Here is a 144,179-nt window from a genome sequence, read left to right as displayed (position 1 = left end):
TTTGTTAATCTGAGAAAAAAAACCCCGCTGGATTTAATCCAAATAGTTATGTAAAGATAGAAATTAATGCTGTGTAGTTTTTGCCAGACTTATTTTTGCTCTGATTTTAAAATTGTATGTATTTGTTTCCAAGTATAATTTTTTTCTTTGCTTTGCATTTGTAATTTAATTTAACTTGTCTGTCTTTGGGATAGGACTGAGAAATTGTGTCTGTGGGTGTACATGTAAGAAACACTTATTTTTCAGAATGTAAAAATTAATATTTAGCACTAGGACATACTTTGGTAGATTAGAATTTTTTAAGCATCTAGTGTAACCCCCTGTGCAATCCAGGGCAAACTTTAAACTACAAGGAAAGTGCCCAGAGCTTTGTCTGGTTGAGTGTTGAATGCTGTTTCTCTGGGCTCTAATCCAGAGTCTGACCATTATAAAAATGAATTCTGTTTTTCTATTTATGCAGGCAGAATTTCCCTTGCTTAAACTTTTGAATATTTTTTCCTTGTCCCTTTCTTGTGAAGATACATTATGTGCCAATCTTATCTATAATCAATAATGTAGTCTCAGAATATAAATATAGTTGTCAAATCCTGCTTCATTCCTCACCACATGTGGTAAAACAGCTTTGAGAAATACTGCTTACAAAACAGTGGATGAGATAATACTAATGACTCCAGTATTTTTTATCTATATGTGGAGTGCTATATTTTCAATTCTTATTTAATTGAAATTTGGTCAGCATTACCAGTCAACTTTTTCAATCAATACATTCCCCACTATATTTTCTTCTCTAATCTCTAAGGTAAATGTCCTTTTAAAATATGTACTCTATTAGATTTCTGATATATAATGATTAAGGTGTTGTAAGTTAGTTTTTCCCATTTTTATTTAGGGGTTGTATTAAAATGTCTATTGCAAACACAAGAGGAGGGCAAACAGAAATTCTTGTGTGGTTTTTTTGTGTGTGTGTGAAAGCAGACCCCAACTACACAACTGTTTGAACTGTTCTGAAAAGAAGTAAGGTTACCTTCAGCTCAGGCTTTTCCTGTTTATTTTTTGGTACAAATACTCTGGGGTCCAATCCTGCCCTGCATTTTTTTCTAGAGAAGTTTAATTTGCAAGCAGCAAGAGATGAGGTTCCTCTATGGCTTTTCTCTGCACTACCCCCCATTCAATTAAAAAAATTCCAAATATATCCTAAATGTCTCAGACAGACAAGTCCAAACTGATATCCAGGTCTCCTAACTAGTCAGAAACAGCTGTAATCTGTTCAGTCCTTGTTACAGTCTAGCCACATGAGTGTATTTTACCATAGTGTGGGTGCCTGAGTTTAAATTGCTTTCACTTGTTCTCCTTGAGCTGAAAATTACTTATTCAACAAGTATGTTTGTGAGAGCAAGATATACCATTCCTAAAGAAAAAAAGACTTTTACCATACTTGCAAGGTGTAGAAGTAGCTTTACAGCTCCTCCTTGAGAGGCAACTTGGTTTTTTGCATAAAGTAAAATTGCATAAGGATAAAAACATAGAAATGTCAAAATAGAATGTTGTTTAACATCTTCGACCTCAGAAATACTGACAACACCAAGTGAAACCTATAGCAATTGCTCCCCCAAATACAAGAATGAGAGCTTAAATTACTGGAGAATGTTAGTGTTTTTCAATAAAGTTACCAAATATAAATGGAAATATAGTGGTGATAAAACAGCTTTCTATCTCAAATATTGCCAATTAGTAATAATAGCCATCGTCATATTTTGATGGCGAAAAAATAAGTTTGTGTACTTTTTAGTTGCTCTTTGACATCCACCAAAACAGCTTAATTTTAACCTCTTCCATATTGAGAAAAATTAAAATATAAAAAGATTTTTACTTGATTGCATAGGATTAAATCACTATGGTTTATATAACTATGAAGGAAAATAGACCACTGACTCGCAGGAGTTTTGAAAAGCTGTCCTTGTTGCTGATTGGTGTTCCAATTAAAGATGTATTGTCTTCCTTGGTAGCTGCTTAAATTTCTTTTATGTCTTGGCCTCCCATTATGGATAACAATATATTCACCCATTTTTTTCAGTGTCTCTTCTAATAGTACCTGCAGGTCCCAAGCACAGGACACTGTAAAAAGGGCCACCTGTTCAGCGAAGCTGAAATTAGATTCTACTCCCACTAAACTTGGTGAATATTTGTGTCCAACTTAAAACAGAGAGCTTGAGTGAGAATTTACCAGTCTAAAAAAAGAGCGCAAGAGGCGAAGGAGCTTATCTCAAGGGTCTGGAGTTTTTTCCTTGTTTTGCTGTAACCTGTAGTGGAACACTTCTGTTTCTTGCTTCATTTTCAATCACCTGGAGCTTTTACTTCAAAAAGAAGCTAAACCACATGCTTGATTTTATTATTTCAGTTCATATATTTTATCAAATAATTACAATAATCACCATTGATAAAACCTATAGAATTTGTAACATTGTTAGGATTATTACAATATTAATAGAAAAGCTCTCAAAACAAACTCTTGGAATCTCTCAATTGCTGAATTCCTAATTCTAGTAAAATTCTACTATTTTTTCATTAAGAAGATATCAGTAATAGTAGTATAATAGTAATAAAGTCAGTGTATATGCAGATAAATGAAGTACTTATCAGCTAGGCAAGGCCTGTCACCTGAATGGTCTCCTCCGCCATCCCTTCTATTTGCAATTCCATTGATTAATTAGTGTGTTGCACCTTGTTATTTCCCGGAGACAACCTCTGCCTGTCTTTCTCAGGAAAAGCTTCTCTCTCCTGTTCAATGAGAATTACAAGGTGCTCCCCAGCTTCTGGGCAGGGGAAGGAGGAGAGGGGCCAGGGTGAGAAGGCATTGCTTGGTGCAGGGTGCGTGGTTCAAGTAACCTGCCTTGGGGTGCCAGCAGAGTGGTAAATCAGTAATAAAAAGCTTGAAGAAGTAGGAATACTGTGCCAAGGAAATGCTTTAAATGCTTTCTATGCAAGAAGCATATGAGAAAAGAGTCATGTTCCTATCTGGCATTAAAGGTTCTGAGTCAATAACAACCTTCTTATTTTCATGATTTCTTCTGACCATTGTGAAGGACCACAGCAGCTCTGAACAGTTTTCTTCCTGTCAGTGGTAAGTGTGGCCTTTGAAGGAGAATAAAGCATTTAGAGGGTACAAATAAAAGTTGGGGTAGCCTGCTCTTGTTAATATTCTGGCTGACAAGAGCTTTTAAAGTAGTTTTGAAAAAAATAGAGTTCTTAAAGCATGATACTCAGTAGTGAAAGCATAGCTTCAGAATGGAGAGATCAGAAATACATTCTTTGAAGTTAACACTCTTCTGACATTTAGAGCAGACTCACTGCGCATCCAATGTGATTCATATCTGTTTGAGTTGTCCTACGTACATTGCTGGAAAATACTGGTTATGTTTTACATGTACAAGTAAAATTAACTTTACCCTCTGCATAACTGCATTTAAAATACTCTTATCAATTAGGAAACAAGCTTTTTAAAAACAATGAGAACTTGTGGTAAACTTTGTCCTAGACTTTTGTATTTACATTACAAATAAATGCAATGCAATGAGAAAACAAAATGGGGAAAAAACTACAGGAAACTTAACTGTTCCAGTATTATGCTCTACTAAAGCAGTTTTTGTTTTTTTTTTTTTTAAAGCTTCCTTTTTCTGGCTGAACCAGTTTGGTTTTATACTAATCAACTATTGGTGGTAATTAGAGAGTTAAGGAAGTTCTTTGCTGAAAGGTCTTTGTAGCTCAGAATGTGGTTGCGGTCAGGTCTAGAAATGCACAAGTTAAACTACCTGCAGCTGAATTCTGCTGCTCCCTTGAATAATGCCAGTGCTGCAGTGGTGTCCCAGTGGACTGATGACTCACAAATTATGCTGTAGAATCTTGATTGCAGAGGTTTGGTGCCCAGCTATTCTGTCTTCTACATGTAAAAACTTTTAAGTTTTCCAACTGTTGCTATGGAGTTCTGTGTCCCATGCAAACACCATGTATCCACCTGCCATAACTTCTCGTGAGCCAACAGAAATTATTTTCTAGTAGTGAGGGTGATATGGCTCTGAAGTAGTCACTGTATGATTAGAAAATAGCAGGGTTTAAGACTTTTTTTTTTTTTCTGGCTAACTTCATTTATAAGGATGGTAACAACAGCTATCAATTGGTTTACTCTTCAGTTGTACTAATTATTACTGTAGCTATGGGCCTATGTGATGATTAAGTTCACAATCTTTGTTTGTTTTGGTTTTTTTATTTACCCAGGGGTTGTGTAGTAATTAACAGAAATTCTTACACGTAATTTATCAAAGACAAGTTGCCTTTATTTACCTAGATGAAATTATGATCACAGGAAATCGTATATGGGAGGTCTCAGAGCTGTGTTATAGACTTCTTCAGGTTCAAAGTATATTTGATCATGCAAAGGATGCTGCAAAAAGTGTGGGGAGAAAGTGTTAAAGTGTTTTTTAAACTTCACCAAGTACTTGTTTCACTTCTTTCATAACCTGTGGCGTGTTCTTAGAGGTGTTACCTTGTAGTGCTACATTTTGGTCAGTGCTTCTTCTGGCACCTTAATGAGAACAAATGTCAGGAAGTGTTTTAACGAAGTACCCCTTGTCTGAGCATGGAAAAAGAAAAGTTGGGAAGGTGCAACCTGCATAAGGTTTCTGTTCCAATGCAAAAGCAATGAGAGATGGAGGAGGAAAGTTGTACATATCTGAATTTGTGTTACTTACATGATTGGCTCATTAGTACCAACTGATGCAAGTTTCTGGGACTCTTGGCAGAAGATACCAGTCATTACCTCACACTACACTTCCAGGTTTTATTCACACTGTTCTACAGGGTGTTGGGGTATTGCAGTGCCTTGTGGTGTTCAGTTCTTAGTGCCTCCTCAGCAGCCCAAAATAGAAATGTGAAAAGTGTGAAGCAATGCTCCTGCCAAGTTGTTAATTGCTGCTGCCTCTCTGTACCGCAAACAAACATAAATACAGACAACAGAGAACTACTAAGCAATGAACACTGGCCAGTCCTGTGCCTGGTGTATGTACACTGTTGACTCACTATGGGCATTGCATTGTTTCTGATCAGGCTGCTTGACACTTAAAATGCCTGATAAAGCCTCTTTACAAGTTAAATCTTGGTTTTTCTTTGTACTCGATTTAACTTTCTAATAATGCAGGTATGATTATATTAACTGTGATTAGTGCAAATAGCTCCTAGCTGGCTCTTTACTGATATCAGACCAGATGGCAATTAATAATGAGAGAAAGGTAGGTGGGCTGAGGAACATCCACCTTCAGCCCTGCCTTTGGGGTCAGCTGCAGCAGTGCTGTTTTGTAGTTTCTAGTGAGCTAAATGAGCATGTCAGGTGAAAGATGCTGCTGCTGCTAATGGTTTTCTCTCTGAGAGCTTGCCTTCAGAGCACTTCATAAACACTAATTAAAGAACCACTGGAAAAGGCTTTGTCTACCCATGGATCTATGTGTTGTGTCTGCTTTTCGTGGATAAGAAAATCATTGCAGAAGAAATATCTTCCTACTGGGGAAATCAGCAGAGACCTGAGATTATTGATCAGGACTTTGTTCCCAGGACTGTGCTCAGCTGTGTTGTTATACAGGGATGATACAGTAATGCAGCTATGAATACCAAGACACTGAGCAATCCTTTTAAAAATAAGTAAATAAAAATGCACCATCTATTTTCAGAAGCAATTTTCCTAAATGACAATGTTTGCTTAGTTCCCCAACTTTGTTCTCATTTCAAGTCCCTGCAACTAGTGGAAAAAAAAAGGCAAATTGAGACTAGGCCTTTGCTATTGATCTCCCCCAAGTTTTTTGCTCGATAACTATTTTTAAAGTCTGCAGTCAAACATGTGTGTCAAACGATTCATGATTTTATTAAATGCAAGTTTCAAGCTGCCTCTCTATTTCACAGACTCTTTCTGAATCTTATAACGGATTGGGTTTTGGAAGTAAAAGTGGTTGTTTGGGTTTTTTTGATTTTTTTTTTTTAATTTCAAATAGCATAATGCCAGTCTTTAACTGCTTTTGTAACCATCATTGCTTGTCATTTCCCTCTGGTGTAAGAAGTGACTTTATGGTTAAACTGTGTCAAGATGTCATGTATTTCTGTCTGTACGGTTGTTTCAACCTGTTGGTATTGTAATAATTTTGTAATAACATTTTCAATATTGTTGAACATCGTGTCTTCCACTGTGTAATCACCTCTTGCACAGCCTAGCTCCTTTGGCATTTATTTAATGAATAAGATGGAGTAGACATTTTTCAAAATTGTGTGGCTAATTTAACTCTCTGTGTATGTGAGTGATCAAATGTTGCTGCTTTGGAGCCTTCATGTTCAAGTGTAATTTCCACTTCTGCTGAAATTACCTTTGTAGAGGATTTTGGAGTCACTTCAGGAGGAGGTATAGCTAGAAAATAAATAATTGGGCTTTCACTGTTCAGCATAACTAATGCTTTAATTAATGGGGTATGTGTTTTGTATTAGTTATAATAATGTATTACTGCAGAAATGCTTTTATTTTTTTTTCTTTACTGGGATTCTCTTTGTGCAAATATCTCAATCCCAATAACTTGATACTGCTAATGTCATGGCTGTATAAGGGATGTTAGCAATGTATGCCACAGATTAAATGGAATCTGAATATATAGATTTTACTGTGCACATATAGGCACATGATACAGTCTGATGTCCAGTGGTACCATCAGACAGAAACCATGTTTTGAACTAGGTTGCATAATTGGGAGTTGCATAAATTGTTGCATAAATGTGGGTACCTGGCCTGGTGAAAAAGGTGAAGAAGTCTGCATGTTTCAGAAGGGGGGTGTGAAATCTTGACTGAATGAGGAAAGGAGAATAGGATATACAGAAAGATAAATAAGAAGCTATTATTAGAAAGCAAGAGGGAAGAAGAGGATAAAAATGTGAACAGAAAATAACCATGATTATATGGAAAGAGTGGAAGAGCATAGAGTCTGGAACAAAATGCTTGATGGGGATGGGAGGCAAGCTATTTTTTGTCATGTCCTGTAATATTTTCTTGCAATTCTGTTTATTTCTGTCAAAAGACTTTCTTCCTTCCTCTCTCTGAATGGTAATAAAATGCAACAGTCCTTGGTATCTTCTTCCTGCAACCCTGGCTTTTCCAAAACTTCTGTGTTCAGTGGGTTTTAATCATTGCTCTGGGTGGTACTTTCAGGGAGAAGTTACTGAAGGAAGTCATGTTGTTGTACCAGGAGACTAAATGAATGAAATTCTTAATGGCTGATTCCATAGGTGTAGAAAACAGGAGCCCACGCTAATGCTGGAACTTTGACTTATAGATAGAAATTATGTGGATCCATAGCAGAGAAAATCAGCTTATTATGTGTTGTGTGCAGCTAAAGCACAATGAATAATCAACAGGCCCAGCACAGTTAATTATAATGATTTTCATTATTTGGTAACATTTAATTTATGATGAAATTGTGGATGGAAATGCAGCTGCAGCAGCTGATGGTTTTCATAGCTACTGTAGAAGTTTTAGCTGTCAGGAACAGTTTTTTTTATGTATTGCTGTTGCAGTTGAACTTCAGGTTGCCAATGTAACTTGTTAGTTAAGTTTGTATACAGCCTGTTTTGAGTTGACCCACTGCAATTTAGTAGGAGGGTTATTTATTTAAATAACAGAAGCAAAACTGCAAAGGTGTTAACATTGGGGTTGTGGAATAGGAACAATTACATAGTTGCACACCAGAAGTTCCTTTAGATTTGTTAATATGAAGCATCATACAGTGATTTCATTAATCTGCAGTTCTTGTACATAGCACTATGAGACCAGGTATTAGAGGCCTGCAAATGGGTTCTTGGCTTAAATTAAAGATCACTGATATTAGAAGTGCTGTCCTTTTCTTTATAACATTTGTGTAATTTGTGAAAAGGAGTTTAAACATCATAAAGCTTCTCTGTTAAAGGCCACTGTTCTTCTTTGGCTTCTTCTAATCTGTATTTATATAGCCCACCGGGCACAACAGGATGGTGCTCAAGTGCTGCATTTTAGAAAAAGACATAATGTGCGCAGGATGACTTTTGCTGTGCACTGAGGTGCAGTTTTACATGGTTACAATGGTTGAAAAATGAATTAAGCAGCGAGTCCATAGGTCCTGTTGAACCTCCAAACCCTGTGAAAGGGCTTTGTGTGGCTCTGGGCTTAAGTGTAGGTGTGCTTTCTGAGCGTCACTAGTGCTCAGTATCACTATGCTTTCAGCTGGCAGGGGGAGGAGCTCACTGCTCCTGTAATAAGTAAAGACTTGGCAAACTCTGACACCTATTAATTCCTCACAGCTGTCTGAAATCTTTCAGTATGTTTGCTTCCTACTGCAGGTAAGGCTTGTAAAGCAGACTGCAAGACAAATTCCCTGGAGGAAAATCCCTCCCTGCAGGTAGTTATTACAAGATTCCAGTTGCTGCCTCTCTGTGTGCAGATGCCTGGTCTCTGCTGAGCCATGTGGTGCCAACAGCTGTCCTCATGCCACACTGTGCTTTGCTCCCAGCCCCTGGGGAACCACTCTTTGGCTGGCAGCCGCACAGGTGGCACAGCAGGAGAGAAAGGGAGTTGTGTGCACTGTTAATCAGCTCAGGAAACCTTTTAAACCTCTCTTTTTATCCATGCCTGTTACAGCAGTTTGTTCTCACTTGTGTTGTCCTAGTGCCACCTTGCCTCTTTCCAGCACCCTTTGTGAGATTGAATGAAGGGGAGCTGTGAGTCAGGATGACTCCTGCAGTAAGCAGGCTTGGAAGCAGCTTGGTAGATCTTACCCACACCCAGCAGCACCTGTTGCCATGGCTGTGCCCTCCTTTTAACAGCGTACCTCGGTTGGCTTTAGGGCCCATGAGGACGAAGGGTGGAAACCTGCTTGGAGGTGCAGTGATGGCAGTAGTTCCCCTCCACAAGGATTCATTGTAGAGGAGGCCCTTGTTTCACAGGGACAAGAAGGAGGCAAACTCTCAGCCTTTCTTTGTGCCCATGCCAAAGCCAGAGTAAGATGCCTACCATTGAAGCCATGGAGCTCCAGTTCTGCTCTTGAGTTTTTCAATCTGCCTTTCTGGTGGCAATCCCCAAAGCCATGTGACCCGAGCTGTGCTTAGAGTGTTGGCAGACTGGCTGTTGCTGAAGCCCCTTCAATGGCAAGCCAACATTCTAGCCACTTTGGTAAGACTTTTATTAGTGTAGTGCTGACCTGCATTTGCAGTCTGATTTAGGGCATCCTGACAATGTCTAGACACCACGACCGTGATGTTTCCTTCCAACAGCTGTTGGTAGGAACTTTTTTGATATTGGTTTTTCCTGTGTGCAATCAGTGATTGCCTAGCAGTAAAATATAATAGCTCTCTAATGGCCTCTGTCTGCTGCTGTGCTGTTGCTCACTATGAATGAGGCACTCAGGAAAAGGAACTTGGCTTCTGGATGGGAATTTATTATAGAGTTGGTGTTTTAAAAAAAGCTGGTTTGGTCTGTTCTATGAGAGGAAGAAGAAGCACCTTTTCAGGCTGCCAGGGTTTTTTCTGAAGAGGAGTCCTTTCCAACAGCCTGGCAAGCTCCTTCCTCGGGCACAGGGCCATTTGTCTTCTTGGCCAGGCCGTTACAAGGAGGGCTGCTCCTTTTTTCTCTGTGGGTTTTGCTCAGGAAAGAGACCTGGCTCTTCTTATGCTGCTGGGGCTAATCACAGCTTAGCATTGTGGCAGACCAGTACCCAAACAGTTTATCCTGCCGCCAGCATTCCTGCCTCTCCAGCCTAAGTGCAGGAAAGGCCTCATATATGTGAGCAGTGCCACTTTGGGAAGCACTCCTTTCCCAAAGGCTGTGCATACAGCCTTGCCAGAGATGAACTTGTGTGGGCAGTCTGCAGATAAGCTCTGTGCCCAGGTTGTCCTCTGACCTTGGGCAAGTCTCTCAACCTTCTGACACTTCTCTGTTCACATCCTTCTAGTAAAATGTGTTGCATGTCTTAAAATGCTGCTATGAAGTAGGCTGAAGTAGCTGTGTCTTGAAGTAGTGTGTCTTGAAAATTCTGCAATGGTTGGATTGGAGAACATGATCTGGACACCTCAGTACTCTGCAGAATTACTAGGAATGAATCTACAGGACCCCCTGGGGTAAGGTTTAATTGTACTGAAGAGCACTGACAGTTTAATGTAAATACCCAGTTAGAAATCAGCAGCAAAATCACTTACTACTGAGGTCCTTTTAATTGTCAAGCTATATGGGAGGAGCCCCCACGGAAATACAGTGCTGAAAGTTAAGGGCATTGAGTAGCAGATTTAAAGAAAATATGCAGTTTTATTAATAAAGGAATTTAGCTACAAAGTGCACATTAATTTTAAATCCACCATTTTACTTGGATTTAAGCTTAGCCAGCTTGCTACAGCTTTTTTTTTCTCCCTCTTCCACCTAGCTAGAGTAGCCCTAAAAAACCAAGGGTCTTATATGTAATAAGAGGAATGATTCGGCTTGCTCAGGAAAGCTATTGGAGATGAACCTTTCATGTAACACCTGTGACTCTATGAGTTCTCTCATATATCTGTCAATGTATTATCTGATTAATAAAGTCATGATTTGAAAAAGGATACCTTCAAAAAATTGTTCTTAACAACATTAGTTGCTATCTCTTGTTTTGGCATGAAAGTCCTCCCTAATGCTGTCACTTCCACTCCTTGCTACTCTCTTCAGAAAGCAATTAATCAGATTAAGCATTTTTTGAGATAAAGCTTAGCCAGCATTATAACCCAGTGGTTCTTGCTGTCTGGAGTTCATCTACCTTAGAGCAAAGCATGGGTTTTTCTGGAGTTAAATGTCTTGGTACCTCTAGGGCATGCCATGTACCTCTGGATAGAGTGAGGAGGGTGTCCTTGGCAGGAATCAGTGTCCATAGTAAGGAAAGAAAACAAAGCAGGGCACATCAGCTACTCCTGTAGCAGACTGACTGAAGGTGCAGCCTTTGTGGCCTCTACAAGCAGAGCCAAGTTCTGCCTAGTTTAGGGAAAGGACCATGTGGGTAGCAGCTCTTAGATATTCCAGATCTGGCTGCTCTGGGTCCCCGTTTAATTCATAGTTTAGAACTCCTTCCCCTCCCACTCTTGTTCCCCATAAGTCACCACCTCCTTTGAGTACTGATGGTGGAGCTGTTATTCTAAGGTCAAAAATTGTTTCTCTTTGGTCCCATTAGCTTATGTCCTTGTAAGAGCCCAGCTAACAGTGGTTGTCAGCCTGTCTCTCTAGCCTAGGTCAGCCCTCTTGACCCTTTCCTTTGCTAGGAATTTTTGCATCCTGAAGCAGAGACTGAGAACCACAGCAGACATGGATCTTTGTGTGAGCATCTTCCTTCTGTCCCATTTCTGTGCTAAGACTTTCACAATGTGACTGCAGTAGTGCTTCATTAAGACATTAGAGGGATGCAACAGAGAAACAAGAGGAATGAGAAGGAAACATAATGCTGCTGACAAACTGCCCTCACCTGTTGATGAAATTCAGTGAAATAAATGCAAGAATTGTTTGAACTTGCAGGCAAAGTACTGGATTGTTGGGATTTTTTTTTTAACTAATAGAACAGGAAGCCCAGAGAGGTACAAGTGTGAGCAGATCAATTTAAACTCTTGCTTCCTGCCCTAAGAATAAATTCTGGTGTGTATGCAAGAGGGGAAGATGCACACAGAATATCAAGTTACACATCATGATCTCGTTTTGAACTCTGTATTCAGTGGTGGTCAGCTCAATCTAGGAGAGCACAATGACAGCACTGAAATAGAGCATGGGCAACAACAAGGGCCTGATACTGAGGTGTCTCTTTACTGAGCCAACTCATGGCACCTTGCTTTTAAGCAATCCTAATTATAAATGTGCTTCACTTTTGGAGGTTAGTTTTTATTGTCCAAAAGGAGAAATCTGTGGCTTTGGGAAGGGTCAGGAAGGAGGCAGTGTGATAACAGGGAACCAGACTGCTACAAGATTGGAGTAGAGAATTGCCATAAACTCTGTCAAACTTGCTCCTTTGAAATGCAAATAGTACCTGTGTTCAAGGAACTACAGAGGTGATTTTAATGATCTCTCCAGTTGCTTCTCAAGCAGAGTGAGCTAAAAATGATAATTTTCCATTGTACTGTATGTACTTGGATTCCTTTTTAAAAGGGCTAAGTGGTATTTTCCTTCCACTATCTGCTTTTCCTGCAGATCTTTTTTGATGTAAAATTACTTCTCTAGTCCAATCCAGAGATAAAGCATTGAAACAGAAGTAGTGATGAGCAGTCTATATTTGAGCAAAAATTTGCAGCATTTCCACAGGGAGTATACTCACTGGGATGACTTGAGCCAAAGGAAGGCTTCCAAAAAACATGAGGCTTCGATGTAGGAAGAACTAGACAAATATTAATATTTCTGTAATATCATCAGAAGACAATCACCAGGTAGTCAGTGCTCCTTGCCGCTTGTATTACCAGGGCTCTCAGAAGATGCTGTAACTCTTAATTCCTTATGAGACCCTCCATCAAAGGTCAAAGCAGCACATCTAGCTTGAGATGAGTGACTGAAGAGGAATTGTCCTAAAACTCTTTTAAACTTGAAATATCTAGAGTATAATGACTAAAAATCACAGGCCAAACTCCATTGTCAGATTTTGGCAATGGTCCTTTTATCTTCTTAAAAGTGAAAATTTGTGAGGTTTTGGATATAGAGCAAAAATGGTGAGAGACATCCTGCTAAGAGGGAGGTGCTGGCACAGCCCTCTGCTGTTCAGGAGAGCTCAAAGGGCCTCACTTAGGACCATTGCTTATAAAATCACAGGATGATTGGAGTTATTCATCCATAAATTTCTATCTTGGCCACATTCCGGTACATGAAAAACAGTCCTGGAAAAAACACTATTCATGTATTAATCAATGACTGGTGTTCCAAGCTCATGTGCATTGATGTTCACTGGGTTACTCTGCCCTTTGTGAGTTTTCTGGAGGAGTTCTTGGTCCAGCTACAGCTCAAGCTATATCTCCTTTAGAGCCTGTTCCACACCATTGCTAATTTGGGTAAGGGGGTTGAGTACACCTTCTTAGCATTTATGTCCCCTTGGTGCCCCAATTACAATTTGATGTACCCTGGTGCTTGGCAAATTAAGGGAAATAATTGGTAGCTGGAGCCATTTGCCCTTTGCATCACACCATTGGAATTGCAGGAAAACTCAAAGCTGCAGGTATAGTTGCACTGCTACTGAACCAAAAAACTCATAGCCTGAACAGGCAGAAACTGGCTCAGGTTCCTGCCAGGAGAGTTCAGTTCCAGCACTGCTGTTGCCTTTCTCTCTCTCAGGACAGCTGGAACTTGGCAGCTCAGCCTGTGGAGTTTCCACAGCCCTTTCACTGGGGAAACAACCCCTCTGCTGTCATTCGAAAGCTGTTGACAAAGTGTTTTGACCCTTCCAATTTGAAGGGTCATAGAAAGATGCCTAGCTTTTATCTGCCTATCTGTGCATTTTTACAGATAGGACTCTTAAACCTGGGGTCCATCGAGATTCCTGTGGCGGCACCACTGACAAGGACATCCTTATATAGTCAGAAAAATTGCTGGGTGAAGGATCACCTTTGTTTCTTGTTTGTTTTTTTTTCCTGATATTTAAAGCCAATAGAAACTTCTATGAAATATTGTAAGGCAGCTTGTGACAAAACAGATGCTAGAGATATGCTGGTAATCATAGTGTTTTGTCCTCTTCACACTCAATCTACCAGCAACCATCTCCCTATAGCACAGAATGAAGTGGTGCTGTCATTAAAATTAATGAAAAAACCCCAACAAACCATTTTAAAAAACTGTTGGTGCATTTATGATCTTGCTTACAAACTAGTACAACAGAGCTGATATGTAATATCTTACTTCTGAAGTGACATCTATGGTAACTTTTGAGAGCTTGATCCCGTTTTTTGTGGAAATCTATCATAGAGATTAATAATATGGTAAATTAAAAAAAAAAAAGTTTTGTCCAAACAGATTTAACATGTGTGCTAACAATTTACCCCCACACATTGACAGCACTTAATTTAGAGCTCTGTAATGCAGAACTTCTGTTGTTCAGGTTGGTCAGTATGTTTTATTCAGGGCCTTTAATTTCCCCACTTCAATAGGTCCCACTTTGGACAGCACTTAATAGAGATGGTTATTAATGCTCTTGGCAGCTCCTTTTTGAATGCTGAACTGGCAGTGTTCACTTCATGGTTTTGCCTTGCATATTCTTTTCCTCTCTCACATTCCTGGGGAATAGTGAAAGGATGTATGGTCCGCTTAGGCTGTTAAAAAAAAAAAAGTACTTCCTTGAATATTTAGGAAATGATGCTTTCATTGAAGAGAAGTACTGTTTCAGGGAGAATATTAGGGTTTCTACATTCAAGTAAGCATGTAGATAAATAAAGCTGGTATATTTCCTTCCAAATACAGTAATGTGGACAGGTCATGCTTAGAATGTGAGACTTTTAATGATGGAGGAAAAAGATATAATTATGTTTTCAGAGTTTGCTAGGCTGTGGAAGTGGCAAAGCCAAAATCAGTGAATTTAAACTTGAATCATGTCTTTTGGGAATATGATATTGTGTAAAAGACTTGTGTGAAGATGGCAGATCTTATGACTGCATGAAGTGTTTAAACATTTGATTCTTCTTTGCTGACAGCACAACTTCTCTGAAGGCAAAAACCATATCTGAACTGTGAGTACTGCCCAGGCACAAAGGCATTTGCCTTTTGGGAGCCAACCAGAGCTTGAACACTTATTCTAGAAAGGTTTCAGGAAATCAGGAACACCATTAGTTTGGATAGCACCTGGTTTCACTCACCAAATACTTTTGAAATGTACTTTGTTTCTGAGTGTTTCTTGTTCATTTAAAATGCAGTTATGTTGAGAGATTTTGAGATGCTATTGCTGTGCTGCTGTTCAGAGGTCAAGAGTCTCCAGGCAGTTTTCTTTAGGACCACATGGAATTTCTGACTCTAAGGGGGTTTATAATAAGCAGGAGAGAAGTATCCTCATTTACCTTAGGAGAGATGACAGTGTGGTGCACCTAGGCATTCTTCTAGTTTGTTGTAAAAAGGGTTGGAGGTATCTTAGCAAATTGGATGTAATGCAGATTCTCTGAAAAGAGTCCTTAGTTGCAGTTTTACAGGGTAATTTGGGCTGGTAGAGAGCCAAATATTGTGCTGTCCTACAGTACAGTAGGAACTACTGCCTGACCACTGGGGATTTTTTAGCATATGAGTCTAAACAGAAATTATAAATATATGAAAATAAGTTCTGAACAGCAGCATGCAATATTTATATTGGATGTTTATATATATTTACATAAATGTCTGTATTTATGAATTAATTTTCCACAAAAGTTATTTTGGAGAAGTGTGCTGGTGCACCCTAATTCCTTGGCAATAACTTCCATAAGGCACTTTGCTAATACCAGCCTGAGCCAAACTGCTGTATTTGTGAGACTTGTTTGAAGAAGAAAATAATAAATTTGAAGAGGTGGAATATCTCAGGGTTTCTCTGAAAAGTTGTAAAGTGTAAGGATGAGACCTAGTACAATGGTTAGATAAATGCTTCCAAATTATTAGAGGTGTCCTAAGGATGTGAAATTCACATTTAAGAAGAAAAAGCACTTGAGTGCCTCCTTAACAACTGAAAAAAACACTGAAAAGATGAGGCTAACTCTTTTGACAATAGGAAGTACAGCACTTAGTCTGGCATCTCTTTTGACCTCCACCTGTTAATAGCTGTCTTTCCCACTAAATGGAGTCGTATTAGGGTCATACTGGCCACCTTCCAGTAGCTAAAGGGGGCCAGCAAGAAAGCTGGAGAGGGATTTCTTTTCTAGGGCATGTAGAGACAGGACCAGGAAGAATAGCTTTAAACTGAAAGAGGGCAGGTTTAGATCAGATATTAGGAAGAAATTCTTTGCTAGGAGGGTGGTGATTCACTGGAACGGGTTGCCCAGAGAAGCTCTGGCTGCCCCATCTCTGGAAGTGTTCAAGGCCAGGTTGGATGGGGCTTTGAGCAACCTGGTCTAGTGGAAGGTGTCCCTGCCCATGGTGGAGGGTTGAAAGTAGGTGACCTTTAAGGTCCCTTCCAACCCAAACCATTCTATGAATCTATCTTATATCTCATCTTCAAGACTGTTTCATTTCTGGTTCAGAACTTGAAGCTTGCACCCTGTTCTTCAGTTTGATTACTTGACCATTTTCTTTTTGATCCTTCAAGCTCACATTTAGGAAAACACTGATTGTAAAATATTCTAGAAGTTGCCCATATGGTGGAGAGTTGAGTCATGAAGACTCTAAATAAGTAGTTGATTAACAGTATAACAGTAATTTAACAAATCTGGTTGCTCCTTTCTTTGCTCATTGTACAGTATACAATTTAAAACGCATTGGCAAGCATTATTTAGTAATGTATTTTTGCCAGAAGACACCAAGGTCTGCGTTATCTTGGTACATGTGCTGAAATAATAGAGATAAGGGACGTGGAGGTTGTCCTCTGACAAAACCTGCCAACCAAGATTTTCAGCGGAGAATAAATCAGTGATGACGTCTTGATTTTCATAGATCATATTTTCGTGTTGCTGCATTCCAGCTTTTCAGGATTGAGCTGTGGGCAGTCTGTAGCAGAACACTGTGTGCTCCTCCCTTTCCGTGCACCTAAGTAGCTTCCTCATTCTTGCCACTGGGCCAGGCTGATCCCCTTGTACCAGGTCAGACTGAGCTCTGCTGAGTGAACAGTAAGACTGCCTCTCTCCAATGTTTGTTTTTTTCATTGGGAACAGAGATGTTTTATAGTCGGCAGCAGGTGCACTTCATTCTATCAACCCAAGTATAGTGCATTGCTTCAGGTGAAACAACTCAAAAGTTGCTGACTTTGGAAATCTAAAATATTGGGGCTCTGATGACTGAATATTAATTCCCGAAGCACAGCACACACTGCATGTTGCTCACAGAAGTAAAGGGCAACCTCTTCTCTTTCAGTATTCCCTCCTTGAAATCAGGGAGGAAAGACTACCCAAGGAATAGCCATTGCTGTTGCCATGACATTAGAAATGAATACAAATTCATATTTTCTTTATGTTCTTAGTGCACTCTAATTTCCTCCAAGGAAATCTTGACAATGGCAGGGTGAGAGAGGGAATAAAGCAAGAGTAGGAAAGACTAGAAGACAAGATACATTGGCTTAGAGGTGAGTGAGAGGGAGAAACCAAAGGTAATGACTAAGTTGAGGTAAGGGCAGCTGAGGAATATCATCAGCAGAAAATGTGAACAAAAATAACAGAGAAGTTACATTCTGTCCCTTTTTATGCCTACATAATTGGAACTGCCATAGAATTGATGCCCAGATCATGGAGAAGACTTGGAGAACTCTATAGTGGCCCAATGAACCAAAGGGGACAAATGAATAACAAACAGCAACCCAAATCCCCTAATTACATAGCAGGTCGTTTCCTTAGAAGAAAAACAAGCTTAATATAAATACAAGAGGACTGGAAAAAAAACCCTCAAAATTTACCACAAAGATGAGACAGCAATTTCACTACAGAAAAAGAAACTGAAGTAAATGTTTTGGAACCCAGATGCAGGAGGAGTATTCTAGACCTTGATTACCCAGTGGCTTGAATTTACAGCCTTTCCATTCCAGAAGCTTTATTAGAGAAGCAAAGGTCTCGGTCTTTTCATCTTGGATGCTGTGAGGAAGGACTGCACAGCCTTGCTGCACCGCCCTGCCTGTCCCCTGAGAATTGTGGCTACATGCCCTTTGCAGTACCTTCCAAGAAACCAGGAATTAACTTTTGATAGCTTCAATTTGTACTTGTAGGAAGGCTATATTCATCTATGATAAAGGCTTCCTTTAGAATTTTATCAGAATTTTATCAGAAAGGTCATATTGATTTTTTTTTCTCCCCCAAACTCCCTATACTTGATGGATTTTTATATTTACCCTTAAGTGTTTTTCTTTCTGCATGAGGTTGCGTTTCTTACTACAAGGTAATAAAGAAAAGGAAATTATCATGTTATTTTCACTGTGGCTTTAAAAAAAGTGTCTAAAATACAAGATGATGTCATTTCAGCTCAGCTATAATTTCTCTGCTTTATGGTACGCAGTGCTCTGTAAAAGCAGTTTCCAGTTACTATGGAAACATGTTTGTACACACGCACTCACCTGCGCACATGAAGAGGCTAAAAAGTGCCATCTGTTGGAAATGATATATAAGTCAGTCCCTATGGCTGAAAGGAGACCTGTATGACTGCTGGAGTGCAAGAACAGCACTCTGTATTAAAGATAATACTGTCACAACAACAAATGTGCATAAATTGGCCACACTCAGTCAGAAGCCATCTTCTTTCATTAAAGCAGTTTGATTTGATGCCCAAGGTGAATGCAGCAACAATTTGCAGTAGGTTTAGAACAGAGGCAGAACTGGATTTCCTGGTGTGATTGACTGCAGTAGCAAAGAGTTGGCTGCCCTCTGCCAGCTTCCCTTTGACTCTTTACATGCATGGTATCTTCAAAGGTATTTTTGCTTGGCCTTGCATTTTTTGGTTTTCCTATGATGTCACAGGCCACAATATCCAAAGTACTCCCACTTGCTGCCAGTGGCTGCCTGACAGTTCATGAAACCCTGGTAGGGCCAATAGCTGACTGTCCACCTGAAACTATGAGCTCAAGGAGCACTGAAGAAGGGGCTTATCTGCCTTGAGGAGCAACAAATATGTCAGAGACCCAAAATAACCAATTTCAAATGTACAGGGTAAAGGAGCCTGAGTTGGGTGAGACAGGTGAGCAGGAGAGGCAACAGCAGGGCATTTTCAGGTATAAATGAAATTGCCTAAGTCTTAAATTCATCATATGGAAAACTGTTTTCCTTGCTAACAAGGTTGAGAGCTTATAAGATCTACCAATCCTAGAACTTGGCAAATCCCGAAGCACATACCTAGAAATGCTTAGGAAGTTACATGTGTAAAAATCTACTGAAGATATCCTGTGCAAGACCAGATATGGGTTTTATTTGTGCAACACTTAACAATATGATTTCTTTTGCATTATGTTACGTACCCAGTTATTTTGAATATGTCAGAGCACTGTTTGTTTTATATTCTATGTCAATAGGTATAAGAGACTTTACTTAATGGGAAAATTCGGTCTGAATGATGCTGTATTTTGTGATGAGATGGGCCTTTGTTTTGGTCGGTCACTCTCCTGATTTCACTTGGGATAGAGTTAATTCCCTTCCTATAGCTGGCACAGTGCTGTGTTTTGAGTTTAGTATGAGAGTAATGTAGACACCACACTGGTGTTTTGGCTGTTACTCAGTAGTGTTTACCATAAGTCAAGGACTTAGCAGTTCCCTGTGCTCTGGCAGTGAGCAGCTGCCCAAGAAGCTGGGAGGAAGTATGATCAGGATAACTGGCCTGAACAGGCCAAAGGGATAGTCCATGCCATGGAGCATCCTGGTTGGTGTATAAACTAGAGAGATTTGGCCAGGAGGTGCTGATTGTGGCCTAGGAACAAGTTGGCCATTGGTCAGTGGGTGGTAAGCAATTGTATTGGGCATCACTAGTATTTCTTGGGTTTTGTTTCTCTATTTTCCCCCTTAATAATATTGCTTATTTATTATTTTATTTCAATTATTAAATTGTTCTTATCTCAACCCACGGGTTTCACCTTTTATCTGCTTCTGCCCAGCCACTGGCAGTGAGGAAGTGGCTGTTTGGTGCTTAGTTGAGGGCTGGGGTTAAACCATGACAGACACAATGCTGAGGTGAATTTTATGTCTGTAGAAACCAGATCAGATTGGACTAGGTTGCTAATATTTCCTCACTTGATGAGAATTGAATGTAATTTGAAAAGCCAAAAGAGTAATTACACTGTAATTATCAATTGTCAGTGCAATTATGTGTGTGTCTAGTGTAATTCTGCTCTTAAAGGCAGAACACTGTCCTAAAGCAGACACTTGGGTTTGGTGAATGTTCTGCAATAATGCAGCTGAGAAAATTTTTTGTCCTACTTAAACCTTTCAGGTAGGTTTTCTGGGTTATCTCTTCAGCTGATTTATAGCTTCAGAAGGCAGAGGACAAGCAGCCCTTGGTAGTGTGCATCAGTCATCTACAATCAGAAAGAAAATAGCCAAGTGTTTTTTTTTTGTCATCTCAATTACAAGGTTTATAGAAATGGCCTCCCCTTCTGCAAGACAAAATGGGACTCAGAGGAAAACACTACAATGCGAGGGCCTAGGAAAGTCACTGAGGAAAGATATGCCTAGGCTAAAAGCTCCCATTGTAACATTACTTTCTAATCCGCTGAATGGTTTTGTTTTGTGAGAATGAAAACCTTTTATTCTTTAGCCAGCACACAGAAGTATGGGAATACATCTACCTGTTGTTCATCCTTTGTACAAGTGGATAGTCTGTAACTACAGTTTTTTACTACAGTGAGCAGCATTTTTCTGCCTTGCCTAGGCTGTTTTTTCTGAGCCTTTGCAAAGTGCTGTGACAGTGGAGGAGGCAGAGCAGGGTATGGTGTATGTGACAACAGATCATCAGTGGGCTTTGTGAGCCCAACCCAGTGTTTTGGGGTGTTAAATTGCTAGTTTGTCTGTCTAATAGCATTGGATATTTTCTGGTTTTTTTCATTATATGAGGAAAAGAGTTTTCAAAGTTGTATGAGCTACTTTATATTACTTGAAAGGGGCAAGCATCTTAGCCCAACATTTTGGTTTGCTTTATTTAATAAACATTATTTTTATTTCTGGGTCTCATTAAAGCCTTTTGAATGTATGAGTAATCAGCAGTCTGTTTACCAAAAATCTATTGAATTAATAGTGAATCTAAAAAAAAATTTGTAAGGTCCTTTACTTTTCGTATATAGTGTTATAGCTTAGGCACTTTTTCCACCAGAAAACCCATTTCTGTGCTAATAAAGAAGGTTAATTTATAAAAGGCTAATTTCTAAATTAGCACTTCTACTTACAAGCTTTTCTCCAAAGTTACTGAATTGTAACTCATAGAGTACTTATTTGTTGTTGTGAAATTTGGATGATGACACAAAATTAATTTATTGATGGCAACCTTGGTCTAATTTATTACCAACCAAACATCAGGAGGAAATTGTGTAGCATGGGATTTTCTTGAGGTGTGATTAACTAATACCAATTCATCAATGCCCACAGTCTGTTAGTTCCAAAAAGAAATAAATATAATTAGAGCAGCTGTTAATAATTTTTTTTAAACAGGAATTTAAGCTGTGCTTGAATCTTCCAGTAATTGGAAACTGGGCTCAAATAATTTTAAGCTTTTGTACAGGAATAAATTACTTCTAGCTATAACTATTGAGTACTAAAACATTTTTCATACTTCAAAACACTAGTTGATGCTCCAAATTTTGGTTAGCTCTGAGGAAAAATGAGATTGGTCTGTTAACAGCTGATGTTGCAGAAACCAGCAAGAGTTAGCACTGATTGGAGATGATGTCGTGACTCTCACAGCTTATCCTTTTATCCAGTGGGATGTTACTGATACTAACATTTAGATGAGATATATTTAGTTCCACTGTTGTTTGTGGGTTACAACTTCTGGGCTTCAGAGAGCAAAGTTCACAAAGTTAAATCTGAGATGGATGTTGTTCAGTAATCATTGAGAACCAGTCACTAAATGTTCAGTTCTTCTGGGTTCTGGTTAATACACCACACCCCCTGCCCATTCCCAAACTCCTCCTCTTGTTCCTTTGTATGACAAGCGAGTCTTTTTAGAGGTGAAAGAAACCCAAAGTGGCAATTGCCACTTCCTTATTTCTAAAAATAGACAAAGTGGTAGAGTGTTTGTGTTGATGGAATAATCAGGAAAATAAATATTAAACAGAAAGTTGCGGATGTGTGAAAGGTTTATGGATTTATAATTCAAAAGACATCAGTAGATTTTATTCTAGTACTGCTTAGTCAGTGTTCAGAATATAAGCATGAAATAATTCTATCACCCAGTCTGATATTTTGCAACTAACTGCTAATTAGGGAGATTTGAGCAGGACAATTAAAACCAGAATCTGGCAGGTGTTTGAAATTCCCCTTTGAAATATCATCTAGAAATGCCTTTCTTTAGAAGCAATTTATGTTGCTCATTTCTGATATAAAACCTCTGCCAAGTATTTGGATCCACAGCATAGATATGCCACAGTTATTAAGCACTAGAGAGTTCTTTGTGGTAATTTAGCAATTCACTATCCTGCTGTCGATCCCTCTGTGGAAATGAGCTCACTCTGTGTGTGTGCAACCTTAATCTGTTGCAGTGCAAAACAGAATGGATTCACGCCATTGACCACTGGCTGTGATAGAAGATGATTTGCAAAAGTCATGTCAGGAAAGTCTGATGTTAGGTCACAAGATCCTTAACATCTGGAGCTTTATGTAGGGTGGACAACACAAGAGCAGCAAAACAACTTTTCTTTGGAGTGATGGTGGCTACACTTACCTGTCTGACTTAGCCCTGTAGAGATGAGAGGTGCAGGTGAAGCCAGTTCCCTTGCCTCACCCAGGGATACAGTGACCTCCCAGCTGGGGCACTCCTAAGGCTTTTCACTGCTTTGATGCTTGGGTTTATCTTTGTTCATAGTCTATGAAGCATTTCTCTTCATGAAGTAATGTCTGGAAACAGAAATACCCGAGCTTGCTTTGGTTCTAAAAGCAGCACTTTGTTAATGCTATGTTGATACAGTGCTCTCCTGCTCAGATGGGTTAGCTGTGTTCTTTGGCCCCAGTGAGTGAGCTCATTTGGACATGAGCTAGGGGCATTGGAAGTAGTTGGGAATTGCTGTTCAGAAGTTTCTGAATAATTCACATAATGTATACATGCTTCTACTTCATAATTTTTGCCAGTTCATGCCAGTTTGATTTAGTTCAACCTGCTTCCTAATTTTACCAGAATAAGATATCCTGCAATAAAATTTCCAAACTGGAAAATCCAGATGCTTTACTTTAGGAACAGCTGTTGTATTTTACACTTGCACCCTATGTTACTCCATTTCAGCTTTTAAATGTAGATCACACTTACTCTATAAAGATTCAGAAGTTTTGAAAGGCAAAAACTTTTAATCATATAATCATAAAATGATCAATAATTTTGACATCTACATAAAGAATATAAGTAGAATTGGTTATATGAGACTGTTATTCCTAACAGATGACTCATGAAAATATGGGTTTAGAAGTAAACTGTATAGAGTTCAGCATTTGTGTAAGCTAAAAAATATAGAAAAAACAGCTGATTCCTGGAGAGTGGGTTTTACTAGCTGCCTTATTGGAAACCTTCTCTGAAGTTCCAGGTATACAATTCAAGTTAAATTAAAGGACAGTAGCTTGAAACAGAGTTTGCAGTTTGTGTGCTTGTTCCATGACAGGGCTCATCCCCAGGTGGGGGTGACCCTGAAAGATGGAAAAGTCTCTCCTCCAACCCGTGCCTTCAAAGAAAGACTCAGTAGTCTTCAGTCATCCGGTCTCAAGGTAGTTTATTGTATGTTATCTAAAGATTTCTCCCTGAGCTGCTGCGGTCCGTTCAGCAGTCAGACAAAGACTCCAACACCCAGGGGGCTGGTGCCTTCTTTTATATCATACATTACGTATTAGATGTTTATAGTTTTTCCCCAATGCCCATCACCTATACTGAACAGTGACTTTCTACTCTAAACCAATCTGTGAATGCCAACATCACCAAGAACATGGAGGTTAGGAAGAAGAAGGAAAAAGGACAGGGCACACCCAAGTCCCTCCATCTTAGAACTTCTGACCCCCATGTACAAAACTCAGACCCATCTGAACAAGGCCTAAAACCCCCCTGTACGGCACTCAAAAATTCTTCCTTTCACTTTGTGACTACGTCTACTATAATATCTAAACTTTTGTGAATTCTTGTTCTTCCTGCAAGGTTGGTAAATTGTTCCATGGATCAGGTTCAAAGCCACAGGGGTTTCTGGCTGCATGCCAGGGTCTCAAATGCTTCTGACCTGGGCCCGGAACATCCAAGAGTGTCCAAGGGACATTCTGGGTTCCGACAGTTCCACAGGCAGCACTTAATTGCTGTGATACCCACAGAGGGTAAAAATCTAGAGCAAGGTGCCAGGTCTGCTCCTGACAGCAAACAGAAGGCACAGCAGCAGATAGCATGTGATTGTAAATGGCCTTGTCCAAAGAGCTGAGGCAGTAAAAGATTTCCTTTGTACAAATGAAGTCAAAAGTTTATAAAAAAAAGTGTGGAAATAAGACCTCAGGTTAAGAACTGCAATAGGACTGTCTCCAGTTTCTAACTGCTTTGCCTGGGTACCTCTGAGCAAGTTGATTAGATGGTTTTCTATCTGAGGTGTTGTTTTTTTTTTTTTTTTAATGCAGCTTGAACCTCTCTTACTTTGAGGCTTGGTGTGGGTTGTTTTTTATTTTGGTTTTTTATTGTTTGGTTGGGGACTTTTTTGTTTTGTTGTTGTTGCTTGGGGTTTTTTTGTTTGTTTTGTGGGGGTTTTTTTTGGCAAACACAAGGATGCACTTGCTAATGTAAAGTCATCAAAAGGGTGACTTTCTCTTGGTTTGTGCTCTGGAAAACAGCTAGCACAATAGGGCTCCATCTCAGCTGCTGTTTCTGGATTCCTAATTACTGTGTAATAATAATACTGTGGGTAATGCATTACCACCTGTAGCAGAAACAAATCCCTCCTTTGTCAAGCAGAAAGATGCTTGGCAGATGGCTCTTTTTGCAATTGGCCTGAGAGATGACCCAGCACATACCTAGGATAATGTGTCCACAGTGTACACATGACCTCTTTAAAGAGGGGTGGGGTGGCCCAAATGGCACGCAAGCAATTACACTTGCAAAGCTCTCGGAGCACTACATCCAGCTCTGTTGTCAGGAATCAATTATTAATTTTCTCCCCTCATTTCTTGGTGTCTGTCTCTGTTCCTAGCTCACAGCCAGGTTGCAATTTCTGCTGTTCCCTGTAAGTTCATTTGGCAAAACCTCTGTCTCAGCTTTGGTTGACTTGAACATGAAGTGCTTACGTTTCTGCTACCGAGCACAGCATAGTTCAGGGGTGGAAGTGTGCATTTTTTGTGTCAGGTCAATGAAGGCTAATGGCCCCTGGTGTCCATTCTTGACACTGTCAAGTTAAAATATACCAAGCAACTATGTGCTCTCTCACTGTGTCCTATCAACCTTTCTAGTTTATTGCATATGTGACACAAGTTATGCCAATATTTTTACTTAACACTATGTGGAGGAAACTTGCACAGAAAAAGCTCGAGTCTTTACCCTCATTCAACAGGCAGAAAAACTAAAGCAGCCTTGTTTCTGAGCCTGGACATTGCAGTTCAGCCACTAAGCTGCAAAAACAGCAGAAAAAGAAGGCAGAGAGAGATCAGCAAAACATTTTTGATCAGAACTTGTTGCATGTTGCTAAGACATCTTTGCAATGCTAAAGTCATAATAGCTGGAAACACCTTCTATATATGTTGTTGCTTTTTTGAAGAATTGTGCTTCTCTGACACAAATGGCTCCCAGGCAAATGAAAAACTTAAATCTGAGTGAGGAACCTCACTTCAGTACTACCTCTGATGCTTTTTCTTAGAATAACTTTCTTTCAGTGAAATACGTACCCAGCTGCTTTTGGGTTAAAGCTTGGCTGGCACATCTGCCAGCTCCCAGGTACAGAGTGAACTCCCAGCTCCACTCTCACAGCTGTGTCCAGCAGCTCACTGCTATTTGGCTGGGAGAAGCAGCCAGGGAGTACTGCCTTCTGCTTTGCCTTCATGCACTAGCATTGAAACAAGATGTGAGAGGCTGGGGGGAGAACTTGCATAAAATGAGCAAATCAGCCCCACACAGGCTGGGGAACCTGCTGATGGCGGGAGAGTGGCATGGAGGCTTTATGAGCCATTTTTTCTGGGGAACAGCTCCATAAAGCATTTTTGTCATTGATGTTCTTGTGGACTGAGTAGCCTTTCTATAGAAGGAATGAGTTTTTACGCTTGATAATACCCATCCTTAAATGTTAGCACTTAGAAAGATTTTTCCTTCTAAAAAGAAAAATTTATTTTTTAGGCAATTCGGGCATTGACAGACGTGTGCCAGTGGTCTTTAGCCTCTTTCATAAATACCTGGAATCTGGGACAAGCTGCTGAATGGAAGAATCTAAGTTAAGTCTATAACTAAATGAGCCCAAATATAATGCATACTGTGCACTTGCAATTAGCAAAGGCAATTTAGATAGAACAGAAAAAAGCACAAAATAAAACAAGTACGTTTTCAGGCAAAAAAAAACCCAATCCAAACCCCCCAAAAAAGACATAACATAACTGTCAACCTCATATGTGCACAAAACCAAGCCCATATGAAATCATATAGACAGCACAGCATGTGTGAGCCCTGGGCAAACACACAGGTGGTTGAATTAACTATACCAGGAGCCTGCCTGCTGGTAGAAATTAGCATGTACTGCTTCTTTCCTGACTGGCTGGAAAAGCCTTTCAGCTGGAAATGATTTAACAGCCCTCAGTTTGCCCAGGGTTACCCACTGAGTCCTACAGAGTAGATGGCCTCAGCATTTGGGGCTTAAGAGGGTTAAGAGAGACAAATTATGAGATGATTTCTGTAAAAACCTATGTAGCCAAGCATTTATGCTCTGCCTTTGTTTTCTGGGTCAGCCAAAGAAGCCAGCTTGCCTCAGAGGTGGGCTTGGCAATCCATGGTCCCTGCACAGAACTGAGAAAGGGAAATGCTGTGCAAGGCAGCAGTACTGTTTGATCCATCGCTGTCGAAGCCCAGGTGGTTGAGACACTGTGCTTTGAAATGGCTCCAGAAAGCTCAACTATGCCTCTCTCCTAGTAGGCCATAAGTAATTTTCTTCTTGTCTAGTAATGCTTCTTGAGAGAACCAGTCACTGAATAGCATTGAAGGTCTCTTGAGAAGCACTAAGTAGTGTCCAGTTCTGTTGGCTCAAGCCCCTAGAAGTTAAAAGTACTTCTGAGTTCAGATGATTCTGTGCAGTTTAGCCTATTGTGAGGATAATGACCTTAGGCTGGATATCAAACACCTCATCATCATCAAGCCACCAACCATTTCTTGATTTAAGGGAGCTAATGGTACTGATAGGACAGAAGATTAATTTAGTTGCTCCTTTTTCATATTACATTATCATCTAGAAACACAAGAAAGAGCTGGTCATGTTGTACTTGATGCCATTTATCAGTATGGTAGGAGACTATGTCTGTCCCAGATTTATATTCTCGTCAAAAACAGAATCAACAAAGGGCAGAAGTAGAAATAAAAGTTGAATAAGCTGAAGTGGCTCCCCAAGGTTGTGCAGCAGACCGCTGGCAAAGCTGATGTCTCCTGATTTCCAGCTTTGTGCTGTGCCTGCAGATGTATGCCACTGACACCTCTGAAAGGGATAGCAAAGCAGCAGCGGTCAAAAGCCTAAGGGAGTTTGCTAACTGAGCACAGCATCTAGCTGCCCTGTAGTTTGCCAGTTGCCTGTTTATCCCCTTGAAGACCACTGGAGAGGAAAGCAAGCAGTCTGTAAAGCAAGGTGGCCACTGATTCTGAGGTGTGATGTAGGAGTGTGTGGTTCAGAGCTCATCACAGCAGCTACAGCAGCCAAGGGTTTGGAGTGATTTCTGTTGCTATGCATGCAGAAGGTTTGGCTGGGATGGGATAGAAGGCTGGAACCAGTAGATAAACAGCACCAGAGATAAATTTGTAATGAGCAGTTGTAGCTATACTGTGATTTATTTTTCATTCCCCCAGTATTTATTATTCTGTTGAGCTGTGCTGCAGGGGCTTGGCTCTGGAGGTGTGTGGCAGTGAGCTGATATTAGGTCTGTCAAAGTGAGAAATCTGAACTGTAAAAGAGCTGAAGCTATTTTTATATGGTTCAGAAGTGTACTGGAGGAAAAATAGATGGGGTAAAATCTATTTCATTTGCTTCACATTAGGCTGAATTCAAACAGAAAGATTTAGAAAGCATCCAAAAATGTGGATACTCAGATCAATACAAACTAATAAAGACTATCAGACAATTACAGCAGGAGTGGCAATAACATTTCTGGCCTAAGTGCTAAGTGAAAACAAATTTCTCTCAGTAGCTCCACTGGAAGAAATAATCAGTTTCTAATTAAAAAGAGCTGGAATACAAGTGTGGGATGTTATGGTTAATATCTGTAGCTGAGGCATCATTAGACTTAAAGCCTAACTGGGTAATACTAAAGAAACTTTCTAGCTCCAAACTCTGGGTTACAGAACTAGAATATAAAATGTGCCTTTGCAGAAGTGTACATGTGGACTATGATCCATGCCAAACCCTAAATAAAGTTGAGCACTCAAGCTTTGCAATTAGCTTTCCCTAACTTGAATTCTCAAACGTTCAAATTTCACCATGAATTAAGGAGGCAGGAGAGGAAAAATGACATTTTAGCATCCAGGTTGTATAAAAAAAGCCTCGTGAACAGAAGTCAAGCTTGTAAATTAGCCAGGCCCAAATAATCAGGATTGATGGTCCCTTTGCATCATTTTGGTAACTGAGGATCCCAGGATATAACCTTGGACTGAAGTAATTACATGAACTTCTTTGGAAATCAGGAAGACTAAGGCCCTAACTAAGTGATATTAAGGAAAGTGTGTATATTATTGTTTCTGGCCTGAAAAATTCATGTTTATATTATCTGACTCTTTTTTAATCACTGCTTTTATGGCTGAATACTTCCCCAGGACTGGTTGTGAGATAAACCAGACTTTGGCAATCTAAAGCAACTAGCAGATAAATCAGTCTCAAGCAAAATCATAGTGTATTCTAGTTTAGTAGACTGTTTAGTATTTGATCCTGAAGTATTTCACAGTATATGGAATGTATTTCAGTGTTATCTCTTGCTGCTGCTCTTAGCACAGTACTCTGAGATTAATTTTGTTGTGGTTCAGAAGCTCACTCAACTCTCTTCCCTTTGGGGCAGACTGCTACAGCTGCATTTACTTTGGCAGATTTTGGTCCTTGGTCAAACAGATTAAATATGAGAGGGTTGTTCTGACACTTGCCTTTGAGTTGGACATTAGTATGTGTGTGTTCCCTAGGTCTCTCTGCATGGGGCAGAAGCAGCTCAGTGATGTGGTAAAGCTGCTTCTGCAGGGAAGTAATATTCAGATGCAGTAAAAAGGTCAAGAGCTGACCCTAAGGAGCTATTCAGCATGAAGAAAACTGAAAATATCAAGCCTACAGAAAGAAAAGTCCATTTATTGGAATAAGAGCTGTGACACTGAGTGTTTTCCAAACTTTTCTGCATGTCTTGGAGTGATTCATGGCCAAATTAAGCAGGGAACGTTTTCCATTTCTTCCCTGGTGTTGGGCACTTCACTCTGTGACAATCCTTACATTGTTTCTCGTGGCAAAGCTCAGCAGGGCTCTTCTGGACCTGGCCAGCATCTGAAGTCCTCTCTCTTGCCATGTTTCCCACCGTTCTGCTCATGAAAGGAAGATGGCTGTTTCTGGCAGTAGTTGTCATGTGGAGATAGCAGACTGAACAGCTGGCTGGCAGACAGAAAGACAACAATCACTCACTGTAGGAATCTCCTGAATTATCAAGTCTTGTCCCTGTCTCTAACAGGCAAGCCTGACACATCATCCTCTTCACAAGCCAGCTAAACACCACCTTAAGACAATTTGGCTCTTTACCCTCTCTACTTGTCTTGGAACACTGCTCCATAACTTCACAGTTCTTGTATTTAGAAATTATATGGTCTCCCTGTTTAAATCTATTTCTGGTCACTTAATAGCCATATGCTTCTTTCTGATATTTTTAAGCCCACCAATTCAGTTTTTTTTTTTCCTTGCCAAGGAAAATTAAAAATGCATAAGGTGTAGTAAAGGAGGCTAAGCCTGGACTTCTTCTGTTCTACTTGTCCTAATTGTTTTGTGACATGATTGAACAAATAGCATGAACACAGAAGTATAATGTGAGTTGATTTGCAAAGACTTCTGATTAATTGAACCTGTCACTGAATTAGTTGCTTCACAGCGTGTAAAAAGTATCTTAAAAAGGGATTTGTTGCCCCTGATTGTCCAGTCGGACATTAAAGTATCACTGCTGGTAATTTCTCGTTTCTTTCTGGAAGACCATTTGGATACTGCTGAGCATGTGCACTATGATCTCCTAACTGATGTACTGAAGTTTTATTCTATTTCTATTTCTGTTATTTGTTGGCTGTTGTTAAGTTTTTCCTCCTTCCTTTTTAAAACAAAAAAGGAGGAGTTGTTGTATTGTGTTTTTATATCTTTGTAACAGTTCTGTAATGGTTTGCCCCTTCACCCCCCATTTTCTCCCAATGGTTCCACCCCGAGCTCTCCCGCCCCTCCTCCAATGCCACCCCTCCCTGGTGCCTTGTCCATCACGCAGCTCCTAATCCCACCCTCCCAAATTTTTCCACCTTGGGCATCGAGTGAGTGGACAAAGGCCAGGGGTCCCTCCCTTAACCTTCCCCCATTGGTTTGTGTTTCTGTCTGTCCTTCTGCCTTTCACTCCCCTGAACTCCCCCATTGGGCAATGGGTGTCCTTCCCCCTTGTCTCCACCCCGGTACTTAAGGTGATTACAAAAGCCAGGTGGCCACTTTCGGCTGCAGGGACATGGAACTCAGAGCTTCTCGGAGCTTACAATAAACCTGAGACTTTTCCCTGGCCGTGAGTCAACTCCCTCATTACCTCTCGGGCACCGCCTCTCCTCCATACAAGGCAGACAGCGAAGCGCTCTGTCTTAGCCGCTCCCCAAATCTGCTACAAGAAACAGGAGAGTGTCCCTCACTACTGACCGTGCCTCTGCCGGGCAGGCGAAGCCAAGGGGCTTCAGAGGGAGCACAGCGGCAGTTGGCATTAACAAAATGCTTAAAACAATATATTTTGATTATATACCTTGGAAGATTTTCCTTTCTTTTTTGTCCTCCAGCCTCCTGGGTAGTTCAGTATGGCCTTTCATAGGTTTCCCACAGTTTTCAAACTTTCAAGAACTAAATTTGTAAAACAGAAGCAAATGAAGGTAAATGAAAAAAAAAACACTTCAAAAAAACCCACTAGCACTATTTTCAAAGAGTAAAGACAGTCAAGCATACAAGTTGACTTATTTTGTACATTCCGTTTCTATAATGCATGTGTTATTTTAAACGTATTTATAAACACGTCACAGATCTCATCTATCAAAACAATGGGTCACTGCTCCATACCTTGTATTTAACTCTCTTGAAGTTTGTCCTTCCTTCACAGTCAACAGAGCAGGAACAAATTAAGTACCTTTTGTCTTTAGGAGTTTCAGTAGAAGAGGGGTAGTTCTAATTTAATTAATCTAGGGTGATATTAAGATAGCAAGAGTGATTTGGCAACTCTTGTTTACAAGAAAACACTTCTTGTTTACTTGCTTTGCTGATGGTAACAAACGCTGTTAAAGAGTTGGGTTCTGCTCTCACTCACCTGGCTACAGGTGGTCAGTGGAAGAAGTTGTGGTATAAATAAACAGGGTTGGGATGGCTTTTCCTGAAAATCCTCTGCTGGGACTTTAACCATTTATTCTATGGGATGGGATCTGTTTCTGCAGCTCAGCAGAGACAAAGCTGCTAGGTCAGAGCAAGGGCCACCATAGTGCAGGAATTCAGTATATGCTCGCTTGAATGGCTCAAGCTAAATTAAGTGACTGCAATTCCTCTAGTACAAGGACTTTGCAGCCCAGTGCAACTGGTCATTTGAACAGGACATCTACCCTTAACCCAGCACTTGCTGAAGGAATTATTGTCCTGTGTGTACTTCCTGAGCCCTAAGGAAATAAATGCCTGAGGAATACGCTATGCACCCGGTATTAGGAGTGGAGTAAGAGAGATATAAGTACAGTGAGAGTGAAGTCCTGTAAATTTAATCTTCCAATATGCATGTCAAATATGTGCAGGGACTTACTGATCTTATTATTTAAGTATTTAATAAGATCTGGGAAAAATGTTTCTTAATGTTATGATTAAAATTAAGAAAACAGTGGAGGAGTACATAAGTTCAAAGCAGGCAACACAGTTTCCTGGCAAGTATAGCACAGTGCTTAAAGGCTTGCTTCTTGCCTTTGAAAGCAGTTAGTCTCCTACCTTTGTTTTCTGCTAACTAAAAGTAGTGAAAACATTCTAAATGCAAGATATTTCCCTATAATTCTGAGTAACAGACAAAGATAAACAGAGCTGGTCATCTACTGACAGTTTAGTCTCCTTTTGCTTTTTATCTGCTTGCATGTCTGCATCAACATGACAAGCAAAGTAAAATCCTGTTTTGGTACCGCTCAAGATCTGTGGGTGCATGAATACATTGTGAATAGAGCCATGAATATTTAAAAAAAAAATTATATTCAGAAATTGCAACTTCTGTGGCCATGTTTATTGCCCTAAATTATTTCTGGAATCTCCAGACAGAGAGCAAACACTTTTGTTTAGACCCCTGCTTTGCCTTCCCTGTCTCTGATTTTAAAAACCCCAGCCCTGTAGGCAGGGGAACACTGCCACTGGCTGTCTCCATAAAGCAGGGCCTTTTCCCCACCTCTTGGGGCAGAAGACAGAGGCTTTGCTGCCTGTGCTTACCGTGAGCCCACTCACATGCCACCAGAGCAGCAGGGAAAACACGGAGGGTTTAGGACATGGCCTGTGTCAGGGCTGTGTGGCCATTGCCCTGAAGCAGGGCTCTGGCCAGGCTGCTCTGCAGAACTGACAGCCTGACGCCCATCAGGAACAGCCAGGGCACTTATTGTGAGGAAAGCGCAATGTTTGTTTTCCCTTGGACTTCAGGCATTTATTCACTGCTGCCCTTTTTTCCAGCATCTCTGCACTCAGTGGAGTCTTGTGGCTGTTATTAGCCGAGGGTGTGCTGCCTCGATTCCCGAGCAGCGACCAGCGGGAGCGGTGGGGAGCCAGCCTGGCGTGGGGAAGGGGATCTCTCACGCTATCAGAACAGGAGGGTGTGCTTGGCATCACACAGCCCTCCCCATTTCAGGGAACTCATTTTGTGTTCTGCTATGCATCCTGTAGTTGACTCCCACAGAGAACTGGAACCATTAAACCAAGACTAGCTCACCCTATACCCTTGGTAGACCATCTCTGAGAGTCAGTGCAAAACTTCGGCACAAGCATTTGCAGAAGATATTTTGCTTTAGTTATTACCACTATTTCTCTTAGATGCCTCTCTTTGAGCAAGACTGTAGTGTACGTCAAACATTTGCCAAGTGAAACTTAAACCCCAGTGTTGTGTTTCCATCATTTCTGATCTGAAATGGCACCTTCAGTCTTGCAATGCCTCCTAGGTGTTTTTTCACTCCAGTCATTTGACTGTGTAAGTGAGAAAAATCAGTGACACTTCCAATTAATATTGCTAACTGAATTCAGCTGATGACTAAGTGCCATTTTTTTTAAAGTTGCTACAATGATAGCTGAACATTTAAGAAAAGATATTTGTGTTGTTCTTAAATCTAGTAATGATCTCATTTGGGAGGGAAATACAAACCTCTGAAATACAAAATATTAGCAATCATTTTGAAATTGAGTGTATTACTCATGGAGGGAATAGAATTAGTCTGCTTCATGACTACTTCTGCCTGAGTGTCGTTCATTCCTCTGGGATCCAAAAAATAAGTTACTCAAAATTTTAGTCTCAGGAGGGGAGGATAATGGTAATTTCATACAAACTCCCCACACAGCATCCAGAAAACTCTTAGTAGTGATAAACACCAGTGTATTTCCCAAAACTATATTTAATTCATTTTTGTTATGTTTATTCTAACGAAACATTTTTATTCTAACTAAACATTTGCATAGATAAATAATGAGACAAAGAGGAAAGCATCTACTTTTGGGGGTTTTCTTTGTACAAAGTAGGCATCATAAGTTGGCATAGGTCAGTGTGGTGGGTTTTGTTTTGTATGTGAATGTATTTTGTAAGTGTACTTAAATTCATAAAATTAGTTCAAAAAAATACTAGCTGTATTCTGCATGGAGAAGCTGTTGCACAATGAAGAACCAGGAAGAGTTTTGTTGAGGGTGCAGAAAGTCTTGCTGGCTGTTGCTTGTTGAACTTGGTGGGTGATTTCATGCTGAGTGAGCTACAGCCCAGGAAAATCTTGTTTCACTTGTTCCAAATCAGCAGTGAAGGTGAGATGGAGCTCTCTTCAGGGGCAGTACAATCCCATTACTCTGTAATAATCCATCACAGTCATTGCTCCACTAAAGCCACTGTTGAGAGGGAGAGTCAACAGCCTGTGTTTGCATAGGAAAGCAAACATCAAGGAAACCCCTGATTTTGTCCTATAGAGTGTAGATCTTCTGGTGCATTTTAAAAGGTGTGTTGTAAAGATCAGAGGTCCTAATAACCGTGCTTCAAAATACATCAGGTTTGTTATCCTGCCCCTCAGGCCATGGGAGAGATGTCATGCTGAGCAGGATGGAGGTTCAGGGACATCCCCATGGTGGCTGGGAAGGGTTGCGTTTTTCACAAAAGAGCCAGGGTGGCAGTGAGAGCGTGGGGCCTGAAAGAACACTTGGGGAACAGTTGGGGTGCCTCCAAAAAAGACACTAGGCTCAGACAGAAGGAAGTGCAGGAGCAGCTAGAAACCTTCTGAAAACCCATCACCCTACTCACTATATCACAGAAAAATAAACTGTTAGAAGGAGCAGAAAACAGTATGTTCAATCTCTCCTCCCTGCTCCATGAATGTAGCCTAGCACTTACTTTTTAAATAGAGGCTTACACAGCAAAATGAAGCTTCAGAAAAAGAAGGCAGCTTTTATGTTTAATTTTTCCTCTGATGCTGCTGGAGAAATGTATGTTTGAAGTGTATGCTTCTTCAAAAACCTGGTTCCTTCACCTATGTTTTTTGACTCTCACAAATGAATTTGTTTCATTTCAGTCATAAAGGAAAGGGTCACACAAAAAGAACTCCAAGGCAAGCAAATGGGAAAGCCTTGGAGGGCACACAGTGTGTCCTTGCCAGTACCTTGCTGTCCACGAAGCTTTCCCTCTGCCTGCACGTAACCTTGGGGATGAAATGCCAATGTTAAGTTATCTGTAAAAGACAGTGCACTTGGAAATGTAAAAATATTTCAATCTATATCATATCCCCACTTAGGTACCCCTACTATGGGTGTCAGGCACACAGTGGTCTGTTGTGCAGAATTGACTCAAAGCCCTCTGGTTCAGCATTGTGATCACTGGTGACAGCCACAGGATGTTAGGAAAGATATAATCAGTTTATCCTCTTAATAACTCTTGCCTTGAAAAAGAAAAAAAAGTCTAAATGCATCACCCAGACAAAAGTGCACTTAGAAACTGAGGCTTACAGACAAAACTGCTAAAGAGACCTCCAGTGTGGTATTTGACAAAACGTCTGAGTCTAGTTTTAAGTACAGTAATTGATTATATTGCACATAGAACTAGTGTTTCTACCAGTGAGGACTTTTGAGGATCACTGTTTGCTTGGCTTCAGCAGATATATGCCTTGTCAATTTCTGCCTGAGGCAGGGGACACTTCAGTCATTGTTGTCCCACTGTGTAATGAATGATGTGAAAAAGAAGTAGGCATTATGGCAAACAGATTTGTTCTGTGTAAAATTAATACAAAAAATAGCTCTGTGTCCTCTTAAAAACCTTCTAATTTTTCCAGTGAAAACTAAAAATGAAAAAGGTTTTGTTCTATAAGTGACATGCATCCACCATATCTGAACTGGATAGAAGTTGTGGGAGGATGGATTGTGAGAGAATAGAGATAGTGCTGAAGGCAATCTTGCCCCTGAGGAGTTGTAGCTGTACTAATTACCAAAGAGTAGGAACCAGCCTGCCCTGAATAGGGCACAGCTGTGTCCAATAAGGATGGTCCAGTAAGGATGGGTGTTATAAAAGGGTGGGTTAGCTGGTCGAGAGGTGAGTTGGAGTCAGTTGGTTGTGCTGCTGCAAGGAGCAAGGGTCAGGTGTTCATGTTAGGGTCAGGTGTTCATGTTAGGGTCAGGTGTTCATGTTAGGGTCAGTAAGGGTTGGTATGTGCTGCTAGGGACAGAAAGGGTCAGGGGTTCATGTTAGGGACAGTAAGGGTTGGTATGTGCTGCTAGGGACAGAAAGGGTCAGGTGTTCATGTTAGGGACAGTAAGGGTTAGTATGTGCTGCTAGGGACAGAAAGGGTCAGGTGTTCATGTTAGTGACAGTAAGGGTTGGTATGTGCTGCTAGGACAGAAAGGGTCAGGGGTTCATGTTAGGGTCAGTAAGGGTAGGTATGTGCTGCTAGGACAGAAAGGGTCAGGTGTTCATGTTAGGGTCAGTAAGGGTCGGTGTGTGCTGCTAGGGACAGAAAGGGTCAGGCAGTAGTGATAGGGACAGGTAGGAGTCAGCCAGCTGTGTGGAAGAATGAGACTTGCCTGTGAGAGCTCACAGAGAGAAGATATGAAAGTCTTACAGTAAGACAATAAACTAACAGTGACAGTCAGTTCCCATCCACTGTCAATTGATGCCAAGCACCAACGCCAGCAATTGGTGGCCCGTATGGGGATGAGTGCCGGCAAGAAGTAAGTTTCAAATGGAAAGTAAGGAATTCCTCCCAGAGTACACATAGCATTTTTAAATTACTCTTTTGATTACATGCAGCATAATCTACTTTTTAAAGGAATTGCATATAATTTCATGAGGCATCTGTGCAGACCTGAAATAAGAACCAGTGTTAATTGAAACGGACTTCCTTCAGGAATAGGGTTGTGTGTCTCTATCCCTTACTGGCCTTGTCATGCATTTTGGCACCAGAGCAAAGCATGAGATGACTTTCTGTTTGTTACAGCTTCTGTAAATTCATTCTGTTTTCATCTGTTGCTAAAGAAGATGAGAATATCTTGCCTGGAACACAAACAGCCCCAAACCTTCTGGACATATACATACATGGTTATACTTTATGAGATGTTTCCCCTCTGGAGTCTGTAAAACTGTGACATGAAAGGCTGCGGCAGCTGTCACTTTGGTTGCCCCTTCTGGCTTCACTGGTTTCTGTCCCCCTGAGCCCCCTTGAAAGAGTTGGCTGAAACTACAAAGCTTTGCCACATCCAAGGCAGATAACAAAAAGGTTATGCTGGAGACAAGAGTGCTGATGGAGGTGGGGAGGAAGAGGGATATGGAAGGATCTTCTCACCATCTGCTCCCTCCTTCCCAGATGAATCCTGGCCCTGACAGCCCTGGGTCTTTTTTTCAGTTAGCTTTGGGAACTCTTCTTGGGCACTTGCACTATGTGATGTACACTGGGCTTTGAGGGGAGCAAAAGAGCAGATTTGAGACTCCTGATGGTATGTTTTTACTTCAGCCATAAGCAAAAGAGTATGAGTAAGAAGAAATTGAGAAGTATAATAAATTAAGGTGCTATTTCACAGTAGTCCGTTATTAACTAAAGATCCTGGCCCTGTTTATGATAACATTTGTTTTTAGGCTTCTGATTTTTGAGGAAATTGCCACAGTAGTTGAACAGATCAATCAATCTTTGTATTGCTGTGGAACTGCAGAACAGTAAACAGAAAGTATTATTGGAATAAATATATGTTGGCAGCTATTAGCCCAGAGAATTATTATGCATGCAAATCTGAAGAGCCCAATGTATTGGCTCCAGAAGCAAAATATCTGTGCATTAGTCCCTCTAAGCAGTAATGACACGATCAAACATTATGGATAGGCTATTAAACAGCCTGACCATAAATTATACTGTGGACGTGCTCAGTATTAGCCACAGCAGTTTGGCAGCAGATAGCATAAATCAGTTGTGTATGTTGTGCTATTCCCACGCTGCTTACAAGCAGGGCATGGGGAACTCCTTGGGTTGCTTGCTACCCCCTCCTTTTAAAAAAAGCCTCAGAGCAAATGTTATTTTTTTTTCTCAGGGTTCCTTTGAAAACAGTGTTACTGGCTGCTCAAACTCTGGGCTTTTAATGAAGTGCAACAGCAGTCACACTTCTGTGGCAGCACCATTTGCACCTTCAGTCCCCAGTGGCAGTGGGAGAAGTCAAACCTTCCTTTGAGGATGTCCCTTTCGATGACATTTCTGCAGAGCACAAGGCTGTGGGCACCTGTAGCAAGCAGCAACCTCCCACGAGCTTTCTGCCCTGGGAAGATCTGTCCTGACAGTCTGCGTTCAGATGTGTTTATTGACTGAATATCTTGCTGACAGTCCTGAGATGATAAGCAGTACTTAGCATTCAGAATCCTATACAGGTTGTGAATTGCTAACAGGCAAGCAAATGGGAACTCAGCCTTTCAAGTACCAAATCTGTTTGTCCCAAAAGTAGTTTCTTTGCTACATTTTCCTATCAAATATGCTACTCCTGGATGTTAGAGTTCCCACAGACGTGAGTCCTGACACCTCTCTTGCCAGAATGGAGCAATTTGCTCACTTTGCTTTTCCAGAACAGCCAAAACAGCAGGGTAGTCGTTAGATTTGTGTATTGATCTTTCCTTATCAGTGGGAAAACCATGAGCTTTTAACTTTAAGGTATATATTTCTACATTTTCCAGTCTGCAAAATGAAAGATAAAGAATGCAAAGGAGTACAGATGGAGTAAAGAGTCAATACAGGATATAGTCAGATTTTGATAAATCTGCTTGTATTACTTTGGGGGCCTTTTCTGGTTTCTACATGGGACAAGGCATGCTTTGACTGTGCAAAACACTTGCCAATACAGAATTTCTGAGCTGTCTGTGGAAGGGTACATGGCTAGATATTCTTAAGGAAAGAGAGTGGCTTTTACAGATTCAAAAGGTTCGGGCATTTCTGATATTAGGGGCTCTTTAGACAAAGTGAATGGGCATGTTAGCTTAGCAGCTAAGCCAGCATCACACTCAGAAATGTTTCTAGTTTCGCCCTACCCCGAATATTGCCATTTCTGAGTGCCGGGGGCTATGCAGGGAGGTGTTGGAGGCGTGTGGCAGTGCAGCGCTGCAGATAGGGCATGCGCGGGGCTGTGTAGCAGGGAGGCAGCAGTCAGGAAGCAGCAGCAGGTCCCTGCATGCACAGCACCCCTGGGAAGGCTTTGAGCAGCTCTGAGCCTTGCAGGTTGTAGCAGACGAGAGAACCGGTGTGAGATGAGGCACAGGGAGGCAGAGGCCAAGTATGGATTTTCACACAGCATATGTGAGACTTGACATACTCACCTTGTCTCTGGGCTCCTGAGCAGTGCTCGTCACAGCCACTGCAGCCCTGCAGCAGGATCAATGAGGCTGCAGATGAGGCACAACTGCTGCTTATCTAACCAGTGCCGCCTGAACCAGTGTGCACACACATCCCACTCTTCTTCAGCAGCCCAGACTAGCACAAAAGGATGCTCCCACAGAGCACAGTGTGAATCTAGCCTCTTTTTTCAAATCCAATTATAAAACCGTATTATAAACCTCTGACAAGCCATGCTATTGTTAGCAAGTGTCTTCAGGTACTTCTAACACCAATTCATTTACCAGCATGCCGCTGCTAAGTGGGCATGCAGTCTGTTGTTTCCCCTTTGGGCCCCAGCAGGAGTATCTGAAATAGGTACCGAGTGGGCAGCAGCACAGTTTGCAGCCCCAGAGCACACAGCCCGACCGGCAGAGGCTCAGCAGGCTCGCACTGCTGCCTGCAGGCACGGCTCTCTGGGGACATCATTACATCACCGTCTGGAGGGAGAGGAGTAACAATCCTACTGTGGCAGCAGAGGTAATAGACGAGAGAAGCCGTCTCCCTCAGCAGGAATAAAAGATAAGAAGAAGTGACAGACAAAAGCAGAAGAAATTCCCTTCTGGGCTAGTTGTTGCATCAATCCAAGGAGGACTCTTGACCACTACTGGCTCTAATCACCCCTGCAAATTTCTTCTTAGAAAGAAACTCTTGCTTAGTTCTTCTTGCCACCAGATTTGCTACAGACTCTCTTTTCCATTTTTAACGTTGCTATCCTAAGAGTCTACTTCTTCAGGGCCCGCCATATATCCCTCCTTTCCCTCTTGGTCCTCCCAAGAATAGTAGCAGCCCATCTACAGTTTCCCTTTGATTTGAATGGCTTGTCTCAGGAATGGAACCATTTCTGAGTCCTTAGCCTACAGCAAAGTTTTAATACTATATATCTAAAATGCTGTCTATATAAGGTCTAGTCTGATTGCGGACAACAGAACTAATGCCCTGCTTCAGATTAATAAAGTGCATTTACATCCCTCTGTGAATGAATTTCTAGAGAGAGAACAAAAGTTTCTACAAACTTTTTTTCACTTGTCATCTCCATTCCATAATTACTGATTTCCGTTGCAGTCTGAGATACTTCCTTAGCATTGCAGTAGACATTTTATTTTTTCTGCCCGTGAAGCAGCATCCTGGGAATTTCTTACGTGTTTTCTCTGTGTGTGTCTGTGTCACCTCACTCACCGTGTAACCAGGAGACACTTTTTTTCTTTTTTTTAAGCCAATGTTGCCCTCCAGCGGACAAAGAAATACATACAAGCACCTCCACTTTTTGGGAAAGAGAGGGTCTGCAAGAGTTTTCAGCCTCTATTTTCATTGAGTGGAGCTATGGCAGTGCAGTCCATGGGGGGCAGTTCAGCTGAAGACGGGGACTATGTGAAGGCCCTAAGTTTTACAAAGACAAAAGTATAAAGGCAAGGTTTAAAAGGCCGTCCTTATCAGGGCAGCCTGGACACGTGGGTTACTCCAGCTGCATGGCTGGAATTGCCTCCAGGTAGGAGAGAAGTGGAGTCCTCCAGTATAACCTGGTCTCTTTTGTGTGTGTCTATCCATGCCAGGCCGCCAGGTGTGAGAGAGCTGTTCATTCCCTTAGGCACTGCCTCCAGCTGGTGTTGGGCCACATTTGCCCTTCTAGTCATAAGGTGCTAAGAATGATTTTCTCACAGGAAGCTTCAGCGGGGCATGTGGTTTGTGAAAGCAGGTTTGTGAAAGGTTTGCTGTCCTGGGTAAAAGGAGTCCTTCTTGCAACCTATTTCCTTTCAAACCACTGGGAAGTCACTGTTTATGAGGAATTTCTGCTCACAAATTATCAGTACAAAGTCAGTGCAAACCCCCTTGTTCCTGCTTGGCAAAATGAGTGAGCCTTAAACTGGTGGGCCATAGTTTTCACTCACATACAGGACTCCAGTGGGACTGGAAGCACGGCCACATCCTGATATTTGTGGAAAGGGTGGGCAGTTCAATTCATATTTAAAAATCCACCTGAGAACAAGAAAACACAGGACACTAGTGCTGCCATGCTATTTCAGGCAGCTGTGAACTTAGACTGGGATGTTACAACTCAGTGCAGAGCTCTTTCTATAAATATTGAATGCTGGAAGATGAAGACAAAGTAGAAAATCCAAGGCCAGTAGGAAGGAAGCAATAAACCCCATAATTGTCTATATACACATGCAGAGTGTATAGGAAATGAGCTTGAAGTGACATTACAGGAAGGAAATTATGGCTTAGCTGGTAATGTAAAACTGTAATGAGATAAATCAGAGACCTGAAATGTTAATATTGATGGATGCAATCTGTGCAGAAAGGACAAAGAGAAAAAAGTGAGAAAAGGTTGCACTGTACATCAAAATCTTGTGTGCAAGCTGCACAGCATAGGTGGATAATGAAAGAAATGGTAATGGTGATTTTTATGAGTCATGATGAGAAAGAAACAATATAAAAAGAAACATTCAGATGGCTCCAGATATAGATCACTGGCTTGGAATAAAGAGGCTGATAAACTGTGTCGGAAAAAAGGTATCAGAGCTGATGGTGTTGCAGAAAAATAAGTATAATGGAATCATTGTCCCTATAATGGCATCTGTTATCCATACAAAGAAGAATGTTTATCAGTGCACTTTGGAAAAGATTCCTATTTTCAAAAAGTCACCAAGAAATAAATTTTTACTGAATCCAACCTTGACCACTAAGGAAAACATCCTTGAAGTAATAATTCAGGAACCACTAATGTTCATTATACTGGTCCCAAGATAAGGACACCAGTAATCTTCATGATCTGTGAAGGTAATTCCTTCTTGATATTCCTATACCCACAGAATAGTCTAGAGCTAGGTGCCTTTCTTCTTTAACTTGGTGGTTCTTTAAAACGAAGTACCACTGAAAATTAGGATAATTAAGGCTAGATTCACTAGATGTATACAGAATCCTATGGTTTGCACAAGGAATACTTCTCCTATAAGATCGTGTGTTTTTCCAGATTTAGAAAAGAACCATTTTTAACATGCCTTTTGAAGGTATTCCACCTCTTATGGGCTGAGTATAACTGTAGAATAAGAGTATATCATAATATAATGAAAGGTTTGGGTGCTTGGCTGAAGAGGGAAGTTTTCCTTGCTCTGCTGAGAATTTAATATAAAAAATACACAGTGGAGCAGAGCTAGGAGCTCACATTGCTGTCTCTCAGTTATGTATTCAATCCATTAGGCTTTTACTATCATCAGTGTTTCTGTATAATTATTCTGAAGTCTGAGAGCCTTTTGAAGAAGATCATCCCTTCTCTTTTATCCCAACATGCTTTGCACACCAGTATTCTTACATAGTCCTTGCGGTGCTTGAGATCCCCTGAAGAGCACTGCATGGAGGTATCCCAGGTGTTGGTTAAATGCTCTGTGGGCTGGGATTGAAGGCATCACCGAGGTGGCATCAACTGCTGGTGGTGGCATCTCCACCAGAAGTGCACTGCCTGGCCTCCAGTGGGACTTTGAGAGTGCCTCGTGGCTTGAGTGCCCACAGAATGCACACACAGACACTCACCCCAGCAGGTTCTCACTGACCAAAATCTGAGACCAAGTTCAGGCACTTCCAAGATTTTGTATCAGCTCTTTGGGCTCTGAAGATCTGGATTTAGCTAGCACTGGCTTTTAAATAGGAAGCAAAGATTTCTGCCATAAGTATTTTTATACTGCAGACAGTAAGAAATTAGTTGTTAATTTGGCAAATAGAGAATCTGTATTGACTTACTGGGATTATGATTATTGGGATAGTTTTTGCTTCTACATTAGTGGTTTTAAAGAGTAAGAAGATTTTTGTGAAAGAAGGTAAGAAAATAATTTGTAGAATATGACAAGAGAACCTTACAGAAAAGAATACAGTAGTTATTGGGATGTTTGAGTAATGAAGAGAAATATTAATTGAATACATTATTGATTAACTGTAGAAATTATTTCAAACTCATGAATACTCTTTAATCACTTGGCTGCATTTTATGGAAGAATAAGGGAATCTTCTCAAGAAAAACAAGAATACAATAGAAAAAAGAATAAATAAATAAAGAATACTAAAAAAGATGGGAAACAAGAAAAGAAGCATAGAGGCCAAGTTCTCATTATCATAAATCAGGCTTAACTGATTAAGATGGCTTTGTTGATGCTTTGCATCAGCAGAATAGCACAAAGTAGCTAAAAGCACAAGTAGATCTAGCCCTCCTTCTGGAAAACAATGATGTCTTAACACCAGAGATTAATGGTAAAATTTATAAATGCACAAATTGATGTTATGAGGGAAATTGCAAGAATACCAAAACAAAAATATACTGAGATAATCAAAGGAAAAATTAAAACAAACAAAGAGAAGGAAGAAAACATCAGTAAAGCACAGGAGGACACAAGTAACTCTACTTGTTTGTCAATGGAACAAGTTCTTCAGCTAAGATATTGTGAAATTGTGAAATCTAGAGGTATCAAAACAATGAAGAATGCTTTCATTTGAATAGTTACAGTCCCAAGTCAATCACCTTCAGCTACATTTCTGCCTCATTTTTGTATGTGATCAAAACTATTTGCTACATGAAACTACTTTTGGAAAAGAAATACAAAAGCAATTCTTCAATAGCAGCTTGAGGTATTTCAGGGCACCAGATTTTGTCTGTGAAGGACAGCATGCTGACACCAGAGGGGCTGGTGGGCTTGCTGGAGAAAATAACTGAGGTGGTATCAGGAATCCTGTCTGATCTCTTGCAGCCAAACCAAATTATTTGGGCTTATTTTTCATTTGGGCTAATTTCTCATTAACCCATAGATGAACAACAGGCGTGAACCTAAGTAACATATTTCAGCAGCTAGAGAAAAGCACAAATAGACTTATGGATATTCTGAGCTATGATAAATTGGCTTCATTCACTTCATGAATAATTTCTGTCTAATTCCTCCATTAGAACCACCTAGGTTAATAAAGAAAACTTTGTTCTATTTCAGATTTGTATCACCAATTCAGGTATGAGTTTCCTTCCTTTATTTTTCTGACATCGTCATGTTGTTCCTTTTGTCCAGTTAAAGAGGAGGCTCTTTTATTTTTGTGGTAGAACAGATCTAAAAACGCCTGATCTACTCCACAGAGCTCCACTGCACTAAGTGCCTTAAAAACGCCCAAGAAAGAATAATGCCAGTCACAAGAATTTTACAGTTTACATAGTGAAGACAGACAACAAGTGAAAAATGGCATTACCAAGAGCTGAGATGAAGAGGCCTGAACTATCAAGCAAGATACATAGCTAAGAATGAAACACAAGCTTCCTGATTCCTAAGCCAGTGTCTCTCCCCTAGATCATACCACTAGTTTCATGAGATTACTCTGGAGCTTTGCACTGAATCCTAATGATCCCAAGTACAAAGCCTTTTTATTTAATGTTTCCTCAGCTTAAAACAAGATCTATATGTTCCCCATCAAGAACAGAATGGATGCTCTAGGAAACAGTAAGATTCTGTTACTGCATCTTTTAGTGATTTTTATAACTTGTAAATAGTATTTTCTTATCATGCCAATAAATAAAAAATAGCCTGCCTCAGGAAGGTTCCGTTCCAATCACTCCAGCATAATAATACTATAAACTTTTATTCCAAGAAAACATGATGGATCTTCTGTCTCCCTTGTGCAGAGCACTTCCAAAAACAAGACAAAAAAAAGTAATGATCATTATAACCATCTTTTTATGTGGATGTGCAAGAACATAGTGAAATGCCAGGGTGAATTTATGGTGGAGTAACAGATAAAACATTAGCTGTGCATCAACTCCATCACAAGTTGTGCCTCAGAGGCAGCTGTTTGCTTTCAGTGTTTCTGATTTTAAGCCTAAATTACTGATGCAGAGACCATAGTTATATGAAAATTACATTCACTTGCACTGTGGATTAATGGATTTCAGAATGTTAAAATTAAGTCAGGTACTCCTTGAGCTTCAGATATAAAAGATCATGAGGCTTGGAGGATGTGCTTGCTCTCTTTGGGGTTGTACAAGAAGTGATTGATAATAATTTCAGATAATAAATAATGATTAGGTACAAAAGGAAAATAAAACATCTGCAGCATTGTGTTGGGCAAAATGTAGGCCAGGTCATTACAGCACAGCTGGCATACTTGCAAGACTGTGAATGAACCCAAGACCAATAAATCACAGGCTCAGGTCTTTTTCTAGCTTAGATTTGGTTCATATTTTGGTTTGGTTTGTTTTGGTTTTGTGTTTTGTTTTTTTTTTTTTTTTTAGTTGGTTGGGTGGGGGTTTTTTGTTTGGTTTTTTTTTTTTTTTGTGGTTGTTTTTTAAAAATTGTTTGCTTTCTTGTTTGACAGTGGAATTACGGAAAGATCAAACAAAATATATTGAGGGAGTGTCTCACTCTACAAGATGCTAGAAGTCTTTTTTTAATGTAGAGACTATGAAAACACTGGATCCTTGGGCAAGACATGCCTAGGAAGAGATTAAACCATGCAGTGGCTTATTACTGGGAGATGGAGTAGAGGGCAAAATGTGTCTGTTTCTGCCAATGCACTGCATTTCAAACCTAGATACAATATGCTTAGTACTGAAGTAGAGCTTAAACTCAAACAGAAAAACAATGTTTTCTCTGATTCCCACCCTGCAAGTCACATTTGTAAGGAGGTTTTAATGTAGGTTCATAGAAAAATCCAATAATTGGTTCTTTGTGTAATCACAAAGACCTAATCCTATGCTCATTAAAGTAATTGATAAAACTCTCCCTGACGTCAATGGTGTGGGATTGAGCCCTAATACAGCATATTGGCTTTTAGACATACGTGTCACATGTGAGAGTTAATAAATGAAAGGCACAGAGACACAGACAGAAGCTACTTGGAAGAACATCTTTTCAAAGGCTGAATACTGTGTCCTTATCTCACAGACACACACAGGCAGCAAAATGGCTGATCCAACCCAATATTCTTCCTGCTCCAGGATAATGGCAGTGTTTTTAGTCAGTGATGGGAGATGCAGTGAGGGAAAGGAATGCTTCTAGATGTGCTTTATCCCATCAAGGAGAAAATGCAGATTTCCGAAATTGTGAGAAAGAGAAAGAGAATGCACAATAATTTTACCCACCACACAACAGAGATGTTCTTGCAGAATCACACGAATTAATTACAGTATCGACAAAGCGATCTCCAACTTCACTTCTTGAAAAAGCAATTCTACATGCACAAAGGAAAAGCTGAATAAGGGTTTAGTAATTTAGGACCAGCTGACATGCTGAGCATAGTAGCTGCATCTTGCACAAGGTAATACTTTTGTGCCCAGAATATTCCTCCTAGGTCAGCAGACCAGATGCTTTCTCCAGTGTAAACTAATTAAAGAAACTGGACTCTTTATCTTCTCCAGCTGAATTAAATGCACCATTCCATAGTAGCCCAAATTCTGGATTTGGGTAAAGTAACAGAATTGAAATTAATTTATGTTAATATTTTGTTTAGATTTGAACGGTGAGAACTAAAGCGGTTAACCCTCAAAACTCTGACTTCTGATTTCAATATTAATCATATGACTGAAACTAACCAAAAGTTAAGTTCCATTGTGCTGACTTTACAGAAACCTTATTCCACTTTTACTCCCGTGTCTTGTATTCCCAACAAATTATAAGAACTAGTGTAGTAATTGTCTTTTATTTCCTCATATCTTTGAATATTAAACTAGTCTCATCACCAGTCATGAAATGTCTCTTTTTTTCTCTCACTTTCATTCATAAACCCCACAAAATCCCACAATCAAATGCTCCTGCAGGATTACACCCACACAAAACCAGATGAGGAATTTAGACTCCTACTGACCCAGAATTAAACATGCAAGCGGGTTCACATCTGGGGATTTAAATCCAAACTCCTTTCCATAGAAATTCAAAGAGGATCAGATCTGAGGTTCTGGTTTTGCACTATTTCTAATCCTAATAATTTTAGCTTAATCCAAACCTCAGCTACAGAACTGTACAATTTTAACAAGGACACTACTGACACATTTGAAAGTGAAAATAGGAAGCTAAGAGTGACATTTGCCAGCTACTGCCACCCATTAGTAACACTCAAGTAGACATTTAAAGAACCTCATTTTTTCCTCAGTTTGCTTCTGCACTATTGTGACTACTAATTTTAGTGGAGTTATCCCTAACTCACCCCCATGTAAGTGGAAAAAGGTTTCATCTTCAAAAGGGGAGCCAACATGGCCTTACGTAGGCAGCATTAATTTTCATTTGCTGTCTGTTCTTTGGAAGAAAGGTACTTTTTATTTCTTCCCAAGCTTTATCCTAAAATAATCCAAATCATCCTCAATGAGGACTGGGTTTTTGGTTACTGAGTACATTTTCTGGTTTATATTTACCATCATAAGGCATCCTGGTTTTGTAGAACATTTTTTACTAGGAAATGAAATGGGATTGCCATCAGAACTTTTAGACATTGGCGTGATTCAGTTTGAAATTGAACACATTTTTAAGTTCACTAAATAAAGCTTTTTTCATCCACAAACAGGTCCAATGTGACTCTGCAGCCAGCCACAGCACTCGGGCAATTAGAAGTGCTACATCAGTTCTCATCTGACTCAGGTAGGTGGATTTACAGCTGGGGTGCCTGGGTTGGTCTGCTGTGAGGGCAGGCTACAAACACACACAGCTTATGGACAGAAAGATAGAAAGGTAGAAAAGGTCAAGATGTTTGCCATATCAATATCAGCACATACATTTAAAAACCATATTGCATCACATCAACAAAAGCATTTCGAAACAGTAATTTACACTCAGGCACAAACCAGTAACTTCTCAGTTCAACATGGGTTTACAGTTTAGTTCTACTATACCTGGGAAGAAAGCAGTTCTCTGTGCCTAGATAAAACCTCCAGGCTTGCCTGACAGCAGCATAATTGGGAACTTTGCCCATTCCTAGCAGAAAACTTGCATTTTGTTTTGCTGGGATGCAAACTGATTTCTTTGACAGGAATTCAGGCTTTCTATGTTTAGAACATTGCTGTTATTAGCACAAAGGCTTGGTGCCTTCACAGTGCCAATGTGCTCTAGGTGCCTCCTGGCAACAGTGAGTTACCCTTGTGGGAAAGGACTGTCTTTGGTGCGCACCAGAAGGGGCTGCTTGGTCTTTCCACAGCTCCCATTTAAAGGTGAGATTTTTTTTTTTTTTTTTGATCAGTTTTCTTATCCCAGAAAATTATTTGCCCTTAACCTTTTTGAGAAAGAAGTTGTCTTACAAGAGAGATGAGACAACCCAATCATAGAATCATCGAGGCTGGAGAAGACCTCCAAGGCCCTTGGTTACAACTATTAACCTGACACTGCGAGGTCCACCTGAAAACATCTCCCTAGGCACCACATCTACACGTTTTTTCAATGCTCCCAGGGGTGGTAATCCTACCACTTCCCTGGGCTTCATTTTTCAATGCTAGACTACCCTTCTGGGGAGGAAACTTTTCCTAATATCCAACATAAACCCCTCTGGTGCAATGTCCTCTCATTCTGTCTTCTTGTTAATTGGGAGAAGAGGCTGAGCTTCACCTGGCTACAACCTCTTTTCAGGTAGTTGTAGGAAGTGACAAGGTCTCCCCTGAGCTTCCTTTTCTTCAGGATAAACAGCTCTCTCAGCTGCTTCTCATCAGATTTGTGCCCCAGACCCTTCTCCAGTTCTGTTGCCCTTCTCTGGACACACTCCAGCACTGCAATGCCTTTCTTGCAGTGAGGGCCAGAACTGGACACAGCACTCAAGGTGTGGCATCACCAGTGCCGAGTACAGGGGGACAGTCCTGCTCCTGCTGGCCACACCATTGCTGATCCAGGCCAGGATGCCATTGGCCTTCTTGGCCACCTGGGCACACACGGGCTCATGTTCAGCCAGGTGCAAGGTCAGGTTTGTAACAGAATTCCTGGGTGTATGGTGACAGCTCAGCGCCAGAGAGCCAGCAGCAGGGCTTTCATTTGGAGGAGAAATGAGCAGCTGCGGTTCGGCGCTGCGGGTGTGTTGGTGTGCCCGACCCGGCGGCCTCAGCCTCTCCCTGCTGAGGGCAGCGGGCACCCGCGGCTCTCCCGGCCATGGCCGCAAGAGGGCGCCCCGGCCCGGCGCTCATCCCTCGCTCCCGGCGCTCATCCCTCCGCCCCGAGCAGCTCCGGCGGCCGCGAACGCCCCCGCGGGAGGGCCTGGGGGGAGCCGAGTGCGCTGCCGAGGGGAGCGGGAAGGCGGCGCGACAGGCGGAGGTGGAGCGACTCCGGCTCCCGCGGGCGGGGTCGTCCCCCGAGGCGCTTCATCCCTGCCCCTGCCGGCGGCGCCGCGGGGAGCGCTCGTCCCCCGCCGCAGTGTCCCTGCAGCCCGCTGAAGCCATCTTTCCCGGGCGCTCCATTCGGCCTTCCCGGGGTGTGCGGGGCAGCGGGGCTGCCTTCGCTCACAGCCGGCAGCAGGAGGCGGCGGCAGGTGACACTGGAGCTCTCCCTGGGGTTGCTGCTGACCCGGGCGCTCCGCGGCCACCGGCGGGCCTCGGCGCCACGTCCCGCCCGGGCTCTGCGCTGGGGCACCGGGAGCGCCTGGCTCTGAGGCACGGGCGTCCTTCTCGTGGGCTGCGCTGTGCTTGCTCACTTCGCGAGCTTGGGAATGTCGCGGTGTAGTGACAAGGCCGGAGCGGTGCCGCTCAGTTTCCCCGTCCTCAGCCCCAGCGCATCGGTCTGCCCCGAGATCAATCGTCACCCCTCTGCATCTGGGCAGAGAGAAAAGGTGACAAAAACTAAGGCGTCCTTTTAGTAAAATGTTTGACTGGCAAAATATCCACTGCAGATGTATAATGGGATTTTTTTTAGACAGGCTCAGGTGCTTTTGAAAAAGCTGTGACTTCTGTTTCTCTTGTTTAGGTTGTGCAAACCCATCATACACTGGCCCCTTACAGGAGAGCCAGGAGTTGTTCTAAATATCAGTAACACATTTTACCCGTCCATCTGTCCATTCATCCAAACAACCAGTAGGATGCCTCTGCTCACAGAACAGTTTCAGTGCCAACAGCTGTAGCTTGGGTTTTCCCAGGGAAGTTATCCCTAAGAGTACCGCTGGGCATGGCGAGCTGGGCATCAGGCGCAGCCGAGCACCTTCACTGCGGTTTGTGGTCTGGGTTAGGTCACTAGTGACTAGCCCAAGCTGATGTCATGGAGTATACTAAGAAACTCTCAAATAATTAAGGCCAGGTATTTCTCAACACCATGTATTTGCCCAGGCTTTTAATGGCTGTTCCTCTGCAGCTTGGAATAATAGTTTAAATATTTCTCACCTTTTCCCATATGAGCAGGGGAGGCATTTAACTAGTGAAGAGTGGTGATTGGGTAATGGTTTGGATACAATTTCAGAAAAATATGAGTACAAAAGAGTTAGAGCAAAAGCAGGTATTCTGCCTAATGCCCTCAGCTACCATTAAGAAACATGAAAATCTAATTGTACTGAATGGAAACGTACATCTTCATCACTGATTATGACACGGAAGAAAATTACTATATGATTGGCATCATAATGGCCAATGTTGAAATGTGATGACACGCCAATATGATGTACATCTCCATTAGGAATGATAAATCAAAGGTTATTCATTTGTGCTTGATTTATGCCTGGGAAATGCTACCAAGGGAAATCTTGATTTAAATCTCGCAAGTCAAAAAAAAAAAAAAAAAAAAGCCGGGAGTGCCCTCTTCTGGCAACAGATGACAACTGTAGTCCCTGCAGTACTTTTCCCTGTTGCTTTTTATTTATGAATATAATTTAAAATTTCGATCTTTCATTATCCCTTTTACCACCACCATGGTCTGTGATATTTTCAGTAATATAATTCGTAGTCCTTTCTTGTATTTTATCCTGTGTTTCAGAAGTAGACTGGATAACATTTAATCCTGTGAAATCTCCCTTCTCACAACCAGAGGCCTTAATCTTGCTGGTAATCTTATTCCAGAAGTACAGCAGAAAACTGCACAAGGGCTGTGCAGTTTATTACTGAGCACGGAGGAAAGGATTCATATTTTTTCTGAGTTAGATGAGAGACACAACCTCATGGGTATATTGAACAGGATCTGGACCACATGAGAAAATAATTATTGATGGGACTGAAATTATTTGCTGAATTGTTGGCTTATCCTAGGCATCTACTCTGTAGTTGCCTGTATTCAATAGCTGCAGAGGAAAAAGTGGAACAGGAGGTGAGAGGGAGGAAACACCTCGACTTCTTGCTTGCTGCCATTCCTTGCACTTGTGCTTGTACACAGCGTGCCATGCTGTCTGTCACTCACGGCTGTGTGTGAGCATTGGCTCTGACTTCTCTTACATACGGGTACAGCCTTTCAGCTGCTTATACCACCCCATGTCCAATTCCTAATCTTCTAGCTTTTAAAATCATCTTTCTCACTCTTCATGCAGCTAAATTCTTGCTTAAGTTCACATTATTTAGCAGCTGAGTTGGTGCAGCCTCCCTTTCTCTGGCCTTGACACAGGCAGGCTTGCCTTTGCCCTAATCATACTGCATGTGGCTGCTCTTGCTTCAAAGATCATTTCTCTGGCCTGTCTCTTTGAACATGTCACTTTTCTCTTGGCAGCACTGTGCTACCTACCCCCTCCCCTATCTCACATCAACATAAGCTGCCTGTCTTCATTTCCAGGGTCCCCTGGGACTCCACCTATCAGCTCTCATTGTCAGGAGGCAGGAACTGCCCTGTGTGAGCAGACTTCCAGCTCTGCCATGCTTGGTCCTTACATTCCTTTTTGGAGGAGGATGTGGGTGAATACAATTGGTCGGGGCAAAAAAAGGGGGTTATTGCCGCTGGCGGTGGGGGAAGACAAGCACGCAACCAATATGATTGATAAGCAAGCTCCAGTTTATTCAAAGATCCAGTCAGTTTATATAGTCTTTTGCAAGCAATATCAGCAATCGAGCTCTCATTGGTCAATTTATAAAGGTTCATTGTTTTATGTTCTTCTATGTGCAGTTTCAGCTGTAGCTAAGTTTTTCATCTGCTAGCTTTTTACTTTGCTAAGTACATCTTGTTTTACATCCTGTTCTCGTACAGCTCATATCTCAAGGATATTCTGCCTTTTGCTATCTGTACATTCACAGTGTACTATTCACAGGCCAGTGATGTTTCACAGGCCAGTTTCCCAGGCCAGAGCTCCTCCCGGGCACAGAGCTCAGGTGTGGGGTCTCAAACAGAGGATTGATGGAATAACTGTTCCATCGATCCATGACCCTGTTCTTGCAGCCATTCCCCAACAGGGGGTGACTATTAAAGGCAGCCAGGAATGAAGACAGCTGCCATGTTTAAATGCTGTTACAACCTTAAAATGGTTAGTCTCCTTTTGTTCAGAGTTACCATCCTCCTGTGTTCATCTCCAAGCAAGCTTATTCTTGTTTTCTCCTCTGTGGTATCTGTCATACTTGGAGAGTACCCCACATAAACACTCTCAGATTTCTGTTGGTAGCTCTCTAGAATCTCCTTAAAAGTCTCCTTTGCCATGAGGTCTACAAAAGCTTTGATAGCCCTTAGACTACTAGTGAGGTAATACTGCTGTCACTGAGCATCCATTTCCTTTATTCTCCCTCTGTCTGTTTCTATCCACCTGTGGTCTCTTGTCCTCTGTTTAGTTTGTAACCACTTAGGGACAGAGCCATCATTTTGGTCGATGTTTACACAGTGCTCCAGACAATATTTGTTGTTGGGGTTCCTGTGTGGTCCAATAGTACAGAAAAGAAATAAAAACAGTAACAGCCTGTGGCAGGTGCTCTCTTCTTGCATAGACCTCATTGATTTCAGGCTGTGGGCTGAGCAAATTGCATGAATGGTCTTGTGGGTAACTGAGAAAAGGGCAGAAACAGAACAGTGCTGTGTGTTCCATTCTAAATGTTGGCCAAAATGCCTCAAATCAAATTCCTTCCCCCTCCTTTTTTTTTTTTTTTTCTTTTTTTTCTTTTTTTCTTTTTTTTCCAGAGCAATGTAGACTAGATCCAGGGACAACCATTTAGCTTCATGTAATTTCTTTCTAGAAAAGGGCAAGGGAGGAGAAGGCAAAATTTACAGGCTTTTGTTTCTGAAAAATAAAACAGAAGGGCTATAAATGTCAGGAGAAAGAAAAAAAAACCAGACATTTTAAGATCTTTAAACCTCACCTTTTGCCCTTTTTAGTTACTGTAAAATGACTTCAAAACTCTAATCCTCAACTATTTTCATAACCAGTAGTAAACTGTCTTTGCCTGAGTTTCTTCATTTTTAAATTGAGCATCTCTTGCTTTAACTAACATAGGGGCCATAACCCTATTTTTGTAAGTATTTTGATGATTGATAGGGAGATATAATGAGTTGTTATTATTCTATGATAACTTGAATTTGGTTTTATTAGAAAAATGGGTTTAAATACTATTTGATTTTACTGCCTGCTCTGGAGCTCTGCCAACCTTCAGAAATGCCCAGGGCTTGCTAGAGAGGGCAGGGGATATGGTTGTATTGCAAAACATTCAAAAAGAATTCTCTATGGCTCTGAAGTGCAAAGTTCTCCATAGAGAGCTCTCTTTAGGCTGATATAAATCATAAAGTGATCAATCTTTGGGATCAGATCTGAATCCAAATGGTGCAAAAGTGAGTTAAAGTACCTTCTCAATACCAGTACAACATAGGACCCCAGCCCGTGTAGTTTGTAATGCCAGCCAAGAGCAGACAAAAAAGAGTTACTTAATGTAATAAATCATAGTTCGGTGCTAATTCTGTATCATAACAAGTATCAAGTGGGGTATAAAGAAACAGAAAGGTGAAATTTTAGTCTGAGCTATGCTTAGGGTGGTAGTAGAGCCCAATGTTTGGTGTCGTTTGATCTGGAAGTTCCCCATACATTTTCAGGGTACTGATTGAGAAAATTAAGATATTCTGTTGTAGACAAGAAGAGCCCCAAAAGAAGACCACAGGGAACAACGACTGATGAACATAAGAGAAGCCAGGCTGTGTAATGGGACATACAGCATGACGCAGTATACAGCTGTAGCATGAGATGCTGGGTTGCAAAGTCATGCTTGTCCTCAGTGGGAATGCTTTGCTCGTTGGCATTGATCCCTGCAGAGCCAGCAGTCTAAGGAAGGTGTCGTACTGAGAAACAGGTCCCAGATTATTAAAGACCTGAAAGCAATACAGCTTCTGTCACCTACTCTGAGCTAAGGCTTAAGAGAATCATTAGGTTTGTGTTGATTGCCGGAGTATGATCAAGTTACATACCTGAAAGAACACAAATGCATGGGAAAACAGAAAATAGAGAAAAATCATCTTTCTGTGAGATCTTAAGTGTAACTTTTAGATACAGACTTAGATGAAGAACATTAACCTTCCATTAATTCACTCTTTTAAATTCTTTTTCCTGTCCCATACCCATCTTTCCTCAGCTTTAAGCTGATCCTGGTGTCTGCAAGCTGGCTCCATTTTTTGTCCTTATTACTGTCACTCACAGACAGAGTCAGAACTTGACAATTAAACAATAATAGGGCATTTGTGTTGATGTCATGGGGACATCCTACAGAGGCATTCAATTTGGGAGACATGAAAATATTTTTCTTATGACCTCAACGATTTTGGAAGGTATTTTTTGTGTTGGGTAGGTTTTGGTTTTTTTCAATGTCTAGAAAAACTGGTAGGAAGTTTTAGGATAGGAAGGAGAAGGAAGCACAATAGGTGAAAAGCAAGGCTGTTAATGAGACTGAACAGACATAAGAACATAGTAGTTAGATGGTATGGTATGGGCCAAAATGAAAGCATTTATTTATTGTCTCAATCAAATGGCAACATAAGGTTCTTCTTTTCCCCCTTATGTTATTAGTCTTACAACATGGAAAACATTTCATTTCCCCATGGAGCTCCTCCAAGTCAATCCTCTATAGTAAAGAAACCCAGGCTTTAATACTTTATGATAAATAAAACATCAGGAATAAAGACATACAACAACACATTATGATAGATAGTACCAAAAAGCGTGTACAGACTTGTTCAATAATATCTCTTTGGGAAATTCCTCTCCTGATGTTTCTCAGCACTTAAGAATTTAGTATCTGAGCACCTCACAATCACTAATGGATTTTAGTCTCCCTTCACTCCATTGAAGTACAGAAAAGTACATTGCCCTTTTACAGTTTAAGAAGTGAATAGTCAGGGACTTGCCTAATGTCGTATTTATTTATTCTGGAAGTGGGGCTTGAGTCACGTTTTCTGTGTCATGGTCCAGTACCTTGAGCCATCTTTTCACCCACTAACAGACCTGCATCAGAGCATTTAGGAAAGGGCCGTGTGATGCACAGTGCTTATTGGCCTTTTTTAATATCCCAGGTCCTTCTAGTCCTGACTAATCATCAGCAAGGGTTTACTGTTAGCTTAGCCTTTGAAAGAAGCTGCTCTCCAGCATGGTGTACATTTGTCCTAACTTTAGGGGTTGTACACAACCCTACAACAAATTGTGTATTTGTAGCCCACCTCCCAAAGGAAATTGTCCTGGCATGGTTTGGGACGAAGGTTTGCAGTATGTTTAAAAAGCACGTTGCTGCTTATGCCTTGGTTGGGAAAATTCTACACAGGCAAAGTGATAAAAAACCAATCAAATTAAAAAACTTCCCTCTGGCCAAGATCTAAAAGGGTGGATGGTGCCCAGTGGATTCTCCCACCATGTTTAAATTCTCTAACCCCTACCTACAAGAGCACTTAAGCACTTCAGCCTTAAATGCTTGAGCAATCACGTTGCCTCGGGGTGGGGGGTTGGGGAGAATATTCATCTGCTTTCCTGGGTCAGGACCTTGACCTGGAGACTGTGCATCTTTGATTCTTTTGAAAACCAGGACATTTCTTCAACACTTTATATCGATTTGGGAGTCTAATTTTAGGCAGTTGTATTTTTAAAATCTGGGCCTAAATACATTGCCCATAGTAAACACAGCAACCCTGGTTTTGGGGCAGAATGCTCCCACCAGGGATAATTTCTTTAAACAACTGGCCAGCAAAGAAAGAAACAAGCCCAATCAACCATCCTAGCAGTACCCTCCCCCTGCAAGCCTTTCCTAGCCCCAAGGTTAGTTTGGGATCCTGGATGCATTTTGAATGGCTGTTGATACAAAGTCATGCTCTTTTCATTTTCATGTCACTTATTTAAAGAGGAGTCTTGAAGCTGTTTACTGCAGCAGTGCTTAGGAGGGAAAAGAATAGCGAGTGTATTTTCAAATGCCCTTAGCAGCTTTCTTTTTATTTTGCTCTCCAAGCCCCTGCTATTCAAGTTCCCTTCTCCTCAGAGCACTAACAGCTAGATTGTTCTGTGGAACCAGCTCCCATTAGCAAAAGGAGTCATGCACATCATTCCCATGAACTGCTTTAACAGCACAGTCTTATATGATGAAATGTGCCTCAAAGACAGAGGATGCTAGATATATATTAACCACATAGTGTTCTCATTTAAACTTGCATTTAAAATAGCATTTGGATTTTTAAAATGTACACTTATATTATTTGGTATCACTCATCTTTGTCTTCTCAGTTTAAGAAATTAGATATGCCAGAGCAGAACAAATCTGCATTAGAAGCATGGGGTTTGGTGGTTTATATTGGAGAAAAGAAAGGGGGTGGGAGCTGACATTTGGATTTACTGTCAGCCCATAATAATCTACAGACCCTAATTTCTCATCAGTGAGTCTGTTTCCTTTGTTTACATTAATTGCATTGAAATTTCTGTCAATTATTTAAACTCTGAGTAGTTACAACTCATTTATTGCATTATATAGATGATATGAGTCCTGACTGTGATTAAATTCATATATGGACAGACACAATAATTTCTGTAGATTGTGGAGATTCCCTGGAAATCCTTCTGCCTCCTGGAAAAAGTTCAGTTTGATATGGATTAAAATATGCTTGTGACTAACTGTCATTTGAGAAGCATACCAATTCACTGGTTGTATCAAAACCAAGCTCAAAAGTGTATTCAGAAATGTATATAGTCTCATTGCATAGATTCCAACATGCTACATAGTGTAAAAGAAACAGAAATATTATTTTGTTGGGTAGTGTGGGAGAAGAGGAAATATATTTTTTCCTAATGTCAGATAATTAGTTTCTGATTTATATCTTAAGCACACCAGTTGTTAAACCTTGCAATTTCATCTTAGTGAGCACAGCTGTGGATAGCTATACAGAAAACTCATAAAAGTTTAAAACCATTTTCTAGGGCTGGTAGACTTCTTTATTATCAATGACAGTGAATCCTGTGTATGGATGTACATTTTGCTTTTTTTTTTTTTTTTTTTTTTTTTTTAATACACCTTCTTTTGGTTCAGTTTGGGGGTTTGATTTTGTTAAATCGGTGGACCTTTCGTTCTTCATGATTGACAGTAGTGATTGACAGTATATGGATTTTTTTTTCTGTAGCCATTAGTACCAGTGACTAGAAAAACAAGCAAATAGTCCCAATTGCATAATAAAAAGTAGAAATTGTGTAACTTCAGTACTTCAATCCACTTTCAAAATGACCATGCTGCTTGAGTGCATGGATATAACTTAAAACACAGACCTTAAAGGTGGAGTGTACACCTGGTAACTGAAATTCTCTAAGCTGTGGTTACCATTTACTCACAATTTTGGAAAATGCAAAAACATAAAAGCTTCTGTTCCCAGGATTGTTGCATATTACCACCATTCATCAAAATATTGTGGTAGTTGTCTATTCTTCCCCACTTTATATTATTTACATATTTTTTAATCACTTGGAGACTGAGAATCTGCACAGTAACAAACCAACAGGTTTATGCATTGCAGTATGGACAAGAGAAATATTTTAAGTGCCCTGCTTCCAGGAGGCTTATTTAAACTATAACAAAATAATTAAAAGTTGCTTGACCATACCTTTTTAATTGGCTCCCTGCTAGAAGGGTTAATAGGAATTCTAATACCTGTGTAAAAAAAGATAGATAAGGAAAACAGTGTAATGTAAAATAATTCAGATTGTCTCTGTGCAAATGAGGCAATAAATGCCTGCAACATGAAGCTCAGTCTGACTTCACAGCAGGGCTTGGTGCTTAATTGAAAGTCCTAACTAGACCCATTTATCAAAGAAATCACTCAGAGGGAAATTTAATTATCACAATTAATCTATATTTTTTTAGAAAGTCCCAGCAAGGCACACTGAAAATTTCTTTGGAAAGAATTTTACAATGTAATTGCCAAAAAAAGTCAAGTGCCAAACCACTCATAGGTTTTAAAAAAAAAAAAAGTGGGCAGGCACAGGGCATGTTTTGTGAGGAGCAACTTGTATAGCCACTTAGACACAGCTCACAGTAATGAGCACTGTCACAGCAGGAGCTCAAATGGAAATATTTCTCCCTAAGTCACAAAACTACTCCCTTTCCAAACTGGAGAGAACATCTGGCTTCTTGAGAGAGCTGCCCCGCAATGTGCCCATGGACTTAGGATCCTTGGCACAGTTTTGCTTTGATCTGCAGGACCCCCAGCACCCCTCAGCTACCCTCGTGAGTCCCTGCTCCCAGTTTGTCTTGGTGTGCACACAGAAAAACCAGAGACACAGCATGGCCTCTCCTCGGGAACTAACACAGGAAGCTTCTGTAGAGTCAGGAACTAGCGGCACTTTTTGTTTCAAATACTTGTGTTGAGAGGAGATCTCTCCAATAGAGTTGTGCATGCTTGCATTTATGTTGTGTCCTCCAGTGAGCAAAGCTTCATCCTGAAACCAGGGTATTTCCCCTGAGTAACTGGTGATATTCAACTCCCAGCTGGCATTGACTTAGAAGCTGGACAAGTTGGGAAGAAAGATGACTCTGAGCTCCGTTCTTGCACAGCTTCATCAAAATTTGGTGTTCCCCAAGAGGTTTTCCATTGGTGGCTTTTCAAAGACCAGGTGACATTTGAAAGTTTAGTTTAATTTTCTCTCTTATTTTGAAAAGCAGCCCCTTGTTTTAAGCAGAGCCCTACCTCCATTTCCAAGCCTCCCATGTAGGCCTGGTATTCTGCAGAAGGCTACTTCTGGAGAAGACAACAAGTAGAATTACATTTCTGGACATCATGTGGCATTGACATGCCTGAATGAAGATGAAAAGAAAGCCCTGAGAAAGTGTGCAATGACAAGATTCCCCTTCAGCCAATCACTGAAGTGATGGATGGTAGTTTTTTAGGGCTTCTGGACAGTAGTGTGCAGCACCTGGTAGGTGGGGGTCTGCTTCTTCACTTTGAGACCGCAGAGCTTCAGTACTGCATTGGAGGTAGGACGCAGGGAAGTGGTGTACTCACTCTGGCTTCAATGAAGGGCAACAGCGGGCACGTCAAAGCACAGGGAAAATGTGGACAGAGATTTGATCTCACTTTGTGTGGCTTGCACAGCCCCACACATACTCATGTTTCCCCAGGCTTAAAAGAGGCCCATAACTCACCTTAAGGTAGCATAATTTTCCCTTCCATTCTTCACAAACAGAACATTAGCAAGTATGACCCATGTTAACATTCTTATTCATCACCTTCCTCCTTTGTCTTCTGTGGGAAAAGTTTCAGCTTGGTTTCTTGATGTCACTGGAGTTGTTTACTGCTCTTTTTTTTGTATTTCCTATGTTATTCAGGTTATACTAATCACCAGAGGGAAAGGAAACAACTCCAGAGCAGATTGAATTGACGTTTAATTGGACATCCTGTGAAATAAACATTGTGACTTAGATAAGATTAAAATGTGAGTCACAAGTCTGGTGAGTTTTCAACTGTCAGGGAATGCAGTGAAGGAATGAGGGAAGAACAGCAAAGAGAGAGCAGCTAGAAGCAATGCTCAGTAGAGCAGCAGCTGCTGGACTTGCATGCTTGTTTTCACTAGGCTTATACTAAAAGGACAGTGGACAAAACTGGAGAAAACAACTGACAGTTCTTTATTTAAGAATTATTACATTTTCAAACAGATTTTAATTTATATCTTTTTTTCCTGCACTAAACCCATCTGTGAATGCCCTCTAGCAGTTAACCACTGTCTAGCTCGGCTAAATTCTTGGATATTAAACATGAGTACTTAGAAGTGCTTCTGGAGATGAAACCTTCAACAGGTTTGGCATCTTCCATGTACTCCCTTTTTATGTTCAATACTTTGCAATACTTCAGGTGAGTAGATTTGCTGGAAGAAACAATTTGCAGACAGAAATGAAAACTATATTGTAGCATATTTGTTAAAATATGAATTCCAGATAACAGAATCACTGAATGGGTCATGCTGGAAGGGACCCCAGTGGCTCATCTGGCCCAACCTCCCTGCTCAACCAGGGTCATCCTAGAGCAAACATCACAGGAATTGCATCCGGACAGGTTTTGAATATCTCCAGTGAGGAAGACTCCACAATCTGGGCAATCTGTTCCAGTGCGTGGTCACGTGCACAGTAAAAAAGTTCTTCCTCATGCTCAGGTGGAACTTCCTGTGCATCAGTTTCTGCACAGGAAACCTGTTGTCTCTTGTCCTATTGCTGGGCATCACTGAGCAGAGCCTGCCTCCACCCCCTTGACACCCTCCCTTCAGATACTCACAGACATTGAGTTTCCTTCTCTGTGGTCTCTTCTCAAGGCTGAACAGACCCAGCTCCCTCAGCCTTTCCCCCTAAGAGATGCTCCAGTCCCCTCATCGCCCTTGTGACCTCTGCTGGACCCACTCCAGGAGCTCCATGTCCCCTTTGTGCTGAGAAGATCAGAGCTGGACACAGATGTCCCTCACCAGAGCTGAGCAGAGGGGCAGGATCACATGCCTCGACCAGCTGGCAATGCTCTTCCCAATGCACCCCAGGATACCAATGGCCTTCTTAGCCACAAGGACACTGCAGGCTCATGGAAAGTTTGTTCTCCACCAGGACACTCAGGTCTTTCTCTGCAGAGCTGCTTCCCATCAGATCAACCCCCAGTCTGTTCAGGTGCTTGGGGTTATTCCTTTCCAAGTGCAGGACCCTGCATTTGCCTGAGTTGAATTTCAGATGCTGCTTCTCTGTCCATCTCTTCAGGTTGCCAAGGCCTTTCTGAAGGGCTGCACAGCCCTCTGAAATGTATAATTTCAGCCTTTCACATGAGCCTCACTTGATTTACCTGCATAGACCTGATGCTACACGTAGGGGACAGACTCCTCATTCAGACTCCTAACAAACATGTCAGGCTCCTACTTAGAATCATAGAATCATTGAATGATTTGTGTTGAAAGGTTATCTTTAAAGGTCATCTAATCCAACTCTCAGAAATGAGTAAGGACATGTTCTTCTGGATCAGGTTGTTCAAAGCCTGGTCCAACCTGAGCTTAAGTGTTTCCAGGAAAGGAGCATCCATCACCTCTCTTGGCAACCTGTTCCAGTGTTTTACCACCCTCATTGTAAAACACTTCCTTGTAGCTAGTATAAATCTACTGGTTTTTAGTTTAAAACTATTACCCCTTATCCTGTCACAACAGACCTTGGTAAGAAGTTTATCCCCAGCCTTTTATAGGGCCACTTTAAGTACTCACGAGCACAACAGGGCTTCTCTTCTCACAACAGAGCCTTCTCTTCTACAGGCTGAACAATCCCAACTCGCAGCCTTTCCTTGTATGAGAGATGCTCCAGCATTCTGATAATTTTTATGTCCCTCTGCTGAACTCACTCCAACAGGTCCATGTCTTTACTCCAGAGCTGGACACAGCACTCCAGGTGTGGTCTCACCAGAGAAGAGCAGAGCGACCGAATGCCCTCTCTAACCTTGCTGGCCATACTGCTCTGGATGCAGCCCAGGACACATTTGGCTTTCTGGGCTGTGAGTGCACATTGCTGGGTTACGTTCAGCTTTTCATCCAACAGCACCAAGTCCTTCTCGGCAGGGGTGCTCTCAATCTGTTCATCCTTCAGTCTGTGTTGATACCAGGAGTTGCCCTGATCTAAGTGCAACACCATGCACTTGGTCTTGCTAAATCAGGTGAGATTCCCATGTGTCCACTTCTCAAACTTGTCAAGATCTATGTGGATAGCATTTTATCCTTCAGGTGTGTCAGCCACAGCACTGAGTGTGGTGTCATTGGCAAATTTGCTGAGGGTGCACTCGAACCCTCCTGTCATTGTTGCTGATGAAGCTATTGAACAGTACTGGTTCCAGTATAGACCCTTGAAGGACACCACTTTTCACCAGTGTGCACTGGAACACTGAGCCATTGACTACTTCTTCACAAGCTACAAGCTAAGTTCAGCTCCTTTCTCCTGGGCTGCTTTCTCCATTGCCTCTGTCCTGAGGTGAAGGAGAGCTGGCTGTGGTGGAAGATCCGGTGATGGAGGCAGCTGTCTGGCAGAAATTAGCCAGACACCAGGTCAGCTGTTCTGTGTTGCACCTGTGGAATGGCTGGTGGCAGCCTTTGCTGGCTGCTGTCTCCCAGTAGTGGCTGCTTAGCAGTCACCTGGGTTTGAAAAGCTCCCAGCCTTTGACAGTTCCCAGAGCTCTCTGATCCTTTGGACATTTATTGTAGCTTGGAAATTGCAAAGGTTGTTGGTTTGCTATTTGCCACCAGGTGGCCTAACCATTCCACCGTTCATGAGGAACGAGACTCCATTAGAGAACAGCAGCTGGAACTTTTTAAGCTTTACATATTTTTCTTTCCAAGCCTCCACCTCCCCTCCTTCCTCCTCATTCAGTTGATTAAATGCGATCAGGGCTGCTCTGATTTATCAACTCAATCCTTTAGTCTAAGCAATTGAGAAAGCTGGTGCTTCCAGCCATCCAGCCCCAGCTTTAGAGATCAAGCTCAGCCGTCTCTGTTTACCTCTTAGCCCAAATGAACTCATGCTATAACAACGCAGGTGCCTTGGACTTTTCCTCGTGCAGCAGTAACTGAAGATTGAGTCCTTTGATTGTTGCCTCTGGTGTGACTCTGGTAGCTGGTTTTGTGACCACCCAGGAGTTCTGCGCTGGCCATATAAGCTGGATTTATTTTTTTCTAAGCTGCTTTGTGTCCCTGGAGCATTGCAGCATGGATTCAGTGGGCCAGAGGATCTAACTCAGCAAAAGGGTTTTGATTTTTAAACCCACAGACAGCAGTCCTCCTACTCAGTAGTTTTGGGATAGCCATGTGGGAACTGGCTGAGCTGAGGACTCCTTGGGTTTCAAGTGAGCTGGCATTACAGCTCATGCAGTAAAAGTTGAGACTGATTTCCCATCTTGGACTGAACGGAGCCAGACTTACTGATATGAAAATGGGAAGGAAGATACTCTTGGATGTTTATCTCAGGCGTTTTTTGATGAGAAGGATGGGGAAGGCTCTAGCTGTCCCAGCAGTATGAACTAAGAAAAAGCACATTGACACCAATGGTATTACATTGACATGCAAGTATTGGGAAGCCACTGAACGACTTCTTAGGAGAAGGAAGCACAGTTTCAGGAGAAGATGGGTTTTTTAATGTACTGCAACACTGATAGCTTAGAAAATGGTATTTTCTACTGTTTGCATAATGCCTGAAAATTTTTAGAAGGTACTTTGAAAACAAATCTCAGTAACTAAAATAATCAACTATGATTATTTGGTTAAAACACACATAATTCACTTATTTACCCATCTTTGTAATTATGCATTTCAGCTTTGGTATGAGCAAGGACAAGGTGCAGCGATGACAGGCAGGACCATCATGTCAGAGCCCAGCAATTGAAGCATCTTCTCAAGATGAGTTCAACTCAGCTCTGAAGTGGTGCCTGACAATCCCAAATCAAAGGTATGCAGTTTCTGAATGCCCCCTATCATAACACAATAGCAACGCAAGTCACAACTGCATTGGGCAGACTTTCCTAAACGATGTGGTGATTGAACTTTTAAAAATATCAGTCATTTGGAGAAAATACCAGAAGTCCTTACCATCTGGTAAATGAAACAGTTATAAATAATAAATACCTGGAAATTGTTAGATACATTTAGTTGCATCACAAAAATATCATGAAGAAGAATTGGATATTTCAGCTACTTTAACCCAGCCTTGGGCAAAGGAGAGTCCAATTCTGATAATTTGCAGGATAAGCAATCAAGTTCAGGGTAAGGAGACTTTAGCCAAGGTGTTACTCTGGATTTACACCTCTGCAGATAGAATCAGATGCTGTCTCCTAGTCTATGCATCCTCTGAGAATAGAATTAATTTTGAATTCTTGTATCATCTGCTTGCTTGTGCACTTATTTGCTAACTGTCTGACTGAGTGAGATATTCTGGGTCAGTATGATTTAGGCATCCTTTATTACACACTTTCCAATTCAGTACATTTTTTAATCAAGACTAAATTGAAGTCAGGTTCCAGGTACATATGAATATAATATATATTTAGTGAATACATTGCAAATCCCCTAGTCTAATTTTGAATGTAACTATAATAGAATAAGAAATATGAAGGTTTCTTTATTTTACAGAGGAGTGTTAAAATATTGCTGTGTCTTAAAGGCAAGTTAAAACCTATTTTCATATTTTTAAAATCACATTAGCTAAAAGCTTGTTAAGGAATAAATAGTCCAGAGGATAATTGAGACTTAGCTGGCTTAAGCAGTAATGAATCAAAATCAGATGCCAGATCATTAATTAATTCTACAAATTATAATGTTGCCATTACTGGCAAATACTATGAGAGCTAATACCAAGGAGAAAATTAAACTGCATAGTTTCCCTTCTTACTACATATCTTTTGCCAAAAAGAAAACTGCAGTAGTTTTTTGTTATTACATATATTGTCTGTTTTTTAAAAACTTTTGAATGATTGTTAGTTTTAAAAAATATTTCAATTTCTTTAACATGCTATTTATAGAATCTGCCTATCATATACTATAAGGATATTTCCATCAGTGCTGTAACTCATGGAAACTAAAATGTTTTAATGCAAAAGTGACAGAAAAGTCAATTCAACACTTCAGAAGCCTCACAAAACTTCATGCCCCTTCAAATCAACCTCTTTGGTAAAAGGCATAATAATAGATGGGTCTTGCAATGTGGCCCGAAGTGCCACTATCTCAGGCTCTGTCAGACGAATGCAGAAAAGGAATTAGATGAGAAGTGAGAGAAACAAAAGAGAAGGTCAGCTGGATATTTCTAGCCACCACTTCTCATCCCACAAGAAGAGGAAGCTTCAATATATTTAAATGGTTGTGGACTTAAAACACTCTTCTGCAAAGAGTGCAGAACCAAGCTGGGGAATGGGCAGTGATGGAATATCACTGACCCTTATGAAGAATAAAACACTAAATAGTGATGACATGCTAGAATATCAGCCTAGTCAGAATAAAACTTTAGGGCCAAAATGACAGAGCACCATTATCTGAAAACTCATAGTATTGGAACTGTTTATCTGGTGTGGTGTATCTTGTCCTCTTTTCCCATCATGTGACAGACATCAAGATTATCTCGGATCTAGAACATGAGGGTGGTCTAAAACATACCCAACGTGCTTTAATTAATCCTGGAGACCAATCAAAAGCAAACATACTGCAGTTCTAGTGAAATAATTTGCTCACTTAAGCATCACTAGGTAAGTGGGTAGGGGCACTCTCCTCTGAGATTAAATTGTCCTGAAGGATCCAGCACAGACTGTCAAGTCTGATGCCCATAAGAGCCATCTGTACCTGTAAGAAAAAGCTGTGGAAGAATGTCCCATTTTTTTCTCCTTATCAATTGTTATTTTCAATCAATTTTTTTCCTCTGTTTAATTGAAAACAACTCTGGCTGGATTATTTCTAGGTAAAACAGTAAGATAACCTGAAATAAAATTATTCTCGCAGTTTCCCAAAATGAATCACAGCTCAGTTTCCAGCAGGAATCTGAGACTCGTGAATCTTGTTACCAAGAGCTACATTTCAGCTACAGAATAATAAGCTAGCACCTTTTTTCAGCCCTCAGTGTCTGTCCACCATTAATGACAGCCAAATTTTCGCCAAATCAAATCTATCATCTAGATCAGAGGGTACTAGCACCACACTGACTGTCTTTTCTCATAGTTTCATATCTATGCTGAATAGATGAATTCTTGGTAATTTTTTACCCTTTGGGTCCTTTGAACTACCTAAAGATGTTAACCTTTGCCATGCAATAAAAATTAAACTGTCAATAGGCAACACTTTGGATAATAATGTATTCTAATACAACTATATTATCTGCCCCTCTACTGAATTCATGGCCCTTTTCCATGTTTGGAGACAACAGATAGTACTAAAGCTGATTTATTGCAACTTTTGGCCTTCTGGCAAAATTACAGTATCTAATTATAGACCAGTAATTACAATTTCCCCCCAAAGTTGCTGTCTTGAACACAATTCGAAAAGAAATTGAGAGCAGCCAACAATGGATGCCTATGAAAACACAGAGATCCTCCCTCCAAGGACTTTTCCAGATTGCAGCTACTTGCATCTCACCAACTTCTTGAGGCATTTAATAGTACTTGAAGAATTTTTCTTGTGTGAATTTGTCCAGTCTTTCTTTTTGTTAAGATATACAGCCAATATGGATCACTCTTCTCGTTTTAGTCTCTCCAGCTACCCTGCTAGATTGGTGGAAAGATGATGGGCTATTTTTGTAATGAGTAATGACTCAGAGGTGGAAAGGACTCTTTTTACATGGTTGGATGGCCAAGTTCATGGTGAAATAGCTGCTATAATTCTGCTGGGATTTCATATTATCATTAATGATTTGCTAGGGGACTTGAAGCCTGCAATGCTATCCCTTAAAAGGATTTAAAATCTAAACACATTAAAAAAGCTCTGCATTTGTGCTGCGTGGCTTATGTTCCTATTTTCTGACACTACAGCCCTAATTCTTTTGACACTCTGAAATCTGTCACTGTTGGAAATTATTAATGCCACCATCAACAAGGAAAACTACAAACCCAGGAACTTTTACAACTGTGGTGTGACAGCACAGTATTCAGCTGCTGTAGAAGCATCTTTGGCATGAAACTATCTTGTTATTTAGCTTGTTTTCATATTTTTCCACTCATAGAGGTTAATTTATTACAGTAATTATTAGTTAGACCAAATTTATGCAGGCAGGCTGACAGAACCATTGTTCCAGATGGACACTGCCATATAACAAGGGGCAGTTGGTAATGATTTTTTTCCTTACCAAAGGGTGTCCAGTGGAAGATCACAGTTATGGCAGTCTGGGGAGAAGGAAACAAAACCACCATGCAATGAGATATCTTGTGACAAATATCTTACTCTAACTGGTAAGTGACACCAAAATAAATGCTTTTTTAAAAATCCTTTTGTTACATTTTATAAGCTTTCAGCCAATTTATTGAGATAATTTGTATAGAATTGATTTTTGTATATACTTTTATCAGATAGGCAAGCACTCACTGATGCTTAATACATAATGGTCCTATCACACAGTGCTGTATAATCAACAGCCACCCAAGGATTGGATGACCTGGAAAAATCATTAGATGGGGCACAATTCTTCTAAAAAAAGAGTCACACCAATATAATGTCCCAAACAGATTCACTAATTTCCCCATGCATGTCCCTTTTTCATCTTGGATTGTGTCACCTTGGATGCTTTTATCACTGAATGAAAGCAACTGTATGCCAGTTGAATTAAGTTCCTATAATTAAGATAATTATAGTGATGTAAAAGGGAAAACTTTTTATTCAGCCACATTGCCACCAGGCCCCAAGGCCATATCTCGTGTCTTTGATGGAGAGGCTGTGGTCTATAATACTGGTGAATTTACCACAGCTCTGGTACTTTAGATGCTTCTGTTTTTAAACCCAGTGTCTCCAATCCACTTCCCACTGTGTCATTTTGGAATGACAAGTTAACTGGCATACAGCTTCAATAAGTTAGCATGGACTTTTCCTGCTATACTGTCATTTACACCAAGTGATACCAAAGAAAAAAGAAAGAGAAAGGCACCACAATATACTCAATGAGTATTTTAGATTAACAGTTTGGGGAATAATATAAATTGTGGTAGATGCAAGGAGGTTTGTTGGGTCTTTTTGTTTGTTTGTTTGTTTGTTTGTGAGGCTATCCTAGAAGATGAGACAAAATGAGGAAAATTCTGCCTTTAGGAAAGTTAATGGAAAACAATTCTGCAGTTGCAAAAGGGATAGGATTTTTCTGATTCTGTATTATTCCATTACATCCTTCCCCCTCTGCCTCCTCTCCAGCACGCACGCGGTAGACAAAGAGCAGCGCCTCTCCTATTTCAGCTGTCATTTCAAAGGAAGAAGACTGACTTAATTCCCTATCACCAGGTCACTTAATTGCTTGGTGGTCATAAAGGATAACAATTTTTATTGTTCAATTTAATTAGACAGCTTCTAGAATAAAATAATTTGAATTTTCTCATAACACAATCTTTCTCTTGGAAAAAGGATAAAAGCTTATTTCAATGGGAAATCATGGCTTGAGTCACATCCAGAAAAACCCTAGCACCTCAAGTCACTGAAATAAAACTTCTTTGTGTAGACAAATGCAAAACCTATCCTATAGATAGGTTTCTATAAGAACTGAGAGTGATATTAAGTGGTTTTTAGTTATGTTGGTTTTTGGAAAAGAGATTAAGCTACTAGCTAGAGAGTGTAAAGAGGGCCCGGAAAAACTGAAAAATAGATTATGTTAACTGATTGTGGCTAGGGATGAAAGCTGCATTTAGGATTTAACATTTCTTTAGGGTGCTGCAGAACCTCACAGTGTCAACAGACACTCTAGCCCCCATACAGCAAAAATATAAGTTCTGACATTTAAAAAATCTTTTCTAGGCATCAAAATATCTGACCTATTTACAGAAAAGGAGCAGATTGATAGCTTGCCTGTTCTGGTGCAGGAGGATGCCATCCTCAGCAGAGTTTACTTTTTTCTTAAGAGCACACCAAAACCCTGAAGTTCACCAGGAATTTCGTAGGACCTGTCTGGCAAAAAATCTGCTGGTCATCTAACTTTTCCTGTGGGTATGTGCATGATGACTAAAAGAGACAGAGAAGTAGAGGGGAAAGGCACTGAAATGGGATGCTTTTTTTACTTCAGTAAATTTACAAAATCAATAATTTCTGGGGGGAGCTCAAATCCACAAGCCCAGTCAAGAGATTCTACACTTTATCAAAGTGTAAAAAAAGCTCTTCTGCAGCAATCAAAATGTATTAGTTTTTTCAGCTAGTGGAGCTGAAGGGGTGAAGTTTTCTACCTTGTTTAAGGCCAGCAGTTTGCCTGATGTATCCTCTGAAGCAGTAGCAGAGTAACACTTTTTAATTTTATTTTTTAAAATAGCCTGCTAAACCAGTGAAAGTAACCTAATCCAACTCAAGCACAGAGCACACTTGTTCTGGTATAAAACATCTTCTGGAGGATAGTGCATGTTGTTTGGAAAGAAATTTAAGTTGTCCAAAGAGCCACTGGAACAAGAGCATGAACTTCTCTCCAGGTGTTCTGTTCTGTTTTAAATAATGTAACTATAGGCCAGTTTCCCAAGATACCAGAGTGATAAAGCCTGGTCAGCTAGGACATGAAGCCTTCCTCTTTCCTCTCTTTGCCCTTTTTTCCTTTCCTGATAGCTAACAGTAACCCATGGAGACGTGCCTCCTTTGAAGCCAGACAATCCTGGTGCAGTTACTAAAGTTAGGAAAATACATTGGCACTGACTCCATCTCTCTGCTCTTTTCCCCTCAGATTTGTTACCTTCCAAATTTCTTGCCCATCCTATTACTTGATAAAGCACTCAGGATGTTGCTGCACTTGAAAATGACCCGGTTTACTCCAACCCTGTATCTAAACTGCCAGTGTACATCTAGGTCTTCTCTGAGTCCATGCAACTCCAAATTGACCCACTAAAGCTAGTGGAGCTGCTCCAATTCACCCCAGCTCTAGGTCTGCTCCATCTTTTCTCATTTAGTTCTTTAACCAGTTCCTTTTTCTTGTTCCAACTTCTTTTCTCATCTGCATTAATCGGTCTAGTATTTTGAAATTTTACGCAGTCTGGTTTCATTTACTGTTAAAAATGCATCCCCAGTATCAGGCACATAATTTTCTAAGCCTCCATCATGCCAAGAGAGTTAGTAAAACATCAGTTTTTCACTTCAGTTCCCCACCCATATGTTTTCAAGTAGCACAGGGGAAACATTTTTTAAAGGACAGACTCCAGAGATGTCCTCTAATATCATCAGCAATGATAATTAAAAGCTGCTTCTGCAGAAGCCTGTGGAATTATCAGTCTCTCAAAAGGAAATTCAGCAGCTTTTCTTGCAGTAACATTTATTCTCCACCCTTGCACCTCAGGCTATCCTTCACCTCAAGGTGGTAACACCTGGACAACTCTATTTCCATATGCACTTCCTATTCAAGTGTCAGGAAGGACCCTTAATCCAGGGTAAAAAGCCCTCCTGGATTTCTACGGGGAAACACAACTCAAATGCTAATAACAGTTTATCATTGTTCCTAGGTGATACAATTATGCCTCATTTACAGTTGCAAAACAGCTCTGAGGAAGTTGAGCTTTTTTTCCCTCTCTAATTTAGACATAATTTCAGCTAGTCATGACATCAGTGTTAGGACTTAGACTTTGCCACAAAGGAACACATTGCTAATTTCGAGCTTTCTTGGCTAATTCCATTCAGACCCAGAGGTGATACAGCCTGTTTCTGTCCTGTGATTGGCAGCATACCGGATGTTTATGAATATCCAGATAATGATCATCATTTCTGCAAACCTTCCAGCTAGTGACCTCTTTGACAAGGAGAATAACATATTCCACAAAGGGGCAGTGAGTGCCCTGTTAAAAAGTTCAACCAAATACTCTCCAGAATTGATTTATCTTCAGCAGTCTTATTATTTTGCACTCTGCCATTTCTCACTATTTCTCTTCTTCTCCCTCCAAGTGTTCTATTTCCTTTTCTTTTTCTTCTTCAGTTTCTCAGATGATGCCTTCAGGACTTGCTGTGCCCCCTGTCCCTCCTCACAGGATGGAAGCATTTTGGAATCACCTGAGCCATACTTCACTGTAGAGCCCAGCAGAGCCCCACAGATACTTGGAAGAGGATTATGGGTCCTTTCCCACAAATCTAGAGACAGTCATCACCTGCCTTGGCTGTGACTACCTCTTCACAGGTAATCCCTGAGACCAGTTTATTGACAATGCAAACATTCAACTCCATTGAATTTCTGTAGGGGCAAGAAAATAAGCCCTTGTTTGGCCATGAGGGCAACAATATGGCCATCCTCTGCAATGCCTCCTGGCCAGCCTTGCTCTCCTCAAATGTTTGCAAAAGGGCTTTGCAGTTGTCTCCAGCCCCTGCAAAGAGCGTGGGGGAAGCGGGAAGCCAGGGCCTGTGCCAGGGTGAGGGGTGCAGGGTGCAGCAGCAGGGGAAGCAGGCAGAGGGGATCTGACCACAGCCCAAGCTGTGATAGGAGAAATTGAAATGTAAATTCTGCACCCTGGCAATAAATTTCACAGCAGCCTAATTTTCCTAGCAATGACGCCTTGGGCAGAGCCTGTGTGGGCTAGAAAGGAACGGGCTTTAAATTTTCTAGAATTCCCTAATCCTCTTTATCAGTCACTTTTCCCTAAACTGCTACTGCTCCCTGAGAGATTTAAAGCCACAGTGGCTTCTTCAAGGCCTCTTCCTGATTATTATGTTTATTCTCATCCAGTCAAGACAGAGAAACATTAGCATGTGATTTACACTGCGGGACCAATCGCAAACACCAGCACTCAATATTTGAAATTCAAGCAGTAGCTACTTGCAACAGACTGGTCAGGATCAATCTGGAGATAAAAAGGCAGGTTCTGCCTTTTTGGAAGGTGGTAGAGATCCATTGTCGAGGTCTGTCAGTCTTACCAGCATATGCAATGGCACTCACAAAGTATTAATACATGTGCCTATGCTAGGTTTAATTCCTTTCTTTTGTTTAAGGGTTTTTTTTCCCCTCGCAACCATCTGCTTTTCCTCTCATGTTTCAAGTCTTTATATCTATCTGTCAAGCAGGCAGTGGATTCAGGACAGGTTTTCATGCCAAGGCATTCCTTTACCTAATGAAAACAAGTGAATAAAACATAAGAGAAGTAGCTTTAAATTAAAAATAGAGAGAAAAACCCTGAAGAAAGCCAATATCTGAAGGAAAACATTTTTCCTAGGAAAATGCTTATTGAATAGATGAATTTATATTTATTTCTTGTAATTTAAGTAGGCATCTATAATTATACTCTATTTAAATAATATACAGACCATGTCTGGCAGAAGAGAAATATATACATATGTGAAGAGTCAAGACAATGCCGATAAACTTCTGATGGCATGACATATTCATGCAGAGTAGTCACTTTTCAAAACTAAAATTTCCTCCCAAAGGCCCCAGTTTGTATTATTAATGACATTTTTCTTAGCCTGCATTACCATTTCCATTGGAGGCGAAAAAAGACAAAAACTTTTCTCAAGTTTGAAAGGAAAAAGTGGTCTCTGAGCCACAAACATGAAATGCTTTTGCACAAGCCTTTGAATGGATTTCATCCACATGGTTTTGTAAATGAGTAGAGTGAGCATCCACTCCTGGCCTGAAACCCTGTGCTGAGGGACTCAGAGATGAGGTACAGCCAAATGGCAAACCTGGAGGGAAAAAAAAACATGGAGAAAGCATTTCCCAATGCTTTACATTTCAACAGCAGCCCCACAGAACAGGGCCCCTTCCGTCTCCAGAACACTGCTCCTGTTTTGCAGTAGCTTTGGTGAAGTGAGTACATTTGGACCCTGATTTAAGTAATGAGTAACACTGATGGCTCAGAGCTAATTTAAGTCTATAACAAAGCATTGTGAGGAGCTGGACCATTAGAGTAGTTTCAATCTGTTCCTTCAGGTTTCTGCTGGCTGCATGGAGCCTTGGATGCCATATCCTAAATGTCTGCCACCAACTAGCTGTCCCTCTTCTCTGTTTAATGTGAATATCCTGTAATTGGAGTGTCATGCTTCTCGCTGCCACCAATGAGGAGGAGGATACGGAGGAGGAACCAGAGAAATCTGTCTTTGCTGTAATGAATGCATGCAGTTCAGACCAGATTGGGCTGTTCAGATGTTTTATTCCTCCTTTTCATCTCCTTTGTTGGAGGCTCAAGCAGTACAAGAACACAGAGAACTCCTTTTAGGGTTTCAGACCCAGCAAAGATCTGCTGGGTCCACTGTGCGGGAGACAGACAGGGAAGCTTTTTTTGCCACATCTTTCTAATCTCTGTGCTGCTGGTGCTTTTTGCATTTCTTGTTGGCTGTTGGTGTGGGGGCAAATGGCTGAGGTTCCCCCCTGGAAGTGGGGGCTGGGGAGCCAGTCCAGGCTGCTCTGCTGCTTTGGTGAGGCAAACAAGGTAAGGCAAGAGGTGACAAATAGCTGGTTATACTGCAGTCTCTGGTGCCTGATTGTACAAGGTGGCACAAATGTAGATGCAGTGCCCACACTGCAGGGGCACAGAAAACACAGGCAGGTGTTTGCTGTGATGCTGTTAACTCATTTACACAGCTGTTTTTAGGGGCCTGGGCAGTAACTCTCACTGGCTGTACTCCATATGGCCTTTAGCATTTTCTGTCTGTTTCCTGGATGAAGAGAAAATCTATGGCACCCAAAGGCCCTGGGCTTTTTTGCCCTCAAGCTGCTACTAGCAACAGTTAGGGTCCTTAAAGGAGAAACAAGGGGGCTCCACAGCACAGAAGAAGCCCTTGTTGCAGCTTTCTGTGTGAGCTGTCTGGAGAGGAGTGTGAGGTCTGTCAGCTCAGAGCGCTGAAGAAACACATTCATCATACTGCTGCTACTGTGGGATTGCTTTGGTGAGGCACTAATCTGATACTGCCCTGGCCTGTCTTGGTATCACTGTGTGTGCCCACCTGCTCTGTTTATTTGTTTGCTGTCCAGATGGATGGAAATATAAGCTTTTCTTGTCACCTTACTCCATTCACCTCAGTCTGAAAAGGTACCTGTCCCTACAGCTGTCTGTGCCTTTGTAGGCCACCTTCACCATGATGGATACCACCTACTCTATGATGAGAAACAGGAGACTTTAGTGTTGTTTTGTGGTCTTACTTAAAGATCTGAAAGTGAATAAATCATGCATGTGTGCCACTGTTAAAGCTATCAATTAGATGTGTAAACATTGGACACTCACAGAGATGTGGAGAAATCTGCTTCTGCTTTCTAGGGACATGCTTTCTTTTTCTGAAATGAAAGATTTACAATGTTTTTTTGGTAGTATCTACTACTGCTGAAGTCAAAATTAATACTTGGAATGACCATCAAATTATGTTGACTATTTTCCTGGTGTTATTCTGATCAGGCCTTTAAAACTTTGTGAATATCCTCTCACCACTGATTACATGAAATTTCCTACAGCTATTTAAACAAACCATATTTTTACAAATAAAAAGCAAACTCAGGAACAGAACGTAGTTACCTTGGAGAGATATTCCAGACCAAGCTGAAAAAATACAGGAGTAATTTGTAGTCAGAAATATGAGTTAAAATTAGAACTTTTTTTTTTTTTAATACATAATTAAATAAGCTTTCCCACAGGCTTGAACAAATAATCACCATATCCACAATTCAGTAGAGAACAGGAAAACTGGACTGGATAGCTCTTATGCAGGCTGGGATATTTTACCTCTCTTATTCATCTATTCACTCTTTCCCAATGTTGCCCAGATATCTTAGAATTCATGTACTGGGGTCCAAAAATAGCTTAGGAAAGAGTACTAGATTAAAAAAAAAATATTCTCTGTAGATGCTGCAGAACATATTAAGTTAGTGGTGTCTAGGTCAAAAATAAACCATTGAAAGACTGCTTTTATCTGCCACTTGGAGCAGGACTAACTGACTTTTTGCATTTAGCCAGTATGCATACATTATTTTGTGTATTGTTTAATTGCTGAAGGTTTGTATATAATCATTTTGCAGTTCATGATTCTATCCTATGATAAGAAATTCCTTAAGTAAAGACCTAAGTGAAGAGGTCTTTCTGATTTCTGCAGGATTCTGAACTGAAATAGGTATCACCGGCATTCCTGACCACAGCAAGCCTCAGAAAATAGCCATCAGTAGCCTTGGCCTTGTACAGCTGACCCTGCTTGAACTGTGATTACTTCTCCAGAATTCACCCAGATTGTATTGGCAACCAGCATGAAGTATGAGCCCAGTCTGTCCTAAAGACTAATAACTTAGCCATGAAGATTGGCTTCACGTGCCATGTTAATTGAGTGTCTCTTGAAGTTAAGAACGACCAGTAATTTCCACAGGGAGTCAGAAAATTAATACAGCCTTGAAATGCACACCAAATAGCCTTTGCACTTAGTTAGCTACCTATATGCCAGATACAGGATGGTAACGGTCCCAAAATTTTTGTTTCGACTCGACTTCTTCATCTGTGGGAATGATGCTACATAGGTGATGAAAGGGACCTTAGTCCTTTCATGAAATGACAGTGGGCTGGAAAGCACTGTGGTGCTCAGCCTTTGCCTTGAGCCGTGCTGTGTCTCCACACATCCTGCCTCATGAGCGTCCAAACTCTGCCCTTGCCACCAGACGAGTGCTCGTGGGATTAAATCTCAGTGCCAGTGGGCAGGGTTTGTACCAATAGCCTTCTCAAGATATAATAAAAGCGCAGTAACTAAGGGAACCTGCATTATGATATTGAGAATTTAATTCTGTATTTCTTATTGGTGTTCTGTTTACTGAAGTCTAGCCACTGTTTAGACCTCCCTCACCAGCTCTCTTTTTGCTCTCTTCTCACCCCCCTGCATTTGGTGGTTCAGACTCTTACAGATGACCACAGAGGAAATGGATAGTGCATGCAGGATCTGCTGGGTGAATGAACCCCAAGCAAACACACTGTTTCTTCAGAAATATTTCAGGCTGTTTGCAGGAGCCAAGAGAGTACTGATTTCTGATTGTGCTTACCTCTTAAAGGGGAGCACGCAAATCTCTGTGGTAACTTTCCATTTCAAAGGCTACTGAAAGAAATCTGTTTTGGGAATTGCCTTTCCTTGCTTGTGTAAAAATCCTTTTGTGCCATTAAGACACTTTGCAAAGAGAAACAAGATCTAGAGGCTTGCTGAGGCACTGTTTTCACTACCCAGTAGAGTTATTCTCATTAAAATGGACCTCGTCTCCTCACTGCTCCTGCACATACTGTCAGTTTATCACAGATCATCTGACATCTTCAAAATGGAAAGCATGACGTAAAGCTAGAAAAAGAGCTCGAGACTGAAGAAAGTCAAAATGAAAATTGCAAAGACTTTGGAGTAATGAGGAGCAGGAAAAGATGGCTGCATCCAAGCATGTCAAGTCTTCAGGGTACCTATATATGCCAGCCAGAGGGAGCAGTAAGTGTTCAGGGCTGTGTACCACTCTCTGCCCCTGGCCAGCTCTGCAAGGAGCAAGTGCACAGTCCCAGAACCACGCATACTGGAATAACCTTCTTAGGAAAACCCTGCCAAAAAACCTTTGCAGGAATACCAATCTGTCTTCCCCCCACCTCAGTTCAAAGACCATGGACACAGCCATGAGAGGCTGCAGCTGGCAGAGGCTGCCTGCCCACCATCCTGCCCAGACCCCTTGCCGACACAGAGCAGGCCAGCTCAGGTCTCTCAGGCAGTTCTCAAGGGCAGTGGTCCTGAGTGTTGGTTTACCCTTGAGTTTTGGGCTAGGAGCTAGGAAACAGAAGTGCCTGGATGAAAGAAGACAAAATAGCCCCCTGAGACCTTCTCTGGGTCAATGAGGAGTGTGAATCCTGTGTTCTGCCTGACAAAAGGCAACAACCAGAAGACTACTAGGAGACAGAGGGGACGCTGAGAAAGCCCTGGAGGCAGAGTGCTTGTGGCTGCAGGAGACACAGGGGTAGGGTCAGGGCGAAACACCCTGCCTTCCAGGGAAATGTCCCTCACACCAGCTGGGAGATGACAGCTGCTAGCAAAGAGCAGCTGCTGACTTTCCTCCCAAAGCTGGATTGCCTCAACTGGATTTCCACAGCGCTCAAGTGGTCTCAGCAAAGGCTGGATGGATGGGCAAGGATGGCCACATGCTGCAGGGAGCTCCTGGCTTCTGAGGTGGCCTCGCTCAGGTGGACACTCCTTCCCTTCACCAGAATGGAAATGCCTCCAGAAGGAGCTTGCTGTGGAAGATGTAATTTCTCCTGTTGGTTTCCATGTGACAGCGGTAAATTCTTTTAATGCTCCTTAAGCTGAATTTTCCATGGTCAGTTTTCCTAGGAGACTATTTTTGCATGCATTTCCTCATTGCCTGGACAAAACCAAGACAGATTTGAAGTCAGACCGTTGCAATAACTCAGCTCCACATAACAAGCCAGGTTCAGTAAGGGTGGGGAAAACAAACAGACTGTGGATTGACAGAAGAGAGATTTAAATGGTGAAGTAGAGCATCGTACTCTGTCTGGGCCTTCAGTGGGTTTTCAACATAGCAGGAGGAGAGGCTGTACCGCAAAGCAGTCCCTTTCTATGGGTATGTGCGTATGTATATATGAATGTATGTTGAATATTTAGATTAACTCCCCCTTATTCAATGTGGAAAATGCACAGGTGTATAACTGGAATCCAAGACTTTACCCCTGACAGTCCCTCTGCTCCCTGCCTTTGTCCCAGGCAGTCCCACTGGAAAAACAAAAAGGCAAACCAACCCCAAGCCAGCATCAGCAGTACAGAAACAGCAAGGCTTTCTTATAAACTGCCATTCAAGGGCCCTGTAATTGAATGCATGGAGCTGCACTGTGTGCTTCCCTGGGGAATTTGCCTCTCCTGCTCCTCCCGCAGCAGCCTTTGACACGGGGAGAGCAGGAGCAGCCTGGCCCTGCCCGCGCTGCCCTGCCCTCCGCGGCACCATGCCCTGCCTTCACCGGCAAAGCGTCTGCACAAGGAGCTGGGGAGGACCTTAACCAGGGAAAAGGAGCCACGGCTGCAGGATGAACGCTGAGCTAACAAAACCCAGAGGCAATCCCATGCCGGGAGGTGTTGACTTTGCTGTTTCCTACATTTGCAGGTGACATCAGTTAATGTGTTAAAATTACTAATGTGTCATTAAAGGAAAATGGGATTGAAATGAAGGATTCTGGATGGGGGAGGCAATCCCTTTGAATTCCTTGTTGTAAATTCTGGGTTTGTGAATGAGCCGCTGCCACCAGGTACTTTGGAGGAAAAGCGTAGCTAATAATTGGAGAAAATGGCATGACCCAAAACTCTCCAAGCGCTTGGCCTGGAGGCTGTGTGTCCATTAGAGGAAATCACAAAGTCAAAACAGACTGTGTAATTTCTCTGTACTTGCATTAACCATATCCCTAGCACTAGCAGTGTGGTTCACTGTAGTATAATAAAGCACTTTATTCCACACCATCACAGCTAAGTATCCTCATCAGATGAAGCATCACAGTGGCTAGAATTCACTTTTCCATTAAAGAGATTGTGCATCTTGCTAAGACATTAGTCTATAGCTCAGCAATGTTCTGATTTTTTAAAGAGGGCAGAGCTTGGTGACAAACATTCACCCTTCCAGCTCCAGAGGAACTTTTAATTTAGTAAAAAAACAAAAAAAACCTTTCATTTCTACTGTTTGGCAACTGCCTTGGTAAAATATTTTGTCTAAATCACAATGTTAATCCAGTTGTTTCAGTGCACAAAAATTGTTCCTTTCTAGGCACCAGAACTGGTTTCCTTGTGAGGCTTTATTGCATTAACACTTTGAGAGCCCTAAAATCAACAGAGCTGTCAAGGTATGGGTCTTTGCTTTTTTTGACGTGGAACACTGTCTGAATGTTGGCCAAAATAAAGTCTGAACTGGACTCTTCTGAGAGGTACAGGAGGATAGGAGAAGCAACAATGGATACAAGTTGGTATGCAGGAAATTTGGATTAGATATTTGAATTTTTTTTTTTTTTTCATAGGAAGGGAAGTCAAAACACTGGATCAAGAGCCCACAGAACCTGTGGTCTCCATCCTCAGCAGTGTAAGGACTCCATATGGACGAGGCTCAGCACAGCCTCATTTAATTGGTGCTGCTTTGTGCAGGTGTTGCCCTACATGATCCTTGAGTCCCTCCCAGCCTGAATTATTCTGTGATTTTGTCATCAACACAGAGAACAAAGGAAAGGGGACAGCAGCAGAGGCAATTTTACAAACTCTTAATATTCACCACACTCTAGAGTCAGAGAAGACCAAGCTGGATCCTCAACCTTCCTACACTGATGGCCTGTACCAAAGTACATGTGGATGCCTAGGAGCTGCACCAGCTGCTGAAGGGGGCAGTGGGGTAAGAACATTCTTTCTCCATGTTTGGGAGCCAGGGGGTTGAGGATTTTTTAAACATTTTTTGTACCCGTGGGCATTGGCACATGGCCTTTGGGGCCTCATATATGGTGTCTTTGTGGAGTGATGCTGAGAGCTCTCTGGCTGAAAAGTCTTGAGGTTGGTGTCACGGAGCCAAACTGTTCTCTCAGGTCTGCTCCAAGCACTCTGAGGTTTGATTGGGTGGATATAGCCAAGACCACAATTAAAAATGAGGATTTTTGCTGTTCATTTAAATGGTAGACATTTCTGCTTGCCTTTTAATCCTTGAAGTAATTTTAACTCCTTGCTGACATATATCCATATTGGGGATTTATATATTTATGTATCCGTAAAAGCAGTAAAACAACATACAGATGGGTTAGAATAGAATATAATAGAATATTATATATAGAATCCCAGTGATATAATAGAATCCTAGTGATAACCATGAGCTTCTCTGAGGCCACCTTAAACTCTGCTGAAACTTAAATGCCAGGTTGTTATTGTGGCTTGTTTATTCTCACTTCTAGCAGCATTTTACTGTTTGGCTTCCTAAATCTCAGTAGGGAAAGGACAGCTTAGCTCCCTTGAAGACTGTGCTGCTCTGAAATGATGACTGTTGCTGTGGGGGAAGGGGTTGCTCTCTCTGTGACATGATTTGTAGGACCCTCTATATATCATTTACCAGCATGCCTTCACTGTAAGCTTACAATTTGTGGAGCTTTAAGAAATGTAAGGAATAACAATGCACAAAGGAGGAAAAACCAAACCAACAGAGGAAGAGAGGGACATCTCTAAACCCCTTGCGTAGAAAACCAAAAGCCTGTATTGAAGTCACAGGGGCAAGCACTGAAAGCATTTTAATGGGTGAGTGCCTTCCTGCACCACCACCATGTGTTGTACAAATTGCATCTTCGCGGCTTCAGAGCAGACAGGGAGGGGGCTTGGCCAGCTCTGCACCAGCAGAGCAGCTTGTGACCCTTGTGTCTCCCTCTTGAAGTCCTTAATAAATCATCCTGCCATGCTCATAAAGTGGAGTTGAGCAGCAAAACAAAGGCCTGAGCATGCAAACCCAATTGGAAAATCAAGGGATTCTAACAGCGGAGGGCAATACCTTCCATTTCTGTCACAGGCCAACACCCACGTATGGTTGTGGATAACACCTAAGCAACCACTGGGGAGCTAACGTGAAGGTTACATTGCATTTTCTTACTGCTGAAGGTGATGTCTGGCATAATTCTTATGCCAAATAGAAATGCTGATACAAATTTTAAATTATAATTAATATCAGTCAGCATTCTTATAAATAGAAATACTGTCTCAAAAAAATTTCCTCTTTTTGATGATGGATTTGGTGATACAGCAATCTTCCTTTCCTTGTCAGGTGCTTCATTTAATACTGTACAGTGAGGTAGTTAAAAATAAGCACTCCACAATATCAGTAAAAATTGCATAAAATGAAGAAATGAGGTGTTTTTAGTAGGATTCAAACTGAGATGTTTCCACTTCAGGTCAGAAGTGACCAAGACATTGAAAGCATTTTCTATCCAAGATGCACCTACATGATGTGACAGGTAGCAACAGGTCTGCCTGAAGGATGGGGCAAACAGCATCAAATATGCTGATGAAGCTGAGGAGTAAATTTTTCCCCATTTTATTGGCTGAAAGCTACGGGCCCTGGGGATTCACTCTATGATTTCCCACGGACTACAGTCCCTTCCCAGGGCAGATCTGCTGTGGAGCCAGAACAAGAGGCACTAGATCAGCATCCTGTATTTGGTGATAGTGAAAAAAAGTGCTTCAGAGGAACTGTGAATCATGTAGAAGATGGTGCAACATTTGGTAAGGTAGGCTTACTCAAACAAATTGTATCTAAATACAGGCCTGTGTAAAGGGTAAGGATGCAGAGTGGAAGCCACTCCTGGAAATGGGCTAGCAGGGTAATCCCACAATAACAGCAAAGGCTTTAAGCTCATAATGGAGAAGCAGCTGAACACTGGTTGTGAGGGCAAAGCTGCACTAAAAAGAGGGAAAATAATTTCTATATAAAAAGAACGTGAGCAGATTCAGACATGGGCTTCTTAGGTTGTATATAGTTGAGATGAGACCAGTTCCTGATAGTGCTTAGCTCCAGAATTTATCTTTTTTAATAAGGGTGTAGCAAAATTGGTGACTGCACAGGAAAAAAAAAATCACCACAGTAGGTGCCACAAAAATGGTTTAAGAGCTGAAGAAAGTGCTCTAAAGTAAAAAAAGGAGCACAACCTGTTTAGCCTATCTTAAAAAAAAAAAAAAAAGATTGAAAGGTGACTTGATTACAATGTGCTATTACCTTTGCGAAACCCATGACGGGTTTTAGCATGAGCGGTAACAAGACCGAGTAACTGGAATCTCAGGAAAGACAAATTGACATGGTAAGAATACATTTTTAAGAAGAAGGGTCTAAAGCTGTGATCAAGATATCAATGGAAGTAACAAATCCTCCACCTCTTATTGTCTTCTGATCAGGACATACAGCTGCACTTCAAGCAGAATTCATATTTTTGTCAAACACCATGTCCCTCATTTTTATGAAAGTCATCCTTTAGCATTTCTAATGGCTGAGACCTTTTGTGGCAATAAATAGAAGGGAACAACAGAAGGGCCCAGAAATTATTCCCCAGAACATTTTAAAGTACTCAGTAATTACAGGAAGTATTAAATAATTGAAGAGAGTAGTTTGCACAAAACCTCTGATCTGCATGCCTTAAAAGAAATTCCTGGCTCACAAGCTTCTTTCTTTCTGCTTCTTGCAGAATCATTGGCAGGAACACAACAGCATTTAGCAGGTTTTTCCCATTGCTGCAGCTCTTGATGGCAAAGACTGAGGCTTTGGAAATGCCCTAGGAAGGCTGTCAGGAGCCAGTGGGCATTGGGCAGTGACAGCAGACTTGCAAGCCAAGAACAGCCTCCCTTCCAGCTTGTGTGATAGCTGATCTAATCACCACTCCTACAGACCTTAGCCCAGGTAAGACTCAAGGGAACATTTCCTTCTGCTTTTATGCTAGCATTAATACTACAACTTTTGGTTTCCCTTGTCCAAGATATCCAAGATACAGAAACTGATCCTGCCCGTGGGATACAGGATTCTCTTTTCAAGAAATAATATCTAGACAATGATCAAAGGCATCCATAGTCAGTGGATTAAATGGGAGCTGGGGATGTTGGCTTGTATTAAGTTCCAATTGAGTGTCTGCTGCTGATTTTGAAGTGCCTAAACTAAAGACACTAGAGACTGAAAATGTTGTCTAGCTGTGCTTGATCTCCATGTCCTAGAGGAGTAAAGAAAGCAATGAAAACTAATACTGTCAGGAACTGCAACATGCCCCTAGTGACAATGCACAGGGAGCAAGAAAAGCAGAGTAGGAAGCTCTTCCCCCAGCCCACCATAGTAATGTTCATGTGCAATATCATGTTTTGCACCATTTTTAGAGTGACTATGGAATTTATTCTGAAAGTATAGCAAGAGCCACAGAATGGTGAGTGTGAAAAGTAGGGGAGAGACAAATTATAATGTAAACTAGGGAACAAATTATAATGTAGCTAGGGAAAAGACTGAGAAAAGTGCTGGAGAAGCAGATTAATGCTCAGGGACACCCTGACGTGAGTTCTGTGATAGAGAATGAACATTTGGGACTGAGATATTTGAACTTCCTACTCAGATTCCTGCAGCCAGCCTGAGTTTGCTGATTTGATTAAGGATTGACTGTGCCCATGTGAATTTAAATTGATTTCTCATTTCAGCATGAATCCCTCCCTCCTTCCCTTCCTCCCTGCAAGAGAAGGCACAGCAGCTGAAATCACTTTACAAGTCATGGTGACATGGGAGAAAGAAGCTTATGGGATAATGAGCAAATATTTTTTAATTAGTGGTGAACTGAGTGTTTCTCCTGTTTTCTGCTCCAGATCGTGGCTGGCAGAAGAGAAAGAAGGAGGCAGGCCTTGCATGGGGAAGGAGAGCACTAGGGTGAATGAGATTCCACCAAGTGGCTGCAGCTACGTGTTCTAGTCTCTCACAGCTGGGTCAGCTTCTTGCTCTGATATGCACAATTTTTATTTCCCCCTCCCTCCTGCAGCAAGCATTAATTTAAAATTCCCCCAGGCACAACTTTGGAGGCCTCCTAGTTTCCAAAGGAGAAGCCAGGTGAACCATGAATTCACCCTATAAGTGGTGGGGATTCTTTTGTGACTTGCTTTCCCTTACATTTAACCTTGTTCAACACTCCAATATCATTGATGCATTGGTGAAGTGCCTCAGATCTGCAAGTGACATAATTTGCTTGACAATCAGCACTCTCCATCAATAATGAAACCAAAAACATAGCTTAATAGACAACAAGGCTAGAGCAGCTGGCAGTGCTGCACAAATCTGGCACTCTGGCTGCTGAGTTTATTAGACGTTTCATAGTCTTGGGAACTAAAGATAATGGATCCCATTCCCATATGCTGCATCAACAAGAGCTTGGACTTCGTCGTGCCATTGATCTATGAGGCAGCAGTGAATACAACCCAGACACAAATGCTAAAATGAATCAATCCTAAGCTGTTAAAGAGACACCACGAAGCACTTTCCAGTTTTCAGTTCTTGCTTTCTAATCTCCATTCCATGAAATACTCTCCCAAGGGCTTTTAAATACAACAGTTTGCTGCAGAGTTTGGGATCAGGTTGAGAGGAATTGCCCCTGTGGATCAAAGAATAGAGATGAAATTTAGAGTCCATTACCCTTAGTAGGCACTTGTGAGCTCCACCCATTCCCTATGAAGCAAAAAGCTTTTGGGGATTGCTTTAATTTTTAAAAAGTGCTGTGTGATTATGTTCATACAGGTTCACTGTAGGGTTCATAAAGCTATTCTCCTTGGATGACTGGAAGACAAACTTTGAGTTGTTTCCAAGAACAGAAAACTCTACATATCTGCAGCCAAGAGTATTAAGAAAAAAACTGAAGCAGACTTTAGTCTGAACCTGACCGATAGTGCGTACTACTCGGGTGCTAACATTGGCTGCTTCAGAAACTATGATACCTTCCAATGTTAGCATGTGAAGCTACTATGGTTGCTGCAGTCTCAAATCCATTTCTGTTTAATCTACATCAATGTACTCTGTTTTTAGCCATTTAAAACACCTAATACTCAATATCCACAAATCGTTTTAAAGCAAGCGTACAAGGAAAAGAAAAATCTCTAAAATAGTAGCCTCTAGACTGACATTTGAAATATGAAACAGAGACAAGAGAAAAATGCTATGATATAAAATCAGTTTTCAAAGCAAGGAGACACTGTCTGGCTAGGTACACAAAAGGAAAGTTTCACCAAGACATTATTGCATAAAATAGTTTGGAGAGTTCCTACTCAAACACGGGTTTATGGAAAGGAAAGACAATCAGCTCACTCCTCCTGATTATAGATGCCAAGAGGAGCTGATGACGGCCTCAGGCACTTTCGTGGCTCCATATGCCCAAAATCTCTGCAAAAATCACATCAAGTGGCATTTGGTATTTAACCTTGCTGTGCCCTTTACATCAGGAAATAATGCTACTTGGGTAAAACAGCTCCACAAAATCATGAGTGTTTTCCAGTAATTAGTATCAAGTAAATAACTCAAAAAAGCTGGATGGAGAACTAAAAAAAGAGACTAATGTATTCATTAGTATGGTAAATTATTTTATTCTATATGTATCTGAATGGATGGGCAAATAACGAGTCTCTTAGATTTGTGGAGCATCTCACACTGGGGAAAAGACCTGATTGCTGTGCACATTGCATCATTCTGTTAATTTGGACAATGAAACCCAGCAGCTGTTTAACAACACACCCAAGTTTACAACCTGTGGTAGAAGCAATGTAATTATTTTGAGGTAAGTTAGACTGCTAATGCTAGTATGTGGATTTAAGAGATGAGTTTCTGAATGGCTCCATGAAATCCAGACTTAGCTTGCAGGAGTAAAACAAAAACTGGGTTCAGGGAAGAAATCAAGCTTTGCATGATATATGCAAATAACGTGGCAGACATTTTCTCTGTGCTGGTCAAGAAAAAAATGCATTTCAATTTTTAACACTAAAGAAAGCTTATTAGGAAAGCTTCCTTTTCCTAACAGGGAAAGGGTAGGTGTGGTAGCTGTTTGTAGGTGTGGTAGCTGTTTGAACTTTTGACTCAAAAGAATAACATAAAAACTAATTTAGGTGCAAGGGGAATAATACAAATATTGGGTTTGGTAAAATTCTGTTACCCCCAAAAGAAATCATCTGTAAACTCCAGTACAGATGATGATTTGATGGAAGTGTAAAAGAGAAATTGGCAGAGTTCAAATTGAAGTCTCCACCAGCAGCCAGGTTGTGATTGACACATGCAATACCTAATGTGAACAGCTGAAAAGGTTCCTGTCAAAGTTAAAACCAGCCCAAAATAATTTTATTTGTTAGTACAAATAAACCATGTTACACTTACTTGAAATACATTATTTTTTCATGTATTTCTTAAAAAGCTTCTTTTTTAAACAAAAATTTTAAGTGTGGCCATTATCTGATCCCCTGAAGCCCAAAACACTGCTCCCATCACATGACTGTGCTTCTCACCCCAGCATGTAGATCGTCATAAACATATGCCCTAACTACAGGCTAGCCACTTCACACCAGGAAAACCTCGTGTGCTGATGAGAGAGGTGAGCATCACTCCACACAGCCTGATGTCCAGAATGAAGGGCATCAGATGAGCAGAGTTTTATCCCTAATTCTGCTACTCACATGTTGCCATTGACCAGCTGAGCTGATGATTCTGGACTCATTACTGCCACAAGCTTGGGTTGGAGGGATTTAGGTTTGCATGTGAATGATGCCCATGGCAAAGGGTTGCAACATACAGAGTCATGAATTGGCTGCAGCCTGGAAAGGGAGAAGCAGAGAAAAGTAATGAGAGGCTGTGTACTACAATAACACTCGTGTTTAAACGCTGCTAAAATAAAAAAGTTTAATGAAGCACAGACAAGAGATCTAGACTGGATCCTGAAAAAAGACCCAATTTTCCCAAGATCTGAGAGATTTGCATGGAATTGTTTTCCTGTTGGGCTTTTCCTTGCACCTGTCCTCACCCCACCTCACAAGGTGTGCCATCCATCCATCCATCCATCCATCCATCCATCCATCCATCCATTCAATTGGGTCCCATTGCACAACCCTCCTGTTCTTGTCCTGGTTCAGTCCCTCAGTCTTTCCTCATTAAGTGAATTATTTAATCTTAAGAGCTCACTAGCTCAGTGACTCCTATCCAGCAAAACAAGCTCCCAGTCCTTCCCTGCTGGTGCCTGCTGCCCCAAAGGCAAAGCAATAAAGCACAGCCTTGCCAGATTGGCGTCCCCCTTTAACTGGGCAGGTTTAGCTTCTCTGCTCAGCAGGTTTTCCTGGCTGCTGAAACCTCTTACCAGCCCTGCTGCCTGGCCGAGCAGGCAGCCTGGTGCATGGGAGCAAGCTGGACAGCTGCCCTTCCACCTGCTCCTGCCAGTGAAGTGTACTGCACCCCAGGAGCCTTGAGATGGCATTGTGCCCCTTGCCCATGTGCAGAGACCTCCTAACTCCAGCACAGCCCCAGAGGACAAAGCGAATCAAGATGCTGTTGACATGGCACAGAAGGGAGATCTGGCGGAGCCTGGGCAGCTGTGGGGGGGCAGAGTCTGGCCATGGGGGCACTGAGCTACTACGACTATGCTGCACCTCAAGAGCACAGGTCAATCTGCACCGGTCCTCCCATAATCCCCATGCTGAACTGTCCAAGCCATGAATGAAAACCTCCAAATAATTAAACATCACCTACTTTAGCAGCCACTAGCAGGAAAATAAATAAGACATCCCAACAGAGGAAGATAATTTCACGTTTACGCTTGCAAGGGAAAAGGGAATTTGAAACAAACAAAACATCTTTTTTTTCCCTTCAGAAAGAGAAACTGTCTGTCAAAGCAGGACCGTAGCGACACTGAGGACTCTGCAAAATTCTTCTTTTTGCTTCTGCATTTGATTAGCTGCCTGCATTATGTGTTTTAATTTCCTGCCATTGAAGCACATTGCTGTCATGGTGATAGATGCTATAGAAATGAGTAAAAAAAAATTTAAAAGTCCAGAACACTTTTGACCAAGTCTGCGCTAATTAGTGCACAAGACAAACAGACAAATGTTTTCTGGGATTTATGTCAACCGTATCCAGATTCCTCCCCTCCTTCTCAGATATCAGCAAAAACCCTTTCTAGAAATGGAAATAAAGAAAGGCAGCAGATGGTACTGGGAATACTCAGAGTAAGATGTCTCCATTCAGACCCAGATATTAGTAGCACACCATGGAGTTAACAAGCATTGTGGAGCAGTGAATATTTAATGTATGGTAGTAGAAGAACGAGGAAGGCAATATTGTAAAATGACTGGTAAAGGCTAACCTGAAACCACTCAGAACTTGTGTGGGTGGGATGCTACCTGTGATGGCAAAAGCTGATCTATCAGGAATAGGTGGAAGTGGGAGGGGCAGGAGAAGGAGACTGTCCTTTGGCAGAAACATGGGAGAATGGAGATTAATCTTATTAACATAGTTTATCACACCAAAATGATGGTGTGGTACTGTTCATCCCTATTGGACCTTACAAAAGAAACCAAAATAGTAATAATTGTAACTAGCACAGGGTTCAACCAAGGCATCTCAAGAGTTTTACAGGCATGAAACTGTCTGTGCTTTCAAAGTGAGGAAAGGATTTCTCTGATTGACAGCAGGAAAGAAATACATAAAAATAACTCCTTTCCAAAACCAAAGAGGAGTTATTATTTCTTGCAGAGCTTCTACCAGAAGCCATCATCATCCCCTCCTGGCTGCCTTTCCTGTAGAGATTCAAAGGTACAACACATATCCTCAAGCCATGTAATATCACTGCTATTGTGCTGTCTATGCAGTTCTGATCAAATTTTCTTTGATCAGAAAATGAATCTTAGTTGGAAATAGGAAACCAAAAGGATATTTACTGGATGCAGTCTATATTAAATTAGCAGATGTTTAGTATTTTTTTCCAGGGTACCATCACTTTTCAGACAAATACAATCTCAATTTGGGCTATAAGTGTAAATTCTAATCTCAGTAATAACATATTGCACTGCCACCTGCATATACTTTACAATGCAAATTGCCCAAAACACATCCTTCCTTTCAGCCCACACCACTAAATGGAGGTAAAATCCCACAGCTTGAATTTTTGGCTTTGCAGAATCTAACCTGTAGAATTTGACCTCAAGTCCACCATAGTAACTGAATCTCTGCTGTTGAAAAAACCTTGCTAGGAATTATGTATTTACAGAACATAGAAGTTTTATGCTTTTGTTACCATCTGGAAGGAATTGCTAACCAGTCAGTGTTGGCTGCATTTTTTTTTTCAGGTGGCTGTAGTCTGTGCAGGGCTGACAGAGGAACAAGTGCACTGCTGACATAGCTATGCAGTAAGGGCTGTAAGTAAAGAAGCACAGAGCAAAGTCTTGGGATTTGAGGGGCTCTGTAATACCCAGTCATTCAAGGATGGGCCAGCCATCTGCTCTGGGGACCTGTTGGTCAGCACTGGTAACTGTGGTATCATTATCCCAGATCTCACACATGTTCTGCTAAATTCACCTCTCCTCAACAGAATGCTTTGATCTCAGGCAAATCAGAAAAATTACCCTCCAAAACTTCCCTAGGTGTCACCAGATGACTTGACAAAAGCAGTGACCAGTTATGCAAGGCCCAGCATCTTCCACAGCTATCTCCAACTGATGGCTTATGCCACTTTGGCTGCAGGAAGAATGAAGCTTCAGCCACAGAAATACCATCTGCTGGGATTGTCAGAAACCTGAAGTGCCTAAACCTGGCCATCACTAGCTGCTGGTCACTGTCATCAGCAGCCACAGCCCACGCTTTGACTAGGGGGAATTCCAGATTTTTTGCATCATCTCATTGCATTTTGGACACGTCTCCTTGCCACAGGTACTGCAGTGGCCCAGAAGGGCAGAGACAGCTATCAGGGTGGCAAGGAACAGCTGAGGAAAGCAAAAAGTGACAGCTGGAGCCTATGGAAAGCTGTAGGGAACAGGGGGACAAGGCCTTCAGCCACTTCGTAGAGAGACAGCCCCTTCTGCAGCAAGCTCAGACTGAAAGCCAGCCGTGCTCCACAGCACCTAGAGAACCAATTGGGCAGCTGTGGGGAAAAATGCTTTCCACAGCAGATACATCACTATGAAAATCCTAACCTGCTGACTGGACAGCCTGCCCAGATCTCACTAATGCAGCAGGCTGAGCAACAAAGGTGTCAGTTTACCAGAGCACAGCACGTGTACGCAGAGACCGGCAGGAAAGATGTTCGTGAGTGGGAGAAGTTGAGTCCATCACTGCCTCCAATGCAAAGTTCAGGAGGGAGGAGCTTAATGCACTCCAGGAGGTTACTGAATGTGCAATTTGGATTGCTTGCCCACATGCCTTTTCCAGCAGACTGAAGTGTTTGCAGTGAGGGGCAGTGGGTTCCTGCTGCTGGGTAACGGATACCCAGTATGGAGTGCCATGGTCAAAGCGACGAAGGAGCACCTTGCTTGAGGTGGGTTCCAGTGTGAGGTCCATGCCAGCCCACACTGCCTGGCTGAGAGCAGAGGGCATGTGGCCAGGTGAGGAGCAGACTGTTGGGCAGGAGGAAGCATCTTCAAATTCAGCTTTTTGCTCCCAGCATTGTTCTGAACAAGTTCTGAGCTTCACCAAATTCTGCCTCAGGGCAGAGCACCAGCCTAATGCTGGGCTGAGCCCCATATCTTTGGCCTCAGTGATGGGACTGGGAGCTCTGCGGGATGGCAAATGTCTTCATGACACCCAGACGCCCTTGCTTGTGTCAGCTAACTGCACTTGCAGGCTCTAAGGAGACCTTACAACTAGATGGTAATGCTGCTCCTGTTGCGATGCAAAGGGATAGGGCTGCCACATTGCTATCCTGGAAGCGTCGTGCTGCAAACCCAACTTCTGCATGTCCTCATATGCATTTCCTTCCAGTTTTAGGTACAGATGCAGATATTTTTGGAGAGTTTTCTTCAAGGCCACATATATCATCTGTCCTGTAAATGATTGCAGTTGCACTAGCTTCTGTCCTTGACTGTACTTCTTTGTCAAGCACAGCAGTGATAGCAATCACTTCAGGTTTTGCAAACCTGCAGATCACTATTGCCAATCTTTGTATGAACAAAGGCTAATTAATCTTCACCACATCTTTGTGAAGAAGGTAAGTATTATCATTTATTATCTTTCCTGTTCTACAAATACAAACCGAGATGGCAAAACAAAAAATGATTTGCTGATGGCCAGGCAAAGATAAACACATCGTGGGCAGTAAATATAGTGAAAGTGAAAGAAGGCAGACTGTGAGATTCCCAGATTTTACCTTAATGGAGATAATGAAGAATGGCCATCCTAATAAACAGCAGTTCTTTGAAATGGAGTCTTTCTGCTCTGAGAATAAGTAAAACAGAAGCCAGAATATTTTGCTAATTTTAGTGCAAAAGAAATACAAAGATGGAGGCCCCACATTTTGAAACAGAGTAGCAGCTTCACACATTTGGTTTTAGTTTTCAAAAAGAGCACATTTCCCATTTAGGCTTCAAAGTGGCTGCTCTGTCAAAAGGCCCACTGACATATTGAACCTCTTGACATTTTGATTTTTAATTTACTCTGAAATATTGCAGAGGGATCAGTTAAGTGCTGAACTTCATTTTTCTTTTAGTCTGCTGCAGTCAAATGGAGTGGAGCTGTATCTTTAAAATCTTGCCCCATTTTGCCTGTAGTAGGGACATGGAAAATTGGCTTTCTGTGTGTGCAAAGGCAAGAAAGGATGTAGAAAGCTTGCTGAAAAAAACTGAAAATTGCTGTTTCAGTGTAGCTTTGTCTCAGTAAAGATGCTTCTTGTCTGTGGAAATAGTAGTTGTTTCCTACTTTCTTTATTCTGTATTTCAGCAATTACACTGGCCATTTTAAGAAACTAGTTATAAATGTGGATTATTTTCATGTCTGGTCAAATGTTGAATAATGATTTAGTATTCCTGTGCCACATCCTTGCAAAGCACTTCAAACTGATTTAAGTACATGAGCCTGATCTTTTCAAAAATCTTAACTGAGAAAGAAGTAGCTGAAATTATCCTGAAAAAAGGCACTCAGGTGGCTTATCATTTCTTAACTGTATGAGGTGAGAAGGGGAAAGGTAAGACAGTGGTAAAAAAAAGTAGGGGAAGAATTTCTTGGGAACAAGCTCAAGATGTGTCCAAAGGGAAATCCCTTAGGGCCTCCAAGGAGGTAAACAACTATCATTAAACCATCCTGCAGCTCTTTGGCTCCCTTACCTTCCTTTTTATTTATTTTCTTTCTTTCTTCTGGAGAACCCTCAGACAGTGCAGTGCCTTGAATTTATTCATTCTTTATGTGTTTTCATAGTTGACTTTTCCATTTTTTTCACTAAGTTCTGGGCACCAATGCTGTCATTCTAAAGTTTTCTCCTATTAAACAATACATTCAAAGGCCAGTCTGAGAAAGCTGCCTCCCTTCTTGATGGGCATAGCACCTGGGCAACCAGCACAAAGACAGATTTAGGCAACAAAAGAACAGGAACAAAAACAGGGTAAAAGGGAGAGTTCCCTTCTCTTGGGACTATATTGGTCACATAGAAATGGCCAAGGTAAAAAAAAAAATCACACCGGTGCCTTAAATTAAGAGACATGAGCATCAGAAGATCAAAAGGCAGAGTACTGTGATGGGCAGCTTTCCCCAAGCTGCCATGTTTCATTGTAGCTCAGTCCAAGAGGGATCAGTGCAGCCTTTGCCATTGCTGCTGCTTGGGCATACAGAAAGCCACTTGTCTTTACTTGTGCAAGAGGGGAGCTTAAGCATTGAGGAAATTGCTGTCTGGTGAACAAGACACAATGTGTGGTACTTGCAGTCACCTGGTCTTTTATTTTTGAAAGTGGGAGGGCAGGAGCACTGTGTGGTTACATTCTGTGGCACACAAGATATCGTGGCACACAGAGGAATGCTGCTGCCCAAGGGAAGAGAGTCTGGAAAGTGTGAGGATGTCAGCTGCTGGGGTGAAGATTTGGAAAGAGCATAAGGTTCAAGGCAAAGGTAATAGAAAGCATAGACCTTCAAATGGCCTGGGCATCTCTTCAGCCGCTTCTACAGAAATTTTTCAGAGACCACTGGGAGGGGTGACTGACTAAATGCCAGGCAGTTTAGCATAAAAAGACCAAAAAGGACAACTGTGCATGTACCAGCGAGATGGATGGTGGTCTGAGAGAAGGGAGCCTACACGTGCCAAGGCACAAGATCAGAAAGAAAACCTGAGGAGCTCAGGGCACGGTAGTCACACCTCACCCTGCTTGGATAGCAAAGAGGGGAGCTGGGGGCTACTCACCATTTGGTCATGTCTGCCCTGTGGGGAACACAGTACAGTTTGCAGAAACAAAAGAAATAAACTGGAGGTGTTTGCTCCTGAAAGAAGTCCTTAAGCACATTAGTTAAAATGGAGCTCATCCTATTAAAAGGTAAGAGAAAGGCAGGGGTAGGTGGTTTGGAGCCTTACTGCCTTTGGGAAGTGCATGAAGAAGGTTTGCCCAGGACAAGTCCATCATTAACCCAAAAAAGTCATCAACACTGGCAACAAAGTTCAGGGGGGATGTCTTGCAGAGAGAAACCCACCAGCCACCAAGGCAAGGGTCTGCCCTGGGGTTCTGCACTGGGAGGTACCTCCTCTCTGTTTAATTACAGGATGAGAGCATCAAAAAGGCACAGCTGAAGAAGCAGAAGAGCTTTCCTGGTTTTCTTTCCATTCATTTAGTTATACAGGTGCCAGGTTTGCAAGCAGAACATCTTATTGAAGTTTCAGACAGATTTGTATTGATTTGAAGTCAGAACTTTGTCCAGCTAAGTGAACCTGCAATAAACTAATTTTATGCCAAGTTAAGCCCGTACAGAAACATCTTGCAGTGGTTAAAATAAATTGGCATTTAAACAAAGTAAACATAATTTGATAAAACTTCAGTGAGAAGATGAGACTGCTCATATTGTGGCCATGCAAGAGCATTTGAGAGAGTTATTAATACAATTCCTGTTGCACATTAAAAAAAACCCCTGAATTTGAATCTATACTGCAACATCAACCAGAAAGAATTTTATGAACGTATTTTTTAAACATCCTGATTAAATTTAAAGGCCTAGTTCTAATTATTTGACCAAAACAATTTTCTATTATAGTATAATTCGCTATTTAAAAAGTGTAAGGTGGCAGATAGTGTCTAAAGCCAAGACAAAACTACAAGATGGCATGTAAAATAACTGTAATTAAACAATCAAATGTAGCAATTAAACATGAATGATTCTTTATTAGGCTGAATGAGGATGCCAAATAAGACTCCACAGGTGGCAAGTTTATTCCCCCATGCTCGTTGGTATTTTCATTAGCAGCTCTTGGCATAGTCAGACTTGCAAATCTGTCTGTGTTTTTAAGAGCAAGCCTCCATTTAGGTATCCTTCAAACCAAGGAGGATATGCAAATATCAAGGAGGACAGGATTAAAGTATAATGATAGTGTTTAGGAGATAAATTGAAGAAATATGCTGAGAGTCAACAAAGTCAATGTTCTGCACAGGGAATAATGAAAGGCACCACTGTAGCATGGCAATAGAAAATTCTGGGAAGAGTGTTGTTTTGCTGTGGTATCCAGAGGTCACCAGTAAGCCCCTGAGAGAGGTGCCAGCAGCACTGCTCTTTGACAGACACAACATACAGGGGGCTGAGATGGGCTTTGCTGGGCACCACGGCCGCGACTGGGTGGCAGTGCTTTGTGAAGCATGGGAACTCTCCTTGCAGGCGCTGCCTTTTTGGAGCCAACTTCCCTGCCAGCAGCCACAGGCAGAAAGTTTTGTCATGCCTTGCAGCCCTGCCACTCTGGAGACATGCCAGGGAGGCATTGGCACAGCTGCCAGGTTTGCTCTGGTTAGCATCCAATGTGGCCAGCGTCCCCCCTGCAGGGGCAGGGCCACTAGCTCCTGGAGCCACCTGCTGTCTTGAGCCTCTTTGGGGCAGTGCTTTTCCTGGATTGCAATACTTTCCCTAGTTCTCTCCAAAGCCTGAAGGCAGGGACTGGCCTCTGCCTGCAAAGCAGTATCTGCCTTGCAGGAACTCATAAATGACTCCTCGCTGAACACCCAGCCAGCCAAACGCTACAGGAACCTGCATGTGGGACAAGCTGCCAGCTGGACAAACTGCCCCAGCAATAAAATGGTTAATAGCAGAGCTGTGGGAAAACCAGGCGAGATGGTAATGCCACTTGTGCTGCTCTCCTTCAGCAACGGAGGCAATGGCTCACAGCAATAGAGCACTGCCTTTGCTGCAGGGAGCATTTTATTTTTAAAGAATAATCCAAAAGAGTTCACAGGAAAGTAACAGAGGTGATAAAGGATTTGGAAAATAAGACCTGTGAGAGAAAGGCATGTCCAGGATGCAGAAGAGAGGGCTGAGGGGACACATAACTGTCCAGAATCATGTTAAAAGGCATTATAAAGAAGACTGGGACCAATTCTCATTAGTCAGAGAGGACAGAATGGTAAGGAATGGATTTTAAGTCCAGTAGGCAAAGATTAAGGAAAACTCACCACGATAAAACAGGAAATGGAGCAATCTGACAAAGAAGCACGGACAGTGGCCACCACTGCAGAGATGCCAGGAGTGAGCAGGCCCCCACAGGCAGTGGGGAAAGCACCCAAGAAATCCTCTGGTAGTCAGGCTAGAGACCATGGGTAACCCACTGGGGATCTCCTCTCTCCTGAAAGGTTCATGGGTACAGCAAGGCACCCCAGAAAGAACAGACTACATGGGAGGGCTAGAAACTATTCAGGCATGAGTATCTCAGTGACAAGGCAGAGTTTTTGCTGCAGCAAGGTCAGTGTTGATGGGTATTGCCAAGCACTCTGTCCTTGGTTCCCAACTGCATTTTCTCACCAGGGATGGAAAGTGACAACCTTGCAGCTGGTCCCCCTCATGCCTGGCTGTGCCACGCACTTGGGGACCGTTGCCAGACTCTGGAAGTTTATGGTCTTTCTGTCCAGTGCTCAGATGACACATGGAAATAATATGGGTTCTATGCATCCCAAATTACTCTGAGGTTGTGCATGGACATTTTGGACAAGGCTTAACCTGCACCAGCTGTGGGCAACAGGGAGGTAGCCTTGGGGCTGTAAATCAGATAGATCAGAAGAAATCTGACTCCTCTGGAGCAGACACTCAACACAGCAGGTTTCATCTTGACCATAGGCAACCAATGCAATGGTGTTCAGTGAACTCTCCTTGTTTATTGAAGTAAGTTATCACAAGATGCAATTTGCTTCATTGGCAAATAAACTCCATCTTTTATCTTTTCTGTACTCCTGCTATGGTAATAGGACAGAAACTTCCCAAAGGAAGGAGCTTGTGTACAGGACATGCCCGGAGTTCCTCTCTCCTTCAGCCAGAGCTGGGGGTCAGATCACATGTGATGATTTTTTCCTTTTCAGTGCCACATGTGCATAAGGTCCTCTGCAAACAGTTGTCACTTGATTAACACTAGCAAATATATCTACCAGTGCAGTTTTTGTTTCATATCCCAGGGAAAAGATTAAATTACTTTACTGATTCAGAGATCAATTATGAATTCTCTTTTTAAAATTCACTTTTTTTCCAGCATTAGCTGAAATCTATGCTTTATAAAGCAGAAATAATAAATAATAATAATAATAACAAAACAAAAAAGCACATTGCACTGTTTCTATCTGTGTGCACAGGCCGTCCTCTCAACTTTTGTGTGATGGATGAAGCTTGGGCTTGAATTGAACCTTGCTGAAGTCAATATATGTCTTCTTTCACTCCTCTGAACTTTGGATGAAGGTGGAGTTTTCGACAGGCACATGTAGCCTGGCTGGCAGGTAGAGCAGTGGAGACAGGGGTCTGAATGCACACGGGCAGTCCTAGAGCTGGGGCCATCCAGCCTGCTAAAAACAGGTTAATGCACTTGGGAGATGGAGAGAAAGGAGTTTGGCTTCCAGTTTGGCACCACCAGGTGCCAGCCTACAATGAGACAGAGAGGCAGTGCCAGGTGAGGATTTAAATTCAGTTTTATTGCTGCCCCCATGTGATCAAGCATCATGACTCAAACCTAAATTAGCAGAATTGTTTAAAACCTAGGAAATATTGTAATAATAAAATGTGCTTTTCTTCTATGACCTTTTTATTTCTGAACCTCCATGAGTAACTGATGTCACAATTTGAAGGATTTACTTTTCCTTTCGAAGAAAGTAATGTTTATTTACTTAGGGAAGATGTGGAACTCACTGGCTTCCAGGAGCTGGAGTTTTAATGAGTACTAGAGATATGAGCCTATGGAAAAACTGCAAGGGTCGATCAAACTGCAGCTACACAAAAGAACAGTTTGTTCTGCTTCCAATATGACAATATTTACCTGCCATGGTAAGAGATCCGAAATCAGGCTTTCCTTTGCATTTCTGCCCAAATCTGTATTTACAAAGCTTGCTTTTGTGATATCCTCTCCTGCATCTAAATCAGTGAGATCTCTCATACCAGTGATGATATTTCTGTGGAAGACGGATTAATTTTTTTTTTCCCATTGATCTGGGACTTGAAACAGCTTTGGGGAGGGAGACAGATAGGAAACAAGAAGAGATTTAAGCCTTTTGCCTCACCTTTAAAAAAAACCCGTGCAGCATTGCTGTCCCAGGAGTGGGCCCACATTATTACTACAGCCACAGCCACATCATCAGAGCTACAGCGCTTGGAGTTGTAGATCATCAGTCTGCTGTCACAGCCATGATGTATGATGGAAAAAGCCATCCATCTGCAAACGCAGAGCACAAAGAACCGTGGCTGCAAGGATGCAGCGTGGCATGTGCAACATACACAGCAGCAAGCATTTTCCAAATAAAAAGGACATAAACGTGGTAAATTGAGACTCATTGGAAAGAAGGGGGAAGACATGTGAAGCCTCTCACCCCCAAGCCTCCAAAATTGCTAGTATGTTCTCAAATCCAAAAATGACACCTATGAATACAGCTAATGGTTTTTTCACACGCACACAGCTTTCTCTTAAAGCTTACTTTTTTTCTCTCTTCCAGTGTAAAACCTCAATTATATTTACCCCTGCTTTAGGATCTTTACAGACAAAAGATATTTAAGGCTGTGAAATCTTGGGAGAAGGTAAAATGACGTGGCGGATCAATCAGCTGATGCTTCTTCCCTGCACAGCAGGAGACTCCAGCAAACCTCTTGTATTTTGTGTGGAGACTCAGCTCTGACTGAATTTTTCTTTTGGCACTATAAGAGAAGAAAGATATTTAAATTTTAAAAAGAGGAAGTGAGACGGAGAGAACATAAGCTTATGCATGGCTGCAGGTTTCTCAACTAAAAGGAATTGTTGGTTATCCAGGAGAGAAGCCATTTCTTGTGTTACTGCTGCACAGTACTCCAAGTGTGGGTACAGAGAAGGTTTTTAGCTAAATAAAATAAATAAAAATAATTTTAAAAAAATACCATGCATTGGTCACAGAGCCAGAAATGTGGACAAATCCTGGGATGCTGATCATTCGAAATAATTCCCCTGAGTTTTTAACACCTGTCACTGGTGACAAGTAAAGCAAATGCTTTACCAAAGCAGACATTCAAAGAAGAGTTTCAGTTTTTTTCCCTCTCCACGAAAGAACTGTCTCATCTAAAAGTCAGAAGCCACACAGAAGTGGATGTCACTAAAGGAATACAGGAGCAAGCAGTTCAGTTACTCTACCTTGTGCAGGGGGGAGACCCATCCACTTTTGAACAGCTACCACACACTGTTCAAAACATCTACCTCTCTGTAACATAATACATTTGAAATACCACATTTTTGCTCATTAATAGTAAATTATAGCATACACATTAAGCTGTTCTTGGGAATGTAAGTCTGAAGGCCTTTGACAACCCCATCCTCTGTTTCTAAGGAATGGTAGGGTATGGTAGAAATGTTTCTAAAGTGGTAGGGTACCATAATACTAAAGAAGCATTTCTTTCCTCACATTTCACATACTTTTCAATATTTTATTTGTGTTTAGAAAAAATTGCTAATTCCTAATACTAACTTGCCACTTCAATTTTTGCCATTACATTTTAATCTGTTCACATCAATCTGCCAAGAAAACAGTTTAGTTTAGTTTCATTTAGCACTAAATTATTTTTATTTTTAATTCATGCTTTTCCCTCAATAAATATTGAGGGAAACCACAGAATTGAGCCAGTCACAGATTATTGTTGCTCATAGTTTATTTAAGGAAATTGGACCCTTTTGTTGGCCAAATCATCACTTGTGACAGATATTAATTTCTTCATAACTGCAAAACATGTTTTGTAAAGCCACAATGCTTCTAAATCAACATACTCATCCCTTGAACTTTCCTAAGCAGATGGTGAGTTTTGCTGAAGACGACAGTGATTGGCCATTCCTCAAAATGGGAATGAATTTTTAGAACTCAACTGTACAGAGGTGAGTTGCCTTTTGAAGAATGGTCGAAAAACAGGGAATTGCAGAACGACCAAGGAGACAGCCCAGGAGAGCAGCCTAGACAGATGATCCTGGCGATTCTGTCTGCAAAGTACCAAAGCACTTTTGGCAGCACAGCAAAGTCTCTGCAGCCCTACACCAACTAACCCATTTCCTTTGGGAATGCCTGGCATAGAAAAAGCGTAGGAGGGTGTGAAAGAAAACTGGCGACTGAAGTGATATCAGATCTAAAAATCATTCTTCAGGGGTCTACTAATGAATGCATCAGTATTGTCTAAAATAAAGAAAACATCCACAGCAAAGCACGCAGCAGACTTGGCAGGGACAGGATCCCAGGACAGCTGAGAGCGTGTGACTGTGTGTGGCCACAGCTCAAGAGGGCTTTTCAGTTTTTCCGCTTGAAACTCTGCCCCATTTTGGTTTGTTTTCTTTCTTACTTTATTCAGTGCCAGCTCCTGAAAAGAAAGGTGTGGGAGAAAGGCTCTCAAGGAAAGATTTATTTTTAGCTTAAGAGGCTAGACCAGCAGTTTACAAAGCCAACAAAGGCCTAGGTTGCACTCTCCAGGACACTCGAACTACCATAGGCAGAGTTCCCTCATTTAATTCAGGAACTGAGTTTTGGCTTGAACATTTCCCCTGTTTATCCATATCCAAGTAAGGGATTTCTCTAGTGATGCCTGAGGGGATGGGTCCCCTTTCTGACAGGCAACAGGAAGGAGAGGACGAACCTGCCAAAGTCATTTTTGCCAGCCAAATTACAACAGACAGCTGATATGCCGCCATCCCAACCCCTGTGGCAAAACCTCCAAAGTGCCCTCATTCCTGCCTCCTCGACACCATGTGCAGCGCTCCCGCTCCACTGGGACTGCTGAACTCATTTAGCAGGTGTTGCCCTCATTTGCAGATCCTTGGGAAGGGCTGATAATTAGGAGGAGATTTCTAGAACAGGTTGCCACCCTTGACAGCAACATGGGAAGAACAGGTAACTGGCTCATAAGCAAAAAATCTACCAAAAGCAATTTGATATTACAAGCATTGGAAAGGCAAGAAAAAACAGAAAGTAGTATTTTAAAATGATAATGGTTTAATAAACTCTTAGCCTTACATAGATGCATAGATAATTAAATATCAGAGGTGAGTCTTGCTAATTATCTAGGAGCTGAACTCCCCATTTGCATCTTCAGTAACAAGATTTATGTAGCTTAAACAGTGCCCACCTCTACACTTGAGATTTGTGATTTTAAGGCTTGAGCAACTGTAACTAAAGAGCCTTTTTGGAGCGAGTGTAGCACTGTGCAGTGCAATGTGACTTTCAGAATATATCAGCGTCACTTTACACAGGAGTTCTGATTATTTTCATTTGTGTGCTTCAGCCTGTCATTTATTGCCAGTGCAGCTCATCTACCTCAAACTCCATGTCTCACCTAGTTCATGCAGCTTTCCCCTTTCCTATAAACCTCTGGCATTTTAATCACGTGTTTTACATCTTTAATTCTTAAGGTAAAGACCTACTTTTATTTGCACACTAATGATTTTACTAGCCTATTGCATAATGCAAACAGTCCTAAAATAGGGCAGCTAATCAACACGAACATGAGACATGAAGATTGAGACAGCATCATCCATTCACACAGCAATGTATGTCTGCAACAGAAGAGACTTTTATTTTTCTGCTAAATAGGATGCCAGCAGGAACTGAGACTGCTCTTTGATTCAGCGATAATGAGTGAACGTTGCACCAATGAAATTTACATTTTGCCAGTGGTATGAAAAGCACAAAATTATTCTTCTTAGTTCAGATTTAGGCTCCCCAAATAGACACTGATTTGCTGAAATCTGAGTGCTCTGAGGCTCCTATTTTCATGAATGAAGATTTTGGCAATCTAGTAAAAGATAGCATCCAACATGAAAGGTAAAAGTAGGGCAGGTGACTACCCATCAGCATTCCTCCTGGACGATCTTCTTCTCTGAAGCACATTAACCCATCTTCCTCTTCCTGTTCCCCTGCTACAAGGGAAATCAAATTTTCATCAGTTTTTGCCATCTCTGCTTCATCTGGAAACTTTCTGAAAATATATTAGAAAACCTGTATAAGGCTCTGTACTGAGGCAAAAGCACATTTCTCTGTGCTGACGCCTACCAGGTCAAACTATTATCCAGGCTTCCCGCTGGCTGATGCTGCAGGAGAAAGCTGAACTTTGACTTCAGGGTAGGCAGTGAAAGGCAATTTGGTCTATGTATCAAATCTCAAGCAGGAAGAAGGCTGCAGATCTCATATAAAGCAGACCTGTGAGGCCATGTACAATAGCTCTGGTGGTTCAGGCAGGGACTGTGAGGCAGCAGCAGTCCCACAAGGCTGGAAGTCACTGGAGGTGATAGCCTCCTGCCCTACTGTGAAGGAGCACAAAGGGGAAGTGCCTTGTTGCCACCCAGCACATTGCACTGCTCAGGTGGACATGGTGCATTAGAACTATAACAAATGAGTGTATAGAAGTGTGTGTGTATGTGTAAAGGTCCTGACGCAGCAGGTTAAAACTGAAAAAAGTTTACAAGGACCTAAAAAGATGTAGTCTTCTTTATTGGCTGGTTTGGTAGCATGGACAGTAGTGGTAGCTCTGATATTTTCTGATAGTACTTCTGGTCTAAAGCAGAAACACTACACAACTGACCAGCGCCTAAATGCCATTCCCTGGGCATTTCAGTGATTGTGTGTTCTATCCTGGATACAAACACTATCAGTTTATTTCTGTTAATTTGGGTAGTACCAACCCTGCGTTCATGTCTTCTGCAAAATTAACAATGCAGTCTGTATCTAAATGGACTAGTTTGTATCCTGAAGACAGAAACACAACCATCATACAACAACTATAGCTGCTGGTATCCTGTAACCACGATAAAATTCCTGGCAACAGAAATCCCATATAATTCCTGAGTGCTTTAGAATGCTGCTAGGAGAGCCTCATATTGAAAGTCAGTCTTTTGCTCATGGGTGGCTTTTAGCAAACTGATAGAGATTTGCTCAGAATCTTGTTAACTTCATTGCTGTTATCCAAGCTATTTTAGGTCAGCCAGTCCATCTGAAGATGCCCTTCCCCAGTCCAGAAGATGGGGGAGGAGGTGACTACTATTTGTTGCATTGTAGTGGTTAACAAGGAAGAACTTGAGCTGCCAGCACTACTGACTTCATAGCCTTGAATTAAAAAAAAAAAAAAAATACTGTCTACTTTTTTTTTCCCTCCATAAAGGAGGCACTTAAGCTAATGTTGGTATATTTTTCGTTTTGTGTTTAGCGTGAAAATGCAGTGCCCTCAATCTCCCATTAACACATTTACAAATAGTGAAAGCAAGCGCATCAGTTAACATTTGCAAGCCAAGTCTGTAACTGCAGAAACAACAAATTACTTTTTAAATTAATGACCAAAACCAAAGTCCCCTTTCAATTCCTAACACTGGAAATGCAGAGCTTCTCCTCAGTCTTACACAGTTTCTCTACTATTTGAGCAACTCAGCCTCCTCGGTGGTGGGTTGAGGAAACACTCTGCTCAGGGTAGGAATGTATAGTTATTTCCTTCAAAAAGCATCTTCAAACCCTATGTGGTACCAGCCTAATTCTCTTTGCCTCTTCTTCCACTCCACAACTGTTTATATCACTTGTTACATACCACCCCCCCACCCCCACTCTGCTTTTGTTAATTTATTATACTGGGACAGCAGAACATGGCAGATGAAAATGATGGAAGCAAGATTCATTAGGATTCCATGTCCTTTGAGTGGTGTGTAAAAAAAATGCTATGTGAAATGTCATGAAAGAAGATTTTGAAGTTTTGACAGATGTAAGAAAAGGAGAAATGTTTGCCATTTGTCTTAATGACACTTTGGAGAGCCTAGGGGGAAAAAACCCAAACCAACACCAAATGACAATTCTGTAGGGAGGTGAGCTGTTTCCAAAGCTGATGCTGGGGCTGAGAGCAGGCCCACAGAACATCAGCAGGTATGGTTCTGGGCACAGACTTCCAAAAGGGAACAGCAACTGGGATAAAGTTAGAGAAGGTCATAGTCCTTCATGACTTAAGCGTGACCTTTGAGTAAGAACTGGCTGGTCTATTCCTCCCCACAATACTGCAGCCCTACAGTCTCTTTGAACGCAGCCAGCAGTGCAAACAGAGACATGCAAATATTACAGGAGCATGAGAGAATGCATTTATATGTAACTACTAACCCAGCCAAGACAATTATTGTCAGTGTTCTATCTAAACATAATGTTCCTTGATTAAAATCCAGTTCACCAGAAGTCAGACAGTATGTTGCCATCAAGCTGAAATTGTCTGAAGGGGGCTGAAATTTTGACATTATACGATAAAAAAGGATGTGTCATGGACATAGCATCCATGTTTTGATTCCTGAACTTGGGAACTGAATCTATGACTTTGTGACTGTTCTAGATGCACAAATACATGGCTTCAGTGGCTGCACCTTTTGTCCCTTTCAGGCTTTAAATGCTCATTTCTCTCCACTGCAGGGAAGGACAATTCTTCACGCTTTTGACCAAACCAGCTACATTTCCCCAAACCAGGCTTTTACCTCAAGTAAATACTACTCAACTGCCCTCCAGTAAATGATCTTATTCCTTAAAGCTTCAAGGCAAAACTGCCTGCTGAGCAGAAAAAACCAATGGATTCAGTGTGGTGCAAGTCACCACAGACTAGGTGAGTGACACCACACATGGAACCCCTTCTGCAAAAGCCATCTGTCCTTACAGACTTGTGAGACAGTGAGCCCAGAATGGGTGTTTGGTTAATCTATTACCACTTGGGTGCCAGCAGTGGTACAGCAGGGTTCAGTGTGCATGTAGGGCAAAATTCCATCCCCCCCCACCCCCAAGTCTTCTCAAAGTAATCAAAATTTGAAAAAATTATTTTGTCATAGTATTAAAGCAGGGGACACACAGTGAATGTCAGTATTTACGTCATTGGCAAGAAGTTCAAGTGGAATATAGTTTCAATTATGATGAGCTCATCTACTCTTGTTCCCTTCCCAGGGAAGAGTGTGGCACCCTGAAAGTGCAGTAAAGGAGGGGGTCCAGGTGATGCATGCTTCTTTTTTGCACATGCATAAAATTTTATGCAATCTCAGTTTTGTGATTCAATATTTATGAAGCCAAACTTTCTGGTGATAAACAATGTGATAGTGCACTAGCACATTTATTGAGTCAGAAATGAGAAATGCTCAAAACCTTATCTTGAAGAACTAGTCCTGGTTGGACTATTTGCAACAAAGAATCAATCTGTTGAATTTAGTCTTTTTGCCTGCTTGTAAAGTGCCCTAAAACAGATCACGACTTCCATTAATACATCCACAGTTCAAAATTATCTAAAAAGCAATGCAAACATATTCCAGACTGAGTTGCTGGTAAGCTATTAATTTACTACTTCAAGTATTTGATACTAAATATTGAACTGTTTTTCCTTGGGCCCATAGCTCACATGGTTTGTCAGTTCCCTGACTGGGAGAGCACAACTTTTTCAGGTACCATATTTACAAGAGTTCATTGCTAAGATTTTCTTTTCTGTTCTTCACTTGCCTCTATCTGCTCTTCTTTCTAGTCTATGATCTTCAGAGGCAGAATTTCATAGCCTCTCAAAACAAAACACCATCCTCAGTTAGGACTGTCAGGCCAGCCTGTGATATTGGCTAGTGACATGAGGGGAAAGAATCCCACAAATCTACCTCCTTTCTGCTTTTGTTTTGCTACAAAGTCAATACCATGTACAGCTGATAATGAAGTTTACATAATTATTGCTGCATCTTTCAAGATCAGTGTATGAATAATCCACATTTTGAGGTGTTTTCTGAGTGGAATGAGAGCTGGAGCTAAGTAAGGCAAAAAATGTCATGTTGTCATGTCTACTGCTTGATTAGAAATGGGCAGCCAGCCGGTGGTGAGGCTCTCACCACGACAGAAACAAAGACCCAGTGTTTTCCTGCTCAGCTTTCTCTGCAGTGGCTGCAGTGTTAGAGATGGATCTATCCAAGCTATGTGGCTGCGATGCAGAGAGCAGCTCAGCCACACTTTGCAGCATGGACTTAAAAAAAGATTCCAAAACCCAACAGAGACTTAGTAAAAACAAGGGATATAACCAACCACAAGCCTCTAGTCACTGCCATAATCAGTGCAACTGCAAAAATAGCCAGCTGAGATGTCAGATCTATTAGCCCAGCACTGACTGCAATATCAAAATCTTTGCTGTGGGAAGCTGGGAAACACAGAGATAGGAATGGGCATGGATTTTCCCCCAGCCTCGCCTGGCTGCCCTGCTGCCCTTCTCCCCATGCCACACAAATGAGCTCATCGGTGCCATGGCCCACACATCTACCCAAACTATTTTACACCACAGCTACTGAGCATTACAGTAACTGCTGACAGGAAGGAGCTTAAATAATATAATTTTAATCATCTGTGGACTCAGGAAAAATTTCTGTGCTGGGTTACACAGGTTGCTGTTTTATTTGCAGCTCTGTAAGCTTTGGATTGTTATTTTGAAAGGAAGATGGCTGCATATAAAGCCAGCTCTGCAAAGCACTGGGAACAGGACAGGCTCTCATTTCAGGAGACGTATGGCTAGAATGTGGCTGCCACAGGAAGGATCTGGGAAGCCATCACACATGCAAAAACTTCTCTTCCAGTAAGTGTTACTAATTTCCTCACAGATCCTCCACTGGTGTTTTCAATTGAGATAAATAAAAGAGAGCCAAATATCTAGTGCTTAGTGTTTTTCTTTGCACCCTCAACACTTAGATGCATTTTATTCATTTATCATATGCAGATTGGCTATTATTATGCAAGTACTTGCATGGCAGATAAGTAAATCTAGGCCCTGTGAAAAGCAAGCCCTTTCCATTTCAAGAAGTCAGCTATCTGCTAATTCATTTTACAGTGTGGAATCTTGACTGGTTACTTTTGCTTTTCACAGCTTTCCCGTTTTAAAGGGAAGAATGTGTTATGGGGAAGTGTGTCCATTCACAGTCTGTGGCTTTACCCCAGCTTGCAGCAGCTCTTTCCAGCAAAAAATGAGAAGGATTTCTTAGTATTTCTGCAAGAAAAGTCTATATTCTTGAAAACAGCATGAATAGGAAGGCTCTTCTCCCTCATAATGTGAGTGATACCAAATTTTGTCCTTCTGTGTGTGCAGTGATGTGAAAAATAGAAAACCTGTACTTCCTGACCCCATGGGTCTGTTTTACATCTGGAGAACCAAACGCAAATAAGACACCTCTGAAAATGGAAGCGTATGTCATTTGGAAGAAAGTGGAAAAAAAGACACCTTTTTTCTCGTTAACACTTTTACATTTTTTAATAAATTATTCAGTGGGTTCACGGAGAACAAAGAATGGCCATGCTAAGGACCAGGCTCTCCCTGCTCCTTGATGAGATCTGCAGGACAGGGGAACAAAAAGCAGGATGTAGGGCACCTGCATTCCCCTGGGGACGACGAGGATATGAATATGCTGCTGGCACTGGCCAGGTACCCAGTGCTCTGCAGAGAAGTGTAGACTTGCTGTAGATGACAGGAGAGGGGTTTTCCAGTGGACACTTAGAAACAACTTCAGGAAAGCCAAGCCATTCCTTGCTGACTTTATGGCCATCTCTGAAGAGCCAAGTTGAGATTTGCGTAGCACAGGCACATTAGTACCACCCTCCTTCAGAGCAACCTGTTTCCCACAGAGGCCTGCTAGGTCCTCTCACCATGTTAGAAGTGGAAGAAATAGCAGCTGCTCCAGCATTTGGTGTATACCACAGTTTAATCAGACTCTGCTTCCAAGTATTAATGGCATAAAGAGATTTACGGGCTACAAAGTACTTCAAGAGTTCATCCAGCCCATTTCCTTGATTTAAGGCTGGATTAGTTACAGTATATCATTCCTGCCAAAGCTAGATCTAATCTACTCTTCAAGATCTTCAGCAATGGAGATTTGACAGCCTCAGAAGGCTGCAGCCTCACCATCATTACCATTACAAAGTCTCTCCTTGACGCCTAACTCCATTCTTCCTGGCAGCGATTGAAGACCGGTGCTCCTCTCCTAGCCACCAGAGACGAGGAGATTATTCCCAGCTACCTTGCAGTGGCCTTTCATCTCTGCAGAGATTGGCTTCACACCTTCTCTCAGTCCTCATCTCTCTGGGCTAAACACAAACTCAGTCCTTTCTTGGGGGCACATTTCCTTCTCTTCTCGCCTCACTCTGTAAAGGTGTGTGCAAGCAAACAAGATCAGTACAGTTACAGGAACTGGGGAGAAGGCTTGTGCCTAAGTGAGACTGCTCAAGGAAATTCTGGTGCACTGTCTGGCATTTGCACAGAAAGTTGTGTAACTATTTACTGAGCAATCAGTAAACGTGGTTTTTAACCATGGCAACCTCTGTACCATGCATCCCACATTTGTAGACAGCTGCTTCAAATAAATAGGCAACAGACCTGAAATAGCATCACACCACTGCCTTAATTATTAGCCCATTAATCTTGTATCATGTGTAAATAGGGACCTTAGAAAGCACTTTTGGAAGAAGGAAACATGAATCTTAATCATCCCAGATAAAAAGGGGAACTGTAGAGAGACCAGGTTAGAAAAGGTATTACAAAAATTGTTTCCTCTCTGAAAAAGAGTATGCCAGTTACTTAGAAAATACATCTATCAATCCAAATGCACAGAAAAAACAAAAATGTGACTGATGTGACAGAGTATGCCAGGTGCCACCTGCTGTTACAACCTGCTTTTGCTATTATGATGTGTCACACGCGTGCCAACAGTGATGATAAATATAACATAGACATGATGCTTTAATATCCAGGTGTTCATTTTGGATAAATGACCTCTGGATCTGAATATTGTTTCAACCCACAACTGGTGGCTCAGTCATGTGAATCTCAAATTCAGCACGTTACACTTGCAGTCAGTTGGAGGGCAGGTATTAGTGGATAGCAAATAGGGACAGTAGCTCCAAAATCCATGTTGAAGCCTGTTTGTGAGTACCTATTTAAATACACCATCTGTGAGGGCACCTCATGCCTCCTGTTTGGTTCCAAACAGGAACCAAGGATGCCACCTGACATAGATTACAGCTGCCTGTCCTAACTTGCTGCCCAGAAGCTCACCTTTTCATGGCTGGATACATCAATTGGTGGTGGTGACAAGGACCACTCTACCTGTGGCAACATCTGCTCTCAAGTGACACAATGCTGCCCTGCTTCAAATTTTAAGCACCTGTGCCTTCAGCCTTAAGGTTTACCTATCCCTGAATTGGCAGTGTGTCACAGCAGAGCCATCTGAGCATGGAGCATCTTTAAGGATTGTTTCTGAGCTTGTATTAGCCTCATTAAAAAGCCAAGCCACTGCTGCAGTATTTTCTGTGCTGTGGCTCATGGTTAACCTACACAGACTGGTGGGGTGGTACCGAGACTTCGTTTGCTGGTCACAAAGCCTTTCCTTGCTATCTTTCTGCAGCAACTTAACAGAAGAAGCACAAAAAACAAAAAAAAAATGGGATGGGAGTTTGTTTTTCCAAAAATATTATTTCTGGAATAATGTAGTGGAAAGGTAGGGCAGGACTTGTGCTCCTCGCTGACTTTGGAGAGCCTCAGCTGCTGATGGCAGGATGTGCTCAACCAAAATGCACTCACTGATACTGGCAGGAAGACAATTGTAAGTGACATCAAAAACTGCATTTTTCTTGAGATTAAGGTTCTCAAAATTCATCATAGAAAACCCTTAGCATTCATTTCTTTTTAGAAAAAATGAAAGATTTAGGGTTTTTCATAATTAAGAAAGCTTTCAGTAGAAATATACGTGAAATCAATGGGCACGCTTCATTAATTCAGATGAAACATGAACTATTCTGTACACTCCTACAAAATGCCAAATTACCTTCATGAGAAACAAAGTAGATTCTGCCCCCAAAATTACAGGGTTTCACTTTCAGCCAGTTAGTTGGGAAACACACGGCTTTCTCCACAGCTCAGCCCAAACAATACAAGAAGCCACAAAAGCAAAATACATGTAAGCTCCATTTGGCAGCTGTTTGGGGGCTTGTCCCCACAAGGCAGGTGAGAAGAGGGATGGATGTGTCATGTCCCACAGAATAGCAGTTATTATCTAAGCACACTGAGCCACGAGAGGTCAGAGCCGGCACTCAGTGGCAGCAGGCACAAAGCCGGCGTGTTTACCTCGGTTTGCACAGTGCCAGGGACCTGGCCTCTGTCCCAAAAGGAAGGTGACACCACAGTCTAGGATTACAGCCTGGGACACGAGGGAGGACTTCATTGTTCCAACAGTCTCCCCTCCTGCACTCCTAACCCCGCCAGCTCCTTCAACCACCTGCGGAAATTGAGATGACCTGGCAAAGGGGCAGCATCCGCCTTGGACTCAGTGCTGAAGCATCCTCCCCAGGCTGGTCCTCACAGCACTGAGCATCTCTCAGAGGGCTAGCCAGCAAATACTTCATTATAAAATGTGTCCTTGGCTGCTTTCTCTGGTTTTTCAGTGTAGAATTCTTTCCCTTAACTATGCATGCCTGCATGCATCCACCCTCAGTGTTTTCAATTGCAGCAGCTTGCTTAAATATACTTCAGAACACAAGGCAAAGACAACTCACAGCCAAATACTACCTGAGGCACCATTCACTTCACCTCAACATGTACTCCATACTTAACATTGTTAACATAATGCCTAACAAGTCTCCTTTTGATTACATTGGCAAGAAGAGGGGGGAAAAGAGCAAAACACTGAGTTTCTGAATAGATTATTCAGAGAACAATGAAATAAACTCCAGTCTAAGTTTTCGACTGTAAAAAGGTGCAGTGTGTGGAAGCTGAGTGCTGAACTGCAAGATGATCTCAGCAAAGTGCCCCAAAGGAATGGGGCAGGGCAGACCCAGGCAACAGAAGGACAGGGCAAAGGAGCAAGGGAGACAGACAGAGCTCTGCCTTTATTTCACTCCGCTGATGGAAGAATTCAGGTTTTATGGTTGGCAGATCCCACTGGAGCCTGCTTAGACCTAGTCAGAGGAAAACGCAAGCAAATATCACCCATATAAGAGGTTCAGGTCAGCCTTTGCCTACTGCAGACAAGTATGCACTAACAAATGCAGAAGTAAATCTGGCTCCCTCTGGACAAATTCAGACCGTGGAATAAATGTCATGCCTGGCAGATTGCTGCAAGAGTGCAGAATGCATTTAACCCTTTCCAAACACCCCCAAAAGCCATTTCAAGATCTTTTACTTTTCCTAGACTCCTCCACTGGCACATGTCTGCCTGTTGTGTTTGGCCTTGTATAAATGAAGTAGGCAACCAGAGAGGAGTAGCCCCAGACCAAGGTGCCTCCATGGCCGTAGCCCACCCAGCAGCAGAGTTCCTGGGGTCATCCAGCCTCACAGCCCATCTGGGAGGCATTTCCTCTCCACAGCAGCATACGTGAAATGCAGATGATGTGTCTGAATTACAGCCATGAAGGTTTGGTCTCTCACAGTCCCAGTGACAGGCGGGTTATTTGCAGCTTCACACAATTATCCTTTCTGCTAATAATTTTCAGGCCTTCACAATAATTTTACCACCCGCTTAAATCTTCTCCTGTCCATCTTTCTCCCTGTCAACAAATGGATTGTACCTAGTTTTGCTTTTTTAAAAGTTACTTTTAAAAATCCAGCACAGTAATTCCCTTTGAACAGCCAGACCACGTGGGCTCAAGCTTGAGAGTTTGAACAGCAGCTGTTGCAGAAAATAACCTATTCATTAGGCTTCCAAGGAGAGCCGATCAAATTACTCAATGCAAATAATTTATCTAACAATTTTCTCTTTGCAGATAATCTACATGCAGAACAACTTCACTGGGGCAAAATGAATTATTTTTATTATTATTTTTTACAAAAATTTGTTACAAGTTTTGCTGTTTCTGTACACGGTTGCTAGGAGCATTCATTATTCGTGGGTCAGTATTTGTGCTGTGAGATTGGCATGTGCTATTGTTTCCACACTCTGCTGAGATGACCTACACTGTGAAACAGGCCTGAATAAAATTGCTGAAGCTTTGTCTTTCCTTTATAGGTAGCATTCTGAGAGGTGGATGTGGAAAAGCTGGCATGGGGAATATTGATATTGCAAGGCTGTTTCTCCCCACCAGTATGTGGCAAGAAAGGGGGGAGCACTTGGTGTTATAAATGGATCCCAAATTTAAGCCTGCTGGAGTTCTTTCTTTGGTCTGAGACAGAAGAACATGTGTGTGTGTGTGTGTGTGTGTGTATACACATATAAATAAAAGCCAGTATATGTTGGCTGTTCAGCAAGTTTACATTCCATTTTCTCTTGTCACGCTGACACAAATTATTTGCTCTTGTGTCTGGACTGCTATTTGCAAAGGGTGCAGTGACTACCCTTAGCGGTTCTCATTTGATTAACTGTCTGAAAGCCAGCTCTTTGGGGACAGGTGGGAAGTTCCTCATTGGGTGGCCTGGAGTCCGTAAATAACAGGAATTTGTTTTTTCTGCAGGTGGTTGGGATCCACCAATCTCCATTTCATAGCACGCTATCAGGGCTGCTGGTGGGGGTCCATGAGGGGGGTCTCTGGTCCCCACGATGCCACCTTCCTGCATGGGACCCCTGGTTACAGCCCTCAGCTGCCTTTAGAAAGAAAAAATGTCCCTCCATGTGATGCTGTGTGTGTGTCAGCCCGCGGCGCGATGATTGATGACACAGCTGCTTCTGCAACCCCTGCCGGAAAGCTCTAATTTAATTAATGGCTTTCGGCATGTGCGCGACATAACTCCTGCAGCACCTCCGTGCCCCGGGGGAGCGCGGGCACGGCAGGGCGGCTGCTCCTGCCACCAGCAGGGAAATCGGAGGCTGGCAAGACAGATGTGTGCACACGAGGGGCCAGATGCGATCGGGCAACTCGCGGCTTTGGGCTAACCTTCACGTAGGCAGAGGCACGTGGAGCCTGCGCTCCCTGAGCCTCCCTCAGCAGGGCAGCAGCAGTGGCCTCCCGAGATGCCGGGCATCTGCCACCCGTCTGCCATGTCCTCGGGAAAGCCGCGAGGAGCAGGTGATAACCGCCCCACCTGATGCCTGCTCCGCTTTCTGCCTGCGATGAACAAGTGGAAACACCTGGACCCAGGAGCAGGTGGGAAGGAATCATTTGTTTTCCCCTTGATTGGCAGCAAGGGGACATCTCAAAGGGTTAATGGTGTCTTCTCAGCCCAGATGTACAAAAGGAAAAAATATAAAATATAAAAGCTTTCCTGGGCTTTCCTGAAGTCTGGAGAACTCAGAAGAATGTGGCAGAAGTATTTCCCAGTTGTAAAATTCTGCAGGATGTCTTTTATCTTCTACCAACGTGCCTTTTGTCCTTGTCAGGAGTAGGGGATGTGGGGCCAGACCACAGAACAAGAAAATAGGTTAGAGAAAAGCTGGCTAACATGACACTCCCCTGCCCCCTCAAAACTCCACCCTGGTTTAGAGTCTGAACCTGTACCCAGACCTCCCATACCTAACTCAGTCTTGCCTGAAGCGAAAGAATACTGCCAAACTATCAACTAAATTAGAACCAGTTTTTGGGAATAGCTGCCTTGGGAGAAGGAATTGCAAGAGTTGCCTGCAGGTCCCAGCGCAGTGGGCTTTCCCCTATCTCCCCACCTTTAGGCCCAGTCACTGATGACCTTTTAAGGCCCACCACTGATGAAGGCTCAAGCGTAACCTTCAAGCGTGGTACCATCATCACTCCTTGACATAATAAAGCTCAGCCTTCGAGAGAAAAGCTGCTGTCTTCCAGACCTGCAGTTCTCAGTGCAAGAAAGAGCCATCAACAGAGACACTAACATGTTTTTGGTTTGCTATTTAAAAGAAGAAAGAACAAGGGCAAAGGAAAAAACTCAGAGAACTGCCAGCAGCTCACAAAATGGTCCCTAGCTGAATGGGTTTGGGAAAAAGGATAAGCATTTTATTTTCTTCAGCATGCCCTGCAGCATTTGTCCATCATTTTCTTTGAGATGAGCCAGTCTCATTTAACTCCAGTATTTACTGGTAAAAATATTCCTCTATCTTGTTTTCCTGGAACATTTCAGCCTGGCTCTGCAGTCAGGCATTTCTGAAAAGTATTTGCTTCAGTTCAGCAGAATCTTCAACTTTGGACCAGGTTTTAAAAATAGTAAGCTTCTACTATTTTTTTACTTTTTTTTTTTTTTTTCTTTTTTTTTTAGCTTTTTTCTCCCCTTTTCTTGCTGTTTCCTTTTCATTACCAAGGTACTGCTGGAAAGAAGGAGACAGAGATTCTCCTTTGTTTTGAACTTTCAGTTGGACGAAAGACTTGTGCTTCAGAAAAGCAATGCTGCTCTCCCAAAGGCCATCCTTTACTTCTGTTATGCCTCATTGCTTCGCCTCCCCACATGAGATAAAACCCCCAATAATATCGTCTCCCTCAAGCTCTAAGAAAACAGGTAATGATGCATGGATGTGCAATGGAATTTCCAAAATGTGCACTGACTTTTCAGAAATATGCCAACTGTCAAATAAAAAAAAAATTAAAAATCAGACCTAGCCAATATGTAAGCCATGAAGTCCTCAATAGCACCAACTCTGAACTGAAGCCTCTGTCACAGCACAGAAACTTGCCCAGTATTTATTGTTCACAATTTACCCCAAAAATATATCCTGGTGCTTAACCCAAAAGACGGTTTGCTTTTTGTTATTGTCTGTTGCCAGCCTACTGCTGATACACTCCAGCAGTCCTTGAATGGGTCCTGTATAAGGTTTTTATAGGTTCTCCTATTCAAAAAGCTTTCAAAAATCATAGCTTTGGTTGTATAATGACCCAGCCATATGTATAGAGACATCCAGCAGGAAGGACTCTATTTTGTGCTTGTGATAGAAGCCAATCTATAGATGCAGATACATTGACAAGTCAACAGAAATACGTGTAAACTCTGTGTGTTGAGTCATATTGTGTTTAATTTTCCTATAAATATATGTATTTATGTCTGTACTATGTACTGTGCACCCAAAGATTTACTATCAAGTGGATGTGTGCAAATGGACATAGCTGCACACCATCTCTAGTGGGCATATCTATGTTAGCAGATGAATGAAAAGATATAGATGTTCATTTTCCTTAGGTCTTCTTTTTAAACACGCTCTACAAGGACTTGTAGGAAGCAAATAGATCTGAAAGTGTGCGCACGCGCGCGCGCGTGTGTGTGTGTGTGAGGCCGCAGGGGTGTTTGTGCGTTCCCGCTGGCACAGCCAGCAGTGTGCACACAAGGATGTCGGAGCAGGGTAGCAGCCAACACACAATTCCACATTCTGGATGGTTACAGCAAGGGTGTGTCCATGCAGCTGGGTGCCATTCTGAGCTGTGCCCGGAGCTGCTGGCTCCGCAGGCAGCGACTGGGCAGGGAATGGGCAAATCAATGCAGCAGAGAGGCCATTGGGGTAGGCACTGGTGGGTGGCGAGGCCAAGCCTGCCAGCTGCCTTGTTCAGCTCCTGCTGGGTGTGATTGAAAGCACACAGGACACGGTTCCCTGTGGAGAGGCTGGAGCTGCAGGGAATGTGGCTGGCTGTGCACCTGTGTGCTGGGCAGCACCTGGGAGCCAGCATCAACCCAGGCCATGAGGCTGCAGCCCCACACGGGGCCATCCTTTTGTGGCTTATTTTAACCACTTATTCAAATTACAATCCTAGGCTTTTCACTGAAGGTAGCCCAAATCGCATTTAGACAAAACAATTTTGAAACATATTTTATTGAGAGAAGCATTTGGAAACATATTTTATTCATAGAAGCACAATAGATGTAGGTTTAGGAATAATCACATGCATGCCACACATCTTCTGGTCTCTTTCATAAGGCTTTTCTAACTAGAGATATTTGCATTAACTAGGCTTTGCATTTTCCCAGGATTACAGGTTACACTTTCAGCTCTATGCTGGGTATGACTCCCCCTTGGCTGTCAAGCGGTGGTGTGCCCAGCTGCCCACCCATTCCCCTTGCATGGGCACCCTCGCTCTGCGAACCCCACCTTCCCAGTGTCCCACCCTGCCGGACGTGTGGCTTGACCGGACACTGACCACAGTGGTGCTGCATGGCCCCACCACTGAACGTAAGAGAACTGCCTCGGGACACTGCCACCGCGGGGACCCAGGGTCCTGTGCCAGTGTGGGTCCTGGAGGATGCAGGATGGCGACACCCACCACTGTTCCTCTGAACACTGCCCTGCTCTGATGGACTGTCAGGTCTGAGGGGTAAGCTCTGATCTCACCTACCTTTGTGTACAATCCACAGTACCACATTAAAACCTGGTATTTTTCCTCCCAGACTCAGTACAAAGTAAATCACAAGTTCAGGCCTCCTACCTTTCAGATTTGTGTTTTCCCTCCTCCTCCACACTTGATGAAATATCTCTTTTTTGCAATGTTCAGTTGGCATTTGTGAAAACTACACCACAGGGGATAAAACCCCAGCTTCTCTTCACGTGTAACACACTCACACGGGCAAAGAACTGGGCTGCAGGGCTCAGAGGAAAGGATATGCAATAGGAAGGGGAAAGCGCCTGTGAATTTTCTTTATTAAAAGATGAGAGTTAAGTGTGTTATGTCTTCTCTGAAGTTGCAGGAGAATTGTTTCCATATAAAATATTTGGAAAGTTTGCTATGTGGCTTCTCACCAGTCTTTCAGGAAAAAATTATGAGTATTATTTTCTTTGTTCTAGAAATATTTTAAGAATTTAAAAGTAATCCCTGTTTTATAGGCATGGTATACTTACTCTCTTTATATATGTTGTAAAAGCAAAAATATTTTCTACATCTTATTCAAATCTATAAAATACCATTACAGAAAATTGTTACTTTTATTACTCAAGCTGAACTTTTATGAATAGCTACTCCATTAGATTTACACACTGATTTTTTTAGAGTTAGAAGTGACACTGTAAAGCACAGGACTAGCTGTGATATTTATTTTAATGGCAGCATTATAAATAATTTTCTGATAACAATTCTTTTTCTGCTCAGGTTATTATTTTATTGCTCCCTAACTTTTTTTCCCCAAACAAATTTCAAGATGTAAATCCAGCACTTACAGTGACAGATGTCAGAGGAATTGAATGCTCCTTGCAGATCCTCCTTGTTTGATCCTCCTTGAAGGAAGCTTGCAGAGTTTCTTTCCTTGTTTGTCCCCCAGACATTTCTTTCCTTTGTTGACCTGGCAGGCTTTTCCCACCCAGCAGAATCTGTCCCACGGTGGGCTCGAGGGCAGGGTCCTGTCAGACAGGGGATGCACTGATGCAGGTCATTAGCTGCTGTCTAAGGTGAGATGTGGAGCTGCAGCTCACAGCATTTGAGGGTGGCTGGAAACCATTTCAATTTGAGTGTGTGTGTAAAGGGATATTTATTTCCGTGCTCTCAGACAGGAACACACATGCAGACCTCCCATATTTCTAACTAGGGTATCCCAGACAAGGAAATGTATGTACAACACACAAAGGCAAATCCAGCACATCCCAGAAACAGCAGTAAAATGTCTGCAGCTGTGCTGTGGGACACCTGGGATGTCTCCCCTAACCTAAACCCCTTTGCCCCTGGCCTGCAATACCCAACTTCCATGCAGGTGTAATTTCCAGGTCCAAAGGACAAATAGGACAAAGCTCAGTAGCTCTACATCGGGAAATGCCTCCTCACCGTGACATCGTACCCTGACAGCACATGGCAGTCTGTCACTGCCACACCAGGGAAATGTGTTGCAGCACGCTGACAGGCTGCCCAGGGAAGTGGTGTGGTCACCAGCCCTGGAGCTATTTATAAGGTGGTGTAGATGTGGCACTGAGGGACGAGGTTTAGTGGTGGGCTTGGCAGTATTAGGTTTGTGGTTGGACTTGATGATCTTAGAAGTCTCTTCCAACATAAATGATTTTATGATTGTAACAGCCACAGTCACTTGCAAGCTCTGAGGTGAACAGGAGCAAAGACCTTCTGGATACAAGGACTACCACAGAAATTTCAACAATCACACTAGCCATGGACAAATGCTGGATTTAAGGTGGCTGGGAATGTGGCTGTCTTTGAAGGTGGGTGTTGAGTTTGTACAGCAGGTTTCCTTACATGAGGCATTTCCATTCATTCTCCCAAAGCCTCCAATGCTGCTGCTGCCAGAGGTAATGCTCTGGACAAGGACAGCTGGTGCTGCTTCTGCTTCCCTCGGTGTACCGCTTCCTTTTACCTCCTCTATTTCTTCATTCCTTCTCAAAGCTTTGAAAGATGCCGAGGAACAGAAACTACAAAGATAGAAATAGCATTCCAGCCAGCTCCCAAATATTGCAAAGCTTTACCTGGCAGGTTCTTGTGACCACCCTCCTGCCTGTGGTGCTTGAGCCATACAGCAGGAACATGTGGCCCCAGCAGCCAGAACTATTCCCACAGCTTGGCATAACTCCCCCTGAAATGCTAACAAGCAGAGAGCAGCAGTGCTAAATACCTGGATTTGAAAGCAGAAAGCTTTCTCCGTGTGTTCAGGCCTCAAGAGAACATTTGTATGGCATTTTTAAGTTAATGTCAGAAGACTTTTCCCACTGAGATAAGAACAATAAAAATAAAAGGATTGTGGCCTATGACACTCATATCTTACACCTTCAGGCATCCTATTCCTCTGCCTGCCACTTTTATATATGCATATATTAAAAGTGTCATAGCCTGCCACTTTCTACATATAAAAATATTATAGCAGGCACTAGTGGCAACCACTGTATTTTACTGCACAAAAAAAATTTACATGAGGGCACCACCTTGATTTTTCCCACTTATAGTTTCCCAGAGCATTACATTTAGGGGTCAAGATACTGGTATGTGTTCTCTATATGAAAGTTAAGGGACAGACAAGAGTGCTTTCTTCAAAGGAAAATTAATTAATCTCTTTTTCCATACATGAATGAATGAACTCTTTTCTCTGTTATTTGCAAGTATTTCATACTTTTGAAGACAGCTACTATGTTTGCTTGAGTTGGAGATCTTGTTTTTAAACAAAAGCAGATTTGATTTTTAGGGATGCAACAAGTTCAACCTGCATACTGAGGACAGGCAAGGAGTTTCCTCATCTGTTCTTGATAAAGCATCTATAAGAAGAGCACTATAACATGTTCAAGTAGGAGCTAGAGCAATACTAAACTACTACCAGCTCAGGAAGGGTACAGCGGAGGGCTTGTAAGGGCTCTCAGGCAAGCATTATTGGGGTCTCCTCCTCTTTCTTTTGTTTCATTAGTAGCATCAGGATTTGCAGAGGTTTTTGTTGAAATCTAAAGAGAGGCTTGAGGGAGCACCAAAGAAAAGCCAGCCACTACTGTTTCAGTAGCCCTCCACTGCTACTAAACTTCCTGCACAGTTCTGGGGAAGTCCTTCAGATGGCACCTGAACTGGTCCCGAGAGACCGGGGGACCTGCTGCCACCCCATGCACCTGGGGAGCACTGCTCAAGCAGAGCCTGCTCCTGCCAGCCCTGGGAACGTTTACGGGGTGTAGCAGATGTAACTACACTCTCAGCCATACAGGAACTGTAAATGACCAGCAAAGTTTGGGGCCTGAGTTAGCAGTGATTGTTTGGGACAGACCATGTAGGACCAATCAGTGCTGCAGCTTCCATGTGTTTCTGGGACACAAGGGAGTGACTAGCACTGCTGAGACAATACATGCCCAAAGAGTAGGGTAATAATTAAAAAAGAAAAAATCCCTCTACAAAAGTCAGCAACTCCTTCTGCTCCCCCAGAATTTCATGTTTCAGCCTGTCTGTTTTATCCCTTTAACCCTCCCCACTGACAGTACAGAGCACTGCAGCCTGTACTGTAAAGGTTGTTTTCCAGCTGGGGTCTGAACTGACTCCTTCCTCTCCTCTTGGACTCTGACATTCTCACCACTGATACAGCAAAAGTGTGCTGTTTCCAGAGACCCTCTGTGAGCTGAAGGAGATGGCCATCCTTGAAAAATCGGATGTATTTCTAGGTAGGAAGTGCACTGGGTATGCCAGTGTGGAAGATGAGCCTCCTGTATGCTCATAATCTACTTATGACTGCTCATCTATAAATGAATAAGGCCTCAGGAAGTCAGGTTTAAAACAACAGCAAAACTGATAGCTAGGAGAAATGCAAAAGAAAGTGAACTTTCAAAAGTACTTAGCATTTACTTCTAATGAGTACATTGATTTCCAACACCATTTCCAGTTAAATAGCTCTGATATATGAAATAGGCCATAAATATAGAGAAGCTCTAATACTAAATCATAAGTACCTCATACCCCAGTCTTCAGACCAAGGCTGGGGCATGCAAGTAAGTATTTGGAAAATCTTTTTTAGGATTCAGCTTGAGGTACTTTGTGTTTTCTCACAATTTGGCAGCTAAGGCAGCCAGAAATGCTGGCTCTTAAAAGTTTGCAGGCACATCAGAAAAATCCTGGTGTTCAAACAAAACTGCGTGAGAATGCTGGTCATCCTAGATGGCAAAAGGCAGGAAGCTGGAAGGTAAAAATGGTAATACACAGAAAACAAAGTCAGTAAGTAGTGAAATAATTTTAAAAGGTCACTGGTGTTGGAAGCAGACATCGAAAGGGAGAAAAAAATCTAAATAAATGTAAATCCATTCAGTCTTGCCTCCTACAAGTCATTAAATATTTCCCAGCAGTGCTGTGCTAGCTGCTTTCTGTACTTGGGCTTGGAGGAGCATTTCTGCCCGCTCACACCACCGTGGGAAGGCAAATGGCCCTGAGCCAGGGATTTCCAAACAGCAGCATCTTGCCAGCCTCTCACAGCGCTGCCAACCACTGCTTTTTTTGCCCCCAGCTAAACTGGAGTGGTGGTTTAGATTTTTTTTTTCCCAGTGTCCCTTGGCTCTGAAATTAATTCCTTTGGGATATGAAAGTGCCAAGATGCACTGACCTCTAGCTTGCACTCTCTGCTTGGGTTGGTTTTGTGGTGTGTTGCCAAGGTGATGCCTAGAAAGGCTCAGGATAGCCCAGAGCAAGGGGTTCGGGCTAATTTTAGGGAGGGAGGAATTGTGTCGGTTGGATAGGTTTGTGTTTTCAGGGCATTAGCTCAATTTTAAACACTTAAAGGATCTGTTAAGGCACCTGAACCATTAAGACTGGGCTGAAAGCACTTACCTAAGGCTAGCCCATTGACAGGAGCAGGTAGAAATAAAGGTTGTGGTGGAGCTCACTATTCTTAGAGGCTGTGTGTGGGGAGAGGGCATGCAGGATGCAGTGCAGAGGAGCCTGCTCCAAAATTCACCTCCATCGGCATCCACACTTCCAGTGCAGGGGACAATGGTGGCCAACTTACCCTTGCTTCTGTGGGTTTCTCTGTCATGCAGATACTGATGGGCGGGACATTTAAAATAATTCAAAAATTATTAAATTAATAAATATGTGAGGAGTTTTCTTCTGTCGGAAACAGTTTTGTTCAGCATTTTCAGGCTTTGTCTAACGGCTGGAATAGGCTGTTTATCTCTTTGCCTTGATTTATGTATCTTTACTGGGGTTACATGTGGAGGAAAAGGAAATGTGGATGAAACAGTGGATGGCATACTGGTTTTGGCTTGGAGGTAGTTGTCTTCACAGTAGCTGGTAAGGGCTGAATTTTGGGTTAGTGCTGGAAAGAGTCTTGGTAGCACAGCAATGTTTTTGTTATTCCTGGGCAGAGCTTGCACAGAGTTAGCTCTTTTCTGCTCCTCACTCCACCCCACCAGCGAGGAGGTGAGGGGTGCTCAAGGATCTGGGAGGGGACACAGCTGGGACAGCTGACCCCAACTCACCGAGGGGATGTCCCACACCAAATGGTGTCAGTGTTGGCACCTAAAGTCGAGGGAAGAAGGAGTGTGGGAGGACGTTTGGAGTGATGACATTTGCCTACCCAAGTAACCATTACATGTGAGGGAGTCCTGCTTTCCTGGGGATGGCTGAACTTCCAATGGGAAGTGGTGAATGAGTTCCTTGTTTTGCCTTCCTTGCATGCACAGCTTTTGCTTTCCCTATTAATCTGTCTTTATCCCAACCCACAAGTTGTCTCACTTTTACCCATCCAATTCTATAGCCAATCCCAACAAGGGTCAGGAGTAAGTGAAACATCTGCAAAACCAGACCATGCACATATGCTTCTTCTAGGAAAAATAGGAAGAAGGAAAGAAGAAAGGAAAAAATCTCCTAGGAAAATGGGGAAAAGAATGGATGTTTTCTGTCCCTTCAGGCAAAGGCTGAAAGAATTTTAAAAAACCCCACAGCAGCAGTACACTGAGCGGCTTTCTCCAGTCATTTTTATCTGTAAGAGGAACTCTGAGGGTGGTCCCCCTTAGGTGCTGCCGCTGCGTCAGATCCTCTGCCGGAGCAGCATGCATGTCGCATCCATGTATGGATGCATATAGCATCCATATGTGCTTTGGAGGCCCCAGGACAGCCTCTGGGAGGAATCTGAGTGGGACAGAGAAAAGGGGGCCAGGTAACAAGTCGCAGCATGAATTCAGCTGTTGCCCATGAAAAGCGTGGCTGAGAATCTAGGTCTAGGTGTTACTTTGCAACACTGGTGAAATGTCTCCTCTGTGATGAAAAGAAGCAGCCTCTCTGGCCTGGCAGTGGCAGCCTCACCATTACAGATGTACATGGACAAGGGGATAGGGTCAGCATGAGCACAGCGGGACCAGCCATGGGGAAAGGAGCCCAAACATCTCCTTGGTGGCCAAAGCAGCCTCTGGCAGGTTAATTGTTAGCCACGGTGTACACTCATGTTGGGCACACAGGGTCCTTCCCGCTATTCGCCATCCTCGGCAAGCAAACACCCCCTGCGCCAAATCCATCCCCGGCGCGCAGAGTTGCACCCGGGTGGAGCAGCACCCGGCCGTGGGAAGGACATTTCAAGTGGATGCCGAAGCTGAATGCGGCGTGTTAAAAGGGGAAGAGCAGGGTCGGGGAGCCCAAAAGCCAGGGAAGGAGGCTGCAATTGCTCTATTGAGGCCACATCAGCGAGACAGGGGAGCGTAAACAGCCGCGGAGGAGAAGGAAGGCAGAGCATTTAAAGCCGGCGTGCATTTTCGAGGCAGAGCGAGAGACACCTACCGGCTCCCGCATCCCCGCCGCCGGGGCCCCCTCCCACTAATTACGGCACGGTTTCCTCTCCTTTCAGCTGACAGCCGCGGAGCGTAATTAGCGTCTCATAAAACCCCGAAAAGTCAGAAATGCGAGAGCGGGCTAAACAATAAACACCGTGGGCTGGGGCGGGGCGGGAGCGTGACGGGCGGGCAGTGCCTGGCTACACGGTGCGCGCAGCGACACTGGCACCGCGCCGCCAGCCCCGAGCGCGCCGCCAGCCCGCCGCAGACAGACAGCTCGAATTAATCCCGGGAGGCGCGCGTGACAGGCGAGCCAGGCAGACAATTAGAGCGAAGGAGGAAATTGGAAATGGCAAAGGTGTGAACATATGTCAAATTACAACTAAATGATAAATTACAATTCTGTCATTGAAATAAGCGGTAATTAAGAAAGATTTCAGCTAGCCCTCTTGGAGGAAAAAGAGGAGGAAGAGGAGCAAACAGATTTTTCTTCCCCTCCCTCCCCCCCCTTTTTTTTTTAATAATATAGTTTGGGTGTGCTAGCTGTATTGTTTCCATCCATCGCATACATTGGGGCTGGTTCGTCCTCTTTCTTTCTGAATGCGTTCGTGTACTTAAAATATAATACCTTGCTTCCCCCTCCCCCCTCCCCATCCCCCTGCCTGGCAGAGTGATGGTGTCAGAAATGAGCAGGGAGCTGATAGCAACTGATAAAAACCCATATGGAGGGATTAAAAAAAAAAAAAAAAAAAGCCCACCCCGACCCTCCCCGGTCTGTTTAAGCCGCTGCACTCTAATTATTTTAAACAAGCCTGGCGCAGCACAGCTGACAATTAGGAAACCCTGCTTGCAGGCCCGGGGGATTCATGTGAGCTCTCATCATCATTGCCGGCTCCACGTCCTTCCCATTTTGGCACCGCGACGGAGATTTGAACCAGTCAGGGAATCGCGGCTTTGGAAGGCAGAATCCCAGCCCAATTCAGGAGCCATGGTACCTGAGGTCCCTCTGGCCCCTGGGCACATCCACTATGAATTTTTTTTCAGCAATGGGATTTCTGTGGAACACGACTGCTATTCCCTGGCTGGTGTTATCTGCCGAGAGGCTGCGCCAGCAGTTGACACTGCTTCTCCCCACAGAGGGGGAAAGCGCGCCTGGGTAATGATGAATGTTTAGCTTCATGGTAGCACATTTGTCATGTGAAATTAAAATAATATTGTGTAAACAGCATCTTTCAGCTAAGGAGCTGGAGGTGCTGTGCAAATACAAATGGGGTTGGGGGGTTAGATATCAACTGTAAGCATAGGTAGACTTTGTACCTCAACAGGACCTGTATCTACATAACAGAGTTGTTTTGGAAATTTATCTATTGGCAATAATTGTTTAAAGTACACTAAAGCCAGTTTAGCGTACAAATCAATATTAAATCTCTACAAAGCGATCGGCTCCCTTTGTGTTTCATTACATCTATTAGGTTTAATTAATCTGCAAATGGAGTGACATAAAGATTTTTTTTTTAAAAAAGCAAGATAGGCTAATTACAAGTCAAAGGCTTTTTATATGCACCCTTATCATCCCTTAGGTATGTATGTCCATTATACAAAAGCGGGCAGGAGATGGCCTATGGATACATTTGCACATTGGAGAGCTGGCTTTGAAATGCAAGGTTTTGCACCAGCCCTCCCTACTTAAACAGGAGAGGAGAAGGAATAAAATAATTCAAAATGTTAAATACTTCGGCGTGCTTTCCTGACAGCAAGGTTGGCGCTAGTGACCATCCTGGGGGATAAATCATTTTGCAGCCACTGCAGCCAGAAAGTGAAGTTCAGATCCTGGAGAGCTTAATTAGGAAGCATGTTAAAAGTGAAAGGGTGAGAGTCATGTTAATTATGTGGGGTTTCTCTTGGAGCAAACCCAGGCAGCCACGGAGCTGTAAGGCTAAGGGAGCATCATGTTGTTCCCTGAATTAATCAATCCACGTTACTGGTATGACACAATAGCTTATACAAAACCCCGTCCAATGCAATGGCAAACTGCAGGTGGAAGCTTGGATTTGATTGTACTTGATTACTGTGACATAACCATATGTTTTTGGAGCAGCTCCATGCTCCAAAGAGTATTTCAGACACCAAGTGGGGTGTTGTAAGAACTCTCTTGGGCTGGCATGAATATGCAGCCTGAAGGTTTTGACCAGACTTTGTGGAGTGTTGGGATTTTTTTCTACCACTAAAAAACACTGTGAAATTAAAGACTCTTGGTTATCACATGCACGAGAACTTTCAAATATTAGGTCCCAAAGGCTTTATAGATTAGCAACCCAGTAAATTTTTTCTGCTTTGTTCTCTTGATGAGGACTTAAATCTTATAAAAATCCTAATTGCGGGGTACATACACGTAATGTCTACAATTCCTGCTTCAAAATTAATGATGATGATGATAATAATAATAATAATAATAAAGTTTTGCTTGAGTAATCCCTTAGTGATGATAATTAGGATAATGGTGAAACTTAAGCTGTGAAGATGTAACTGCTGCTCTCTGAAGCCCTTTAGCTCCCCCACTTCAGCCCTCTGGAATCATCATTGCCCTCCAGAAAACATGAACTTCTGGAATACACTTTGTCAGGATGACCTGTTTCCAGACATTTGCCCCCAAACTTGTGTGATCTGCCAGCAATTTTTCCTTTGGGAAGCCATCCAGCAGACCAGCAGGAGAGGGCACAGACTGGTTTCCCAATAGAACCCCTCTCTGGAGTTCAAAGGGGCGCAGTTCCCCCTCACAGGTGCTTCCTTGTTCAGACAATGTTGTGCTCTAACAGCAAGTGGAGAGTTTGTACATGGAGGCTTTTTCTGTAGTGGAGAAGCCCAAATGAGCACTTGTAATAGCCCAGGATGTGTGCTTGTCAAATCTCTGCCAAATCTCTTCTGGTGACAAAGATCACAACTACATGTTTTTCCTACATATTCTTGATTCAGGCCAAAAAAATAGGGTTTTTTCCCTACTCCTCTGTGGGCTTTTTCCCCCAATGCCCTGTCCTATTAGTATTACTTACTACTCAAAAATTTTCGTAAATTGCAGTTTTCAGCTGTGATATTAGTCTATCAAAATCTGAGGTGCAATCAATAAAGTTTTACTAAGAAGTCCTTATAAATGATGTATTAGAGCAGTTCACAAAGGAGGTCTGAAATACCTTGTATTTTCCATAATATTAAGTGTAAAAGAAAATGGAGAAACCAGTAATATCAGCAGGGAAATGTTGGATTTGACTGGTGAACTGTTCTGGTCTCTTCATCTCCCTTTCTCCATCCACTGACTCCCATATGACTGAAGTATAGGATGGGCAGCCTGTACTTGTGTTTCAAAAATACCACATGGAAACTGTCCTACAGCTGATGCTATTTCCAGGATTTTCACTTGCTTTTTTTTTTTTTTTTTTACAGGATTCAAAATCCAAAATTCTGCTGAGACACATCAACCCACTGGGGATGCCTGGAATAGGTATCTGGAAAGGAGCTTTGTAGACATTTCCACAAGAAACAAATACTCCCAATGGGTTTACTGCATTAACCCCACCATTGTCTGATATTGTGTCACTGATCCTGAGATTAAAAAAATATAAAAATGCAGCACTGACTTTGCCTACACTCTGTTTGATGTGGGGGAAAGAATAGGAAGCAGGCAGGATCTAATACATGTACTGGCTTGGTAGACGTTATTAAAATGCATCATCACCATCATCAGCTGTCATTAGCCACTCCAAGCACTGAGTTATGGCAGGGAAAGCAGAGATTATATGTGCAACAAGGGGGGAAACAGCATTTAAGGCCAGGAATATATTTGGCAGTGACAGTAGTCTGAAATCGTTTGGCATGAGAATATCACCCATTACATGGATGTGTCGAGTATGTTCAACACTTTTGTGGCTATAGGTCTGCGACTGGCTGTGATTATCACACATGGAAAATGGATTTGCAGGAAAGATGGCCTGTGACAAATATTATATAATCATTCACCATTTGAGGCAGTTCCTTGCAGATTCAAAGAAACAAAGATAAGAGCAGCACACTAGTAATTCAGGCTATTTTGAGAATCACTGAAGATATGTTCCAAAATTAACTGCATATAAGGTAAAAAAGAAACTGCAGAAATAAGCAGATGAGCTATAGTTTGCACAATATTTTTACCATGGTTTAAAAAGCAAAATAAATTGTCATTATAAACACTTTAGCCTGACAATCTGGGATACCATTACTAAAGATTTTCTACCCTGACAAAAGCCCAACATTACAGCCTTAAAGAATCTTGTATTAGACCACCACTGCTTTTAGCATTTTACAAAACCAAGTTTAGCTTTCATTTGAGATTAAAAGAATATTAAACTAGTAGCTTTTACTCCTGCCATGCACATTAAATCATGTTCTAATAAAAAGCAGCTGACTGCAACAAACAAAGTGGATTCGGACTACTACAACCTCCTTCATGCTATGTTTATTTTAGAGATCGGAAACAGGCAGGATCACATCAAGTTTGTAAATATCAGGCCCTGCATATATGTTTGAATTCATGAAAATGACAGGCTAACCTGGAATGTTGTTTTATGGATTATTTTCCTCCCTGTCCTTCCTCATCCCTCCACACCTTCATGAAACCTCCTGTGATAGCAGCCCCCTAACTTGTACCGTGTCTCTCCACTCAGGCTGTTCTGGCCCTGAGTCAGATTGCTGTCGGCAGCTGCTGAAAATTGATTTATCTCCCCACCGGGGCTGCTGGTGATGACCAAAACATCAGAGTAATTTAAGATTTGTGGTCGTGTGTATAAACAGATTCCTTCCCCCCTTATTTTACAAGCCAAAGTAATGCTTCAGTCTATCTTCCTCCCACCGGCATTCTTTGAACTTCATTTCATAACCATAATGCTATGGTAGCAAAAACATCTGAAAAGGATACAGCAATTCACAGCAAATTAAAAAAGTGTGTCCCAGAGTCTAAGCAAAAATTTACAGTCAGCAAATGAGTATGGAGAATCACAGACTTATCACAGCCTTGATTCAGCAAATATTTGGCAGGTATCCTGACGTGCCCCACAAGCCCAGAATAAAATAGGACAGAGAAAAAAGCTGAAGGAGGAGATAAGACAGGAGTTGTGGTGTTGGGGAGGAAGCAAGGGCATCATGCACCATTTTTTCAAGAGGGAAGGTGGGTGCTGCAGACTAGCAGCATCCTCTTGCATGTCCATCACTGCAATGTTCAGCAGCAGCAGCAGCAGCAGCACCTCTAGCCCTGCTCTCCCCTCACACCCAAAGTGAGCTCTGCAGCCACGGGCCCAAAGCTGCTGTGTGGGACCTGAGGACACCCTTAGGCATGGCCATGTCCTACCCTCAGGCACCATTCAGAAACTACAGTGGCACGGAGGAAGCCTGCTCTGCTCCAGCTGGGTCCACTCCACCAGGGAGACCAGCACGGAACTGCAGAGCATGGAGAAATTCCTGCTGGGGCAGCTGCATTGGCATGAGCTGATGGGCAAAAGTGATGGAAGACCCTGTGGGACACCCCACTGTGGCTCCAAGCTCATTGCTCCAGCCCTGAGCACATGCTCCCAACCCCCTGAAGCCCTGAAGGATGGCTCGTTTGGGTCCTTCAGAACCATACACAGAGCCCAGCACATGGGGTTCTTTCCCTCCTATGAGCCTGCAGGCACTACACCAACACAGACACCAAGGACTGATGAAAGCATCCGAGTAGCGGGCTCATCCATGACATTTCCACTTCTCAAACTCACAGGCAAAAGGGACTATCATTATCCACTCTTAACGAGGCCCTTAATGATGATCCTGTTGCTCGGTGACTGGCGCATTACCGACAGGTGCATATAACAACACACAGCCAGAGCTGCTTATAAATCCGCGACCTATTCCAACTTAGACTTGCTGAGGACCTGACCCAAAATATTTATTCCCTCGTGGAAAACAGATACTTCAGGTCTCCTAATGGTCTCCAGTGTTTCTGGCTGACCCAGTTTGGAGCTTGAGCTACACTCAGCCCTATTTCAGCACTGAACTAGTTCCTTCAGAAATGGTTTCCTTTAAAACTGCTTCCACCAAATGACACACTCTGAAAATGTTTAGATTTTTTTTTTTATTATTTTTTTTTTAGAAAGAGAGAAAGAGAAAGCGAGTGGAACTAATCAGAAAATATATACCGGGTAAACTGAAATGGGCATTATGTAACATCAATAGAGTTCCTAATTAATTCAGATTCATTCAGATTTTACAGCCCTTTTCAGAATCACCATTTTTGTTCCGACAGAGAGGAGGAAACTATAAGATAATACAAAAATACATGTGACCACAGCTCCTGAGCATATTAATGAAGAGAAATGTAGAAAAGGCAGGATTTTTTCAGAAGAGCAGACTAGCATCTACAGTGATAGATGCAGGGTACAGCAAAATAGGTCAGTAAAGGGAAATATGTGTAATGAATTATATAAAGCTGTATCTATAAAAATGGATATATTGATGAAAAGTGATTTTAAAATGAAGGCTCAGATACAAATCATTAGTCCCGTGGCCAAGACTAATATGTATTCTGCGGTAATAAGCGATGTCATTACAAGTGAATAACAATGCTGTAATGGGCAAGGAGCCTTGCTGGGGGAGGGGACTGATTATCAAGCAGTTAGGAAACCTTTTCTCAATTGCTCACTTAGCTTTCGTCGCCTCAGGTGCTGGCAGGGGCAATTTCCAAAACACAGTGGCAATGCCAAGGAAGACAAGGAGGAAATTCAACATATGGAGCGGTGATGGGGATGCCTCTGCAAGGCTGGCCCACTGAAATCTGGGGGGATGTTACAGTGTTGGGTGATCTTTGGAAGCAAAAGAATCTTAGCTAGGTGACTAGAAAGGACAGCTGAGGACCTGAGGACAGAGTGGATGGGCAAACCTCCAGCTGCATCCCCCGCTGCATTCCCGATGGGCCCTTGCGTGCACTGCCAAAGCTTGGCCTGCCCACACCAACAACCTCCCCTGCTCTTCACCCCTCTACTGTGTGCTCAGCAGGCGTGCATCGCACACAGACCCTCCAGATTCCCTCCTCTGCTCCATCTCCCTGGTGCCCTCCAGCCCAGGCCCGGCCGGTGCCGTCCTGCTGGATCGGCATCTGCGGCTGTGGGGGAATGGATGTGCAGTGCTGAGCTGATACCAGCTGAGCAATGTATTGCAGCGCCGTCAGAAGCATTACTCACAGCTGATGAACACATACCTTTCCCAGAGAAACACATACATTCCAGAAAGAAATGCATAGATCATTTGCTGAAGCACATTTATTATAGCGAAATGTGTACCTCAACTAATGAAACGCATAGATCATATAGTAAAATGATTATGCTCACACCTAGCAGGCTCAACCATTTATTTATTTTTAACCAACTTATTTTGGTTAGGAGGCTGAGCATGGGCCTCCCCCTCCCAGGGATTAGCAGCCCAAACCCCATTTTTTTCTTCAAAAGTGTATTTGTTTTCCCATCATACAAACCCAGCTTTCCATCCCAAGCTCACTGAAAAATAAATTAGAGTGGAGCCCCCTCTTACAGGAGCTGAGCATCCAAGCTGAAGACAGTTTTGCTATTGAAGATGGATTTTACTACTGAGTATTAGTGGATACTATATCTAGTGTGCCTGCTAATTAAAAATTATGTCTGTGTTCTACAAAACATTTTAGGCATTCTCCCTTAAATGTTAGTTTTGCTGCTCACTTGAGACATCTTCTGCATCCTTATTAACATCTTCAGCCAGAAATAGGTTGAATCAGTGCCCCTCCAGGGTCGGCCATAAACCAGTCATTGCCAGTACATAAATTCAGTTGGCTCCAGCTCGTGCCCCGAGGAATAAAACAGGTCAAACTCTTTGTTTACAGATAAGGAATCCCCCGGTATATATGTGCCACCCATATCCCCAGCTCAGCAATGCTGGGAATGGATGTAAATCCCAGAGTCACGCTATGGCACTGACATCACTCACACATTGACCGACTGGGAAAATACCCAGCGCCCTGACCCATTCCATTACATGGAATCCCGGCAGCAGCCAAAGGACAGCCGGACTCTTTCTCAATGGCTGGCTTGATTAACAACAAAGCTGTGCTTTGAAAAATATAAATGAGGGGTTTCTATTTTATTGGACTGGCCTTTCCTCTGCTGAATTGTATCTGTTTGAAAAAACAATCTAGAGGAGGGGGGCAAAAAAGCAAATTGCTTTTTGGAGGGAGCAAGGAAGGAAAAATAGACCAATAAAAGCAAAATCCGGCAGAAGATCAGGTATGAAATGACTGCACTCAATATCCTTTCCCCCTTTCTTCCCCTGAACACCATTGGTTTCCAATTGTAGAGCATATCGATTTGAATTTTTTTTCATGTTAACTTTTAATTGCCTTGCTACAGCTGCCAGGCAGTGCCTTGCTGAGCCCATTTCCAGCCGCCATCCTGAGCTCCCCACCATCCCCAGCACCCCGTGCTCTCCATCAATAGGAAATCAAGCGGCTGCTCACAGAATAACTCTTCCTACTTTTCGCACTTAGCAGCGAAGCTTTTTCAGCCTGCTCGCATGTCACCAACCTTTGGAGCAGCTTCGCCGCCCAACTATCAGCCCTGCTGGAGACTTTTTATCTTCCTTACAAACTTATCTTTCAAACATGCTTTTTAATGTGTAATCGTTGTTTGCTTCGGCAGGGGAGGCTTCCTTGGGGCTTATTGTGCTTAACTGGCCCTATTGTTGTGAGCCTTCCTGACAGAAGATGTTGTAAAAATACATGGAGGTCGGGCTGGATATTTGCGTTTCCATTTCATGGAGATAACGATATTTTCCTTAAGTTATACGAGTCCCATTTCATTATTCCGTGAACCTCTCGGTGAACCTCGGGCTTCACTATATAATTTATGGTCTCTGGTAAAATCCAATGGTGTAATCTCATGATTTATGTGCTTCATTTATAATTTGATCATTTTGGTATAATATGTGTTTTCCTAGATGATTTATGTACTTTCACCTGTAACGTGTGCATTTCGTGCCATGATATACGTATTCATGAGCCGCGCACTCTGCCCCTGATGGCACTTTCCCAGGGAGGAAGGTGGTACACCCCAGCCCGAGGCCAAGTCCCGAGGTTAATTGCAATCAATTCACCTTCCATGCAATTACACTTCCATCTGCACGCGCCTGTGAAGTGAGCATGCTTAACGCCGTATCAGCGGGAAAGCAAATGTGCTTCTTTTCCCCTTAGAGCCAATAAAGCCAGCCGTGGCAAAGGATTACAGGGGGGCAGTGGGGACAGCTTAGCCCTTCTTTCTACCATTTCCATTGAGAAGGTGCTGAGAATAATTAATTATGTCCCCGTTGTGCTGATTAACTCAGGTCTCGTTTTGGCGAATATTCCGAATGCTGACGAGGCAGCAGTAGCCTGCTCTGATTTCAGGAGAGCATCCCCGTGCGGGCACAAAGCCCAGGAAAACAAAACCACAATCCTCCCTAGCTCCCTCCCTCTGAAATGAGGGCTGGAAGGAGCCAGAGGGACCACCCTGTCTGCTCACTTGTGGGACCAGCTGTGCCCAAACTTTTCCCTGTGGCAGCAAGCCCACCACCCTCCAGGTCACACACTTTCTTCCCAGCACTTTCCACCTTTACCACCAATCTCACTCGTTTCCAGCCTCCTGGTCCCTTCCTGCTACACAGCATGTAGCTGTGTCCACCTTGCCCCCCACCTTCTTGCACCTACCATTTAGCTTCAGCATAAATTAATCCTGCTCTTTCCACTCTCCTGTGCAGGACATGCTCACAGTGCCACACACCATCCTCAGCACTCTCAGGTGAACTCTTGCCAATTAATCCATATTTTTCTCCAACAGCAGTGCTCAGACTGGAGCAGACAATGCCACCTGAGCCCTTGCTAACACTGGGTGCAGAAAGTCTCTCTCACATGAGATTTGCCCCTTGTTTCACCCAGTAAGGCATCTGCTTTTCTACAGCTGCGCTTCATGCTTAGCTTGTGATGCTCTCCAACCCCAGCATATCCTTTCTGCCTGTTGATCTGCTGTTTTGCTAAACGTTCCTGACCCGGGATGTGCACCACTTAATCTTACCTAAAACCAGTCCTTTGCACTTGTCCTTATTGAAGCACCTCACTTTTTCTCCAGCTGTCCCTGTTGCCATGTGTCCCACCATAGGGATGGAGCACAGAGGTGATGGTTCATTGTCAGTGGTTTTTTCCCACTCCATGGTCTACATCCCTGTGGCTTCTACAGGAGAGTGTGGCTTGAGACATCAGAAGCCTTGCTGAGTGAAGATATATGATATTGCCTCTCCACATGGCTTGTTGCCATAGGAGGAAATAAGGTGAGTTTGACATGATTTGTTCCTGATAAATCCCTGTTGGCTGTTACTTATCTCCATGCTATATTCTATAGGCTCATAAATAATTAGCTTGATTATTTCTTCCAACACTTTTCCATGTACTAAGTAGGCTGACTGGTCTATGGCTCCTTAGTCCCCTTGCTTTGCCTTTTTTCCAAGTTGGGCATTCCTGCTACCCTCTCCCAGGCTACAGAAACCTCCCCTTGTTGCCACCAGTTCTAAAAAAATAAAATTGCCAACCGCCAAATGACTCTTTCTGTGAGCTCCCTTGGATCTGTTCTTGTGGAAAATATCCTGCTGTATTCTTCTTCCACCCTAAATTCCACCTCCTTGTTGCTGAGATGAACACTGTCAACCTAAAAAAAGTTCATTGTCAAATAAATGGGTAAAGCTGGAGATAAAATAAGCAAGGTATGGGGTGCTTTTGTCTTCCTGACATCACCTATTGCTGGCTTTCCCACCTCATTTAACTGTAGGTCACCCTTTCCTGGTCATCATGAGAACTAAGATACCTGTGGAACATATCTGCATCAGAATGAGATGTCTCTTTGTCCTCTCTTAGAATATATATATGGATGTATAAAAATGTATGGTTGTATATAAATACATAACACAGATAAAAATATGGGTATAAAACAAGCTGCTGCTTTGCTACCAGAAGGGGCAGGATGGCCATGTAGACAGGGCATTCCCCCAGCACCAACGCTGCTCATTTTCAAATATCCCAGCCTGCGAGGTAGCTTGCCAAAAGAAATACCACCAAGCTGCTGCTTTTTACCACATGATGAAACAAAAGCCCAGAACAAACTTAGTGTCTTAAAACTCAGCTGTATAAACAGGAGGAAGCTGTCTTTTAAGTGTAAGCCAGATGTGAATCCAGCCATGGTGCATCCCTTCCAAAGCCAGGGTCTGAGGAGCAGGGACTTACACAGCCCTGTATGCCCTGCTCCCCTCTCAGCACAGAAACTCGGGCTGCTGTGTTGCTGTCAACCAACACTGCTCTGCATTAAGAAGGAGCATCTCTCCATTATCCTAAGACTTCAAAATTAAAAATCAGTTTGACAGACTTTGATGGTATTTGCTGGGGACTTCCTCTCCAAGAGGGGGAAATTGCAAGTGGAGACTACTCTTTGAAAAATAAAATATTTTGTTTAATTGGAAATAATACAAGCAGTATTCTGCACTATAAAAATCAAAAATACAAAAATAAAACCCTCATACCCCACAAAAATCCAACAAAAACCATGCAGCCCTTCAAAGACCTGAGCTGTGACCTGACTGGTTTTAATAGATAATACTGGATATCCCTGATAATTAAAAGCATTCTGCAGGAATGTGGTGCTTAAAAGATCCTATCTATATGTCAGAAAAGCTTAGGCCTCTTGTGTCTGAGATCAATTACAATACTGGATAGGAAATAAATGTTGCCTCAGTGCAAGTGTGGAGGGAATTTTGTCCATCCTAGTTGAAACCAGTCCCCCAAAAACTGGTCTAAGGAAGTAGCCATTAAACTCCCGCCACGTCCGAAAAGCTGAAGAAGGATTTATTAATTCTTGCCTCACTGGGAAAAGACCTCTGAGAGATAAGGTTAGTTTGCATCTGCCAATTATTGCCATTTTTTCTTGGCCTTGCTCTCCAAAGGGCAATGCCACATCTGGTCCCTGTTTTGCATCGCCAGGGCCTGGGTACATCCCGGACTGTCACTCATAACCATCCATCACTCAGCACAGCCCACAGACCTCTGGGTTCTAACAATTGGGGGGAAGGAGAAGAGAACAGGAGAAAGGAAAAAGAGACATATTGCAGCCTGTGGACACACCCCAAGCACAGCAGCATCAAAAAGATGAATTTCAGAGTGACCTCTTCGCTGCTGGCATGTCTGGGTTCACAGAGAGGCACTGGCAAGGGACAGAGGACAGACATCCATCCCAAACTAGCCTGCATGTCAAGAGCTACTGCAGTGCCAGAAATTACCCTCTGCAACTGCAGGCAGCCAATGCAGACCTGGGACCTACAGTACTGCAGCTGGCAGTCCACTGGTGCTGCTGTCACAAGTAAGGTCATGAACTCCAGGCACGTGCCAGTGAAGAAGACTTGGGGAAGAGTGACTTCCCAACTTCACGGCTCATACCCTGCCATCAGGTGTCCCGTGAGCTGCTCCGACAGAAGGTACCTCATAACCGCCTATTCTGGTCGTGGGTCTGCTGCTGGCAATCAGCTTCTCGGGGAAAAGTGACCTCACGTCATGTGGCACAGCTGTGTGAAGGTTGCTGACAGAAATTATCTCAAAACCACATACTAGAGTTCATGGAATGAGAGAATGGTTTGTATCAGATGGGACCTCAAAGACTTTGTTTCCAGCTCCCCTGCTATAGACAGGGACACCTTCCACTTGACTAATTTGCTCAAAGCCCCATCCAACCTGGCCTTGAGCCCAGCAGTTCTGGCTCCTTTGGTGACTTATCAGCCCCCACAGCAGAACTGGCTGCACCAGCACATACCAAAGCCAGTGCCTGCCTCTGACCCACCAGCTGTGCAGGCACTAGTGACACAAGAAGAATAAACATCATCCAAATTGCCCATTTGCTCTCCAAACACCCTGCATGCACACAGCCTTCCCACCCTGCTTAGACCTCAGCAGTCTCTTTTCCTTGACAATCTTCAATTCCCAAATCAGATCTCATAATGGGTCTGCATACAAATTTTCTCATTACTGACAAGGACCCATTCATTCCCAGCCACAGAAGCAGGGCTTCTGGACCACACCCACCACCATCAGCCTTTACCTTTCTCCTGCATTCCTGAGGAACCTCTCCAGGTGTGCTGCTAGTTCAAGAGCAGCCTCAGAGAAGTATTGCATAGGACTTGTGCCCTCAGAGAGGCAGAAAACTTGCAGGAGATGAGACAGCTGCCACCCTCAAGGATTTGCGTGGTTCTTTCTAAGGAGCCATAAAGAGTGCTCCAAGAGAGCACCAAGGCAGGAGGATAAAGCATGGAGTCTGCCAACCAAAACATAGGAACAAAGCCATTTCCTCCAGACACAGAAGGAAACAGGGCACTTGTGTGGAAGAGACTGGCCAAGGGCCAGCAATGACCTCACCTCAGTATATTGGGTGTATTTACCACAGAGATGGAGATCTTCAAATATGAACAAAGAAAAAAAAAATCAAAATCTGAGAAAGTAGGTCTCATGTTCTCAGTAGCAAACTTGTTTAAGTGGTGAATGTTGGACTGGAACCCTTGGTAAAAAAGGTGCAGCCAGGTACTTGAGGTGGCATATAAACCATATAAACCTAAAATATGTTTTTCTGTTCAGTGTCATTATTGATATAGATCAAGCTCTGGTTGCTGTAAAGCTTTGCGTCAGGCACTCTTTACCCTGTATTTTTAAGGTCAACAAACATGGAGTTTTTTCACCTATAACTCAATTTAATTTAAAGTATAGAGTAGTGAACAACAGAGTATAAACACCAAACTTTTATCTTGGCAAAAATAATAAGGGGGTTGTAAATATTTCAGTTGACAAGTGAGGTCCTTGGCAAGACCTGCATTGTGCCCAAACACTAGATTCCCACTCAGACAAAGAATTTGTGGGTGGGACTTGGCTCCAGGCAGCTGCTCAATTGAATAACCTCACCTGCAGTGCAGATGTAACATGGATCTACCATTTTTCAAATGTCAGAGGACTGGGCTGGACAGCTCCCACCAAACCCTTCTGTGAAATGCCAGCACTTGGCCCAGCCAGCACAAGTCATGAGAAATGCTGATGTTTATGGAATGGGAGGCTGAGTGTTCTGAAGAGACCTCTTTTCTGTGCAGTACTTTAGTGTTTTACTAGAGCCACAGCAAAGCAATTATTAATGCCCCCAAAGCCCTCACAAGAAGATGGTGAGCTGCAAGTGGCCACCACCAGCAGCCCATGAAGTGCATTGGTGGGAAGATGTGTCCCATATTCCCCAAGAAGCATTGGCATCAGCTTAAGCCCTGGTCTGGGATTACAGAGCAACACTGATAGGAGACATTATCCATAGCCTTTGGAAAGCAGCCCCAAGTTCATAACCTGATGATTAAGTAGACAACCTCCTTGGCCTGACCATTGGTGTAATTTTTTTAAGGCTCACCTTTAGGATAGGTAGGTGCATTAACTGAAACACAGCAGCCTTGGGACTGGGAGTACCCATTGCCACAGTTTGTGATAGGATTTGTGCCCCTTGAAAGGACAAGTGTGATGGAAAGGGATTTTTCAAGAGAGTGCACCTGTACAAGCTGGGAGATGTGTGCCACTGTAGTTTCACACCTCTGATGAAAGCCAGGCTCAGCACAGCCCACACTTCAGAATGGGTGCTTGTGCCAGCAGAGGTGATAGCCATCAGTCCCTGGGAGGGCCATAAGGCTGATGCATGGGAAGAAGACAAAAGCATGTTGCTGTGATGCTCAAGACCATTGCACTTTTGAAAGGCAAGCAAAGAAGAGCCTTGCTCTCTCTAGTGACACTGCACGTTCCTTGTTGCTTATAACTCTTCTGACTGCAGAAATGAAGGAAGGAGCAGATTTATCTTTCCTCTCAGGAGGCACCCAATGACAAGACCAACAGAAAGTGAGCCAGCAAGGAGTCCACAGTGAGCACCCATTGGAATCAGGAGCACCCATTGCCAAAGAGTTTGCAGACGGGTGCCTATGGAGACTGCAGGAGGGCAGCAAAGGGGTGAAGAGTGTCACCCATCAAGAATAGAGCAGACACTCAGATCTTGGAAATAAATCCTATGTTCAAGCAGTCAGCTCTGAAGGTAGGTAGGACTGTACTGCTGCTTGCTTTTCAAATCAGAAATGCTTTGTACACAGTGTCCAAATTCATGTGGATGACTGACGTGCATGTAAGTTCAGGTTATGGGTGGGAAAGACTGATCTGCTCTTTGTGCTGAAGCTGGGAGGATGCCCAGCCAGCTCTGGCTAGAGCACTGGAGCCACGACTGGATGGCCGGGCATGATGACACTGGCAGAGAGTCCATGGAGACAGCACACGAGCTGGAAAGTGGTGCCTGGCCCTGCACCAAACCCACACCTGACCCCTCTGCAGCACCAAACACCTCTCCCTTTATATGGGACATCCCAAGGACACCCTGACTGTGCCACCACAGATCCCCCAGTGGAGGTCTGGGACCCAACCAGGCAGCCCTCAGAGTGCCCCACAGGTAACTGAGAGCCTGGGGCCATGCAGGGCCACCCCACCCTGCCCCAGCATGGTCAAGGACAGCAGGGACCCCAACCCCAAGCACGGTGAGCCAGTTTCCTTCTCTCGTTTCCCCAGCACCTCTTGCAGGCTTATGGGTTTCCTCTCTCATGACAACTCGACTGCTGCTACTGTCTGAGGTACAGGGGGGCACCTCTGGCAGGGAAACCATCATTCAGAGAGCTAAAAAGTGAAAAAAAGACAACTCATGTCTCTCAAGCAGTTGTCACAGCCTCTCCTAGCCCAAAGTTGAGCACCTCATTGGCTTGAGGGAAAACAGAAGTGTCAAAAGCTGCTCCTCCCTTTCATTTTAAAAATTAGAAAACAAGACTCAAATTATTTTTTTGCCTCCCAGGCAGGAAGTGACCCATACTCAGTGACCCATACTCATCCTGCAGCATCTAGAACTGGCAGGTTGGGGTCTGACTGGGTGGGTGACTCTCATTGCCCCATGCCAGGATCAAGAACACTGAAAGCAGCAGGTCTGCATGTCATGCAGCTTTTAGAAATGACTTTCCTGTCAGAGACAGGTGGGCTTGATCAGTATGGGAATACTGCTTATTGGGAAGCTTATTGGGAAGAATTGAGAAATTTTCTTTAAATAATTAAAAAAAAAAAAAAGGCAAAAAATGGGAGTCAGTGTGTTTCTCTCACCTGCAAGATGCCCGTGAGCTTTTGTGTCTGTTTAGCTGCAATCTCCTGGTTTCTTTGTTGTCGGAGTGCATTTCACTCTCGTGTCAAAGTGTGTCAACTCTAACCTTTCCCTCCGCAATGCTGGCACCCCTCCAGCCCCCGACCCCGCTGCCTCAGCCAGCCACAACACCCCCCCCACATGGCAAGCAGGCACCTCCTCCCCCTCAGCACAGGCAGAAAGGTAATTAAAACTGTTTAGGTATTTTTGTTGTTGTTGTTTCTGTTGCTTTCTGAGGATCAACAGCGTAAATGTGACTTCTGCTCAATTAAGGTCTGGGATAAAAATAAAAGAAAAGAAGGTCTTAGAGCAGTTCTTTATTTCTGCACATTAAAACTGGAGCCTGGGATTTACTGAGACCCCCTCCCACCACCCTCATTGAAAGAAACCTTCAAATAAATCTTCAAATAAAGATGTCTCCAGCCGAAATTACCATTATTATCCACAAGCAGGCATATATAGATATATATACACACACACACACACATACACAAATGCATATATACACATGCACACATACCTATATATAAACCCCAAATCTGTTTGTGCCTATTCCTGCTAATGCTAAGGGTACATTCCTCCCCATTACAACAGCATTTGCACATTTATAGGAGGAATAAAGAAGGAAAAGAAAAAGATGCATGATACATGCGGAGGAGCCTTTCCTCTGCCATCCAGAGAAAGAAGAACTAAAAGGATTATAAAAGTTCAGATTAAAATGATATAAAATCTAGCATTTGGCTCCAACACTAGTGCCTTGGTCCTCTGTAGCTAATCTGTATGCACTCTGTGACCTCCTCGCAGCGAACCCTGCTAAATATATTATTCCCACGGGGGCTTTCACTGCTGCTTGGTGTCAGAAATCAATATGTATGAGGCGCGTGGATGGGAATTTCTAATAGATCTGCCTGGCCCTGTGCTGCTTTTCAATATCTGCCTTGGACTATTAGTGCCGGCTCGGTGCCTGTGAAATAACCGAGATAATCTTTTAAGGTGCACTGTTAAGGTGGAACCTAAATGTTGCCGTTTCAATTAAAACAAAATATATATATATATTTAGATAAATCAGTCAGCATTGTGCGTAACCTTGTGTGTAGCCCGATTATAAACAATGACGGGGATTAAAGTATTCGGGCAATTATGCTAATGTCTAGATTTCTGAGGAAGAGCTTTACTTTCTTTCTTATTTTTTTATTAACAGAAAATTGCATAGATTCACGGGAGGAGGGGGGAGGAATTAAAAGTGGAGGGAATGAGGGATGGCACATTGTCTGTGCAATTGCCTCCATGCCAGCGGAGCCGTGGAGGTGAAAGCGCAAGATCGCTGTATTACTGCAGATAATGCACCCATTTTACCTAAGCGACACCAGGCTGTGGCTCTGCAATGCTCTCCATTTTAGACTGGTTTGTGCACAGTGGAGTTGTTGCCTGAGTGATCCTGCGTGGGTTTTTTGGGGGGGTTTGGGTTTTCTCGATGATGGGGGGGAGCCTTTCTCAATGACTTGCATTCTTGCCCCCAGCTGTGGTTTCCCCTCTTCTGAGGGGATGCTGAAGGTGGGCAGGAGTGCACAGGTTGAGGGGTGCCCCCCGCAGCCCCCACACCCAGGGCAGGGTATCCCCCGGTGCAGGCAGGCAGCAGAGCCAGGCTCAGGTCTGGGAGCCAGCTGAGGGGAAGGCTGCATCCTGCTCTTTCATTCTCCTTCTCACTCTTTGTTTTCAGTTGAATGCACAGAGGAAGCTGTCTCGGCTCAGTGCACAGAGGTGCGGCTATAAAAGCAATAACTTGCTAAAGGACCGCTCTCTCTCCCTTTTTTTCCCCTTTTTATTAGGGGAAAGGTAATCACTAATCCATGCATCCGCTCCCCCAGCTTTACATGTGGCCAGGCTTAGTTCAGCCCTGTGCTGGAGATGACAAGTGGAGAGTCACCACCCCAGAGGATCCGTTTTAGTCATGTTTAGCTCTGCTGCCCTTGCGAGGTTGTCACCCTACCAGAGGTTGAAGAACTGGCACACAGCCCTGGTATTTTTCTTTCCCGCTCTCTCCTCCTTGCACACTTCACTTAGCATGGCCCAATCCACCTGACAACTCTCCGAGGTGCCCTGGACTGCTTGTCTGGCTTGAGCTGGAGGCAACGGGGGGCAGGGCAGCAGCCCACCATTAAGGATGTGGGTCTGGGGAGAAGTATAGGGAGAAATCTCTAACCTAGGAGTGTTCACACTGTGTCAGGCCTGTCCATCAGGATAAAAGCAAAAGGTTCCAAAAGGAGGTTTTACGCATTTGAATTTCACAGCAACCCCTTGAAATGAGAGGAAGATGGAATTGGATCAGTTTCGTTCTGTTTTATGTAACTGTGCTTTTCTCCACAGGTGCCATGACCCTGCAGGATGCAGCCCTGCTCCCAGAAACACAAAACCATCAGTGTTACCTGAGAAATATGAACACGGCTTTTCTGACACTTTTCTGGGTCTGCTTCAGTCTCTGGTTAAGCATTAGTGTGGTGCACAGACATAAAGGAAAAAAAAAAAAACAACCTACCAAAAAAAATACCCAGGGTGGTTTTTGGAGCTTATTGTTTTGTTTGTTTTCTTTTCTTATGCTCAGCTGTAGATAAGCCACAAATCTCTCTAGTTCCTGAAAAATTTCACCCAAATATACTTCTGCCCCACACACTGTATATAAATAGATCAGAGTATCAAAGCTCAGTTCTAGATTTAAAACTCCACCTGCAAAGATTGCAGGTATTTACACCCAGGGAGTGGCTTTCCAGCAGCTCCTCTGGAAAACAGGACCAGGCAGGGATGTGTGCACATCTTGGCTCTGCTGCCTAAAGTCCTGGTCCAGCATGGAGGCAACACTGTTGACAGCCACGGGAACTGAATTCCAGGTGTGTGGTTTGTATTAACTATCCCTTGCATCTGGGAAAATGCAAATGTTTATAAAGGGCTCCACCATGGCTGGTGGTTTTATCCCAGATGCCGAGATCCAGCTCACACTGCCTCAGCTTCTCACAGTATTTATAATACAAACACTTCTAATCTAAGGAACACAATTCCCAACAGTTTAATAGGGCTGAAGTTCCCTTCCCGCCTCCCCTTTCCCAACCCATCAATTAGGTAGGTATATGTGAAAACAAACAACCTATGTGTTTTCTGCACCTCCAAGGAGATGTAATGGTGCAAAGTGCTGGTTATGTGCATTTACTAATGGGAAAAGGGGAGCAGAGAGGGTCTTTGTAAACGGTAGGTTTGGTTTTTCCATGAATGCTGCAAAAGAGCAGCTTTCAGCAGCACAGGCAGTGCTGGAGAAGGAAAAGGCAGGGATTGCATGCATGCCACAGCTTTGCAGAGTGGCCACGGTGTTGCCAATAGCAGGAATGGTGGGATGAGATCCAGAACCTAACCCTGATGCCCCAGATGTGGCAGGCGTCAGGCTGTAGCCCAGAAAAATTCCCCTTCCTGGGTGTGGAAATCCCTCATTGCTGTTTTCTTGCTCCATTTAGTCTCCTGTCTTTATGTTCATGGCAGCAGAGTAGGCCATGGGAGTCCATTATGGTGCACAGCTGGTGGTCACTTTTAGTTTGCTTTGCTTTAGTCCATGCTGACCACCAGAGCTCAACTACAGACCTGAGTCCATATTTAAACAAAAGGATTCCTTTAATACAATTTTAAAATCTACACTCACACCTATACTTCAGAGAGGTTACACACCTCCAGTTCTCAAAGAGGCCTCCAAAGCAGCAGAAATCCCTGTGGGGCTCCACCAAGCCAGCAAGTGACACATGAAGCACCCCTTGGTCTTCTGAGTAACCCTCGTAGTGTAAAATAACACCAACATGTAAAATCACGTGTGCACATACCAAAACAGCACCTGAGCCATTACTGACAAAACCACTGGAGCTGTTAGGGGCAGCAGCCTGCAGAAGGTGGACCAGCTGCTCCTCACACTTGCCACTATCCCGTGTTGTGTTCACACCATTGCAGCACCAGGACAAACGCCCACCGAGGCAGAGTGCTGCTTTGTCTGACCTTTTGCCACAACCTCTGCCTTATTGTCTCACAAACCACATCTGCAAAGATGGGATTTGACAAGAGGTGTCACGTCTCTTCCATCCTAAAGGCAAATAAATGTCCCTTTCGATCATGGCTGTCACATGCCACTCATGGCTGAGTGACACCCCAGCCTAGCAAATTACTCCTACCCTAGTTGCTGCCAGCATCGGAAATGCAGTTGGTTTGGAGACACTCCTGGATAAAGGCAGAACCAGAAGTAAACCCAGACTACAGGTCCACCGTGCAATACTCTTATGCAATGATCCATGCAAAATACCGTCAGCACCCAAGTAAAAAAATCACTTTTGCAGTAAGCACGACCTTTTTGAAGGTGGGCATTCCACAGCCACGCTGTGAAGGGAAACACAGTTAAATCAGCTTGGTAGAAAGCAGCTGGTGGCTGTAAGGAAAGTCACACCAGTGCAGGCAGATCAGCCCACTGGTGCTCTCTCTCCACACATGTTGATAGTTCCACACCAGGAGTGTTTATGGGCCCTTCCACCGCACAGAGAGGCACAGGCGCACTGCCACCCGCAGCTCGGCTGGCAACCACAGCAACCAGTGGCCAAGGGTCTGGGAAGGGAGCAGGAGAGGTGTGCTGGTCTGTGACCGTGCCCTGTGCAAAGACAGCAATTCCTGTTTGGATCCTGATCCGGCAATGAAGCTGGAAGTCAAGCCCATGATGTAGATGAGGCATCAGTGCAGGAGGCAGCCACTACCCAGAGCAACCCCGTTTATTGTGGCACATCTTTGGGCTTTCCTTGCATGTCCTGGGGAAAAAAAAGCTACCACTTCCTGGTGGATGTTGAGATCCCTTTTTCCACTCTGTTCAAGGGAGTTCCTGCTACATCACTTGAACACCATGGCAGCTCCCTGAATTCCTCCTTTGGTGTCCTACCAAGGTGCTGCCTACACCTCTGTGGGCCAAGTGAGAGCCAGAGTAAAAACAGGCTTGAAAGCTGCTTGTGACAGGTGTCCATTAGAGTATGAATGAAACCAAAGTCTCATCCAAACCTGAAACAAAGAGCCCAGAGCAGCACCAGATGGTGCAGAGCCTCGGGGTCAGCGCAGGCATTGTGTCACACTGCATCTCTCCTATGCCAGGCCCATGGCCAGAGCAGGGTGTCCCTGCAGGGCATTTCCTGGAAATGTGGCCACGTGCCTTACACTGCCAGGCGCCTCAGACACTGGGAAGGGCTATGAGGAGCCAGTTCCTCTCTTGAGGGGCCAGGGAGAGGCAAATGCTCTGATGCAGCACGGGAGGAGAGACCAGCAGGGGCCACGGGCAGGGCCAAGAGCCCAGGTGCACCTACGGGGTCACGGCCACGCTTGCTTCCTCTACACACACCCAGAGAGCACCTGTTGGGCTTTTCCCTCTCCTATTTCCTCTCCTTGCAGTGCTGCCACCTTCCTCCAATGAAGGGGTGGGGGACTGACTGACAGCACATTTCGCAGCACCGCAAGTGATGC

At 42.7% G+C, this 144,179-nt stretch overlaps 4 long non-coding RNA genes across 12 annotated transcripts; 3 read left to right on the top strand and 1 right to left on the bottom strand.

Moving 5' to 3' along the window:
- Window positions 1-33,226: 33,226 nt before the first annotated feature.
- On the bottom strand, window positions 33,227-48,288 carry LOC137472412 (uncharacterized). The gene is made up of 2 exons (XR_010998168.1): window positions 48,156-48,288; window positions 33,227-33,422 (listed from the first exon to the last, which is right to left on the bottom strand). It is a non-coding gene; the product is annotated as an uncharacterized lncRNA (long non-coding RNA).
- Window positions 48,289-48,332: 44 nt separating this feature from the next.
- On the top strand, window positions 48,333-60,370 carry LOC137472411 (uncharacterized). Of its 2 annotated transcripts, none has more exons than XR_010998167.1 (3): window positions 48,333-48,470; window positions 59,946-60,052; window positions 60,331-60,370. It is a non-coding gene; the product is annotated as an uncharacterized lncRNA (long non-coding RNA). The 2 variants fall into 2 exon arrangements; XR_010998166.1 differs by having other exon boundaries at window positions 60,328-60,370.
- A 3,555-nt stretch (window positions 60,371-63,925) lies between these two features.
- On the top strand, window positions 63,926-75,682 carry LOC137472409 (uncharacterized). 2 transcript variants are annotated; one of them, XR_010998164.1, is made up of 4 exons: window positions 63,926-64,061; window positions 67,439-67,536; window positions 71,217-71,414; window positions 75,308-75,682. It is a non-coding gene; the product is annotated as an uncharacterized lncRNA (long non-coding RNA). The 2 variants fall into 2 exon arrangements; XR_010998165.1 differs by lacking the exon at window positions 71,217-71,414.
- Window positions 75,683-75,951: 269 nt separating this feature from the next.
- On the top strand, window positions 75,952-109,992 carry LOC137472406 (uncharacterized). 7 transcript variants are annotated; one of them, XR_010998157.1, is made up of 7 exons: window positions 75,952-77,792; window positions 79,349-79,589; window positions 82,402-82,613; window positions 90,672-90,897; window positions 96,579-96,786; window positions 105,748-105,917; window positions 106,206-109,992. It is a non-coding gene; the product is annotated as an uncharacterized lncRNA (long non-coding RNA). The 7 variants fall into 7 exon arrangements; XR_010998160.1 differs by lacking the exon at window positions 96,579-96,786 and adding an exon at window positions 80,312-80,473; XR_010998158.1 differs by lacking the exon at window positions 96,579-96,786 and adding an exon at window positions 80,295-80,473.
- The last annotated feature ends 34,187 nt before the right edge of the window (window positions 109,993-144,179 follow it).

This window comes from Anomalospiza imberbis, chromosome 4, assembly GCF_031753505.1.
Source record: "Anomalospiza imberbis isolate Cuckoo-Finch-1a 21T00152 chromosome 4, ASM3175350v1, whole genome shotgun sequence".
In the NCBI taxonomy this organism is placed as follows: Eukaryota; Metazoa; Chordata; class Aves; order Passeriformes; family Viduidae; genus Anomalospiza; species Anomalospiza imberbis.
This window is presented reverse-complemented; position numbering and strand designations above follow the sequence as displayed.